This window comes from Hippocampus bargibanti, linkage group LG03 (genome assembly GCF_051943395.1).
Source record: "Hippocampus bargibanti isolate YZ-2025 linkage group LG03, ASM5194339v1, whole genome shotgun sequence".
Taxonomy (NCBI): domain Eukaryota; kingdom Metazoa; phylum Chordata; class Actinopteri; order Syngnathiformes; family Syngnathidae; genus Hippocampus; species Hippocampus bargibanti.
The window spans coordinates 23,694,247-23,838,425 of record NC_142736.1 but is presented as its reverse complement, the minus strand read 5'-3'; the positions used below and the strand labels follow the sequence as shown (position 1 = coordinate 23,838,425).

At 40.5% G+C, this 144,179-nt stretch overlaps 4 protein-coding genes across 6 annotated transcripts in view; 2 read left to right on the top strand and 2 right to left on the bottom strand.

Annotated features, from left to right (window-relative positions):
* Nucleotides 1–22,729: 22,729 nt before the first annotated feature.
* Nucleotides 22,730–47,272, bottom strand: myom2b (myomesin 2b). Its single transcript, XM_088992696.1, has 39 exons — nucleotides 47,211–47,272; nucleotides 45,682–45,785; nucleotides 43,447–43,504; nucleotides 43,152–43,306; nucleotides 42,979–43,065; nucleotides 42,152–42,240; nucleotides 41,766–41,810; nucleotides 41,414–41,578; nucleotides 41,169–41,330; nucleotides 40,704–40,845; nucleotides 40,442–40,641; nucleotides 40,252–40,305; nucleotides 40,023–40,150; nucleotides 39,676–39,859; nucleotides 39,405–39,579; nucleotides 39,176–39,297; nucleotides 38,892–39,079; nucleotides 38,202–38,328; nucleotides 37,947–38,125; nucleotides 36,150–36,264; nucleotides 35,804–35,966; nucleotides 35,607–35,713; nucleotides 34,427–34,471; nucleotides 33,975–34,111; nucleotides 33,598–33,742; nucleotides 32,925–32,987; nucleotides 32,303–32,370; nucleotides 31,014–31,127; nucleotides 30,743–30,830; nucleotides 30,421–30,459; nucleotides 28,784–28,889; nucleotides 28,040–28,106; nucleotides 27,629–27,725; nucleotides 27,360–27,396; nucleotides 25,140–25,162; nucleotides 24,999–25,054; nucleotides 24,819–24,908; nucleotides 23,136–23,261; nucleotides 22,730–22,946 (listed from the first exon to the last, which is right to left on the bottom strand). Exons 2-39 carry the CDS (start codon nucleotides 45,762–45,764, stop codon nucleotides 22,746–22,748), a joined length of 4,230 nt encoding a protein of 1,409 aa, XP_088848822.1. The 5' UTR covers nucleotides 45,765–45,785; nucleotides 47,211–47,272; the 3' UTR covers nucleotides 22,730–22,745.
* A 1,934-nt stretch (nucleotides 47,273–49,206) lies between these two features.
* On the top strand, nucleotides 49,207–53,841 carry LOC148900751 (ribonuclease T2-like). The gene is made up of 10 exons (XM_088992699.1): nucleotides 49,207–49,387; nucleotides 49,802–49,873; nucleotides 49,983–50,037; nucleotides 50,501–50,553; nucleotides 50,850–50,907; nucleotides 51,380–51,444; nucleotides 51,636–51,749; nucleotides 51,842–51,887; nucleotides 52,046–52,120; nucleotides 52,207–53,841. The coding sequence occupies exons 1-10, from the start codon at nucleotides 49,263–49,265 to the stop codon at nucleotides 52,354–52,356; spliced, it is 813 nt and encodes a 270-aa protein (XP_088848825.1). The 5' UTR covers nucleotides 49,207–49,262; the 3' UTR covers nucleotides 52,357–53,841.
* A 298-nt stretch (nucleotides 53,842–54,139) lies between these two features.
* On the top strand, nucleotides 54,140–79,261 carry LOC148900750 (ribosomal protein S6 kinase alpha-2-like). 2 transcript variants are annotated; one of them, XM_088992694.1, is made up of 23 exons: nucleotides 54,140–54,757; nucleotides 56,027–56,068; nucleotides 57,358–57,474; nucleotides 57,791–57,872; nucleotides 59,220–59,300; nucleotides 60,108–60,187; nucleotides 60,343–60,449; nucleotides 64,400–64,437; nucleotides 64,518–64,660; nucleotides 65,012–65,082; nucleotides 65,606–65,694; nucleotides 66,106–66,170; nucleotides 66,734–66,836; nucleotides 66,950–67,095; nucleotides 67,169–67,291; nucleotides 67,912–68,001; nucleotides 68,114–68,272; nucleotides 68,399–68,560; nucleotides 70,205–70,281; nucleotides 70,374–70,491; nucleotides 70,595–70,651; nucleotides 76,953–77,033; nucleotides 77,302–79,261. In XM_088992694.1, the coding sequence occupies exons 1-23, from the start codon at nucleotides 54,653–54,655 to the stop codon at nucleotides 77,449–77,451; spliced, it is 2,286 nt and encodes a 761-aa protein (XP_088848820.1). In that variant the 5' UTR covers nucleotides 54,140–54,652; the 3' UTR covers nucleotides 77,452–79,261. The 2 variants fall into 2 exon arrangements, with proteins under 2 accessions (XP_088848820.1, XP_088848821.1); XM_088992695.1 differs by lacking the exon at nucleotides 56,027–56,068.
* Nucleotides 79,262–138,275: 59,014 nt separating this feature from the next.
* The window catches only part of immp1l (inner mitochondrial membrane peptidase subunit 1), a 16,038-nt gene continuing 10,134 nt past the window's right edge, over nucleotides 138,276–144,179 (bottom strand). The window contains exons 4-7 of one of the 2 annotated variants that reach the window (XM_088992693.1): nucleotides 143,868–143,994; nucleotides 140,419–140,536; nucleotides 139,487–139,599; nucleotides 138,276–138,502 (exon numbers count right to left, since the gene is read on the bottom strand). In XM_088992693.1, coding sequence (XP_088848819.1) covers nucleotides 138,416–138,502; nucleotides 139,487–139,599; nucleotides 140,419–140,536; nucleotides 143,868–143,994 — 445 coding nt within the window. In that variant the 3' untranslated portion in view covers nucleotides 138,276–138,415. The remainder of the gene's footprint in view (nucleotides 138,503–139,486; nucleotides 139,600–140,418; nucleotides 140,537–143,867; nucleotides 143,995–144,179) is intronic. The other variant, XM_088992692.1, reaches the window with a different exon arrangement.

Sequence of the window (144,179 nt, the reverse complement as noted above, 5' to 3'; positions counted from 1 at the left end):
TAAAGGACTGCAAAAGTCTTGGGCCACCGTTCAAAGTTGTTGTAATGATCATATACAGTGGAATAAAATGAAAATGTCACCCGGACATAAGCAAAGAGGCAGTGCCTTCAAGATTCTAACCGATGGTGAATAAAAAAAAAACACAACAGGTTATTCTTCATCTTCTTTAAATACAGTAAAGTCTCGTTATATCGGATATATCGATAGTCCCGGTTATATCGATACTATTTCTATGCACGCACGGAGAAAATTACATGCAAGCAGGGTCGGATATATCGATAGTCCCGGTTATATCGATATTTTTTCGGACTCCCTTGAATATCGATATAACGAGACTTTACTGTATTTGTAAATCATAAAAAAAATTAATAAATTTATATTTTACAAGGTCATGTGGAATGTCATATGCTTTGTACTCTTAATATGTCAAAAAATATTCTCATTTAACAAGTGATCGGACTGCAGCATATATCCCACTGGATCATATGTGGAACATTCTTAACTCCATGAACAAAGCTCGAAAGCAGCGTCAGTGTGAAGCCCCCTGTCCACCTGCCCATTTGGTGTGTGTGTGTGCGTGTGCGTGTGCATGCGCGTGCGCGTGCGCGTGTGCGTGTGTGTGCGTGTGTTATACAACAATAACAGCAGACTATCCAACGGGAAGACCTATTTTCATTGACACCACTAATGAAGTTTTAACAAGTTCATTAAACTGATAAGTAATATTTGGTCTCGATATATAAATTGTTTTTAAGCAGTTATGTATTGCAGTTCTACTTACATAAGCGTATAAGAATAAGCATACCAGCTAACATCGCTTTCAAAAGGGTTTCGTTCCTGTTAGTGCTTTGGACAAATCGGTGCTGACCACAAATAGAAAAGTGAACTGGTCGTTAGAAACAAATAACGAATCCGAATTTTCAGATTTGAGTCAGAACAGGTCATTGCAAAATGCTTTGTGTTTTGTCACAGTGGAAAGTTTGGTTAGCGACACTCACAATTCACGTCATGTCTTGTGTTCCGGAATGAATCAGACCAAGTGGCAAGCTAGCAACAAACTTCAACACAACAAAAAGGATGACTCTTGACTGGAATCAGCCCAAAACAATGAAACTAACCAGTCTTAGCGGTGTAATTTTTCTCTCTCTCACGCCTAGCTGCCCTCCCACATCCTGTTTCTTCAAACCTTCCTGTAGGTTGACACAGCTGAATCAAAAAAAGTAATTATGACGCTTGGACAACGTGCGTGAAGATGAAATACCATTTGAGCAAATTGGAATATTTTTCATTGTTTTGGACTATCACATGTTTTTCTGCCAAGTATTACGAGAAACCCACTTAAAATTAATTCAAGGCCCATTGCTGTATGTAATGGTATAACATATGTTAATTTTGCTTGCAAATCCTAGCGCTAATATTTACAGTCAAAAATGCTGTAAAGGTTATTAAAACAAATATGTGGTGACCTAAGACTTCAATTGTTATTTTACTGCGATCTGAATCATAGATCAACTCATGGAATTTTTTAAGATGTTTCTAGAGTGTTCCTGTGTAAGAGTAGATCAAGGTCCTACATTTGTAACCACTATTTTTCACGTTTCATGGTGGCCCAAAGAAGCAGAAAACATCTCCCCCAAGATTAACTGGTAATAAATTATGGGGGCTCCTATTTAATTGTGATCATGTCGCCATTTTTTAAAACCACCTTTGCTATTTTTATGACTTCTGGTAAGGACCAAAAGAGACAACAAAATAATGCAGACTCCGAAGGTGTACAAGCAGACAGTTTGTAAATGCAGTATCATAACCTGTTGTCAAAAAGAGTTGTCACTTTTATCTGCTATTTTGAAGATATTATTTGAGAATAAAGTTTTTATACAACAATTTATGCCTCCTTGATCTCAAAAGATTTGTTGCAAATTAATACAATATGAAACAAATATAAAATAACAGACAGACAACAGACAATGTATTTGTGTATAATTAAGCACATCTGCGACGTACATGGCTCAAAGCAGCGGAAACCTTCCAGCGCGGGGTTTGGATGATTGCACCTCTCTCCAGTGTTCTATCCTCTTCACACAGTGTCACAAATTTCACACCTTGCGTAATTCAAGTCGGAACCATTACAAAGTGGAAGTTCTTGGTCTTTCATCAAACAGTTGACATTTTTATTTTGTTATGCTTAGAATATCTTGTTTTCTATCCTTTCACTCCCACCCCAACCCCATCCCTCTTCAATTGTTGCTGTGGACTGCAAATTTCCCCATTGCGGGACGAATAAAGGTATTCTGATTCTTATTCTGAAACCATTATCATGGAACTGCATAATGTTAAAGAGGTTTACAGACCGTTGTGGCTACACATATCTAGGCCTTAACATACAAATGGTTTCTTCAGCCGTCATATGTACTTCTTTTTGTTAGACGTTTCGCTGCTCATCCAAACAGCTTTGTCAGCTAACTAAAATTGTGCAGGTAGCTCTGGCCCAAAATATACAGTCCAGAGATAAGTACAGATGACAGCTGAAGAAACCGTTTCATCGATGGACCACTCATGCATGGCTGAGAGGTTACCTGGGCTTTATTTCCAGCATTTTTATTTATTGTGTTTTTTTATGCCAGAGAAAATACATTGTAACGGGTTTGGAAATTTGGCAGCTCATGATGAGGTTTTTTGTCGAAAGAAGGATTACAACATATAAATGCAGTTCTGTGGATCTTCTTTTCCTTTAGGCTTTTCCCTTCAGGGATCACCACGGCAAATCAGTGTCCTCCATCTAACCCGGTTTTGTGCATCCTCTTCTCTCACACCAGCCACCTTCATGTCCTCTTTGACAACATCCATAAACCTCCTATTTGGTCTTCCTCTCGGTCTCCTGCCTGGCAGTTTAAGGCTCATCATCCTTCTCCCGTTATAGTCACTCTCTCTACTCTGGACGTGTCGAAACCATCTCAGTCTGGCCTCTCTGACTTTCTCTCCAAAGCCGCGAATATGAGTTATCCCTGTTATATATTCATTCCTGATCCTATCCAACCTCGTCACTTCCCAAGAAAACCTCAATTGCTTATCCTAAGTCACAATCCTCAAAGAAAACATCAACATCTCAGCTACATCCAGCTCTGCTTCCTGTCTTTTCTTCAGTGGCACAATGTAGTTCTGTGGATGTGTGGTCGATATCATGTTATTTCATTCATAATTATGACAGCAGTCTGCATTCATTCTTATAAATTATCATACAAGTCAATTCATTGGACGGATAATCGACGTGGAAGGTGGTCTCCAATTGCTCAGTAGTTCACAATGGACAAAGAAGCGCTTGAAGTTCCGTTTAACTGTATTTTGTGTGCCAATCTTCTGCCTGTACTACAGCAATTCCTGCCATCATATACAATAGTTTGCGCACGTCTCTCGCGCTGAATGGAAAGTGTTGAAGCTGGGAAAGAAATCAGCTATATTCACTCCTACGGTGGTGATAATGCTCCTATTTTAGATTTGCCTGTCTACACAGTCAGGATGCATGTTACGCTCGTCTTGCGCTGGGCACATAAAGCGCCCATGGTTTTGCCAAAATAATGAAATGTGATCTCTAAATCTTAACTCTTTCATGCACCATGTAACCTGATAGCATGATAAGCCCTCCACCATAGCAACCACTGTCCTTGTCACAGTTAAACTATGCCTGTAACTTCAGTGACGGTTGTGAACGGTTCAGCAATCATTTGACTATTTCTGCTTTATTCCAACAGGAGAATTAAGGCCTTTCCAATCAATCAAGAAATTAAAATTCTCATTCAAAAACGTGCAAAGACATGCGATTGAACAACGCCAGGTTACAGTGGTTACTGTTAGGTTGGTCATGTACTTTTTGACCCCCAAATTATATCAACAGAAATAAATGATGAACAAGTAAAAAGTTTCTACCCATCCGAGCAGCCAACCGGCTTGGAAATGCATTTTGAAACAATATTTAGATAAATGTTTTTGTAGCGCAGACACTAAACAACAACCTGCTTTCTGAGTGCAACCACTTACCTCTCCAGCCGTAATGAGTATTAAAAATAAATTGTGACTAAGGATAAGCAATGAAACTAAATGGACAAGAATACTTCAACAATGCAAAATTATAACAAAATATATAGACTTGGAGCGGTGCATGCTCATTAATAAAACAGCCGTGAAGCAGCTTTTCCAATTACTGAGATAAAATATACGGTGAGATTTGCCAGAGATCAAGTTGGATCTGGCACACCTGTTAGATTGTGGTGGGGATAAAACATGGAAGAGACGCACGACACATGTAGAATTTTTTAATTTCATGCCAGAGCAACCATGGAGAACATGCACTTTTTGGGTTTAACTCAGCGTCAATGAATTTCTTGACAGCAGACACAAAAATGTATGACCCTGCATGAATCACATAACAGCATAATAATAGTTTTTAAAATGGATGATATAAGTCTAAGTCAACTGAAAGACAAAAGGTAATCTCACTTTGCTTTATTGGGCATCAAGCAAGAGTTTGTTTCCTGAGTGACAACAACATTTTAGATTTGCCTTAAAACCATGAAACCTGATTTGAAATCCTTTTGGGGAATTAACTAGCTCACAATTAGAAAAGGATAAGTCGTGCTAGTGTGCCAACATTTTTCATACTATACAGTCCATCATGCCCGACTGGAATTCTACTTGCGTCATTCCAGTTTTTTTGAAAAAGAAACAAGAAATTAAGTACTGACAACAGTACCTTGTCAAAACTAATGATTTTGCTTTGCGGTGATCAGAATGGAATGATTTCACAGTCAAAAAAAATGGGAAAAGGTGCCTTTTTTCGCCATTTGACTGTGCACAAATAGTTGGCACTTTGGAGTTACTGCCCGCCAATCAAGGGTGAAAACATCCAAATGGCCCGTTTGTTATCTGGCTATTCCACAGTAGCGTGTCATTCTGCACTTTTGACCCACTCTCATATAACTTTTGCGCTAATTTACATTATAACCACCCCCGCATTGAGTTTCATCATCCACCAAATGATCAGCTACGCTGTAAAATTGGTAATTTCTATGGAGTCATATTTTTTTTCCTCTATTCAAGTTCTATTTAAACATTTGGGAGTACAATTGTCTTCCCCCGGACATGAGCGTGGCCGTACTTGGATCAAAATCTCAATTTATTTATTTTTCGATCTGCTTTATCCTCACAAGGGTAGCAGAGGCTGCTGGAGCCTATCCCAGCCGTCTTTGGGCTGAAGGTGTGGGACACCCTGAACCGTTTGCCTTCAAATTGTAGGGCACACAACCAGAGAAACAATCACCCATGCTTGCACTCACACCAAGGGACAATTTAGAGTGAATGTTTTGGAAGGTGGAAGGAAACCAGTGCATCCAGAGAAAAGCCTCGATGGCCTGGGGAGAATATGTAAACTCTAAAAAACAAGAAATTCAATCCTTCACAGATCACCTCAACTCGGTAGACATCAATATTAAATTTACTCGTGAGGACATTAAAGAGAACCAACTAGCCTTTTTGGATTGTAAAGTAATTATAAAAGAGGACAGAGCGCTAAAAACAGAAGTCTTTAGGAAGGCTACGCACACTGACCAATACTTACTTTTCGATTCTAACCACCCTTTACAACACAAACTATGAGTTATCAGAACCCTCCAGCATAGGTCTAAACTAATACCAACAAGCGTTGAAGGTAGAGAAAAGGAGTCAAAACATATCAGGAGAGCACTCACAAACTGTGGCTACCCTTAGTGATCATTTAACAAATGTCAGAAAGAAAGAATAGGGAATGAAACCTCAAGATACAAAAAGGAGAGGAGTAGCAGTACCTTACATTGCAGGAGTTTCTGAAAAACTACAAAGAGTCCTTTGGCAACGCACAATTCCTAGGTACTGAAAGTGCTTAAGAATTAATGAATGCCTGTGTCTTTTGTTTTGTGTCACATTATTTTTTATTTTTGTTGTTGTTTGACTTCAAGATGGCGCTGTGAGAGTTGCTGGCTGTACAGCATCTCTTGTATTTTATTTTTATGTCCTTCTTCCTTTCCTTAACTCTTACTTTCATAACTTTGCTGCTGTGAAATGAAAATGTCTCCATTGCGCGACTAATAAAGGCTAATCCGACCCAATCCAATTCCGACTCCCCTCAACTCAAAATATGGGTGAGTAATTAATGTTCTGATGACGGTTTGAAATAGAACATAGGACAGGGGTGGGAACTCCTGGTCCTGGAGGGCCGCCCTCCTGCATGTTTTCCAAGTCTCTTTGTTGCAACACACCTGATTCAAATGAGCAGGTTCAATGTAAGGCTTCCGCAGAGCTTGGTGATTATCTGATTATTTGAATCAGGTGTATTGTAACAGGGAGACTTGGAAAACATGCCTATGTCTTAGGAGAAGTAAAAAAAAAACAATCTCACATTTTTTGTGTGGAGAACAGGTGCAAAATGGCAAAGTTGTTCATCACACATCTAAGATTGTGCGGGAGTCTCTTATATAAGATAAAAGATGTCATCTGCAAAGCTCATATTTCTTCATGCTTATCAGATGTGAAGATTATCAAGGAGTTATCATGAAGGTGGTGAGTCTCTCAATACTTGAAAACAAATGTATAAGCAGGAGTGAGTCAGCCGGGAAGTCATTATCAGGTGGGGTGCATCTGTCCCATGATAAAATCAACACAGATTAAAACCTTTGATGCTTCAGGTTTAGTAATTAGATGTTTATTTCATGATATTGGCACATAGGTTCGGTGTCCCAGAATTCCATCCTCTTTCTCAATGGCGAGTTTAGGAACACATCTACATGTTTTTGTTTTGTTTTCCCAAGAGGTCTTTGACACAACCAGAAACCATATCTTGGGAAAACACTGAAATGCTATTATGTACTTATTGTACTGGCCTGTCGCCTAAACTGGAGAATAGTGGTGCATTTTGGCATCCTTGCAGAGTTTGGGGCATGATTATTATTTTGGCAGCCCGCGCAGTTGGCAGAGTGGCTGAATTATATTTTGCTATCTCGCTCCCTCGTCACATATGTGTGCGCATGCGACAGCGAATGAAGGATTCCTTCAGGGCACAGCCTCCTGAGTCTGCTCTCATCTTTCACTCTCCTACACTTTTCTGTCTGTTTGCTGCGTCCGATTCACACTTCTCTCGCTGCTCGCCTGAGCCCTATGATGCTGGGTATTCAGCATGGCAGCGAGAGAGCGAGTGAGAGAGACAGGAGGATGTAAAATCAGCGGCAAATTTATATCGGGGAAAATGTCTGCTGTCTACTGTCGGCTGTGATCCAATCACAAAAGTGGTGCCCTGGCTTCAAAGCGTGTGCCCCTCTTCCTCGCTTCTACTCACAACTCTCTCTTGGCTTGACTTCAGAAATATATCTTCTGGAAATAATCTTTGGGCCAAATACTAACCTTTTAATATGGTACGGTGACTTCAGTGATGAGAAGCTCAACATTCCACATCGCATGCTTCAATTTACTGCAGCTTTTCCCAAATTTTAGTACGGCACCCGAAAGGAGTCATAGCTCTCAATTTGTTGGGTTGTTTATTATCGTCATAAAAATGTTTGGATTTCATTCACTGTGAAGGATACACCTGTTTGGGTTTAGGGGCTGAAAGTGTCAAGACAGAGGCGCTGCAAGAGTTCCTTTTTGAATATGTTTGTATTAATTGGAAAACAAGTACTTGATACAGTAGTATTTTTCAATTGTGATGATTATTAGCATCTACACTGTCCCTTGGTGTGAATGTGAGTAGTCTGTATTTCTTCTTCTTCTTCTTCTTCTTCTTCTTCTTTTCTTTTCGACTTTGGGGTCGCCACAGTGAATCCGTGTCCTCCATGTAACCCGGTTTTGTGCATCCTCTTCTCTCACACCAGTTACCACCATGTCCTCTTTGACAACATCCATAAACCTCCTCTTCGGTCTTCCTTTCGGTCTTCTGCCATGGCTTGTCTCACCACCGTTTTATACACTTTTCGTTTCACCTTAACTGAAACCCTTCTATTACACAGTTTGTCTTTGGCCTCCAAAATGTCACATTTGTTCAACGATTAACATGTCATTAGCAAACATAAGAAGCAATTTTTAACACTTTCAAAATAAAATAAAACAAATGACACTCACACGTGTAGACTGGCCAACAGTATATATCTTTGATATAAATATGCCAGCGATATGCTACTGCATACTTTTGACCCGAATGACGATAAGTAGTAAATAATGAAAATGATGAATATTTTACTCCCCAAATCGCAATACTATGTTGATAATTAATTTGAATTTCTGGGCCGGAAAAAGCTGAATTAGAAAACAACATATTAGTAATGGTAGTTTGCGCAAGTGTTTTGTGACAGTGCAGATCCTCTCTGCTGTAGCTAAATAAGATCAAAAAATAAGTAACATTTTTAAAAACTCATTTTGCAGTTGGCAAATTCGAATTTAAGTTCAATAACGCATTATGTTGTGAGCCAAATATTTATTGGAGCTCATTTGATTATGTAGATGTAAATAACGTTGAGCCATTGAGTGTGTGTAATTGACAATTTTGACGCGAAGGTACACGGATGTTGGTTGATTTGACTTGATGTGGTTAATTTTCTTCGCATGGCTTCTAGCCTTAAATGATGTTAACTTGCATTTGTGACCCCGTTGAATCTGCAATTGTGTGTTGAAAATGAATCAGCGGATAGACTGAGGCCGTATCTGCTTTAATCTATCATATCTGTCCTGCAGTGATGAGAAGTGAAGCCGTATTTCCAAGTTATCTTTTTTAGGGTCGGGCGTTGGGAGGGGATGCTTATTTTCTTCCATGCCGTGTGACGTTAGTCAATGTGTTTTTGTCACTTGTCATTGTGACTTTTGAGCCTGAGAGCAGCAGGTGCCAAATGAAAGCGACTTTATCATCTTACAGCGTCGGCTGAGAAAATTGAAAATTGGTCGGAGGTGCTGCATATTTCAGCTAATGCTTTGATCGTGAAGTAACACATAAATCATAGGATCTATTCATTCCTTCCACCGAGAGGCTTGTGCTCTTTTTCATATTTATTTATGACACAGAGACCTGTAGCTTATCGTCTTACAGAGAAAGGCAGACCGGTGTGCAACTCATTAGTTTTGCTAATTGACCCGAGAATTCAGGGAGTGCCCGGTCGCTTGAGTTCACTTGCAATTTTCAACAAATCACACCTCATTAAAGGAGCCATAAAAGTTTTTGTGCATCATGTCTTGCCACAAATCATGAACCAAGAATGCGCCGATTAGGAGGAGTATGGATTGCATGTATTGTGAGCAGCAGTATGGCTTCATGCCAAAAAAGAGTATGCCAGATTCAGTGTTTGCTTTAAGAATGCTGATAGAAAAGGACAGAGTAGGTCAGAAGGAATTGCATTGTGTCTTTGTAGATCTGCAGAAAGCGTATGACAGGGTGCCCAGAGAAGAGCTGTGGTATTGCATGAGGAAGTCTGGAGTGACAGAAAAGTATGTTAGAGCGGTGCAAGACATGTATCATGACTGTAAGACAGTTGTGAGGTGTGCTGTCGGTGTGACTGAGGAATTCAAGGTGGAGGTGGGACTCCACCAGGGGTCAGCTCTGAGCCCCTTCTTGTTTGCTATGGTGATGGACAGGCTGACAGACGATGTTAGACAAGAATCTCCTAGGACCATGATGTTTGCAGATGACATTGCGATCTGTAGCGAGAACAGGGAACAGGTGGCGGAGAAACTAGAGATGTGGAGATATGCCCTGGAATGGAGAGGAATGAAGATCAGTCGCAGCAAGACGGAATATATGTGTGAATGAGAGGGATCCAAGTGCAAGAGTGATACTACAGGGAGAAGAGATAAAGAAGCTGGAGGATTTTAAGTACTTGGGGTCAACTGTCCAGATCAATGGAGAGTGTGGAAAAGAGGTGAAGAAGCGTGTCCAGGCAGGCTGGAGCGGCTGGAGATAAATGTCAGGTGTGATGTGTGATAGAAGGGTTTCAGCTAGGATGAAAGGAAAAGTGTATAAAACAGTGGTGAGACCAGCCATGATGTTTGGACTGGAGACAGTGCCACTGAAGAAAAGACATAAAGCATAGCTGGAGGTAGCAGAGCTGAAGATGTTGAGGTTTTCTTTGGGAGTGACCAGGTTGGATAGGATCAGGAATAAGTACATTAGAGGGACAACTCATATTAGAGGCTTTGGAGAGAAAGTCAGAGGCCAGACTGAGATGGTTTCGACATGTCCAGAGGACAGAGAGTGACTATATCGGGAGAAGGATGCTGAGCCTTGCACTGATGGAGGACATTGATTCGCTGTGGCGACCCCTGAAGGGAAAAGCCGAAAGGAAAAGAAGAAGAAGAAGATGGATGCATGGCTTGAGCAGCCCACGATGAGAGAGATAGCGTCAGCGCAGAGCGCTGATGCGAATGTGGAACTCTCCCGGCTTGGAATTGAAGCGGATTTAGATGGACAGGAGACAATTTCTTGTCATCAATGGATGCTACAGATTCATGTTTGCTTTCACAATTTAGCTTGTAGCAGAAGTGCATATTCCACCATGACGTCCCTGATCCACTGGTGAAAAGGATGGTTTGATCCTCCCCTTCTATCAACTAGAACTGCTTCATGCAACAAAGAGGGTGCAGAAAGTGCTAAAGATTGAAGTCTGTGTCTTTTCTGTTGTGTAACATTATTTCTTATTTTGTTTTATTTTTTGTTTGTTTATGACTTCAAGGTGAAGTCAAAAACTTCAAGATAAGCGAGAGTGGCTGCCTTTACAGCAGCCACTCTCCATCACATTCTCCGTCATATCACCGTCGCATTTTGTTTTTGCTGCTGTAAAATGCAAATTTCTTCAATGTGAGACGAATAAATGTTCATCTAATCTAATCTATTTTATGAATGCCCATTGCCGAACACATCTATTTCATCACTTAATAATTTGGGTTTTTTTCTGTAATAATGACTGAGCGGACAAAAAGACCGGTTTATGTTGTTGCTTATTATATCGTCCCTATTTGAAGATCATTTTTGACATTATCCTTGCGAAGAGAGCAAATTTGGGATTCACTAGCTTTTCTCATGAATGTTGATGAAAATTATATTGTCGCCTCTGTCATTAGCGACATTTGGCAAAAATATTTGGCTAAATGTTTCCGAAAGACAAATGGCAATTATTAGCAGTCGTTGGGAACAGTATTGAGAAGATTAGCTACTATTTTGTACTCCTTTTCTGCTGTTTGGGAACCTTTGGGATCTTTTGGATTTTTGGAGTCGTGGGCGAATCGATGGTCCCAACCTCCTCATTGCCTTCCTCTTTGTGCCTCGTTTTCCCTGGCATGTTGATCAAAGTGGAGAACGGATGCTGATATCTCACTAAGCGCCAAATACACAAATGGGTCAACGTGTATGATAACCATGGTAACCATAAGCATGTCTCCAGCGCTCACAAATCAAAAATAACTAACCGTTTACAAATGCTTGCAAAGGGTTCAAAAGCAAGCATTGGATTTGTAAGATATCCAAGTAGAACTGTAAGCGTTTGCAACCTTTTCTAAAACCCGACGCCTTTACCGCTCAGTGATATAAGGACTCTTATTGTGGTACTCTATAGCTAAAACGGGGCCAAGTTAAACACTAGGAACATGACGTGCACATTAGCATTCATCAGCCGCAATTGCAAGTTGCTAATTCCCTAGCCCATTTCATAAATTGTCCATAAAATGGCGGCGAGGAAGGCGTTATGAGAATAACAATGACGCAGTGATGGACTGACCAATACAGTTTGCTTCACATTGAAATAATGATGAACTGACGATAACGGACAGGTGGCCCAGCCGCTGTCGAAGGAAGAATGAGTGATGGGCAAGGGATGCGCCGACCTCTGCAAAAAATACACTATTTAAATGCATGAGACAAGGGAGACTTAGCATCTGGGGACTTGTCCCTCCCTCCCCCCTTACAATGCAACTGTCTCTTCAGACGTTCTATAACTATAGCTTGACTCCAGGGAGGTGATTTGCCTGTAGGCGACTGCCCCCGGGCCCTGCACCTCTTTTCGCATAGCTGGTGATTAGTCAAGCATGGTACAACATTCGCTCTTCATGGTGCTAACACAGAAGTGCAACACATGCATACAAGATTCAGATCTGTTTGGTGCAGTGCAGCATTGAGCTCTTCAAAGTAAATATTACTTGGCATTCGGGCACAGGGTGTATCTTCATTCATCAATCAATATCTTTGCACAATTGAATAAGAGCCATTAAGAATCTGTATTCACAATTTTGACAACTATATTTTTATCCAACCATAGCTGCGTGGAACACTTTTAATCCTTCCTAAGTGGGATTTCGATTAAAAGGCCGTCATCTGTACTTCGTTGAAGGTGTCGGACGTTTCGCTTCTTATCCAAGAAACTTCGTCAGCAAACTAAAGTCTTACTGGTAGGTTAGGCCCTATATATGTATATCCCTACTGTCCAGCCATGGCGGTGCCGGACTCTGCTATGATAGGTCCCTGCTCTCAGGTTGGGGGGAGCAGAGGACTACTCCCTGCCGCTCCACTGATTGTTCCTATTGTTCTGACTAACGCCTGGCCTAATTGCCCCACTTCCACCGGTTTCACCTAATCAGTATTCCTAATCCTATTTTGCCTAAGTAGGCTGTTGTACGAACGATCCAAATTGTGTGAATAGTTGCGATGTATAAACGGTTTTAGAAAATGATTGGATGGATATTTGTATGGCTCTAGTTATCGTGTACTCTATTTGAGAGGTGTTCCAAATAGTTGTATTAAGTTCATCCTGTCTACTTGATATCTAATTTTAAACAGATTGTTATCTTACAGATAGTGTATGGTCAGTGTTCAAATACCTGACATGTTTACCTTGCCTTGGAAGGTGGAAGTAGACAAAGGCTAGAGTAAGCCATGAAGCACTTTTTTGCACATTATCACACTTTATGAGCTCTTCATGTAAAAAATGCTGCTATAATAAAGAAAATTCCTTGCGCTCAAAAATTTGCACTCCTACATATTTCGTGAACATCTGCTGCAACCTGTTTCCAACTCAAGTTAAAATTGGCTTGCATTAATTGAACTCGCATCTGCTGCTTGCTGCCAACTGAAAGCCATTATTTATTTATTTTGTTTAATGAATTCTTAAACTCAACTGATGATTCTTTTGCACAATTTCTACAACTAAATCGTATTAATCACAAAAGCAATCTGAAAAAGCAAGCTGAGAGGGAGGATGATGGGAAAGATTTAGGAAGGTTTCTTACTTACCCAAGAAACCGAATTCCTGAATATCATTAGTGCTACAAGAGTAGCCCACACTGAAAAACATGGTGTGTTGAATTGACTCACTTTTATTTTGTCCAATGGCATCACCCAATTAAACATATGCATGTTGGTGCAATTTTAAGTAGATGTATAGTCTACTTAAAAAAATAAAACTAAAAAGGAAATGTATCTGGAGGCCGAAAAAAATACGACTGGTTCATGAAGCAAATTGAAAGTTCTTTTTCCCCATCACTCCTTTTTACAGCCTGTAAAAAATGTATTCGGAGGAGTAAAAAAAAAACAGGTCTGGTTCATAAAGCAAATACAAAGCTTCATTTTCCCATTGTTTTACATTGGTTTGTCTTATGACTTTGTACAATATTTGCATTTGTGTGCATTTTAGTTTATGGAATTGTAACTGTGGATGGGGTAATAAACAATGACTTCTCTTAGATATCATTACAGAAATCTAATTTTTACAAAGGACTGATTCATAAGACATATTTGCTGTAACAAGAGAGCTGTGATGTTTTTACTATATGAGTGATAATGTTTTATTATTTGTGTGCAAAAACTACTATTAGCTACAAAAAAATATGCTTGAGCGATCAATAAATTGAGTGCTTGAGGACGAGCTATGATGCAACGTTACATCAATAAAACAAGGGAAACTGTACAAATTTAGAAAATGTAAAATTCAATATTAAAAAAAATCTAGAAATCTATTTGTCACGGCCACCCTTTACCTTGTGTCTACCGCTTTTTCTATATCAGCTTGAAAAGACCAGTAGTTAAGGTGAAGACCGAATAACGTGTGCATTCATGCATGTGTGACTGAGTGAGTCGGTGGCAGTGAATCTTCTTGACAATGATTGGCCGCGACAGGGGAAGCAATTTCAATTGTTCACACCCTATCCGTCAAAGCGATTTCGCCACTGGCCCATTCCTCAAGCTTTGCGTCTTATTTCTTTTAAACGTCATTTTATTTGAATGACATAAAGAACCCGATTAATGAAAGAAGCATTTCATTTGCAATGACTCAAAGAAAGAGTGTCTCTCTCCCTCTCACACACGCCCACACACATTGATCACAACAAGGGCTTAATGAATCAGAATCAGAATCAGAATCAGAATCAGAATACCTTTATTCGTCCCACAATGGGGAAAGTTGCAGTCCACAGCAGCAATTGAAAAGGGATGGGGTAGGGGTGGGGGTGAAAGGATAGAAAACAAGATATTCTAAGCATAACAAAATAAAGTGTCAACTGTATACTGTGCAGATGTAAATGTGCAAAACCGAATGGAAAATGAGTGTCCTTCTCTAATTTAGCTACATCATGTAATAATGATACCACACATTGAGTTCATTCATGATACTGTTTTTTTTATTCTAACAATTCGAAAATGCAATCCGGTTTGTGAAATACAAAGATATGCAGATTTGATGACGACGCTATAAAACATGAAATATATGTGCTAGAACTAATAGAAGTTTTTTCTTCAATCCATGTGATTCAAAGTATTGACATTAATTCACGAATTAAGTTGTTCATTATAATTTATTCAATATCATGTATCAATCAATTTCTTGCTTTTGATCAGATAAGATGTCCACCATTCAATGAATTGTACTTTTCAGATGTTTTCATGTCAAAGCCTCATGCCTGTCAATTTATACATTTTCACTGTACTTTACATGTTGTTTTTATCATTTCAAATAATGTACAGCGAATTCCAACTTTTATACAGAATTTTATCTAAATTGTGAACTGAGCTTACAAAGACCATTCTGGCTCAAATCCAGTTCGTCTCAACTGCTGGTAGCCAATGACAATGCTACCGCCGATAGCTACTATTGTCACGGCAAACCAGCAAAAGTAATCCTCAATCGTATATTTTTTTTATCGCTGCGTACGGCCTTATACCCCAGAAAATATGGTAACTTTTTTTGGAATGCCATCATTATAAAAATTAGAATGTGACTAAGAACCCATAAAAGCTCAAGTATTGGTGCGCTATTTTGAGACATTGATGTGAGCATGGGTGGAGATGTGCAAATGAATTTTGATGTTGCTTGGTTATGGTTTTGTAATACAGTAAAGTCTCGTTATATCGATATCCAAGGGAGTCCCAAAAAATATCGATATAACCGGGACTATCAATATATCCGATCCTGCGCCGAACTGCATTAAACAAAAGCCGCCAAAAGAGGGCAGCCAAGCGCCATATAAGAAACGGAGCTGGCCATTAGCTCCCTTTTTTTTTGGGTGAGAGATATTCCCCCAATGTTGCCTCAAAATGGCACATATAATTCTTTAATGATTGTAAACATGTATGCTTTAATCTTCAGAACTACAGTGTATTTGAAACATATTCATAAGTGGATGTGTAACACGAAAGCATATTATCCGAATCTGAAGCCATTGTTTGGATTCACAAGCAATGCAAGACGTCTTGGCGTGAAGTCATTTTTATTTGCATTTGAATAAAAAGTGACATCGGCTGTCCTTTAATACACAGTATGGAATGTTAATAATTTTCAAAATCATCGCGCTTCAGCAGACAAAACAAGAAACATTGTTGCAAAAAACGATTGCATTCATATACAGTACAGTGGGCATGTACATAACACAACAGGGAAACTGCAACGCTTACATCTTACTGTATTATGTATACAATTTAAAAAAGTCATCAATCTTCTTCTGCTTCCCATTTTTACCTTTTAACACAAACACTTCAATCTCGTCTGCTACACACGAGCTAGCGTCTGAAAATGAAAATGGCTCTGCTACACGGGTGCTGGGCACGTAACCAAGTCACCTGACCAAGTCGACCAATGGCGCGACTGATGGCGTGACACGTAACCAAGACACGTGACCAAGTTGACCAATGGCGCGACCGATGGCGTGTCACGTGACAAAGTCACACGGCCAAGTCGACCAATAGCGAGACCGATGGCGGCTCATGTGACCAAGTCGACCAATGGCGCGACCGATGGCGGCTCACGTAACAAGACACGTGACCAAGTTGACCAATGGCGCGACGGATATATCGATATAAACAACAAAAATGGCCGGTGGGGGATGAAAAGGAGCACCGTAATAACCGGATTATCTTAATAACCGGGTATCGTACTAAACGGTACTAATTATACATAAAAAGACTAGAAATGAGCAAGGGAAATGAAAATAGTATCGTAATAAGCGGTACTATCCATATAACCGATATCGATATAACGAGACTTTACTGTATTTGGTTATATTGAGCTTTTTTATGGTGAGGAAAACCAATATCCGGCAATTTCATCTCATCTCATTTTCCGTACCGCTTATTCCTCATTAGGGTCGCGGGGGTTGCTGGACCCTATCTCAGCTGTCTTCGGGCACCAGGCATAGGACACCCTGAATTGGTTGCCAGCCAATCGCAGGGCACACAAAGACATACAACAGTCACTCTCACACTCACACCTAGGGACAATTTGGAGTGGTCAATCTGCCTGCCATGCATGTTTTTGGAGTGTGGGAGGAAACCGGAGGACCCGGAGAAAACCCACGCGGGTCCGGGGAGAACATGCAAACTCCACACAGGGAGGCCGGACCGGTACGCAAACCGGCGACCTCTGCACTGTGAAGCCGGTGTGCTAACCACTCGACTACCGGGCCGCCCTATCCGGCAATTTATTAATATATTTTTTTGAATTTTATATGGCCGCTGCTGGAGATGTCTATATGAACACTCAAGTTCCTCACATTATTTTTTTTTCTTTAGGACCTGAATACAGCACTTGAAGCATAACAGCAAGCAAGGTCAATAATCTGACAAGAGACGAGGCACTTTGGCATTCTTTCAATACATGACATGACTGGTGAATGTGCAAAAGGTGAGCCTGCGGAAGGGGAACACCCTTCACTCCAGCAGGGGCTTAAAAGAAAACAAACACACAGACATGCCAATCACTGTGTGTGTCTGTGTGTGTATATGTGTGCAAGTGTGTGTGCATGTGAAGCTGCAAAATCATTTAAATTGGGTAGCGAAGGTAAGAATGTGTGATTCTGATCTCTACCAAATTTCTCAGTCAGAAAAAGACTCCAACCAGGCGCCTTGCAATTTCACAGTGATTGGAGAATGAGTGAAAAAATGAGGGAGGGAGAGTGGGGACTGCAAAAAGAGGTGGTGTAGGGGGTCTAAATGAAATATGGAGACAGATAGAAGTTAGAGACAGACACAGCCTCGGGATACAGACTTACTACAGTATGTACAATGTAAAATAGGGGTTAATTTTGTCTGGAGTTGGGCTGAGGAACTGTCAGGCGGGTCGTACATCGTCAACATCATCTTGCCCTTGAGCATCATTATCATCGAGCGTTTTGGCACATCGATAGAGCAAGTGTTAGGAGACAGTAACTGGCTATTGGAGAAAGTTTAAATATTGGGTAGCGCAATAGTGAGCAAAGTAAAAGAAAGTAGACAGTGTTCTCAAAATCTTGTGATAATTTGAATGACCAAAGAAGGTCTTGGAGGGTCAAACATAAAATAAATGCCACCAATTCCTCAAAATCACCTGTTACTCTCAAGTTTGATACATAAAATTGTTCTACACTTTTTTTCAATTAAATTTTTAAAAACATGGTTAAAGAAATGAAGGTCATGCCTTTTCCTTCCCAATCAGGTTGTACACCTCACATTCATAGAGTAAAAAAAAAATTGAAATGATTTATAAGGGCATTTGGACAAGGGTGGGTAGACTTTAATGTCATTGGAACACTACCTCCGAAATATTAGCTTTCATACGATATAATATATAGCCTACAGTACTGTCTTCATTACAACCAACAATGACATTAGCCATTGTGCCGCTGTGAACTGATAATCTAGATTTTAATAAATTTCTCTTTCTCTTCTTGCTTCCTTTTCATTCCCATCCTCTCTTTTTCTGATTTATTTCGTAAAGATCACATGCCCCCATACAGGCCCCTGCACATCTCTGGCAATCACTCATCACCAGTGTCATTATCAGAATAATTGTCCCCGCAACTCAAATGCATGCCCATTTAAAAATGTAGATGTGCACGCTGCCGCAAAATGTTTGCCATGTCATTGTTTGACCACCACCGTTTAAATTAGAACAGACTTAGGTGTGCGCGCGCACGTACCCAAACCTCGTGAACGTCTGTACGTGTTGCAATAGTGCCCCCACACGGAAGATTGGAAGAGGACATGCTTTATGAAATCCAAAAAACAACACACTCCAAGTGATATTGGCTGACACCCACGCACGCACACACCCTCACCAATGACACGGTGTTATATTTGGAAACACAATTTCATGCTATCAGTCCTGGCAAGCTATTCCGTTTAGATAGCTGCCGTCTGCATCAGTTTGAATGCTACCGACGGTGCAGCCAGTGTGTTCTCTCAAGTTATTTTTTGTTGTAGTTATTTGTCATTTATTTTGAAGATTAGTCGCCATGGCAACCTATGAATCCAGGTAACTCGGTCGATTAAAAATGTCCAAATTAGTTTAAAAAAGTCAGGAAAATGATCCCATTGCAGATAATCGTTGAAACATTCTAATGATTCCAATCTCTGAGGCTACGCACAATCAAACGTGCGCTTGTATTGAATCCCCCCCCCCTTTTTTTGGCGTTTTTTTTCTTTGTTTTTGTTTTCTCACAGCGTGCAAATCAACACGTCTCACAAAGTTGTTCACCGCACTCATATTACGACCACCAACAACTTAAACCCCATTTTGGTTGATTAAAACTTTGGCTGTCGTTCATTAATTATTTCAACCCATTTCCTGTTCCGACACGCAGCAAAGCGCAGTCTCTCATCTTTTATTAGCAGCATACAGCCAACCTACAAATACATTCCACTCCTGCGCCTTTCTCCCCCTGGTCGTCTTTTTCTCTCATCTCAACAGTGAAGTAATGAAGCACAAATCTCATCAGCGATACCGTCACTTCCCCTTGAGCTTGAGCAGCCGCTTTTACACCGACTGTCCTATTGCACAGCAGCTTCCCTTTTTCTTCACTGTCACTGACTGATGATAAGCAGATAAGGCCTTGAACACACACACACACACACACACACTCACAACAGCCACAACATTAGGTACACCCGCAAACTGATGGAACTCAACGATACCAATGCGAAAATGATAATAAATAAAATGGGAGGTAATTATGAGGGACGGTCAAGATCGTAAATTAAAAGCGCGGTGGGTGCTACTGACATTGCTATCTTCTTTTTGACTTATCAGCAGCGCCATCTTTATGTGGAACACTGACAAATGCTAAAGAAAAAACATGCCAGTGTTTGTGGGCAGTTGGCACAATTTAAACGTAATTTCTATATCTTGTCTTCCTCTCCAATATGTGGCTGCTCAATTGGTTGCATGACGTTCTCATTCATGTTATCAATTTGACGTCACTAACGTTGGTAAGGCTGGTTCCTTTTTTTAATAACCACAGATGCGTGAGATACCCGAATGGTCTGATTTTGTTTGGTAGTTTTGGATTTGATTGGATTAGCCTTTATTAGTCTCTCGGTGGAGAAATTTACATTTCACAGCAGCAATGTTGTGAAAGGAAGAGGAAAGGAAAGGAAGAAATTGAAAACTAAAATACCAAGCTCCTGTAAAGGCAACCACACTTGAGGTGCCGTCTTGAAGTAAAAAAACAAACAAACAAATAATACGACACCACGCAAAAGACAAAGATAGACATTCAATCCGAAACACTTTCTGCACCCTCTTTGTTGTATGAAGCAGTTCTAGATGAAAGAGGAGAGGATCTTATTGTCTTTTTCAGCAGTGGATCAGGGACGTCATGGTGGAATGTACACGTCATGCTAGAAGCTAAATGTTGAAAGCAACACAGGTGTAGCATCCATTGATGAAAAGAGATTGTTTCACATCTACTGTCCCACATAAATCCGCTTAAATTCCAAGCCGCGACAGTTCCACATATGCATCAGCGCTCTGCACTGACCCACATTTCTTCTTTTTGTTGGCTTTTCAAGCCATGCATCCATCCAGCTGCAGACTGTCCAACAGCACCGACCTTTCTGCTGAACAAAGCGGGGCTGTGATAATGCTGCCCATTACATGCACAAAAAAAGCACAATGGTCCTCGAGCTGTCCAGCGATTACAGTCAAATGGCACCGATATTCCTCCCAATCAAAAACAATACTGGCATATTTGTGCTGCCGAAAAGGCACAGCCACTGAGCACAGTCTCCTTGATGAATGTCGTGGCCAAAAATGCTTAAAAACAATCCGTATCCATTCCACACGAACCACAACAACACAAAGTGACAAAAAAACAACAACACAAAAACGTATGAGGCCTTGCTGACGGCTGCCTATACTTGGGCCCCATCTTGGACTTCTTTTATTTCCTGTTGGTAGTATATCAGCGATGGGCAATTTCTACAGGTGAATATTCCACAATGGCCCACAAATGATTGACTCTTTGTCGTCACTGTCTGCATCTAATAGGTTGTTCATTTTTTGGGTGTGTTGGTTAAAATTTGAAATATAGGTAACGAAATGGGCCAATTTGGATCGTTCGTGCAACAGCCTGCTTAGGCAAAAAAGGATTATCAATACTGACGAGGTGACACTGGTGGAAGTGGGGCAATCAAGCCAGTCGTTAGTCAGAACGATAGGAACAATCAGTGGAGCTGCAGGGAGTAGCTGCTCCCCCCAACCAACCAACAGAGTCCGGCACCGCCATGTCTGGATAGTAGGGATATATATATATATATATATAGGGCCTAAACTACCAGTAAGACTTTAGTTTGCTGACAAAGTTTCTTGGATAAGAAGCGAAATGTCCGACACCTTCAAAGAAGTACAGATGACGGCTGAATCGAAATGGGCCGAAGAAGTCTGATTTTTTTCATAGACCATGTCACTTATGGGTTACTGTCAGGTTATACCGTCAGTTTCAACAAACATGACAAAATAAGTACACGTTTTTAATTGTAGACTGCCTCTTGATTGGCCCTTTTGGCTACGCCCTCTATTTTATGTATATCACTCTATACAGTTTCAGTGTAGCTGTCTCTGTCATACTAGTTTTGATTTAAAGATTTTGACAATGAATGATTCGCTCAGTCAAAGCTGAGCATTATAACCCAGTTTTTGAAAAAGCTCTCATTAAAAGGAGACTTAACACAAACTGTCATTGTGTCCCAGATATTTTCAGATGTCACTGTACAGACAGGTGGTAAACTGTATTTGCAGATGACAGGCTTGAACAGGTAAGCGGTTCTTCAGCATTTCTTCCACTGCCCACATTAACAAGTCCTTGTGAATAGCAAAGTGAGGTCATGACAAAGTGTAAAAATGCATCTTCATCGGTGAAGCAGAGGTGGCCAACACACTTTGACACATTGAAGACAAAGTTATGCATCAACCACCTGAGATGCTCCATGTATAAAACATGTCTGATGATTGTGAGTGCAAGCCAAGCGATTGATCCTGTGCACAGTCAGCCCTCCCTGTGAACAATGTGGAGTCAGCGTGCCTTCACTTGGGGCCACAATTGGATTTGGCCCATCTTAAAAGTACTGGTCAGAAGTTTTGTTAGGGGCACATATTAGAAAGAGCTGCTGTGGAGGCAGCCACACAGGGGGCGCCATCTTGAAGAAAAAAAAACGACACTTGTAAATATGGTTTAGTACAATATATCAATATGCCTTTCTTGATACTTGCACTATGTACAGTTTTTTATGAAACGGTTTTGCACATTTACATTTGCACAATATACAGTTGTCATTTTAATTTTGTTATGCTTAGAATATCTTGTTTTCTATCCTTTTACCCCCCATCCCCTTTCAAATTGCTGCTGTGGACTGCAAATTTCCCCATTATGGGACGAATAAAGGTTTTCTGATTCTGATTCTGATATTAGGAAATTGAAAGACTATTTGAAACCTTTTGACCCTTTTGAAGTGTGAGCTGGGACTGTTTGCAAGTTGAATCAAAACAGGAACACTTGGATTGAAGATTCAGTTTTATTCTGGTTGTTTTGAATTAAATGATGCTGTAACGTTATTTTTTGAGGGGTAGGGGGCATTGAATTTTTTTTTCCTATTTCGAAAAAACCCACACAAGCTTTATTTTCCATGGTCTTATTTTCTAAATTATCACTCAAACTACATTTAGACTGTGATTGGCTGGCAACCAATTCAAGGTGCCCCCTGCCTATTGACCGAAGACGGCTGGGATAGGCTCCAGCACCCCCCGCGACCCTTACGAGGAATAAGCGGTACAGAAAATGGATGGATGGATGGATGGATGGATGGATGGATGGATGGATGGATCGTATACATTTACAAGAAACTTTCCAACCGTCAAATGTATATCACAGCATTTATTGACTCTGTTTAATTTTGAAAAAATGTTTTGAATAAATATTAGCATCAGTTTGCCAATGTTAATTTATGTATTTACTTTTTACATGCTTCTTTCAGTAGGAGTGGGACTCTTCACTCCTCTTCCAGGTGCTGCCTTGGGAGGAGAGGGGCTTGGAGCCGAGGGGGCTGGTTGGGTCACCGTTTGAGGAATTTCAATGGGCATCCTGGGAGGGATAACTGTTTTAGCTGTCATGCTTGGATTTGCCTCTGGGATTTTTTCACCTTGGCGGTACACGCGGACCTGAAGAGTGGAGAAAAAATGAACACATGGTGAGTAAAAACAACAACATTTTTTACATTTTCTAGATGGCAGGTTCAAACAAGATTACATTGTGTATATCACAACCATAAATCACAAAATTTCACATCATTTGGCTCTAATGCCAAAATATTGGCTAAATCGAGTGATTTGCACTCCAGTAACACCCACCACAATATCCACGGATTCCCCTCCATATTTGTTCTGGACAATCATGGAATATTTGCCTGAATCCTCCATGGAAACGTCGCTTATTGTAAGACTTGCAAACTTGCCCTTGTCCAGAGAGACCACGTACTGAAACATGGAAACAAAATGTTGGCAATGTCAACTTGAAATATTTATTCTGCAGTTTAAAACAAAAGACTTAAAAATAAAACTAACAATAAAATACCATTCAACTGGATTTCTGGTGATATTCATACAAAGTCCACATCAATACACCGCTGTCAGATACCAACCCCGTTAATCCCATTCATAGTGTGTGCTATTGTGATGAGTTGAGAAATTCAGTTTCCTATGTACGTGTGTGTGCGTGTGCGTGTGTGTGCGTGTGTGTGTGCGTGTGTGTGTGTGTGTGTGTGTGCGTGCGTGTGTGTGTGTGTGTGTGTGTGTGTGTGTGTGTGTGTGTGTGTGTGTGTGTGTGTGTGTGTGTGTGTGTGTGTGTGTGTGTGTGTGTGTATGTTTCTGCAACCATCAATTATCTGATCCCCTTATTATATGATGTTCAGGGGTGGCTGGTGCTGGAGCCAATCACCACTATGTATGATCATCAGCGGGGAACACTCTGAATTTGTTGCCAGCTAATCGCAGGGCAGACTCAATTACTTGCATCCACAATCACAGTCTGTCTGTCTGTCTGCCTGTCTGTCTGTCTGTCTGTCTGTCTGTCTGTCTGTCTGTCTGTCTGTCTGTCTGTCTGTCTGTCTGCCTGCCTGTCTGTCTGCATGCCTGCCTGTCTGTCTGTCTGTCTGTCTGTCTGTCTGTCTGTCTGTCTGTCTGGCCGCCCGTCCGTCCGTCTAGCTCGATAGCTAGCTAGCCAACCATCCATCCATCTATCCATCCACCCAACTAGCTAGATGATAAGCTAGCTAGTATCCAGATATTTTCAAACTTCCAGATATTTTCAAACTTCGAACTGCTTTAGTAAACATGAAATGATTTATGGATTTGTGGATCTATCCTATGTACTGTAGATGTATTTTCCCATTTGTTTTCCCCTGTGCTTCGCTTCAAAGTTCTCGGTGGGAGCTGTGTTGAGGGGAGGTCCCCCTTGGGGTTTGGCAGACATCACCAAGGACACCAGTTCTTGTTTTAGATGCATTGTTCGCAGGTGAGGGAATGAATAAAGAAGAGGGCAAACTTTCAAAACATGCATTCCTCCCAGACCTTATTTGCTGTTTCTTTAAATTAAATCTTCAAAGGTGTCAGGAGCCAGTGGGATGCTGACAATGTAGAAGAATTACTGACTGACTGAGAAGACTCATTAGTTGTACAGTATAGTGGATGACTTCAGAAATGGTGTGTTTATTTTTGGTTTGTTTGAAGAAGCTGACACTGTTGACCTTACCTGCAAGTAGACCGTGGAGCCTGAAATGTATTCTCTTCTGATTGTTTTTCCACATCTTGTCATAAAATTATACACCCAGTGTGTGCTTGAAGATACAAAAACAGGATTGTCGTAGCCGATGTGAAATCGAAGAGCCCATAATGATATCTTCACGACAATAGACTGAAACCAAGTGTTTGAGTTGTTTAACAGACCGACACAAGGGCAAAGAAAGATGCCGCTTTGATGGTTGACAGGCAGCGCATGAGTTGAGCTCAAAAAGTTGAGCTCATTTAATAATTTACCTGATCATCACGATCAACTTGTATTCCGTTCTTTAGCCAGGAGACTTCAGGTTTGGGGTTCCCACAGACCGTGCACATCAAACTCAGTGTCTAGTGATATATTGTGAGGTTTTATTGTCGTTATATGACTAATACACTCAAACTGTGTTCACACCACCATCCTACACACTCAAACGTTACCTTCTTTTCCATAATAGTGACGACATCAGGCAGACCTCCAATCACCTTACCCCGATCTGGTACAAAACAAAACGTGTTGAGTAAAACAGCATTATTGTGTAAAAGACAGCACTTGAGCTGAATGAAAAGATGCACACTCACTCTTTTCGGCATACGCTAAAGCCCTAGAAACAAAAAACAAAAATATTTAGGCTCTTGATTTTACTTCAAGACAACACAAATTTCAATATCCTAACATAGAAAAGGAATCCTCGTGATTATATGTGGCCATGGTCAAATGACAACACGTATTTTTGTTCACCATCGGCTGTAAAATTTAACCAGATTGTTTTTATTCCAGAAAGTAAAAGTTGGTTGCATTTTGTTTCCCGCCATGGAAATTGGCCAAATTACATTTTCTGCTACAAACTTGTGTGAGAAATAGCGCTCAGATTGGATTGGATTGGATATGCCTTTATTAGTCTCACAGTGTAGAAATTTACATTTCACAGCAGCATAGTGATGAAAGGAATGAAAGTAGAAAAACAAAATACATGAGCTGCAGGAAAGATGGATCGCCACAGGATATTTTTGTCTAACAGCCAAACCACAATTAAAATGTGCTTCTCTCTGATATTTAAATGGGAAGCTGTTTTCCTTTTGGTAATAATTGCAAGAGGCCAATTAGTGCGACGGGTTTGGTCAGAGGTCAGCCTTGGAAACCAGATGGCTCTGCTCTCCATGTCCCATATTGACACTCAATAAGCAGCCAGCGGGGTGGCACTTGCTCCAGCGCTCAGGTAGAATCTTGCGCTTGAACGACCCCCAATTGTATGTTTATTCAAAAAGGGATTTGGTTGGTTTCCGTTGTGCTTTTGGTGCTTAATATTTTCACAGCATTTGTTTTTTCTAAATTGATCTCAAAACTACAGTGTGTCAGCTCTTGCTTGAATCTTTCGGGGTAATTTTTGAATAAAGCTCGATGATCTATCAAACAAAAATTGGTAAAGGACACGATGGAGTTTACTTTATTATTTTGATCATAGATCGTCGCCTTGTCACCTCCTACAGGCAAACAGAAGGCATGCGTATACAGTGGGACCTCGGTTTACGAACCCCTTGGCTTGGTTACATTTCTGAAAATTTTACCTTGGCATACGAACTATTTTTCGGGATACACACAGAGCTGCCACAATGAGTGAATGAGCCCGTGAATGAGCCCGTTCTCCAAACAAGGAAATGGCAGCGGACTTTTTTTGTCCTCTATTCCCCGCCCCCGGGGGATCGGGTTACAGACAGAGAAAGAGTGAGGCCATTCTCCAAAAAACAAAATGGCGTCTTCGGTTAAAGCCACGTGATTGGTCAAGAACCCAGCAGTGTGTGGGGGAAAAAACAAGCAAAATTGTGAGAAAATGGATAGAAAACAGTGAAATTCGGACCCATTTCAATTTTGATAGTTCAAAAGCAGAGTATAAATATCCCATCAATCAGGCTCCACAAATAACCCGCACACGTCATCTGTACACTTGATGCAAAAAGCTATTAACCCAGCTAAACAGATCACAATTGAAGAACTATATACAATTATCACAGAGAAAGCACCTACAAGGGATCATTGCTCAAGATGGTGAAAGAAACCTATGTTCCTCATCAAGTGTTTAATGCTAAGGAAACCAGACACTCCATTCCATCAAGCCATTAACGACCATAACAAAGGTAAATAAGTCACAGAGGACATGAAGGTATCTGGTGTAGGAGAAGAGGATGCACAAAACCGGGATAGATGGAGGACATTGATTCACTGTGGCGACCCCTGAGGGGAAAAGCCGAAAGGAAAAGAAGAACAAAGGTAAATAAAATGACTTTATTGTAAAGTACAGTTTATTTCTTTAATCATAATACTATAGCACATTTATTATACATAAAATAAGGTATATTTTTAAGGCTTAGAAAATTAGAAAGTAGAAAATTATGTTTTATGGGGACCTGGGAATGGATTATTCTCATTTTAATGGTTTCCTGTGGGAAATTAATTTTTGGGATACACACTTTTCGCCTTACACACTCTCTCTGGGAACCAATTAAGTTCGTTCTCTTATTATCATTTGGCTGACATTGAGGTTTTTTTCAAATTTGTTTTAATGTACCATTATTTATTTATTTATTTATTTATTTTGCCACTCTTTGTCATAACCTTGCTGCTTCATTGCAAGGAGTACATTTCCCTTTTTTCCATCACTGCTTTCCAAAAGTGTTTGACTTCTTTTCTCTTTTTTTAATCCGTAAATGTTGCCTTTAATCAAGCTCTCCATGAAGTTTAGCTTAACAAAATAACTTAATGATGATTGGAGGCGATGCAAAAGTATGGATTTAAAGACTTACTTGAGTTTCTGGAACTCGGCATATGCGTTGTCATAAACTGTAAGAGACAAAGACTGAGCTTTATCACTTAAAAGTTAAATAGCATAACACTCAGCCCTCATGTGTTCTTCTACAACAACTCGACTTCATTTATTTCCACTTTAACCATTTCATGCACTCTGCACTCTGTAATCTGATCATCTGAGAAGATGTCCACTGTTCATTCATCTTGACAAACTTTTTCAAAATTACCATGCACAAATGTTTTATTAATGACGGAAATGACTGACCTTCACCGCTAAGGTCCAGCGTTTTCTTGTGTGAGTCTTCAGGGTCGGTGATCACGATGGAGTATTTCCCTTTATCCCTTTCAGTTGGCTCAATCACCTTTACATCACGAAGATCATTTAGCCACTTGTCAATGCTAAACCCGTCATTTCATCAGAGTCCGGCTATTAAATTATACATGCATGCCTATAACGCACGTTTATTTCATCAGAAAGGCAATTACAATGATGACACTCGCTGGCACAGTTAAAAACTAAATAAAAGAAGATGACATTCAGTTAATTGACTTAATGTGCACTATGTTTTTTTTAATTCACAGGTAATTACTGATATATTTTAAATCAGGTTAGTCTTTAAGAGGTCACCTTTCTGTCACAACTGGATGCATTGACATATACAAAAAAATGAAATACCTCCATTGTTGCCATTGCAGGCGTTCCTCCGATCACAATCTTGTCACTGTGGCAGAGTTTGTTGTCACTGTTGAGAGGGAGATTATTAGGCTGCGTACATGTTTGCAATTATTGTCAATATAAGAATGCATCCTGCATACTTTTGAGGTAATGGAAAATCATGTTTACACGCCGGCCGAATGTTACGCCAAGGGAGACCAGTCCCTCTTTTTCTTGCTATCTGTCACTCGCTCTCATGTGCATTTGCAGAAGGCGTGAACAGAGGTTACAAATCTCATCTCCGTAATTTGCGTTCTATGAATAATTAAATAACCTCAAAAGCCTCCGCTAACCCTTTCACACCCGTCTGCCTTTGCTCCCTCTTTATTCTTTCCCCTCAAGCCTTTTCCCTGCATGTTGTCTTTACACCCGTTTGCGCATTTATCTCTCCCGGGCCCCATGGAGTGTTTTTAAGTGGAGAAATGTCTGCGCCTCTTCATGGAAAATAATAGTGTGGTTTTTTTTGTATCAAAACAGGCCAATTTTGCTACAATAACACGGATAATGAAAGGACTTGCAACAGCTGTCCCAGAGCGTGTTGTTTTTGCTTTGACTTGAGGTGAGAATCCAAGTAACGTCCTTTGCGGTCCTTACCACTTAGCACGCTCTGTTTTCATTCTTTTTACCATAGACGTAAAGCAGTAATTGTAGCGGTAGACATAGTGGTAAGTTGTTTTTTTTTTTTCACTAAAAATGTTACCTTACCCATGGTACCAGACAATGTTCATCTCTGGAGTGTAATACTTCATGGGACACTGCAGCTGAATGCCGGTGGCTGTGCACTGGATCACCAGCTCGTGCGCACTCACCCCTGAGGGTGATGATAGAGGTGGGAGAGATTTGCGCACAGGTCATTTTGGAAAATCACACAGCCACTTTTGGAGTGGTGACAGTCACCAGACACCTTTCCCCAACATCAGACGAGTGTAATTTAGTTTCGGTCAACACGCATGAGGAGCTGCATGACTAAAGGATTATATTTCTTTGTATCACTCTCTCGTTCTCTTGACCCTCAGATGAAGCATTAGTATGAGTATTTATTATATACTTGCGGGCTATAGATTATAAAAAACTTTCCAAAGATATCGATGAGAAGGTTTCTTCAGCCGTCATCTGTACAAAAGTGAAGGTTTCGGACGTTTCGCCTCCTATCCAAGAGGCTTCGTCAGCGAACTAAAGTCTGACTGGTCGTATCGGCCCCATTTATATATCCCTAATGTCCAGACATGGTGGCGCCGGACACAGCTATGATAGGTCCCTACTCTCAGGTTGGGGGGGGGCAAGGGACCCCTCCCTGTGGCCCCACTGATTGTTCCTACATTCCTGACTAACGACTGGCCTATTACCCCCACTCCCCCCGGTATCACCTCATCAGCATAACGACCCTCATCAGCATTGCGAAAGTTGCCTAACCTGTTTTGCCTAAGCAGGCTATTGTATGAACGATCCAAATTGAACCTCACCCCACCAGACCGGTTTAATGAAGGATTTTGTTGTTTTATAAGAATCGCCTCTTTTACCCCCCTTTCAAACCATCTATGTTCTTTCGCTAAGATTTTAACCTCATTGTCGTCAAATGAGTGGTTGCTAGCTTTTAGGTGCAAATGTACTGCCGATTGAGGCCCACTAGTATTATCCCTGCGATGTTGATAAAGTCTTTTTTTGAGAATTTGTTGAGTCTCCCCAATGTACTGCTCTTTACAATTTTCATTCTTACAATGTATGGAATAAACTACATTACTTTGTTTTTCATTTGGTAGCCTATCTTTTGGATGCACTAATTTTTGCCTTAACGTGTTTATCGGTTTGAAATAAGTAGGAATTTTATGTTGCCAAAGGACTCTTTGTAATTTTTCAGAAAGTCCTGCAATGTACGGTACTGCTACTCCTCTCCTTTCTGAATCTTGAGAATTATTGGTTTCGTTCGCTAATACTTTTGTACAGATGACGGCTGAAGAAACCTTCTCATCGATGGACCACTCCTGTACGACTGAGAGCTTACACAGACGTTTTCCAAAGATATGTTTTCAGTTTTACGCTCAATTTCAATAGAGGGTGTCATTAAACAGATGAAGCATGATCAGAGAAGGCATAATACTATTTCTGACACCATTGCTTCTTACAGCACAGTAATTTGTTTACACACACAGACACACACACACAGACACACACACACATCACCGTCTGACATATAAATTAGTCTTCTCGGATTGAATTGGTTTTATAATCGTGAGAAGACAAAATTGGAATCACATTTCAAATGTCAATTAATTGCCCAGCCTTACACCATAAATTACGTTCGTGCAATGTTGTGTGTGTGTGTGAAAGAGGAAGACACCTACCAGCCAGTCGGGTGATCTGGTTTATGGCCTCTTCAAAAACTAAAGAATAATACGAAGCAGAGCAGATGTGAAATACATAGTAATTCTGTAAAGTATATAGTATTTCTTGGAAGAGAATGCAAGCCTGTGTAAAAACAAGCTGCCGCATATTCTGATCACCTTTCAGTAATAGCCTTACACGATTTGACAAGTTGTGGTATTTACATAGCATTCTCTGTCCTTCGCCCAGGTTTTAATGAGAAAACCGGATTTCCCTGATTTTGTGATTCACTATTGATTTTTGCCCCATCAATCAATTCCATCAGTATTACAGTTTGTTTACCTTTTCCTGAAACATCAATTTGGCTTATATCCTTTCCTCTATCATCGCTGATGGTGGCCTTGTAAACCCCGGAGGTTTTCAGAGAAAACTGGAGAAAAGATGCGGGGGGGAAATTATCAGCAATCACGTGTGTGACCAATTTCTAAATGTCAAAACCTCTTTGCTGTTTTCTTCTATGCCGCATCATATTGACGCAAATACTAATAGTAATATATATATATATATATATATATATATATATATATATATCAACAGTACAAAAACAAGTTACCAGTTTAATTTCCAGTTTACTGACTCCTGATGCCAGGTCAGGCTTTACGTCGGGAATTATTTCTGCGTCTTCTCTAAACCAGTGGAACTCGGAGTCATTCTTCAAGTTGCCGACCTACAATGAACACCCAGCATAGACAGTTTAGCGAGATAGATAAATACATACTTAAATACACATTTCAATGAATAAATGAATACATGAATCAATATCGGCAGTAAACTGTTTTTTGTGTGACAAAAATGTTTTTTTTAGAAATAACGTAAGACAATAGTTACAACACACAATTGTGGAACTTGAATGGCCGAAGTTCGTATCTACATTTAAACTTTGGATGAAATCACACGTCTAAAACGCTTATAGATGTTGACAAGCTTATATAGAATTCTGAGCAATCGCCATATCAGCATACAGGATGATGCAAGGATTTCACTGGAGCTGGTTTTACTGTCAAGTTGTTTCGCTCAGGCACAATATTCCTCTATATTTCATTGTACTCATTGTAATTCCTTTATATGGGAATTAGACTCATATGAGAATGATCAATTGATTTTCAACTCAATAATTGGCACTAAAACGGTAATCATAGCTATCGAAAGAACAGGGTTGGTCTCTTTTTTAAACACCTTTTAAATGTTTCACATCCTCTACTGCTTCCATGAAGCCATCTTTCTTTTTCACTTCTGATACCGGGTACATTATCTTCTTTTAGAGCAATTTAAAGCTTGCAACGTTAAACTCCCATTGAAAAGGTATCGTTGGGCAGAAGCAAGACCTTAATTCACTTATAAATTGGTTCCTAATGCCTTGAATGGGCCAATTTCATCCTGTGTAATTCATTGATAAGTGTGTCTTTAAGTGCACTATATGTTCATTAAGATTTCCTTTGGGATTTGATTTGGCTCTCCAGGATGGATAAAAGGCCATCTTTTTGCCTTACGGAGTTGTGTCCTGCAGTTAGCGCCCCGATGTAACATCATGCTCCCAAGTTAAGCAAAAGACAATGACCACATGTTTGCAGAATGGTGGCAGTTTGACAAGTAATAATGAGGGACTTGCAGATCGAGTTGCTCCTCACGTGGATGCATTCTTTCAAACTAAGTTTTTTTTTCCTCAACGTTCACAAAGGCAAAATCTCAGAAGGCTCATTTTGTTTAGTCTCTGCCTGGACGTAAACATTAAAGACTGTTATTTCCTGTGCCCGCTCCGTGCCGAATGGCTAATTAGAGATAAGTGAGCCTTCTGTTTGTTTCGAGTGCAAATGTTCAATAATTGAGTTTGGCTGCATTTACCTTGCACACTAGTGTGACTGAGCAGTCGTCTCCCACGTGAAGGGACAAGAAGTCGCTAAAGTGGGGGCCTGTTGGAGAGCAATGGGACGCAAAAACACAGATGAAGCGTCATTATGTTTAACTACTTGTGGACCTTTATTGCCCCAACTGCGGGAACAGACGTATGAATAATTCAGCAGTAATTTCACATCTTTGTGTGCAAACTTTTTCTCCAATATTGAAAATGTGGGCATCCATAAATGCTGGTCACGACATAAGCAATAATGGTACATTCTAATGAAAGCCACCGAGAGATCTATGAAATATAAGAATGATCCATTTTTTTCTTTTTTTTCTGCGGTGTAGAAAATGGTGACAGTATAATAGAAACACCTTTGGCGTTGGATCTCATTAGCAAACTATATGTGCTTAATACAGGCTGTGGCATACAATGAATAGTTTTACACAGAGTTAATTATGGCTCTGCTCTAAGCTTACATTTGAAGTCTTTGTATCCTGGTTTATTCTATTGAAATTAAATGAGTTAACCTTCCCCCGCCAAGCTAAATAGATTGCTGTCACCATTCATATATCTAAACAGCGTACATAGCTCAGAGAAAGTGTATAGTGTTGTGTTTCTTACCCTCCTTGACTCTGATGTATTCTCTCTTCTGGTATTCAGCCTCAGCCAGCGCAGCCTTGAAAGCTACAGATACACACAAAGGCACGCACACATACACACACGCAAAATATGTTCAATTAGCTGGCAGGAATCTGTATACATTCCTTTCATGTATAGAAATTTAGATCAGCGTTTCTCAAGCTTTATTTAGGCAAAACACATATATATTTCATAAGAAAAATTGTAAATACAGACCAAACCCAAGGTTCACTTATTATGCTGCCAAAATTAAGTTTATTACCCATCTAATGAATGTAACAGTGTTTAATTAATCATTCTGTCATTATATGTAAATGGTCCAGATAGATGAATCGAAATAGATGACAATAGAAATAACGAGAACATCTTGTTCTCAAACCCTTGAAAAGACCCATGATGAACTAGTGAGACACATTCCAGCCACCAGATGCTTTAAGAGGATAGTTTCTCAAGGCTGAAAAATATACATATAAAGTTTTCCAGGTTGTTGAAATGGTACGTAATTTATAGTTGGGTGTGGTATGGTTGCCACACATTTGACAGCGGAGAGAATGCATTGATTTTTTTTCCACAATTTTCGAAACACAAGGAAATCTATCATGTCGATTTACGCGCAATATGAGCTGCTTGTATTGAATCCGCAGACTTCTCTTACCATCTCCAATGAGCACCAGTGAGCTCTGTGCTTTGCCGCCGCCATCTATAATCTGGCAAGTGTATGTGCCTTCGTTTTTGTCAGTAAAGCTGTCCATGATCAACTCAATGACGCCCGTAGACACATCATGGCCCATCTTGATAGACTGCAAAGAGAGCGATTGAAAGAAAAAGTTGCTTTATTACTTACTTCTGAAACAATGTAATATTCTTGTGAAATTATTTCATGATTAGCTCTTGCAATCATTTTTTTATTTCGCATTCATACAAAATTCAGCTTATTGAGTCACACTTATTGTGCATTGTCCACAGAAAACTTCTTGCATGTTTTTGCTCTTTTTTTTCAAACTATTGCTGTAAACCAAAACAGTGTCTTACATCAGCTGGAGACATTTCCTTGTCGTTAACAAAGAATTTATAGGTGATGTTAGGGGAAATCTCTTCAGCATGCAGCCAGAACTTCATTCTGCCTCCTTCCAAAATGTTATAGGCCAACTCTGACTTCAGTGGGATGACTAGACAAAAGGACAACAGTTAAAAGGAGAAGGAGGGGTTGGGGCCATCCTTTCATTTTCTCTTTGGCATTTTGGCACCCGAGGAGAGCGTCGCTCAGCATTCAAAAGAGAGTAGAGGAGAGTGGAGTCAAAAGAGGTGCAGCAGTGAATTGTGGTTATATTGGTGATGCAAAAGCAGGTAATGGGTGTTTGGATCCAACAAAATATTTTTTTTCACAACTAAGGCACAAACGCAGAGAAGGGGTGGAGGACGGGCAAAAAATAAATTATTAAAGTAGATTTTTTTTAACGAAGGATTCAGCCAGAGGTACCTACTTGGGTGTCTGACATCATAGCTGTGTGCCACAAGCTTTTTCATTTCTGTAAAAAACACATAGACATTCATTATATCGTATTCCTTTCTGTGGTTTAAAACGCATCAAAATAAACAGTAATCTACCATTCTGTATGTATATGCTTTGCCGTTTGTTATATACAATCTATGAATTGTCTATAACAACAGAAGTCCAGGAACAGAACACCATTTGGGATCAGGTTCAGGGAATTTGGGGAAAGGGTGGGTGCATTACCTCCTAATCACACACTTGGAGGTCTCGCTCTAATTCCCCACAAGACCACATTGACCATAAGTCCCCGATCACAACAATGGAGCACTTCCCAGGGGAAGTGCTCAACAGCACACTCGTGAAGGACTCCAAAAAAGGTGGCTACTCCATACTACCATACTTGGTGCATTGGCATAAACAGTCAGGACTCATCACGCCCCCTGAAGGTGGCTTAAGGCTCTTCCACTGGCGTGAACTGCAACATACAGGCGCCAAGCCAGGGCGCACTCAGTATGCCCGCACCTGCTCAGTGCCTTTCACCTTGGCAACTCCAGAGTGGAAGAATGTCCAACACCTCTCAAGAGGACCCGAGCCCAAGCTGTTGTCAGAAGGCAAGCCTGACAGTATCTATGTGGAACTTCTCTGCCTCACACACCAGTTCAGGCTGCTTCCCTGCCAGTGTGGTGATAGTGCATTCCATTCGCTACAGCTAGTTTCCATCGCCGAGGATCAAACCGAGCAGGCATAATGTTTCAATCGACTTTCTGCCAGCAAATAAGCTTCACCTCCAAGACACTACTGTTGCTGCTAACTCAAGCCTGGCTGAGATGGGTTTACCAAATTGGGAAATATGCACAACGAGCCATGCACCTGATACAAAAATTATGATCTGACCCACATTTATGCCATGACTTAGATGAACTGTGTATGAAAATGTATTATACTATCATGAGAAAAGTGTCAGATAATTTAATGCAGAGTGAAGTATTAGAAAGAATTGCCATAGCAAAACTATCCTCTGGCAAACTACATCACAAATAAATATGGCAGACTCTTGAATTATCTAGTGTGAAAGTGCAATGTAATTTAACACATTCACTTCCATTCCCAAATGTATTCTGGAATTGAAAATATGACGTGGAGCAGGATAATACAAAAACACAACATACCATCAGGGTTGATTGAAACGCTGGAGGAAACTCCATCTGTGTTGGTGACGGAGACAGAGAATATCCCAAAGTCTTCTTTATCAGCATTCTTAAAGATCAGCTGGGTTCTGTACAGCAAGGCATTATTAGAGAGACATGGGCAATTAAACACCTGACAAATGAGTAACAGGTCTCAAAATGTGGTTATGTGATGTTACTTGTTGCCTTCGGTCTGAATCTCAATTCCTTTGGAAAAATCTGTTATTTCTTCGTAATCTTTCTTCCAGACAAACTGAGAGTCTGTATTCATTTGGCATGACTCAAATGTGAAAACAATGTCACCCGTCTTCTTATCCACACAGCAGGACACCTCTTGGGAGCCTACATCATACACAAAGAAAACTCAACCATCACCGGGAATAGTTTGACTGCACTGTCCTTATCTGACAACAGCACAGGACGTGGTTACATTTTTGTGGGGTTTTGCTTTGACAGTTTATTGTTTTTATTCTGAAATGTAAGAAAGTCCAAAGAAAAAAGACTGGAGGTTATTTAAAACCTGACCTGGCACAGCCTTGGCAGTGACAGGGTCGGAGATCATTGATGCCATGCCTACACCTGAATCATTAACAGCACGCACCCTGATGTCATAGATGCAGCACTCTTCCAGACCTGTGACCTGGGAAACAAACAAAAAAAAATTCTTGGGATGGCTTTTTTGTTTTTGAAGATTTGAACACACGCACAACAAGACGTGCACGCACACACAAACACACACGCACGCACACACATGCTTTCTGGCAGTGACGTGCGGTGAGGTTCATGGCTGGTGAGGCACTGACGTCATTACAGTCAGATTTACAAACATATGAACGCTACAGAGTAGCTTATTCACCATTTGATTGGCAACGGTTAACGTGTGTTGTTTAAAATGTCTTGTCCGTATTCTTTATATAAACTGTAGCATAGACAAAAAGAATTAAAAAAACATTATCGTGTTATCTTCACTTATAAATGAAGTCAAAGTCTGTCTCAATGAGATCACTGCCAGTGAAGAAAGTCGTCCTTGATCAGTCCAGTTCCGACTGTATGTTTTCAGTCTTTTGTGCTGAGAATCTGTAATCACCAGCGCCCCCTGTCATGAGGCAGGAGAACTGTGTGCCTCACCTATGCACACAGTTTTTATCAAAATAAAATAAAATAAACACTGTAGTACAGTGTTTATAATGTACAGTGACTTTACATTATATAAACCAGCTAAACTGTAGAAATTGAGTTCATATACCAAAAGTTTTTGAACACTTTAATAGCGATATGCATAGGGACAGCAATGCGGCCTCACTGCAGACCAAGCCAGCATAGTTCGCATAGTGATTGCGCAATCCATGGTGAGGCTCAGCCGGCTGGTGCCTCACCGCTCGTCTCTACCTAGTATTTGAACGGTAAATGTGAAAATTCTGTGATTTTGAAAAAAAAATCCAAAAATGGTGCAGTTAAATGGAAAATAATTTTAAGTACAAATCACTTCATAAATATAACTGTTTAATTTATTTTTCATTTGATATTTCCATGATGACAGGTGAGGCCGTGCCTCACCTGCCTCCACTGACTGCACGTCACTGCTTTCTGGGATCATCACTTCTGGGGACCACACTTTCTTAAACGTTTTTTTTTTACGTTTTCTTTATGGGGACCAGATGTTTTGTCCCCATACGTCAAATGGTCCCCAGGATGTAACTGTGTAAACATGTTTTGTCCCCATAACCACATATAAACGAGAGCGCGCGTGTACACACACACACACACACACACACACACACAAACCGAATTTTCACAATATGTACACAACTAAGAAAAATGATGCATTACTATGCTACACAGTACATATGCCGTACTGCGTTTAATAGATCATTATTGTTCTATGACAGTTACTCAGTAAGTGCAGGGAGTGAGGGGTTGGGGCGGTCAGAACCAACATGCAATTGCCTATTTTGTGCACTAGATAGCAGTGTGACACATGTAAATGCCAAATTATTGATGCACAATCAGTAATCGCAAAAATAACGTATAATAAGCATAAACTCCAGCATGCCTGACACCTCCTTGATGATAAGCCGATTAGAAAATGGATGGGTGGATAGATGCACATATCAAGACTAAGAGAATATTCATAGTATTTTGTTGCAATCATTCACATCTAGTTAAATACTGTCATAGACGGAGAAGAAATAAATTAAAGTAATAAATAATAATAAATAAAGATTATAGACAACGTAGTAAAATCTCATTATGGTTACTTCCGAAAGCAGGTTCAAAATCAACAAAAATAGATACAAAAATAGTAGATTACAAGCATTTTACCTTAAGGAAGCATTGATTGGTGGCTGTTTCATTTGCTCTTGTCCATCCATTCGTGCCCTTCTTAGCATACTCCACAAAATAACCAGTGATTGGTCCAGAACCGGTGTAGAACGGTTTTTGCCATTCAAGAACCACAGAATGGTTTCTAGCCTCACAAAAAGTCAGATCATAAGCAGGACCTGTATCACAGCAAAAGAAAAAAAAAAGATTTACACAACAAAAATCATCACAGACAATTTATTTGCTGCCGCTAACCTGGCTGAGGCATTGTCCAGGCTTCACAAGTGTAGTCGGCTGAGAGATTGGATGCTGTTCCCAAGCCAACAAGATTGGCTGCATACACTTGGAACTGATACACTGCACCTTCTGTCAAACCCTCCACCTGTCAGTGAACACAGTGACATTGTCACAGGAATCAAATACGTTCTTGTCTTATACTGTAGATAGGAAAGTCACTCTCAACCCTCAAACATATTAGAATAAATATTATGTCATCAGGCATGCAAATGAACAGTTTTTGCTAGTAGTAAAGAAAAGGGCCATTTTTTTTTGGGGGGGGGGGGGACTGATCAAGTTTCATTCGCTATTACTTTAAAAAGGGTGGCCCGTTGGACGAGTGGTAAGCACGGCGATACTGCAGAGGTCGTGAGTTTAAGACACGGTCCAACCTCCGTGCGTGGACTTTGCATGATCCCTTTGGGCCCGCATGGGTTTTCTCTGGGTTCTCCGGTTTCCTCACATATTCTAAAAACATGCATGGCAGGCTGATTGAACACTAAATTGTCGCTCGGTGTGAGTGTGACAGTGACTGGTTGTTTCTCTATGTGTGCCCTGCGATTGGTTAGCAACCAATTCAGGGTGTCCCCCGTACCCGAAGACGGCTCGGATAGGCTCCAGCACCCCTAATAAGAATTACGCGGTCTGGAAAATGAATGGATGAATTACCTTAAAAAGTCTTTCAGTGATAGGTGGGATATTGGTCTCCCTCCACACTTCCGCTCCACACCGTCTCTTATCGACGTAATATTCCTTAATTGGTGCTCCTCCACAGTGAAGGGGCTTCTTCCAGTTCAAGACCATTGAATGTCCGTCACAGTCCACCAAAGCAATCTTATAAGGAGCAGAAGGCGTGGCTAGACAGAAGATTTAATCATGAATTCTAAAATGTCGGTGTATATCAAAAGGGAAGAATAAACTGCATTGTCATTTCAAAATGAGCAAATACTAACTGAGGGCAGCTTTGACAGTGAGAGGCGCAGACTCTTGGGACTCCTCACTGAGGCCAATCTCATTAATCGCCTGTACACGGAACACGTAGGTTTCTCCTGTCGTAAGACCGCTAACCACAAACCTGTCACAAAAACATCACATCGGTTTGCACACAGAATCTGATCAAAATCAAACAACTGTTAGAAGTGCAATACAGTGGACTGCCTGAGATATTTACTTTGAACATACTTAGTGCTCTTATGTGGTTTATGGTTGGCTGACGTCCAGTCTTTGGACCCCTTCACACACTGGTCGATATAGTAGCCAATCAGACTGTTGGGTTCTTTTGGAGGAGTCCACTGGATGACAACAGAGGTGTCGGTTTCCCGAGTTGCAATCACTTGACCGGGAGCTGAAGGCACACCTGATGACAAAGAATTAAAGCAACAGCATTAAATATGTCATCATATCAACTACAAGAGAGAAGATAAAACAGTTTACGCTGAATACAATTAACAACCTTTAAGTTCTTTGGTTTCAATAGGTCGACTTGGTTCCGATGGCTCACTGATTCCATACATGTTTGCGGAAATGACTCTGAATTTGTACTGTTTACCCTCTGACAGGTCAAACACAGCATAGCGAGGCGAGCGAATTGGGACCTGAGTGTTCACTCGCTGCCACGCTTCATCGTCCGCCATAGTCTGCAGTGAAAATAGATAACAAGAGATGCCCTTTCGGATTGTTTTCGGTCAATGCAATGCAATAATCATTTTCTTGAGCAGGATCAGACGTTAGATAGTATAAGTTACTAGTGGTCAATGATTAGCTTAGTTTTTTGTCAATATAAACAAATGATTCTCTCACCTTTTCGATGTAGTACCACATGGGAACCCTGCTGGACTTGGCTGGAGCTTTCCAACTTAGAACAATGTAAGTCCTGTCAGTTTCCGATGCACCAACCCCTGATGGAGGACCTGGAGGTTTTCCTTCATCTGTACACAAACATACAGTACATAACTGCACGTAAATTCACGAACAATAGCACAACCATCAATGTGCAACATGGAATTATACGGTACGTCACCGAACACACCTTCATCTTCATTATAGTAAGAGACAACGTCCAGCTTGCCTCCAAGATTTTTAGCTATATGGAATAGGTAAAAACATGACTTGATGACATGATCATTTCAGTATTGGCAAATTTAGCAGGAATTGATACTCTGACCATGGTTAATTAATTCTATGAGGCATTGATCTTAGCATTTCCAGTCCTTACTCACTGTGCAGCCTTTCAAATTCAGTCGGGTCCAATGCAGCGATGGGCTCAGACATGCGGGAAGGTTTACTGATTCCTTTGGCGTTGATGGCTCGGACCCGGAAGCAGTATGAATGTCCTTCAAACAGGCCGGCCACTGGATACTTACAGATCTTAAAGGGCTGGTCGTTGCATTGATTCCAGTTTTGGGTGCCAAATTCACATCTGAAATGAAAAGAAATCCTTAATCACAAAACAGAACAAGAGATGAATAAATGTGGTCATACTTGTCCACAAAATATCCCAGGATTGGACCCTCTGTCGTCGTATTGGGAGGCTTCCATGACACGATGACATAGTCTCTGTTGGCATCGTGAATTTTTATGTCCATTGGAGCACCAGGTGCATCAGAAACTGTGGGAGGACCATCTACGCAGCAGACATTGGTTTCATCATTTGCACATATGATTTGATAACAGTCAAAACATTCGGCAACTGGGATATGAACGTTCATTCTACTGTTTTGATGAGATTTCATTCAGTCTGGTCTCGTTCATCCCATTTTTTTTCTGTAACAAATGCAGCCAAACATGCCTTTAGGTGTCTTGCTTTGTATAATTGGAACAGAAAAGGGACCTTTCCATGCGTCAAATTATCCAAAATATCCGGAAAGCATAATATTGATAAAGACTTCAAAATCAGAATCAGAATACCTTTATTTGTCCCACTTTATGAGTTTGCTATCCCCTCACCTGCAACAGAGACAAATGCTCTGTGTTCAGCATTGCCTCCTTTCGTCACCATGCGCAGTGTATATGTGCCTTCATCATCTTTGTAGAGGTGAGGAAGTGTCAAGGTGCAGACTCCTCGCCCCGTTTCAATTTTGACCCATTTTGAATCAAACAAACGAGTGCCTGTAAAGGAGACATTGAGAAATGCCATTGAGTAAGTTTAAAAAAAAGCAACAATTATACAACACGGTATAGTAATCAATTACCGTCTCTGTACCACTGTGCTTCAGGTTGCAGGTTGGCCAGGTTGGGTTCAAGGTTCATCCTTGCAGTCAGCGTAGCCGAATCTCCTTCAGAAGCAAACACCGGGCCAAACGTGTCCGTAAACGTGATGTGGATTTTCGTGAATTGGATTTTTGGAAGCACTGAAACTAAGAAAAAAAAGATAGTTCGTAAAAAAATGTGTAAAATACAAAGAAAATACGCTGCGTTGACATTCTGTTTCTGATAATTATGAAACTGGGCTTCACTAACTTTAAGCTCATTGCTCAAATTTTCAAATGTCCATCCACTCCCATGACAACTTTGAATGAGTGAATAGTAATTTGTGACACATACCAAAAGGCATCCATCCATATGGACAAAACTCTTCCTTCTTGTACCCTACATGAGTAAACAAGTAAAATGAAATAAAAACAGATGTTTTTTCTTTCAAGTAATGGTGAACCAGTAATGCATAGCAATGTATGAAAAAAGGTGATTAGCTACAGATGTTTTATTGCTCAAAATGGCAACATTTCAAAAAGTAACATTTTCATGATTTTTCATACTAATGCATTTGCTATTCAATTTTGTGCATTGAAGTAAAAGTAATGACACATTAAAGACTGATATGGTATCCAAAACTGTAACCGGCAATACATTGTTTGAGCAAAATCAAGACTTAAAACGCAACAGACGTGTTGGCAGGCTAAATGCTGCTCATAAAACACTAGTTCACTTACTCTTCACAATAATGGAAGCCTGACTAGTTGCTTGTCCATGGATGTTACCAGCCATAACTGTGTAAAGGGCTGTGTCATCAGTTGAACATCTGCAAAAGAGCATGGACAAAATATAAACTTAAAATGTCAACTTGACCTCACCAGATCATGTTCTTGCTGACCTATTGACTTAATGACAGGTTGAACATGTGTTTCAGCTCTGATGTGACAGTGGCCTGAAGCCATTGTAATTTAGCAATATATAATAGCAGTATCATGTTGAGGCCCTACATGCAGCCAATATGATAATTATTTTGGCCTTGCGTCAGTATTTTATGGTTAACCTCCTTAAAAAAAGTAAAAATTATTAAAACATTAACATAAAACATCGTTGAGCTGCTCCAAGTGTGTGATCGTCTATGATAAACGTGTAATACAGAGTAGGACCTGAAGGTGATTCAACCGCAGGAATCTTTGAGGATCAAATAACACTGAGGTCAGCACTTCAACAGCTGAACTTCCCATTGGGGAAGGGAACAAATACATTATACCCCCTCCAATCCGGTCATTATGAGGTTTGGTCCAGAGACTGTCAGATGTACATATGACTTCAAGATGGCGGCGCAAGAGTGGCTGCCATTACACCAGCTCCTGTATTTTATTTTTCTACTTCTACCTTTCCTTTGCTCTTCCTTTTATAACATTGCTGCTGTGAAATGTAAATTTCTCCATTGTGAGACTAATAAATGCTCATATAATCTAATCAAATGTATATGCCTTCTACTAAACCCAGTCAACTCTTACCAGTTTTTGAAACCAAGTGATGGCATCATCCATATTGAATGTACCTTGGAATCTCCAGAGAGTGGACACCTCCTTTTGTTTCGACAAGATACTTTCCAGAGGACATGTCCAGGATTATACCATTTTTATACCTATACGTCAAAAGAATGATAGAACATGCTAACTTTAGAGGGATTTTAGATTCGGACTACAGATGTAAGTTTTTTTTTCACCTTACCATTTCACAATCGGCAGTGGATAGCCTTCCACGGTACAAAAAAGGTTGATTGGAGTGTTTTCAAAGACGGTGTGAGACCTGAGTCGGACCAGGAAGGATGGGCCCCTGATCATTGGCTCCTCTCGCACATACTTCTGTGGCATCTTCATATTCAACTGAATAGAAAATCAAGAATGTCCATACGTGATGGACAAACCATACTGCAGTTTTTTTTTTTTTTTTTTTTTTTTTGGGGGGGGGGGCGTATTACAGTTTAGAAATAATTTTTACAAACAAGAGGTGAGAAACTTCTTACCACTTCTTGGATGTGGGCCCGTGTTTTGTATTCATATCTATCCACCATCTCCTCTGAGCTAAACAATAGACATAGTGACATCACTTCAGAACAGATTTGCAATGTATCTTTTGCAACATTAGATGGGTTCCCTTCGGTTGTCAATTTCAAAATATAACACCAAGCCAAATAGTCCACAAAAAAAATATTTTATTGTATTTTGAGAAAAATCCATTTTACTCGATTTATTTACACCAAAATGTAACTTTTCCAATCCATTCTGCTACCTCGGAGGAAGAGTGTTGCAAAGTAATGGATAGATTATAGATGAATGGATACAATGCTCATTTATAATGATTCAAATCACATGCTGTCGTTTTGTGTTGCACTCCATAGAAAATGAGATCATGCTAGCATGCAAACATGCACCATGTGAAGTTACTGTTTATGCGAATTGTTAAAGATACAAATCCAGTTGCTGATCTTGCAGGGCAGCGTGTGACAATGTTAAAACCCTACTAAGCGACAAAATAAGACACAAGCAATATAAAGCATCGCCTTGCTAAGGACGCAATAAAGCTCTCCCTTGTCACTAATATATCCAGCTTCGCCCAACGATCTACAAGGTGATAAAATAAAGTTGTTTTTTTCTTTTATTACTGTTGAAAGAAAACTTTAGATATAATAGACGTGGGCTAAATGCAGCCAGTGACGTGTGTGCACCCAGTGCAGGCCGGAGAGACAGAGCTTCCCTGTCGGGAATTAAAAGGTGTGAAGAGTTACAAATACACAAATAAAAACAATCACATTATATGATTTGGGTTTTAATTCTCTGATTCTTTACATTGGTTTTCTTTTTCAATACAACAATGAGAACACTTTCTTCATCAAAACTAATAAAATAGGTGAACTTGCATATTTTGCTCAAATAATGACCGTGAAGAGAAGCACGACTGGAATGAGTCTTTAAATCGTAGTGCCTCAAGTGACGATATGCACAAGTCATAAACCTCACTGCATATAAATGAATGCAACGCAACTCTCTTGACTGCATATAAATGAATGCTCCGACACTCTCTTAACTATGTGCTTGCCTTTAAAAAAATGAGAATATGCAGCTCTTCCCCAGGGAGTGTTTTAATTTCCAAAAGTGGGAAGCTGTGTCTGTGATGCAAGATGTTGTCTAGACTGTTTTTTAATGCCGTTCAGCAAAAGTCCTTCCAGTGCCATTTATCAACTATAGAAGACAAAGTCTGATGTTTTGGGAAATTCACATGAAAGCATGCAGCAATAATCAAATATATTGGCAATCTGCAGTAATGCTGTCAAAACAAGAGCTGCTCAGCATTGCATACTAACAGAGTAAAAAAAGCTCGGAATCAAAGTTTTATCGAATGGCAAGTTAGTAAACATGCTGTGATGCACTAGGACAATTTCAAATTCACCCAAAAAATTTTATCCAAATTATTTTAAATTAACTATATTAGGATTTGCTTGTCATTAGAATTGTGTAAAATATAAATAAAGAAAATATATAAGTACACATTTTTTCTCCATATTATACATGCTACACTACCGGAGTCTTCTGGTCACGAAAACGACCTTGTATTTCAAATGTTTCTGAATTATTCAAGCTTGTGTATGTCTTAAACATAATAAAGAGCAGGGATTGTTGTTTTGTATCAGTTATAGTTCTATGAAAAATAGTACAATATGCATTCCCATTAGTTTGTTTTGGAAGGAATAAATGTGGCAATATGGAAAACAATAAAAATAATGATTTACAGATTTGAATGCAAGAACATTAGCTCTACGTGAGAAGCTAACACAACAGAGAAAATCAACATTTGACAGCTTGGAGCAATGCCATGCTACATAGGAGAAAGAGATTCACAAAAGAGAGAGAAAAGGGGAAGTCTTTTTTTAATAGGGAAGTGTAGTGAATCACAGAAAATAACAACAAACACAGGACACTAAACAGAGATTCAAGGCACAACGAATTCATGTGAGGGAATCAAAGAGCTCAAAGCAACACTTGATCTCCTTTTCTTCTTAATGCAAGCTGTCAGGGTGGACACAAGTATTCCCTCCCCAAAAAGTGGGCTTCCAGCGAGAATCTAAGCACGAAATGGGCAAACTATTCAAGCTCTGCTTAACTGTCGTGGTAACCACATTTCAGTGAAATTCCGTGGACTTGAATCGTAAACAACTTTGCTTTCGTGCCAATTATCATTCCAACCTGTAATTATCTTGTACCTGCTGTATTCTTTAACCACATATTGGCTCTGTTTATGGTGGTATTCATGGTTGTAATTCCCTTGCTTGATCAAGCCCCACATGGTGACGCGGCGGATCGTGACCTGTTGGCAAGACACACATATATATATATATATATATATATATATATATATATAGCGACAGTGTACTTATAACACGTGTCTCGTCGTTATCTGAAATAACACGCAGCACATTGAGCTGTTGTCATAAACGTTGACAACCCTGGGGGATTGTGGAAAACCATTTGGACATTTTTTGGGCCATGGCTGGAAAAGTGTAAGAAGTATGCTTGGCAAACATGGGCTTGCAGTAATGCTCAATATACAGTCCACTTACCGACCCCATTTGGTTTGCTTCACTGGTGGACAATTGCAGAACATCAGAATGATGCATATACGTTCCTCTTTCATGATATGAGCACAATTTTGGAGACCCCAAGTAACCAATGATCAGGTTATTGTGTTCTAAACAGGGATCGGTGTGTGAGATAAACAGCATAGAATTGTTCAATAAAATTCAGCATGTTGTAACGTTGTTACACTCACTTAGCATTCATGGACTGTCAATATAAATTATGTTCCTATAATCAAAAGGATAATTTTATCACGAGGGGTAATGGACAAATTATCCCAGTAAACCCCATTAATCCAATGTCATATTTCATGTGTATCCTGCATGATGCTTTATAGAGACACATTCAACCGCACAATGACAATGACTCAAGTGAACCACATATTCTGCTGACACTTGAACTGATTCTGATCCCTCAAACCGCTTCAGTGCTATTCAGGGTATGCCACTTTTGAAATACATCTGACCCTTTTTCCACATGTCTGAAATGTCATACAAATCTTACAGATGCCATGCATTCACCCATTTGAACTTTAAGTGTCTAGCATCATTCAATTCTGTCAATCAAGTATGCAGATCAAACAAAAGTCAATTCTAAATGTCATCTGAAAATGAGCAATATGAGGGAAATACTCAAGATCAGCAGTTTATCAAGTTAATATACCTGAAAACTTTGTTTGATTCTATGTGCCTTATTTATTCACTTCCATAATTGGCGGATTTTTAGAAAACAACAAACAAGACTGTTATGTTGGCGCATTGAAATTCAAGTAAACTAAAGGAAACATTGCATGTCCCTTCATCACCTCGAGCCAACACTATAAAAACGTGTCCAATGTGACACCTGAGCCTCTATCCCTGTAACTGTACACCTCAACAATTGTCAGCTAAAACTGTACAGACATGTGACCGTCCTACACTGGATCAAACAACATACATCCAAGGTTGAAATAACAAAATCCCATTAGGTTCAAATGGCATGACGGTATTTTAAGGTCTGAAACAATGTCTACATGATAGAAAAGCGGGAGTAAAGTTCCAAGATGTCCACATCTGCTTCTTTCCATGATGGAGGACGAATATATTACATTTCTGAATATGACAAAGACCACAAAAATAAATAAAGGATTAGAATGTTATGACAAAGCTTTTCTCACCCGTTGTGATTTCCTCAGTGGCGACTTCTGTTGTCAGCCTGAAACCACAGGGGGGCCTAAACCCTGCCCCAAGTAAACCTCCAGCGTCTCCAACGGACCCCCACCTGCCTCTCCCAGAGGCCTTAAATGGAGATAGAGGTAACTATATATAACCCGGATCCTTCAAGACTCAGAGCTACTCAAAACAGTTGTTTATTTAATTACTGCAGTTTGTTAGCATTTGTGGCATGTGAGTTTAAGAGCCCATGATCCATCCAAAGCTGTCATGCCCCATGTGGGCAATCCGAGAGATGCTGTTCTGTTTTTGACTATTCAATCAAAAAAACATGATAGAAGCTACATTACGAACCGAATCACACAGTTTATTGGACGCATATTTTTCAACAAAAAACAAGTGTTGTCTTTTTATTCTCATAAGTAAGTTTTTGTTAAAGAAATGTTAAAAACACTAAGTTAGACAGTCAAACAAGGTAAACAAAAACTGCAAACACAAAAAGGTTGAAATTAACAATGTGATGATAGTTTGAAGGTTCACCAAGAATACAACTTTTGTTATTTTTAATTGGCAATAAAATCATTTCATGTACTGTATAATTATAATATAATTATAATTTACATGTAATTGCATTACCTTAGTACACAGACATATTACCTTAGTACTGTATGCATGTACTGTATGTATTCATTTTTAAACGTTTGGTAAACCAAGGAATAAATCCATAATGAGTTCTACAAACAAGAAGAGTCCAGTTGCCTTGCTTCAGCTTTTTTGTTTTAACAAGACTTGGCCGACTGAGAATCTAAAATACGTACACAGTCGTAATGTGACATGTAAAAATGACTTGGATGATGTTGGCATTGGACGAATACCATATTAGTGTCAGCTTGGATCATCGTCTCCATATTTTAACAATTACTGATGTGTCTTTTGACAGCATGTTGCATGCTGAACTTCAGCCAATGCTTATTTATAAAACAAGCTGCAGTTACAGCTTGGCCTACACCTGATATGGCGGATAACTTCACACGAGACAGGGTAAATCACTCATCATTAATTCCCTATATTCATCATGTTTTTAAGTGTGTCAGAAGATACAGTAAAATATTCGCAATAAGGTAACAAGCGCTTAATTTTTACAAATTGTTATCACCATAAGTGAGTTAAAAAGAGCCCCCTGTTGGCCAGAAGGCCAAACCGTGACAACACAGCAGTTCTATTTTTAACACATGATGACAAGTTGTTGAGTCCAGAAAATGTGCTAGTAATTTGCAGCCAGTCCCTTCTGACATATTGGAGCAAAATGAATGATCCCCACTTTCCCTCTTGACAAGTTTAATTTGGCACATTATATCATAATGACTAATTAATTTAATAGGAGCCCCATTGCAATTCATACATTTGATCAAGCCTGTCTGATGAACATGGATTCGTGAAAGACACACTATATTAGAGGTACAATAGTCAAAGTTAAATTCAGCTATTGTTTATTATGCTGGATATTTAATAACAAGGGGTTCTAATTTGCGATGTCAGTCCTGCATCATATTTCATGAAAATGTTTTGAAACATTTAATATATTTTTTGACAACGAGTGGGATGAATGGTGAGCATGTCTGCCTTACAATTCCAATTTTTCTGGGTCAAAACTGAGCTCCAGCCTTTTTGTTTGCAATTTGAACGTTCTCCCTTGCATGCGTACTTTTTCGGTAGCCCAATTAATTTTTCCACATTGCTAAGTCATGCATACTAATTAAAGTCCGGTGAAGTTGTTTCAAACATGCAAAGTGTGTTTGTTAACGCGGAGTTTGGAAATACACTTTTTGCTATGCACGTAATAAGATCAGTCGCAGCTCATGTTGCCTGGGTGCATGTACGTATTAAATACGTAGTTGACGTGCACCCGGGCGTGAAAGCGAGTGACAGATTTACCACGTGATCAATCATGTGGTTGACGGCACACGTGATTGGCTGAGCCGGTTGGCAAAAGGCGGAAGTACCCAAAGAACGTAAACAACCACAGGCGCGACTGAAGCAATGTCCTGCTTCAACATATGCGAGTCTTTCATGAAAATGCGATGACAAAAGTCGGCAGTCTTCACGGAGCAATTTTGCGAAAAAAGACGAAACAAGTTGATGTGACTTCTACCAGCGTGAAATTGAGGCGAATGAGTTTGTGGTGAGTCATGAATGCATGGGCTTCGCGTTGATCTTCGAACATTTGCCTTCCTTAAATTACTGCTAGACAATCATGTCTGATGAAATCTGAGCATTGATCTATTTTAAATGTGTGCATGTTCGATGTAATGTCAGGGGTTTTATTTGAACAATTAAAAAAACTAAATTTTAAACTATTTTCAACAATTATTGATGCGGTTGAACTGCACATCACACGGAGTTGTTTCGACATCAAATGGGTGATTTCGTTTTTGCAAACATCGTGATTTCATTCGAACGAAATGCGTGTTTTTTTCTGATTACAACACCCATGATTACAACACTATCATGTTTCACCCTATTCAATTAATGAGTAACTGAAGTTTTTTTTAAGTGATGAACTTTTTTTTCGTTCACACACTTTCTTTTTTCGAAGGTCCAACATGAGTCTCCGGTGTCATCTTTTGCTGTGTCTGGCAGCGGTCTCTGCCTGTGCCATGTCACCTCCGTAAGTAAAAGAAAACACCGTTATTTACTGCATGTATTTACTCGTTTGCTGTTAAGATTTCTTAAGCTTATTCAGGATCTTATGTGTGGTGTTTACCCCCCATCCCCAGACACATGTGGACCAAACTTATTCTCACCCACCACTGGCCCAACACTTTCTGTTCTGTGAGTTTTCTTCATATTTGTTTCGTACTGTAGTTTAGTAGTGTTTAGAGTATTAATGAGGGCTTTTTCTATCCAAAGATGTAAAATGATTTCATTTACCTCCTCAATTTCTGCCGTGCAAGTGGCAAATGTTTCCTATTTTATGACAAGCTTTCCCACTGACTGAAATTGTGAGGTCATGTGATATTTCAGTCTTGAGGCGGCATGCTTTTGATTGTGACGACATGGTGGCACAGTATCTTAATCCTAAATGTGCCCGGTGTTGGCTTCTTTTAATGCTGTGTTGTCATTTTGATTTAGCTGATGTATGCTGTTTTTAATTCCTTTCACCGGATGAATGTGTCATTGTAGTGTTGTCATCATAACAATTTCACTGCATGTGTAAATTCCTGCCAGTAATTTTAGTGCGCGACTGTGAGCATTAAAGTGGGCTCTGAGACTAAATGTTTGTGCTAAATTTCAGATCGAGTCTTGTCACCATCCTAACATTAGCTACTGGACACTCCATGGATTCTGGTAAGTGTATAGTATGTGTGGCTTGCAGACAGAAGCGTGTTTTGTTGGAGAAGCAAATATAGACATTTTAAAGACAACCCGATAAGGTGGAGTTTTGCTGTATTGAGGTTGGGGCGGGGGTCATATCAGAATTAGAAAATCAGAATAAGAAAACCTTTAATCTTCCCACAATGGGGAATTTTGCAAAATAATCTGTTATAAAGTTATGTTTATATTATTGTTCATTGCTTCACATGTACGAAAATGATTGAGAGACCGTAATAATAACTCTTTTTGAATATATGCTGTCCTTGCAGGCCTGATAAAGGGAATCTTTGCAACTCATCATGGCATTTTAACTCATCTGAAATAGAGGTATTTGGCTGGCCTTTCTTAGTGCAAAAACAAGTCAATGTTAACTCATTCACTGCCATCTCCGAATTTATTTGGGAATTGAAAAGCATGACCTTGAGTGTCTTTCCCGAATGTGTTCGGGTTTTGTTTTTTCTTGCGAGGGCGAGGGGTGCGTTTAAAGCTTCGGTCAGACCTCTGGCCATGTTTTTCCCTCCCACGAGGGGGCAGCATTTACCTTTTGTACAGCCGCCCCCACTTTCAATGCAGGTAACTCTGCAACAAAGTAAGCTTGAAATGAACTTTTTTTTTCTGATGAAAGAAGAGAGTCTAAGGTTTCTTATAATGCATTGAATGTTTATGTAGTCCGAAAACTCAATCTTCTGTGGGTCCTGCAATTTGAGTGAAAATGGCAAAAACCTTGGCACGGGAGTGGCCACATTTCTGCACATTGTTTAGCAGTGAATGAGTGAATAATATTTCCGTTTATTTTCAGGATTTGCTCCCAGACATGAATAGCTCTTGGCCTGATTTACTTAAACCTGCATCAACTGGATTTTGGTGAGATCTGAAAATGTTTTTCTTTTTCTCTTTCCTTTAACTGACATTCATCAGAAATTTAAATTATTGAAATGGTTAAAAATGTAACATATGTTTTTGTCCGAGAATATGGTCCATCACATAACATGTGTCTGTGCTTATGATTTGTTTTTACATCCACAAAGTAAATACAAATACTCTTATTGCAACAGGAAGTATGAATGGGACAAACATGGCACATGTGCTGCCAAAGCGCTCGCGCTAAACAGTCAGCACAAATACTTCAGCAAGGCACTGGAACTGTACCATAAACTGGACTTGAATAGGTATTGAAAACTCACAAATCAACTGGAACAGATTCCACTCGACACCTTTCGCAGTTGATGATATTTGTCCACCTGTGTCCCTGTTCTTGTAGCACGCTGAGGATGTTTGACGTTGTCCCATCTACAAAATATTACAAGGTGAGCATTTTTGTTTACGGTTTACTATATTGGAATATTGTATACCATTCAATACTTTTTTTTCAGGTGGCGGCGGTTGATATGGCACGATGCATTTTACATTTTCATATAATTGCGGTCTGACTCATGGATTGCTTCCCTTTTGTGTCATTTTATAGTTCTCACAAATTGAAGGAGCCATTGAAAACTTCTATGGCGTTAGACCTAAGATACAATGTGTGCATCCAGCTGAGGTATGAGCATCAAACAGTCAATTGTTGAATGTTGGAGTGACTACAAACGTCATTCAGTGTAGCTCAATCTTTTATATGTTTTCTAGAATACTGATGTGCAGATTTTAGGTCAGATCGAGATTTGTTTCAACCCTGACTTCTCCCTCCTGGATTGTGAGAAAGAGATATCTTCTGTTAGAGGCTGTGCGTTCAGCGTCTGCGACCTTGACGTTCCCATTTACTATCCAGCTCTTTAAAACACGAACACAACACATGACTGTGTTTACAAATGGACACATATTGAACATCGTCATTTTTTCTTTAATCGATAAAATGTAAGTATAGGAAGTCAAATTGCACACAAGCTGATAGCCAAGCAAACCGGTTCCTTTTTTTGGTCATCTGGGTATTGTTTATAGCTTCAACTCAGCTACTTCATGTACTTGATTTCTCAATGGTCTATCATTTTTTCAAATAGTGTCATAGGTATACATAATTGTGCCACCGTTGTATTTGTTTGTATTTTAACACACCTTTCACAACATGATTCATCTTGTTGAGTTCCCTTGCTGCAGCATGTAAAAAAAAAAAGATGTGCATGACAAACCGTGGATTGTTTACATCAGCAGCTTTGAAGAGTACGTTGTTATCTCTCTGGTCAGACTGCGTTCGAGAGATAACATAGATTATTTTGGGGTAGGCCAAGTTAATTTGTAATCATAGGCCGCTGTTTCTGGATTGCAATGCAATTTTTCGGAAGAGGACTGCAGAGGAACATTGCCATGGTGCGTTATGATAAATAGGAGGAGGCAATCAGGAATATACCTCCCTTGTTAAATCTCAATTAAAAAATATTTATTGTGTTGTTGTATCATTGGTACCTGTGGAAATGAATTAATAATAATGATGATGATAATAATGATAATAATAATAATACATTTCATTTATAAGTGCCTTTCAAAACTCAAGTACACTTTACAGTCACTGGATATTTTTACTGCGGGTGAGCAGCGGTAGCCACACGCACCAGCGTTCACTCAAGTTAATGCCCATAAAACTAGACTGCATTAGTCACTTCATTATGTGCACTCATGCAACCTGGGTAAATGAAATACAAGATAAATTTTAAATCTCGGGCAATGTCTTTCTTCCTTTTATCTTCCTTTCATAACTTTGCTGCTGTGAAATGTAAATTTCTCCATTGCGAGACTAATAAAGGTAAATCCAATAAAATGTCTATGAGACATTCATTTGACAAAGCGCTCATCGTAATTCGCAGTGACAAACATTTTATGATAGGTCCAGTGCCATGTTACCCTGAACCGGATATGTGGTTATTTTTGTTTATGTTATAATGTGTCAAAGTACAAATTGCAGATTTAATGAAATACAGTGCTCCTATTGAATCTCATTACAATTGTTATGGCAAGTTGAGTGTCGAAGCTGTTTTTCAGCCTGTCTTTCTGCATGCATGTCCTTTATCTGTATAGTTATTATTATGATCTCCTTATAGAGCTTTAATCCTATCTACACAGACACCATGCCCATAAACCTGAATCTCCTCCATACTACCTTGATGAGTTTTAACATTATTGAAATGCCATACAGAGTCATACTGGAGTGAGTTCAAATCATGCATATACATTCAGAATTTTATTTAGTCATTTGCTGACTTTGGGTGCATGAGCGAGGTAAAGATCTTTTGTGAATCATAATTCCATTAAAGAGAAATTCTTTGACCACACTGGCCTAAAATGTTACATTTTTTTTACTGCCGCCCTGTATTGCGGTATTTGCATTAACGCCAAATGTATCGATTTATTTATTTTGCTTTGGCCATTCGACCCAGGTGGAGTGCAGGATTCCTTCACTACGTAACCTGCCACCCCTGATTATGTAACACTGCAGCGATGCAAAGCTGCTGATGTGACAGCTCTGCGCACGTCCACGAGCACTGAGCTCACGCGGGACAGCTCAACATATAGTCTAATCAATCACATTGATTTCAATCATCAATGCAATCATCGGCGCGTCAGATTGGTTTTCCATTTGTGGTCCCCCTACCCCCCACACCCATTCCCATGCTTGGCTAACTTGCTTTTCATCCATTGTGCTTCCAGAATCGCAACAATCAATGTACACCTCATGAGTGTGAGGTTAAACGAGAAAAGATGCAGGGGTGGGGAGACAAACAAGGTGACACCACGTGATCTCGCCAGCTGTTGCTGCATGCTGCTGGGAGGAAGAAGAGGATCAACGCACACGCGTGCGCACGAGGAACTGATGTTAGGCTGCTTCTCACGCCGTCTTTCGATTCAACACTAGATGATACAGACGAACTGGGATCAACAAGGCGGCGACCGTGAGGCGACCGTGGGGCGTACGGAGAGACAGGAATGACCAAATTGAAACGCCGCCTCGACCGTGTCTCGACGGCACAAGCGAGAGGATCGCTTCGCTGTTAGAGACGCCACCACATCCGTTCGTTTGTTTACCTCCACACGGAGAGATGTCCTTCACAAATGGGATGCATGCGCAGGGCTGATCGTTGCCATGGATACCAACACGCGAAAATTCACTGTGAAGAGGTGGTTTTCCATCTACCTGAAGAACAAGGCCGCCCGAAATAAGAACTCGACGGGATTCTGTCAACTGGAGGTGGGTCACGTTTTGATGCGTCAGGTGCAAAAATTCGCGAGGGAGAATAAAGGTCCGTATGGCACAAAGTGTGGGATTTGAAGCTGAAATGTCACAAGCCTAGTCGATTAGGTCGTCTTTTATTTGCCTTATATACTGTTAAGAACATGTGTTTCAAATCCCAATTTCTGTGCATGATAGGATCCAATTTTAAATTTGACAAAAAAAAATTGTCCCGTTTGTGGTATTTCACTGACTAAATATTTGAAGACAATATGAACAAAATGTAACCTGCATTATATTTGGCACATCAAAATAACATTGTTAAAAATCACAAAACGTTTTTGCACTTGATATGTTGTTTAAAGTTTGGATGACATAGGAAGTCAAGGGCTTTAAAATAGTCATTGCATGGCTGGATATTCAAGAACTTCTGTTAAGCAGCCTGGGAGTGCTGCAATACCTCACGTTTGTCCTTTGGTTTGTTGTGGGATAGCGTGAGGTCACCACTTGCTGCAGTGTCACCAAAGTCATTGTCCGTTCGGGGTCTAGGACGCCTCAGCAGAAGGCCACTGCTTTGAGAGAGGCAGGCCTGTTGGAAATGTAATCGGACAGATGAGAAAACAAGGGGACAGTCCGCTTGATAGATAAATGGAACAAGACAGATTGATTCGGTGGATGCCACAGCAAGGGATGTCTATTTATAGCCAAAACAGACCAGGACAGGACAGGGTGGCAGCATGCTGTTTAGCAGCTCACTTTGTATTTCCGGATATTAATAGATGAAACAAAATTGTGCCGGAATGTAATACAGTACAAACAAAGCTATTGTTTCAAAAAGACAGAACCATGAAGCAGAACAGAATATATATATATATATATATATATATATATATATATATATATATATATATATATATATATATATACTCAAAATCTGGTGATGTTTGAGTTAATTTACAAAGCATTGTTATTCCTTCAATTTGAGCAATGTCTATCTGTAACTGGTCAATCTCAGTTCCAATACAAAGATGTCCATGATGAGATTCAAGTAAAGTATGAAAAGGCATTGTTTTTAGCCAAAATCGTGTCAACAAAACTCAGTACAGTGCAGGCTGGCACATGATCATATGCTTTACTAAGCAGAATGTATCGACTGGTAAAAGGTCTTTCGCCTGTTGCTTGACTGCCAGTGTCCATTTGAGGTCAATGGCATTGATGTAGTAATGTCAGCTTTCTCCTGCTGATGAAATATATAAATATACGTACTGTACATGTCGTATTTTATAGGGTCAACGGAATGTTGCTGGTTTCTTACACAAGGGCTTCAAGGTACTTTTGTTTTTAGTTGTATTAAGTTCATCCTGTATACTTGATATCTAATTTAAAACAGATTCTTATCTTACAGACAGTGTATTGTTCAAATATCTGACATGTTTCGGCGACACTCTGATGAAGGCGGAAGTAGACGCCGAAACACGTCAGGTATTTGAACACCGACAATACACTGTCTGTAAGATAAGAATCTGTTTTAAATTACTTTTGTTTTTATTCTTCATTTAAAGATATCCTGCCCTGCATCAGCCGGGACACACTTCTTAATCAAAGATCCCCTGAGCTTATCTGAAGTTTTTATCTTATCAACACATGTATGAAAAGTCAATGATTCTCCTCGGGAACTTGCACAATGTTGTGGGAAATGTTCCCAATGCTCAAAGTGGGGTATGTAAAATGCATGGTTGAATTATTTTCAGTCTGAAGAGCACGAGAGCTCTGACCTTCAAGCATATTTGGAATAAACTCAAACAGAAATTAAACTCATGATGTCACAAACATTCTTCTGGATGACAAACTCCAAACGTTTGTTCTTTGTTGTTCCAGTTTTCAGGGTTCTCAAGAGTCCTGAAAGTTCATAAAATTTTTTAACCAATTTACCCATAAGAACACAGATACATTCATTTAAAAAAAAATCAAAATAAAATCAAAACAGAGTATCAAATAGGTGCAAACAGAGTATATCATTAACAATAATATTATTATATACAGCAGAAGTAAAAATAATTAAAGCGGCAAGAAACATGAATTAATTTATCTGTGTTCATATGAACATGCTCGGCGTAAATGGGTTAAAACAATTTTAAAAAGTATGTTCTTAATTTTCAGGGAAAGCTTCTAAAATGAATACAAATCCTTCAACATAAACCGTGGTGTGAAATCAGAAAACCTTTATTCGTCCCACAATGGGGAAATTAGCAAAATGTAATTTCTGAGTTAATTTCATTTGTGTTTATCATTTTCCAGACCCTTCTAAAAACAGTTTTGTCAACTACATGCCTTCCTGGTTCCTGCTCTGCTTTTCCAATCATCCCCAATCAGCTCCAATGATGATCCCGTTGTCATTTAGGGTAATTTCAGGCCAATTTGACATACAATATGTCAAATAAAAGGTTAGCTGATTGCCCCGGAATAAATTAAGATGTGCCCTTCCCAAAGTCCTCAACGGCCCATAAATAAAAAGCAAGTGGAAGAGTGAGAACACAAGTTTCACCTGGAACGTAGTGTCCCGAAATTTTGTCCAAATACTATAACAAAAATGTTGTAAGACTTTTTTTATTCTCCAGGATGACAGCATTCTCCAGGAGATTGACATCAGCCACCATGTAAAAGAAGGTTTTGAGAAAGCAGACCCCTCTCAGTTCCAGCTACTCAAGGTGCTTGGACAGGGATCCTATGGAAAGGTACACCTTGAAAATGTAGCTTATAAGCAGATATAAAGATTGTACACTTTACGCTATCATTTAAATCCCAATCCATGAGCGGCGGACAGATGTTGACTCCCATCTGCGTGCTTTTCCACTTCCATGGCTGATTCACTATGCTGCAACTTAGAAGCAAGAAGCAACAGCCTGGATATTATTACAAGTGTTACATTAATACAACATTCTCGGAAGGTTACTAAATAAGCGCTGAGGCTTAGCCGAGTGTCGCCAAAATCACATGCTCTCATCAAGCATGAATGACAACACTGATTGATATGAACTCGATCATTTACAGGTGTTTCTGGTGAGGAAGATCAGAGGTGTGGACAGAGGGCAACTGTATGCAATGAAAGTCCTGAAGAAAGCCACATTGAAAGGTGGGGTTGCAAATTATTTCTTCAGACCCCAAAAAAAGGGATTTTCAATAATTTCGCCGCAGATACATTAAATACAGTAAAGTCTCGTTATATCGATATCGGATATATCGATAGTCCCGGTTATATCGATACTATTTCTATGCACGCACGGAGAAAATTACATGCAAACAGGGTCGGATATATCGATAGTCCCGGTTATCTCGATATTTTTTCGGACTCCCTTGAATATCGATATAACGAGACTTTACTGTATGTGCAAAGAATGACAAAAAAAGATAATTTGAGCACAGCAGTAGCAAATTTTTTGGACAATGCCTCATTCGAAAGTTTGTCCCCGCTGCGCTTGATGTTGAGTTGGTGTGCTTATCCACAAAACAGAGGCACTTTCGTTACCCTGCTATAAATCCAGTGCCACATATTATTTCGTCTCACACTGAGGGACCAATTTGTGCACCTGTGAATGTCAAGAGCGCTGATGTCAAAGTCAAGGCCAAGGGGCCAAATCTTTTTATTTGGCCCACAAAAGCAAATTAAGCATGTCAAGTTCCATGATGCTTGCTAAAATCGGAACAAAAATGTAATTAATCAATTTGTTTTGCGCTTTGTATGTAATATGTGGAGGGGATTAAACATACAATGCGACCCTTGGCAAAAAAAATGAGTCTGACACCCTTGGTCAAGAGCATTCAACACACACTTTTTTAAATTATTAATTCAAATATGGATTAATGTTACTCTTCTTTGTGGTATGTCAAATTTCCATGACATTTTCACTCTACATTTTAAGATGCCTATGAGCAATTTAAACATGAGATAAAAAATAAATATGACATACAATAATGAAAATATCCAGCATAGTTTTGGCAACTTGTTACAGCCTTCCCACTCCGGGTTCACTTAAAATGACAACTATTCATTGAATGATTCGGTCTCCATGCTTTGTCTGAACTCGGCGTGCCCTACAGTCAAGAGGATTTGAGCAAACGAGGTTAGTTCGTACCTTCATTCAGATAAACGTCTATTGAATGAGATTATTGACAATGAGGACTCAGTGTTATTGTGAATGAATGAGACTGAGTTGTCTTGCGTTGACTCGTCTTTGCACTCAGTTATTACTTAATCCTCTTAAATTGCACCCCATTGAATGTAAGTGGTTTTGTCTTGAGATGGATGCGATGAGGTAATGTCACAATCGTGATCATTTATTGCACAGTGCGGGGTGGCTGTAATTTGTATTTTTTTTTTGTAATTCTCATTAAGTTAATATCATTTTATCCTGAAATAGACATTTAGTCGAGATTTACCACAAGAATGTTAATATTAAATCTATTTCTATCGCCCTCCAAGTCCGAGATCGTGTGCGATCCAAAATGGAAAGGGACATTTTGGCAGAGGTCAACCACCCATTTATTGTGAAATTACACTACGGTAAGTCTGGATGAATTCACTGACCCAATTTATCAAATAGATATGTGTTTTGTTATTACTTAAGTTCTTTAACAATTTTACCATGCTGGAACATACTCACTTTTTCACTGTAGGGTTAAATGTTGTTCTTCTTGGTTCTGCTCTCCATTTGTATAGTCTAAATATTAAATCAGCAGAAAGCGAGGTGATATACAAAAAAATGAATATTTATTATCAGGCAGCAAGAGGATGTTCTTCAGGGCAGAAGCTAGGCCAAGGGACAGAGAAGCAATAGCGAGAAAGAGTGCGAGAGCTCGTCTCAGACATTTATAAACAACAGGAGTGATTTCACTTTGGAAAGGTCCTATCATCTGCTAGATACAATCATGAATATTCATTATTAGACTGAAACATGACAGGTAGATTTCTACAGTAACTAAGTACAAGCTGAGTACACGTATACTAATTAACATATACAAATAACTTAACTACATACATATATGGACTTACTAATTGATAAGAATAAGTAGAAATGAAATAACAGGATGTTTTTAGCATGTGTATCAACTAGTTCTAACATTCACCTTTTCAACTCTAAATACAGTACCTGCTCAGAAAGACGCAGTGATTATCCTAAAGCCCTAATGCAGTTGTTAAGCCCCAATGTGTCATATCGCGGTGTGTATTTATGTGTGTGTCTGTATGTGTGTGTGTGTGTGTGTGTGTGTGTGTGTGTGTGTGTGTGTGTGTGTGTGTGTGTGTGTGTGTGTGTGTGTGTGTGTGTGTGTGTGTGTGTGTGTGTGCGTGTGTGTGTGTGTGTGTGTCCAGCCTTCCAGACAGAAGGGAAGCTTTATCTAATCCTCGACTTTCTCAGAGGGGGGGACCTTTTCACACGTCTGTCAAAAGAGGTTAGTTTGATATTTTTCAGCTATAAACAACGTCAAGCCCATTTTGTTTATCATTTGTGTTGAACGCCAATATAAAGAAAGCGTAGTGTACTCTGTCCCTTCATGCATCACTGCAATTGCCATTTTTTATCTGACAATGTTTTTTTTTCTTCCAGGTGATGTTCACCGAAGAGGATGTCAAATTTTACCTTGCAGAATTGGCTTTGGCCTTGGACCACTTACACAGTTTGGGAATCATCTACAGGGACCTCAAACCTGAAAAGTATGGTTATTTGATTGAACGCTGGCGTGTGTAGCTGCCGCTGCTCACCCACAGAAAAGCCTATCCTGTGACTGTAAAGTGACCTTGAGAGTTTTAAAAGGCTCTTATAAATGAAATGTATAATTATTAGTATTATTATCATTTGTCAGCAAGAAAACATTACAACCTGTCTTGAAACATGCTTTTTTTTAATGAAACACATGATGAGATTGACTGATTATCTGACGAGAAACAAACCCAGTTGTTTTATGAAAAATTGCCTTGTTACAGGTTCGGAGAGATCGCAGCAGAGAAATGACCACAAATAACGACTGTATATATATAAAAATATGTAGTTATTGATAAAACACACAGCAATTTACAGCATTTCCCGATCATGAGTAATTACGCTAGACCAGGCATGGGCAAACTACGGCCCGTTAGGCTTTTCAATCCGGCCCGCCGAACTTGCCCAAATTATAGTACAAACAGTGTCTAAAACTCATGACAAAAAGCTAGCGAACAACAGGGCAGATAACTGAAAAGTTGCCTGCCCCATTTTTCCCAACTTGAAGCAAAGTGAGACCAATCCCATTAAGAAACATTGTCACAAAGTATAAAGGTTTTTTTTAAATCAAGAATGCACCAACTACAAATGCTACCTTGCTTAATTTACGGCAAATGCGCATGGCTGTAAATTTTGCTACAGTAGTCGATTGTCATTGTGGTGCACAATGCAACGTTTGCATTGATTCCTACGAGCCACTAAGCCCCTTTCATAAGTCTCACGTACACTTTACAGTCACGGTTTAATGTAAATTTACGTTTTGTAGCGTCACATATGTTGTTAGCTTCTTTTGAATCTTTCTTCTAGTTTGAGGTTCTGTGCATCTATTTTGGAAAATGACATGCAATTGCACGACTTTGTAACGCTTGCGAAAGTCCGGAAGAAAGAAGCAGGCTTCTGATTGGCTGCCGAGCCGAGTATGCAAATTTCAACTGCAGGTAGTCTATGTTTGTGTGCTCGGCGACGGTACACGTGTTTTGTTAGCGCGTGAAGGCGAGAGCGTCAGTGAGGAGTTTGTTGAGCGCGCGGTCAGGACAAACCATCTATGATTTGGCGGAATTTAACACAAGTAGGTATTATTGAGCTTGAATATTTCGTTGTGTAATAATATGTTTTGAATGTTGAAAGTGATTCCATTTTTCAATAAATGTTGATTTCTTTGCCCCTTCGATGGAAACTTAAAAACAGACGCAATCTTGATAAATCACAGTGCATATGTTATTTTAATCTATTTCCATTTCCTCCTCCAAGTATCTGCGAAATAGTTTGTAAATGCCATATCTTGCATATTCCTTGAGAAAAATTTATTAACTGATCAGGGATATTTTTCACATTTGAAAGACAGTTAATAAATTGGGTTGTAGTGTTTTTACTGTGCTATGAGGTTTGTACATACTACATTTAAAGGACAACCGGCACCATTTTTTGTTTTTGTTTCCCACTGACATCAGAAAAACGTTTTATAGCATCTAAAATACCCAAATCAGGCAGGCTGATATTTTTAGTTAAATGAAAAACACCAATAAAAATGACTTCAAAATGAATCCGGAAATGGCCAGTTTCAGAAGGTTGCTCGAGAATCAAAACAATGGCTTCAGATTCGGAGAAGATGTTTTCTTGTTCTTGTTCTTCTGAAGAGGAAAGCATAAATGTTTGCAATTGATTCTAGGAGTCCTCCCATATCAATTCGAGCCGTCAATGACAGCAATGTAGCACCCAGAAAAAGCAGAAGATTGCGCCCAAGCTCCGTTGGAAATGGGCTGATTTGTCAGCTGGGAATTTGTGTCAGCGAATATCAAATAGTTGTCTTGGTGCAACACACAACGATTCACCATGGCGTTATTTATGTGTTTTCCTTCTAATTTCGCCATCAACACGGATTAACACGAAGTTTTCAGACTAAACAAAGTACCCAAAATGCATTGTATGTCGCTTTCTCGGTCAGGGCGGTCCAAACGTGACGTCACATGGGGATCGTCATCAACTCGAAAACAAGACTTCATATATTCAGCGCAAGTCTTAAAACGTAAACTATAGCTATATGCTGTGGAATCTTTGTAAAATACGCTCAGTCGAAGTCATTTGAAGTGATTTTATAAATTATGGACATAACTTGTTCGGAGTATTTCCGGCCCAAACACTCCCTCCAAATGCTCCTGGCCCGGCCCCTCTGTCAAATTTTAGAACCCAATGCGGCCCGCGAGTCAAAAAGTTTGCCCACCCCTGCGCTAGACACAAACTGTCACCTCTATGCCCCCACTCCAACATCACGGTTAAGATCCAGAATAGTATACCTTACCGTTGACAGAGGGCGGAGAGCCGGCAAATACACCCCAATACAGTAATCTGGACTGGAAAACCCAAAGCTGGACACTCGTGCACAGTTCACAGCAGACTCTAACCAATATTGAGGAAATCCCCATCTTATAGACCCACTCTTTGCTAAGACAGGTGGCCAGCCTGTCCACGCAGGAGATAAGTCATTCCTCCTCCTTTTTCCTCAGCCCCGGACTAACGAGCAATTTTTGGCAGGCACACAAAGATGTGTGAGAACCTGCAATTTCCAAAACCAAAACAAATTTGGTCAGTGTGACGGATTGTGCCAGTGTATCCGACCCAGGTGTTTCGACTCAGAAAAACAAAAAGGCGAATACAAAACAGTCAATGTGAAAAGCGAATACAAAACAATCAGTATACCCAGGTGTTTCGACTCAAATACAAAATAATCACTGTGAGAAGCAAAAAAAGCGAATACAAAACAATCCATGTGAAAAGCAAAAAATTAAACTATATATAAATCAGCTCAGGACACCAATAACCAGTTTTTCTTCCTTCACCAGTGCTCCCACTGATTACAAATGATACCTTCAGTTTATTGTTGAGTTGTGACTTCAACCATTCTATTTCATTAACTCATTTACTGCCATTCCCAAATTTATTCGGGAATTGAAAAGCATGATATGGAGCGCCATTCCTGAATTTTATCAGGTTTAGTTTTTTCTTGTGGGGGGTGCCGATAAAGCACTGGTCAAACCTCTGGCAATGTTTTTATTTCTCACAAGGGGGCAGAATTTTCCCTTTTGACAGTCGCCCCATTTCAAGCTCAGATAACTCCAGGTCTATATAACTTATGAATTAACTCTTTCTTTCTGATGAAAGAAGAGAGTCTAAGGCAGTGGTTCTTAATCTTGTTGGAGGCACCAAACCCCATCAGGTTCATATGCTCTTTCACCGAACCCTTCTTCCAATGACTGTGCCTACTAACTGCAGTCCAGACTGAGGGATGGACCTCTGTAGTGGAGGATCTACCGAATCCCTGAAACCGACTCATCAAACCCCTCGGGTTCCATCAAACCCCGATTAAGAACAACTGTTCTAAGGTTTAATACTCTGCATTGAATGTTTATGTAGTCCTACAACTCAATATTCTGTGGGTTCTGGAATTGGAGTGAAAATGACAAAAACCCTGGCACTGGAGTGGACACATTTTTGTACATCGTCTGGCAGTGAATGAGTTAACGCCTTTGCCGATCTGCCCTGACGTGATTTTTTTTTTGAGGGGGGAAAAAGAATTACAAACAGTTGTACTGTACTTAAAACAAAATAGCGCTGACTTCATTGATTAATCTACTTAGACTCAATTTCATTAGTCTGGTACAAAAAATATGTGGCCACTTATTTTTCAGCCGAGTCACATTAAATTTTGTCTCACTCTCTTCAAGACGTAATTAATTTAAATTGAAATTAATTTGTCATTTCATTAATCAACTATGATGCCCATTTGTATAGTGCACTAGTTTCAGCGATTAAACATTGTTTTACATTTTCCTTGGCAAAGCTCTGTATTATTTGGTGCTTCAGTCCTTTCTTTAATTATTCTGACAATTTTGGTCTTTCTCGACAGCATTCTTCTGGATGAAGAAGGACACATAAAGATAACTGGTATGAACAACCAAGTGTTCCTACCTTGACTTTGTTTTCCCTCCCATCATTCTGAATATGAACCATTTCTCTGTCAACAGATTTCGGTTTGAGTAAGGAAGCCATTGACCATGACAAAAGAGCCTATTCCTTCTGTGGAACCATCGAGTATATGGCTCCAGAGGTGGTTAACAGGAGGGGCCACGCACAAAGTGCAGATTGGTGGTCCTTTGGGGTACTAATGGTAAAACGTTGAATACTTCATTTGCTGTTTTTTTTTCCTGCCGGAAAATATGCTGAAATTCCATAGCTGTCATCATGGCGTTAGCCTTTTTTTCGTCAGTCAATGGCTTAGTTAACGGCACTGAGAAATGTCAGCCACATCAGGGTACCGGTGTTATCACTGTGTAATGAAACGAAAAACATTGGACAACTGTGAACTATACCAGCTTGTAAAATGAAATGGAGTGAATATGTGCATGTCTTACATGAAATATAGATTGCAGGATAAGAGATGAATTAGTATTTCAATCATTGAAATGAGCTCATACCAAGTACAATTTGTTCTAATGACTCTTTCTTGTCCGTATTGCAGTTTGAGATGCTGACAGGATCGTTGCCATTTCAAGGAAAAGACCGTAAAGAAACAATGGCCCTTATTTTAAAGTAAGAATAAGAAAGGATACATTTTCATTAGGGATGGGGATAAATTATTTGACTTAGTAATTGTTCATGAACCATGTCTGATAACAGAAATAGAAAACTGAAGCAGACTCTTCCTTTGGCTGCAAAAGAAACGCAACCCAGTGCTGTTGATTGTATTAAATGGGTGACCTGAAGAACAGAACAGTACTTAATCTATGAAAAATTTAACTCTATCCATGAAGATCTCTGCCTTGGAATCTCCAATGGCCAGCAATTCCCTGCCCTGCTATTGAAACAAGAGCAGATTTTGAGATTTTTGATTTTTCTATCCCAAATGACATGACCGTACATATCTTTTTTTTTTTGACAAGATTGTGTGATATTTTCCTCAAGATTAAATGTCAATTCCTAAGTGACCTTATTGAAAGTGAATTATGATTACAATATTGTTTTTTGAGCTAGTTTTTGTGTTTTTTTTCTTTTGTATACAAATGACCAACGGTAAACTAACTACCATGCCTGCATTTTTTTTCTGTCTTTGAAGGGCCAAGTTGGGGATGCCGCAGTTCCTTAGTCCTGAGGTACAAAGTTTATTAAGAGCCCTCTTCAAAAGGAACCCTGCTAATCGTCTAGGTATTGAAATCATTAAGACCTCATGATCAATCCTTCCTGATGTATAGCATCACTGTGGCCAATTCAATTTCCCTTTACGTGGTGCAATTATATATTGTACAATTATTGTCCTATCCAGCGCAGTAACACTTTTGACTTTGAAGACAGACCTATGAGTTGAATTAAGATGACATAAACAGCGGGAGGGCTGTGTTCTAATACAGCGGTAAAAGTAGTTTTACTCTCTTTGTGACTGCTTTATTACCTGTATATGATAGTTGTCCATGTTAAGTGCTTTGTTACAGCTATATAAATCCATGTGTATATATGTATGAATGGATGTAAAAGTAATAATTTTCAATAGAGTACTCGTGATGCCATTTTTTAAAAATATAATATAATCATATCCTTACTTGATTCTGTGATTCGCAGGTGCAGGACCAGATGGAGTGGGCGAAATAAAAAGTCATTGTTTCTTTGCATCCATCAACTGGAATGTGAGCACAGAGACATTTAAATGCCAAGACATGCAAACGTGAAATTTTATGATTCGATTCGATGAGGAACTTTGAGCAGCTCTGCATAATAAATGATGACTTCTCTTTTTTACGGGCGGGTGGACGGAGGGACAGACGGATGGACGGGCGGGCGGACGGACGGACAGAGAGACAAACAGACAGAGAGAGAGACAGAGAGACGGACGGACGGACAGATAGATCACATTATAGTATATAGTTTGCTTTCCTAGATTGTTAAATTTCTGGGTCAAATGTGCTTTGAAGTAAATCATTTTACACTGAAAACACTAACAATGAATCAGAATCAGAATCAGAATCAGAATACCTTTATTCGTCCCGCAATGGGGAAATTTGCAGTCCACAGCAGCAATTGAAGAGGGATGGGGTTGGGGTGGGAGTGAAAGGATAGAAAACAAGATATTCTAAGCATAACAAAATAAAAATACAGTACAGAAGAAGTACAGTATATGGAGTCTCAGTTTATTTTAATAAACTTTTTTTTATGGTGGTTGTTCAGTTTGGTTTTCTTTTTGTGTTTTCAGAAGTTATACAGGAAGGAAATTAGGCCACCGTTCAAACCAACAGTCGGAAGACCGGAGGACACGTTTCACTTTGACCCGGAGTTCACGTCCAGACCGCCTACCGGTAGCCACAAGACACACACGTCAACATACACGTACCTGCGTTCTAAAACAAATGACATAAAGAATCAAGTTGTCTTGTTGTGTATGTGGATGTGGATGTGTTTGCCAATCTAGACTCTCCTGGCATCCCGCCCAGTGCCAACACACACCAACTGTTCCGTGGCTTCAGTTTTGTTGCTACTAATCAAAGTCAGGAACCAAGCGTGGCCGATGTTCTCCCTTCCCGCCCGGAAGGGAACACCATTAATCCTCTTGCACAGGTACACATTTGCAACACCAGAGCACTCTCACTCGATGAGACAAATTCAAATGATTTCACATGTGTGTCTGTAGCATCTTCGTGGCGATGTGGCCTTCAGTGATCTTTATGAACTGAAGGAGGAAGTTGGCCAGATGGCCAACATGGTGTACAGGAGATGTCTTCATCGAGTGACTGCTGTTGAATATTCAGTGAAGGTAAACTTACAAAGGGACCTCGCTGTCTCTCTGTTTCTATCTCTCTGTTTCTGTCTCTCTGTCCCTGTCCCCCTGTCCCTCTGTCCCTCTCTCTCTCTCTCTCTTTCTCTCTCTCTCTCTCTCTCTCTCTCTCTCTCTCTCTCTCTCTCTCTCTCTCTCTCTCTCTCTCTCTCTCTCTCTCTCTCTCTCTCTCTCTCGCTTTCTCTCACTCTCACTGTCACTCTCTTTGTCTCTCTCTCTTTCTCTGGTTCTATGTCTCTCCCCCACTGCCTACTTTGTTTGCACTTAGAAAATGTGACACGGAACCGGAAGTGATCCATGACAAAACATTTTATTAGGCATAAATATGATATTCACATAGAAACGTTAAACACCATTACAAAATAATAAGACTAAATGAATAACATTGTCGTTGTCACTGCAACCAATGATTCAATATTGGCACCAGTTACAACAAAGTTGAATTGAAAGTACCGTCCATGTCAAGGTGGGACTCCCATTATAAACCCAACCAAAAGAACTGTATTTTAAATAGCTTGTTTTCATTGCTTCTTTTTCTATATTTAAGTAAATTGTGTATGTATTTTGGGGACAAGCTGATCGGTCATTCTGATTTGCAGCTTATTGACAGAGGAAGGAAAGATCCATCTGAAGAGATTGAGATTCTTTTAAGATATGGACAGCATCCGAACATCAATACGTTAAAGGACGTAAGTGAGATGTTGTTTAATGATGAAAACAAGCTGAATCCACACAATCGATGATTCACATTTGGAGTTTTCTTTCGTTCTGTAATTATATGCGCATGTGCTCCGTCATTAGGTGTTTGATGACGGCCAATGCGTATACCTAGTTCAGAATTTGTTGAGAGGAGGTGAGCTACTCGACAGAGTGTTGACCGTGCCAAATTTCATCGAGAAAGATGCATCTGACATTATCTGCACACTGACTAAGACTGTGGAATATTTACATTCCCAAGGGGTAAGATTAATGCAACAGCTATTTCTTTAGCTCATACAAGAGAATGGAATTGTGTCACAAGATATGTTTTAAATCACTATTGAAATAAATAAAACATCGTGAAAATATAAGCTATGCCTTTTTCAGGTTGTGCATCGGGACTTGAAACCCAGCAACATTTGCTACTGTGATGACAGAGGACTTCCAGAATGCATCAGGATATGCGATTTTGGTTTTGCCAAACAACTGAGAGCTGAAAATGGCTTATTGATGACGCCATGTTACACAGCAACATTCATGGCACCAGAGGTCAAATTAAAGCTACAATAATTATAGATGAATAAATGAATTGCCAAACATATTGGTTCACCTGCCTTGACTTATACATGAAGGCACTACTAAGGCTTGTGGAAGGCTTTCCTAGAAAAGCTGAATCTGCTTTGGCTGCAAAGGATGAACCGTTGTCATACTAAACCCGATGAATTACGAATGGGATCTGTCAATCTGTCTCAACCAGTCAATCCCGCCCACCTCTGCCAGTCAATCACAGCTCAGGCCCTGATGATGACTCCTTGTGTGCTTTCACGAGTGTATGTAGAACCCAAGCACAGTACACCATCTCATTGGAAACAACTTCTAAAAAAACAGTGACAAGTCCAGTCATAAATGGCTGACATAGAGTTCACTGCAAAATCCAGATACAATCCAAATAAAGAGTAGTTAATGATCAGGAAGGATTTTTGTCATGCTCCATGAGAGAAAGGAAGCAGAACAGGGAAACAAACTTGCATTTTATTGTCATGATTTATAAATCACAGCCACGGGGACGGGATAATGTGCGAATACAGAATTCATGGCCGAAAGGTTTGAGGGAATTTCTGGTAGAAGTCCCACAATAGAGATGACTGATTGGCAGTGATGGCTCTGCTGGACTGGCTATGACGGACTGTAAGAGGAAGTCACGTCCACAATCCGAGTTAAAGCGCATGTGCCCCTCTATTGAATTCAGGCTAGTATTGTGATTTCTTCTAGCTAAAAAAATGTTGATTTATTCATTTTGAGTAATTTAATATATTTAAAGGACAACCGACAACTCTGGACTTTGTAAAATCACTTCAAATGATTTCTACTGAGCAGATTTGACAAAGATTCCACCACATATAGCTATATTTTACGTTTTAAGACTCGCACGGAATATTCAGGAAGTCTTGTTTTCGAGTTGATGACGATGCCCTAAGTGACGTCACGGAGGGAACGCCCGTGACCGAGAAAGCGACACACAATGCATTTTGGGTACATTTTTCGTCTGAAAACACCGTGTTGATCGCGAAATTAGAAGGAAAACTACATAAATAATGTAATTGTGAATCGTTGTGTGTCGCAGCCAATTGCGGTAACACGCATAAAGAAGGTGTAAGTTTATACAAATTCCCATTGGACAAATCAGCCCATTTCCAACGGAGCTTGTGCGCGACATTGGAGTCAAGACGGCTCGAATTGATATGGAAGGACTTCTTTAATCGATTGCAAACATTTATGCTTTCCTCTTCAGAATTATTTGAATCATATTCATAACTGGATGAGTAACAAGAAAGCATCTTCTCCGAATCTGAACTCTCTGAAGTCATTTTTTTTTTTATTCGGGAGCAAGGCAGAGTGTGACCAATAGTGTCGTCACGAACAAGGGGACGGACTTTATGAATCTGCCCAGTTCCAAGCTCAATTCTGGACACTTAAATTCATTTTATTGGTGTTTTGCATTTGACTAAAAATATCAGCCTGCGTTTTTTGGGTCTTTTAGATGCTATAAAACGTTTTTTTCTGATGCCAGTTAGGAAACAAAAAATGGTGTTGGTTGTCCTTTAAGATGTGTATTTGAAAGTGTGAACCTGGGATGTTAAATGGATGATGGACATTGTTTGGACATACTCTTTCCTTTTTGTGCATGTGAAGGTTCTAAAGAAGCAAGGTTATGATGCTGCATGCGATATTTGGAGCTTGGGAATCTTGTTGTACACCATGATTGCTGGGTAAGCTTCCAAGTTTGTTTTGCTCTATGATCATTTGTCTCCAAATATTTTGAATGTCTCTCCTGAATCACACTCTTCCTTTTACTTTTAAGTTTTAGTCCTTTTGCCAGCAGTCCCGAAGACTCGGCAGAAGAAATTCTTGCTCAAATTGGTTGTGGTAAATTCATCATTAGTGGAGGCAACTGGGAGTTGGTGTCAGATGCCGCCAAGGTTCGATACACTTCTGTGCTATTGAATTAATGTTGATAAATACTTCTTGTATTTGGTGGTTTACTCTGGTATGACAGTGCATCAATGTGTATGTGTTCAACAGGACATTGTAACCAAGATGCTCCATGTGGACCCCCATCAGCGCCTGACTGCCCCCCAGGTATTTGTAGTGGCGAGCCGTGCTTTTTACACCTAGGCCATGACTAGTGCTACATCTGAATCAATCCAACCCTTAATAACTATTTTTTGATGATACAACGTTTACTGCAGCTACAGCTGGGTCTGTGACTCATAAAAAGTGTGGGGTGATTTACTACAAGTCCATTAGAGTGTACGCTTAGCTAGGAAGTAAGGAAAAAATATTGAGAAATGTTTTTCAGTGCGAGCCACACATACACACGCACACACACGCACACCCACGCACACACACAAACACACACAAAAAAAAATATGTTGATTTATTCATTTTGAGTAATTTAATATATTTAAAGGACAACCGACAACTCTGGATATATATATATATATATATATATATATATATATATATATATATATATATATATATATATATATATATATATATATATATATATATATATATATATATATATATATATATATATATATATATATACGTGCGGTGAGGTTCATGGCTGGTGAGGCACTGACGTCATCATAGTCAGATTTACAAACATATGAACTCTACAGAGTAGTTTATTCACCATTTGATTGGCAACAGTTAACGTATTTTGTTTAAAATTTCATGTCAGCATTCTTTATATATACAAACTGTAGCATAGAAAAAAAAAATTAAAAAAACGTTTTTATCGTGTTACCTTTACTTGTAAATGAAGTCCATGCACCGCTCCTTCTGAAGAAAGGCATCAATAACTTCTTTGTAGAAGCCTTCCTTATCTTTCTTCAGTTTTAAAAGTCTCTCTGTCTCAACGGAGATCACTGCCAGTGAAGAAAGTCGTCCTTGATCAGTCCTGTTCCGACTGTATGTTTTCAGTGCTGAGAATGACAATCTCGTCTACTTCTACAGCAACAAATGGGGCTGCACCGATCTCCTTTTGAATGTCATTTCTAATGACATCACCAACTGCTTCAATTAAATCGTTCTGTATTCTGTTTCACAGGCTAGAAAATACAGTGGATGTCCCAAAATGACTCGCTAGCCTGTCATCTTTCTGAGCAAAAGCATGTAATAGTTCAACATAGTTGCCACGATGAGCAGAGCCCTTACTTTCATCATTTCCACGAAATACCAGCTGTTGTTTGGCAAGGAAGCAGGTGGCATTGATGAGATCTTTTAAAATCTCCCGGTTCTCCTTTACCTTAGCATTGTGGATGCTGATGTTTAATCTTCGCTCATTTTTGATGAGGCTCCGTTGTAAATTTTTCAGGTCGCAATATCCCATTTGAGTCCAGACATTGTCACAAGTTGAGAACAGAAGGCAGGTAAAGCAGAAAAGGCGGTTTCTTGCTGGACATCCACACAGCCAGCCTTTTCGTGTGTACCAGTCCGCCTGAAAAGAGCGAGTATTGTGTCCCGTTGTCTGAAGCAAACCTTTTAGCTCCGGTGTTGGTTTTCCTTTAATTATTACCTCCTGCTTCGATTGAAAGTCCAGTTTAGAAAATTCTTTCAATTTAGATATGTAATCCTCCATTCTGAAAGTGAGGCCAAGCAACACGAAAAAATGACTGCAGGGTTGCACTTTACTTGCTAACTGTTTACTGTAGCTTTCTGTCTCTAATTCTATTATTCTGCAGACGTGGAGTCGGAAGTATCTCTGAAATCACAAGCGCCCCTTGTCATGAGGCGGGAGAACTGTTTGCCTCACCTACGCACAGCGTTTTGATAAAAAGAAAACAAAATAAACACTGTAGTACAGTTTTTATAATGTACAATGACTCTACATTATATACACCAGCTAAACTGTAGAAATTTAGTTCATATACTAAACGTGTTTGAACGCTTTCATAGCGATATGCAGAAGGACAGCAATGCGGTCTCACTGCAGAGCAAGCCAGCACAGTAAGCATAGTGATTGCGCAATCCATGGTGAGGATCAGCCGGCTGGTGCCTCACTGCTCGTCTCTACTTAGTATTTGAACGGTAAATGTGAAAATTCAGCGATTTTGAAAAAAATCCTAAAACGGTGAAGTTAAATGGACAAGAACTTTAAAGTACAAATCACTAAATACATATAACGGTTTAATTTATTTTTTCATTTGATATTTCCATGACAGCTTTCCATGATGACAGGTGAGGCACAGCCTCACCTGCCTCCACTGACTGCACGTCACTGATATATATATATATATATATATATATATATATATATATATATATATATATATATATATATATATATATATATATATATATATACAGTAAAGTCTCGTTATATCGATATTCAAGGGAGTCCGAAAAAATATCGATATAACCGGTACTATCGATATATCCGACCCTGTTTGCATGTAATTTTCCCCGTGCGTGCATAGAAATAGTATCGATATAACCGGGACTATCGATATATCCGATATCGATATAACGAGACTTTACTGTATATGTATGTGTGTGTGTGTGTGTGTGTGTGTGTGTGTGTGTGTGTGTGTGTGTGTGTGTGTGTGTGTGTGTGTGGGGCCTCGGTTTACGAACACCTTGCCTTACGAAATCTGTTTACGAACGTAAAAAATATAATTTAATATAAATAAAACCTTAGGTCAGGGGTCAGCCATAAAAGTGAAATATTTAGAAATATTTTTCAGTGAGAGCCACACACACATGCGCGCACACAGACGCACACACACACACGCACACACGGCCACTTTTCAACAAAATGTTAGAATGTATTATTTATAATAACTTTGTGATAGTACTCACGTTAACATGAATGCTATTCCGTTCCTCGTGATTGGTAAAAATCCAGCCAAACGATCGGGTCTATAGGCGAAGTTACTGCTAGCTAGCCTGCACACGGTTGATAAGCTTAGACACTTGCTATCTGCAATATACTGCACGCAGAAGTATATTAATGCTAATGTTAACATGGGGCTTGTTAAAATGTTACTGACATTCGATTGTTTCATCGATGGAACTGTTTCATTGAAAATTAGAATCAGAACCTTTTCTCTCCTCAAAGCCGACTCCTCCCGATGCATTCAAGCTGAAGTGTACTCGTCGGGCCCATTTAAAGGGCCGTTTACCTATTTCAACATGACGGCCAGTATCATCCAATAAAAATTGCGCTCTCCGCCAACCTAGGTCAGTGGCATCCAATCAAAATTGCGCTTTCCACCAACTGCAGCCCCAACAGGAAATGAACGACGAAAAAACAAGAATATGTATTTAGTTTTATCGGCGAGCCACATGCAATCATCATAAGAGCCATATGTGGCTCGCGAGCCGTAGGTTCCCGACCCCTGCCTTAGATTAAGCACTACTTTTCGGGATACAGTAATAGAGTAATAGTAATCTTCGGCGGAAGAACACCAAATCACACGACCGAACAGCGCCCCAGCCGGCCTACCTTTCCACACCCCATTATCTGAATGCAAACGAGAAAGATCGTCAACGATACTTTTGCTGTTATTGTGACAGATTAAAAAGTACCTTATTTAGTTTTTTGGTTACATTCGCATAGTTACATTGGTTTACAAATTATATGTATCTAAAATGTTTATTTAAACAAGGAAGGCCTGCTTTCTTTAGTGTTTCGTGTCGGACCGATTTAAATTGTTGGACAGGAAGTTGTGCGCATACGTTTTGCATACGAAGTAAACCACGATTGACGTACACCACCGCTTGTCTTGTGTTTTTTTTCCTGAATCCCACAACACAGTATTTCCCTTACCATAGTGGAGAGCGCAAAATTTTGGAGGCACCGCTGGGATATTTTGGTTCGAGTGTTGTCTACCAGCCGTGGGTAGAAGCCGTGGGTTGTTGCTGACCACATATCGAGCGCCTCCAAGGATTTTTTTACAGATACTTTTGCTGTTATGGTCTTTTTCGGCCTGTGGTGGGGCCCACCACAGGCTCGTGTTCAGCCGAAGAAGACAACAAAAAAATTACAGTCGAGGAGAAGAAGGAGATCATTAAGAAACACGAACGAGGTGTGCTAAGTCCATTTCAATGTGTATCATTGTGTTCAGCTGATAGAAAAGGCTTGACATGATGTTCCCCTTCGATCCTTGAAAACAGCATGGAAGAATTTGTGTCCCGCATGCATCCTTGAGAGGGACTTTGAAGGATTTGATCCTCATGACTCTGTTGTTTTGGACGACATGGTTTCCATTGGACAGAACATGGGACTCGAAGTGGATGCAGATGACATCGAGGAGCTTGTTTCTGACCATAATGAGGTCCTCAACACAGATGATTTGATGTATCTTCAAGAGAACAAGCAGAAGCAAGCCAGAAAGCAACAGGTCTCAATTAAGAGCCATCAACGACCATCACAAATGTAAATAAAGTGACTTTATTATAGAGTGCAGTGTATTTATTTCATTACAATACAATAGTGCATTTATTATAGATAGAATAAGGTATATTGTGTGTAGTTTTAAGGCTTATTTAGTTGAAGATTTTATTTTATGTAGAAATGGGAACGGATTATTCTCATTTTAATGGTTTCCTATGGGAAATTAATTTTTGGGATACACACTTTTTGGCCTTACACACTGTCTGGGAACCAATTATATTCGTAAGCCAAGGCCCCACTGTGTGTGTGTATATGTGTGTATATATATATATATATATATATATATATATATATATATATATATATATATATATATATATATATATATATATATATATATATATATATATATATATATATATATATATATCCTTTCGGCTTTTCCCTTGACGGGGTCGCCACAGCAAATCAGTGTCCTCCATCTTTAGAGGTTTGATCTGCATGCTTGTTTTGGCCAAGCTTTTACGTCTGATGCCCTTCCTGACACAACCCTCTGTATATATATATATATATATATATATACGTGCTAGCTTGATTGCACACGGCTCACTAGCTTCCATACTTGCTTTCTGCTGTCTCTCGCAGAAGTATATTGATTATAATGTTATCACGGGGCTTGTCAAAGTGCCACTGACATTCGACTGTTTCATCAATGTTATTGTTTCATTGCAAATTAGAATCAGAACCCATAATCTCCATAAAGGTGAATCCACTCCTCATTTTTTTTCACTCGTCAGGCTTATTTAAAAGGGGCGTTTACCTGTTTCGACATGAACGGCTACCTAGGTCAGTGTCATCAAATCAAAATTGCTCTTTGAAAATAGACGGCCGCCTTAGGTCAGTATCATCCAATCAAAATTGCACTTTCAGCCCAACCGAGTCCAGTCTGATCCAATCAAAATTGCGCTTTCCGCCAACTGCAGCCCAAACAGGAAACGAACAGCGAAAAAGCGAGAGTATGTATTTAGTTTTATTGGCGAGTCAGATGCAATCATCAAAAGAGCCATATATGCATGGTTCGCGAGCCATAGATTACCGACCCCTGGGTTAAAGCAACAGTTTGATCAACACATTTGATGTGACGGCCCGCAGAACTGATTATGAAGGTATCCCGATAGATTTCTTACCCTAACCTAGTAACAAGTAATGCTTAAATATGAAAACACAGACCTGGAAGCAGCACAAGAGGGGAAAAGCAATGAAAGGAAGCTGAAAGACAATTTGGAATTATTTAACAAGAATTCATGCACAAAATATAATTCACATCTGTCTGTGATACAGATATTTTTAGGCCAGGAGAGGACGCTTTGCACGCTTTGCATGCTTTGAGGATCCGCCACTGATTGTGACTGAATAGGATTGTCATATTGTACAAGAAGTAAAAGTATTGAGAATCTTCTTCTTCTTTTCCTTTCGGCTTTTCCCTTCAAGGGGTCGCCACAGCAAATCAGTGTCCTCCATCTTTAAAGGCTTGATCCGCATGTTTGTTTTGGCCAAGCTTTTACGTCGGATGCCCTCCCTGACACAACCCTCTCTATTTATCCGGGCGTGGGACTGGCACAAGAACACTTATGTCCCTTTATGGCTACAGAACAAGCAACTCGCTCAGTAAAAGGCCCCAAACACAAAATGGTCATCGGCACAGCAACATTCAAAAATGCAAAAACTATACTCACCATTTGATGACAATGCTCTGTCTGATCTTATACACCTCTATAATGATTGACAACTTATCACATGTGTTTAGCATTTAAAGGACAACCGACACCATTTTTATGTTTCCTAATTGACACCAGAAAAACATTTTATAGCATCAAACATACCCAAGACACGCAGGCTGATATTTTAGTCAAATGCAAAACACAAATGAATACTTCAGATTTTCTCTTCCCATGACATACGCGCGCATCTTTGTTGATGTATATGCATGTAAGGCCTTGGCATTACCATACGACATGTTTTTGTTCTTTTAAGGTCCTTCGGCATCCCTGGATTGTGGGGAGAGATCAGCTCTCTGATAGAGTCCTCGCAAGACAAGATATGCTCACTGTCAAGGTAAGCCTTATTTTATGTGCTCTCCTACATCTTAATAGCCAAGTTGTTTTGGAGGACTGGGTCAGGCTGCGATTTAATGATAATACACCATTCGTTTGGATCATAAATGTGTAAAGCTAAGTGTAATTTCAGTGATTCATTAGCTATAAACCTCATTGGACGTCACTGCCAAGTTACACAATCACAAAGTCCTCTAGGTGGTGGTGTTTACCACATACGTATTAACCTTTTTTTTTCGTTTAAAAAGTGTTTTCTTCATGTCCATCAGGGAGCGCTGTCTGCCACCTACTCGGCGCTGAGGCGCTGTACTCCTGCACCGCTCTTAGAACCTGTGAAGTCCTCCAGTTTGGCCCAGCGGAGGGAGATGAAGAAAGTTGGGAGTCCAGTCATAAATTCCGAACTTAAAGAAAAGGGATAGATGAAGCAGACGAATCTGTTTTGTAAGAAGAAAAAAGTAATATTTCACACTTGCCTCTGGAATAGGTGACAGAAAATTCTGGTTCCAAATGCTAAAGTTGCAGTGGCCTTTGTCAGATGCGGCGTTTTGCTCTAAGTTAACCTGCCCCCCTTCAAAAAAAGGACACATACTGGACTCTCCCTAAAATGCAAATGCCCAAAATAATGAGATCCACTGTGCTGCATTGCAATGTACTGAGAGCTCTTTCTAATATTGGGGATACTTTCCAATTCCTATAAGGTGGATGAAGAAATGATGCATCTGTACCTTTTACGGGTCCAGTGAAAGCAATAACAGTTTCTATTATATTTTCTCAAACTTAAAACCAACTGACAGTGACTGTACGGTTGACGAATCTACTCATAGTTTTAAAAACATTTCCTAGGACATTTCTTCAATGTGAAAGTGTGTTTGTTTCGTCTTCTCTGGCTCAGTATTAAAACTGGTGAGATGCAGCTTATTCGTCATAATCATGTACAGCACACCGTAGAAAAAAATGACTAAAAGTACTCTGCTTTTTCCATCCTTATTGAATCGATCAAATCCACACATTTCTTATTTATATGTATATAACTGTGTTATGAACGGTGTTAACCACACCGATGCAGTCACAACAAGCTCACACCGTTTAATTGTATCTGCCAGTTTATCGTTGACCTCCCGAGCTACAGGATCCTTCCAGTACCAAACAAAAGATTTCCAACTATTCACTAATGTCTTATGGACCAATTAGCTGTGAAAATATTCCATAATTCAATCTGTGTCATGTTCCCTTATGACAAATGTTATTTGGTTTACACATGGTAGTTAATATATCTCGACAGCAAACACCACACCCCTAGCGAAGCTTTTTAGAACGAATAACCCTGGAATTATTGTGTGTGGAATTTGCTACCACTGCCATTGAGGCTTCAGTTTGCTTGCAACTTTGAAACAATTGCCTCAGCAATTGTGTAAATAATGCGCTGTATTCAGGCAATCACAAATGCCAAGTAAAATTGAAGCAGTTTTTGAAAATGAAGCCCGCTTTTGCTGCACAATGTCGCAATGGGAAAGTAGTTCAACAGCCATGCAATAATATTCACTTTATGTGTAACAGGTCATAATAGTCGCAATGAAGCAACGCTGGTTTCTTCGCATCACTTTCACTATACACCCACATGACAAGTTATTAGGTTCTTCAGCACAATCTAATGAGATCTTAGAGGTCATATTACCTCTGTCAATAATAAACAAAAATACCTATTAGTTATCATAAAATAATTATTTGGACATTACCGGTATGTTGATTATTTCTAAACAACAATGGTGAAAAACAGCCATGCATTAAAATTATATCTATTGCAGTATGCATGTAGCGACAGAGCTCTTGGATTGGATGTTGTTCGATTGCACCAGTGTACCACATGTACCTAAATTTAGTGTTTCATCTGAGTAAATACGTTTATACTGCACAGTTGAGTCAGGTAATATAAAGCTGGTTATGACTGCATTTTATTGATCAAGACATGTTTGAGCTGTGAAGATGGTGTTGTTTATTTATGTAAACAGCATCTGGTGTTGTACTAAATCACCTGGTTAAGGTTTAGTCGTGTATAATGTAATGTATAACAAGGAGCAAGGTTGGTGGCTGTAACTAGTCTGTGCGCAGACTGTACATTCTGTATTGTATCATTCATCCATTTAAGGGTGCAGATACCGTATATACCTGGCTAATCATCAAAATGATTGGTTAATATGCCAAAGTTTTACAAATAAAAGCTAAGATGACACAGTGTTATTTTTCCTCTCTGTGAGCTTTTATGTGGACTTGTGGGTTTGCATGGTAAGTGTAACAAATGTTTTAAAAGTGGACATGAATTGTTGAAATTCAACATATCATTCTGCAATGTCATGTCGAGTGTCAAAAAGTACCACGACATGAAAAAATATACCAGTAGTCAACATTTTTCTGAATCAGAAAACCTTTAATCGTCCCACAATGGGGAAATTTGCAGACCACAGCAGCTATTTGAAAGGGGGTGGGGGTGAAAGGATAATAAAAACAAGATATTCTACACATAGTAAAAACTGTAGCGGGTCCAGTGATGAGCTCGTTCAGCGGTCGCAGGTGGGTGACGACGAGTCTCTCCAGCGTATTCATCAGGTGAAACGTCAGCGCCACCGGTCTGGGCAATCTTGGATTGGATTGGATTGGATTGGATATGCCTTTATTAGTCTCACAGTGGAGAAATTTACATTTTCTTTGGGTGGGCAATCTTGGGCACTGGGACCAGGCATGACTATCATGTAAAATAGGTCATCCAAAATAGAGGTAATCATAAAAAAATTATAAGGTAAGCAAACCAAAACACTACTACAAAATGCTCAACCGTGGTGAATAACAGAATATTTGACTCCTCTTAACACCACTGAACTTTCATGAACAAAGTTAAAATATGATGGCACCTGGGAAACACACCCTTTGAGAGAAATATAAAAAAGTTTGACAATTAATTTGTTTGCCCCAACTGCAGCTAACTTTTAAATTGTCACATTCTATACTAACCATGAAAAATGTATGCTTGGTTTACAACGATGGAGGACACTGATACACTGTGGCGACCCCTGAAGGGAAAAGCCAAAAGCAAAAGAAGTTGAATTTTCAGTTGTTACATTTGTCACAATATCCCTGTGCTTGTTGTAATTTTTTTACTTACTTTCATCGAAGGGCATCACACATTATTGTCCACTTAAATGCACGTACCAATAAACGTTCTTTCTGAATAAATATTTGAACCTGAGTAAATCGCCAGTGACCATAACATGAAGTAACATGTTTACAAATGATTTTTTGCCATCTTTTTAGCATGTGAAGCCACTAGATGGCAGCCAGTCACACTCCAGCAACCTCATTTCATGTCCTTGCACCTCTCACATCAATGCCAAGATCCCTTTAAAACACACACACACACACACACACACACACACACACACACACACACACACACACACACACACACACACACACACACACACACACACACACACACACACACACACACACATTCGCTCTCTCTCTCTCACACCACACACCGTCTTTAATTTGTATCAACCACCAGGCTCTCACTTGCTTCCATAAAAGCTTTTAGCAGGCTCAGAGTTGATGTGGCAGGTGGGTGTGGTTGGCTCATCAGGCCTGACATTTAGGTGCAGTTGTGCTCCGAGCGACCGGGAGTGGAGGATATGAGTAGATAGCGATGACAAGGCCCCCTGCGAGGATGATTGCAGTGGAGTGACAAGGGAGAGCAAACAACAGAAGATGTCGTCAGGCGATGGGGATAAAATGCAAAAGAAGGGAAAAGGGGCTTGGACCAAAACAAAAACTTTCAACCTGCAATTTGTCCAAGTGCAATGTCTTTCATACTTTCTATGTTAATTCCATCTTTATCCGTATATGACATAATCTGGTTAAAAGCGCTCTGCACTTAATTGGCTTTCCTTGCGTTTCAGGCCTCGAATCTCGACCCTTTTGCCCGAAACTCAAACCACAACACTCACTGCACTTTCAATAAAATGATCTAAATGTGGAAGCTTTATGTCATCATACAAAGCTAAAATTTCATCTACAGTATAGTTACATTTGTTTCAATAAGACTATTTTGGTAAAATTGCTTTATTGACATGCAGTAAATGTTGGCAGTAATTCGATTTGCTGTGATATCGTATGATGGCACAATAATGGCTGAGAAATTATTTTTGCTTGGTAGAGCTACATATAATTATGACAAAAGTCAATCTTCACTTCTTTTTATTTATCTAGCTCTCCAGCTATCTGCTATCTATTTGCTATTCATTTGCTATGTAGCTGGCTAGCTACCTATCTAGATAGCTATGTATTAGCTATATAGCTATCTAGCTAGTTATCTATTAGCTAACTATTAGCCAGATAGCTAGCTTTCTATCTATTTGAGTTACTTCCGGGCCTGCCGCTGCTTACCACAAAAACACTTATCCTGTGATTGTAAAGTGACCTTGAGACTTTCGAAAGGTGCTTTTTAATGAAATGTATTTTTATTTATTACTATCTGAATTAATATTCCTTTTACTGACTGTGCTATACATACTGCAACTAGATGTTTTGATGTTGCACTGACCAGCCGCATATCTAAAGCATGCTACACAGCGATTTTTAACTACCGGAAATTTATTTTGTAAATGTGACAGGCCCGACATATGACAATGAAAAAAAAAAAATCTGCTCTTCTAGTGTATACTAATGGTTGTTTTTATTGTGCTAAAATTAGGTTAAAAATGCCTGAGGCTAATTGGTCCTTTTTTGTTTTTTGTTTTTTTTTTTCGGGCTAAAAATGCTCAAGGGTAGACTTGAGACAAAAATGAGTTTGACACCGCATTTCGAAGATGGTTGTTTTTATGAGTAGTAATGTAGAGATTTTGAGAGTAAGCTCAAAGGTGTAACAAAATGTGCTTGTAAATTATCTATTCTTAGGTAGATGGTTCTTAAATGTGGCTTTATAGTTATAACACATTTGTCAGAAAGCCTTTAATAGCAGCTGCAAACATTTATCGCATGGCAGAATTTCTTCTTTATCTTTTTGGAACATTTTTTCTGAGACTGTTCAGGAACTAAAATTATTGGCTTTTTTCGCTCAAAATAAGACAATCTCAGAAAGCTTTATTTTCAACATGGATTTTTTTTTGGTCATATTCCAGGACAAAACGTCCTGTGGTTTTCGAAAAGGTATGGCAGCCGTTACAGACGCAGACACACACATTTAGACAAAGAAACCGCGCTCCAGACATCCTCTAGCACTAAAGTCAGCCACTCGGACATTCACAGAATCAGACGTACAAATCTGCAACAGCCGGGCGGTGACAAAGAGATTATCACCGTGACAGGAGAAGTGTGTGCAGCTGTGGGTGGTGGTGGAGTGTACAACAGACGGATGGGGATGGGGAAACCTTGTACATCATTATATTGGACTCCTTCATCACAACCAAATCCACATTCAAAGTTGTTGAAACAAGCCCTTATTCATTTCGAGAGATGGCGCTAACTAGGAGCATTGCTAGAGAATCACAAGACGAAACCCATGCGACTGACAAAAATTGTTTCATTTCGTTTTTATTGAACAATATTTAGTTTCTTGTGTCGTGTTTCAAGTGTCCGTGGCTGGTTGAACTAGAATAAATGCGTTCAAGTATCAGTGAACTTGTGTTGTATTCTCTTTTTCTGTATAACCACTATACGACACACGTTGTTAATTCTGTTTTGTTACATGTTTTGCATTTGAGAACAATCTCGAGGAGATTCATTATACAAGACGAAACCCATGCGACTTCACCCATCCCTTCTGCCATACTGTGTTGCAGAAATAAAAGAAATAAAAAGACACATATATTATACGGCAGCATCGTGGAGATGATCACTGTTGTGACGCCCGTACATATATATATATATATATATATATATATATATATATATATATATATATATATATATATATATATATATATATATATATATATACCTATTATCATTCTAATCATGTACCGTACTTTCAAGTGTATAAGGCGCACCCCAAATTAATGGTTTATTTTCAAACTTTTTCCATATATAAGGCACACCGGACTATAAAGCGCACCTTCAATGAATGAAAAACGTTTTCTAAATATAATATATATAAAAAAAAATTCCAAATACAGTATAAGGCATATGCATGACTTCTTCTACAGGGGAAAATGGAGTCGGTGGCTGCTGACAGCAGTTGCGAGACCTGTTGTGGCGCAATATTACTTCACACATAAGGCACACCTGCATATAAGGCGCACGGTCATCTTTTGGGTGTGCCTGATACACCGGAAAATACGGTAATATTGCAGGTTTTGTTTCTGTAACAACAGCAATCACTCAAAAGTCAAACGCATCAAGGTAGCGTTTTATTTCTATTAATATTTTCTGAGATGGAAGCCGGTAGACCACAGTGGACTTGATCCTTCCAATAGAAGGTCGAACTCATTCCTTTAAATTCAATGCGGAAGTGGAAGCAGACGTGCATGACTCCATTAAAGGACAACCGACGTCTCCGGACAAGTTGTGTCCATAATTTGTAAAATGGCTTCAAATGACTTCTACTGAGCGTATTTTAATAAGATTCCACCGCATATAGCTATATGTTACGTTTTAAGACTCGCGCTGAATATTCAGGAAGTCTTGTTTTTGAGTTGGTGACGAGTCCGTACGTGAGGTCACTAAAGGAACGCCCCTGACCGAAAAAAAAGACGCATTGTAGCGGTCCTTCCATCACGTCAATGTATTTTGCTGTACTTGTTTGGTTTGGGGACCTCGTGTTGCACCCAAAAGCCGCCAGAAGAGGGCGTCCAAGCGCCATATAAAGAATTTATCAGCCTGTGGAAACGGAGGTGGCCACAGGAGGTCGCCATTTTGGGCCTCTTTTACGGTGAGAAATTTTCCCTCAATGTTGCCTCATGATGGGACGGAATAAATTCTTTAATCAATTGCAAACATGTATGCTTTCCTCTTCAGAACTATTTGAATCATATTCATAACTGGATGTGTAACAAGAAAGCATATTCTCCAAATGTGAAGCCATTGTTTTGATTCTCCAGCAATGCAAGACGTCTTGGCGTGACGTCACGGACTGGGGGCGGGACTTTCTGAAAATGCCCAATTCGCAGCTCAATTTTTTTGTAGATTTTGGACACTTTAAATCATTTTTATTGGTGTTTTGCATTTGACTAAAAATATCATACTGCGTGTTTTGGGTATTTTATATGCTATAAAACGTTTTTCTGATGTCAGTTAAGAAACAAAAAAGTTACGTCGGTTGTCCTTTAAGGGGAGGTATATTATTTATATATTTATATTATATAGTATATTAGTATATTTCTATATTTATGTTATGTGATTGGCCTGGGAGCGGTTGAGGATGGAAACTCATCTGGGATAGATTCCACACACCCCAATGAAGATGTGTGTAATTTCAAAAATTACCGTATTTTCCGGTTTATAAGGCAGTATAAGGCGCACCCCCAACGAATGGTGTATTTGCAAACTTTTTTTACATATAAGGCGTACTGGACTACAAGACACCATTTCAATGAATGAAAAAAGTTTGCATGTAAGGCGCAGGTTGGTCTTTTGAAGAAAATCAAGGCTTCTGGGTGCACTTTATACACAGGAAAATACAGTAAATAAAAAATGGATTGCTTGCTTGAAGCTTAATATTTCTCCTCAAATGAATATAAGATCTCATAGCCTAAATACACAAGTACTCACTAGTCAGAGTATAAATGCTGTGCAGAAAGTCAATTAATCTTTTCAGTGGTAAGGCCCCAAACCTATCCTCCACCAAGCTTAAAAGCTTCATTGGCCTCCTATGGAGAAAAGATACAAACACCATTAGCGAGATGATGGCACGATGGGGAAAGGACCGCCTCACAGTTGACTGAGCTGAGACAGTATAGTTCTCTCTCTCTTTCTCTCTCTCTCTCTCTCTCTCACACACACACACACACACACACACACACACACACACACACACACACACACACACACGCACACGCACACGCACGCACGCACGCACACGCACACACACACACACACACACACACACACACACACACACACACACACACACACACACACACACACACACACACACACACACACACACACACACACACACACACACACACACACGCACGCACGCACGCACACACACACACACACACACACACACACACACACACACACAAAGTGTCTGGGCAAAAATAGGTGACAGCATCTTCCGCGTGGACGACCTCAAAGAGGTTCTGACTTAATTATAAAAGGTGTGCAACTTTAAAAGCGGAAGTCTGCTTGGAAGCTCTGAGGAGTGGCAGAAAGGTGGGTTTAAGTTTAGATTTGGAGTTTAGTGCTGGGGTTTTATGCGGTGAGAACATTATGTTCATATTCGAGCCCCCCGCCACCATCACTACCTCCATCTGCATGTGTCACATGTGACCCCAGCTAGATAAATGGTACTCAGGTATTTACGTGCACACGTTTGGCCGTGTGAAATGCCACTGAGCATACAGTCTCTGCTTGACTGAGCTCGGCGAGCTATTAGAGCACAATTGGGGGTCTCTCTGTGTGAAAGAGGTCAACACACAAACATACACACCTCAAAAGGAAGTTTGGATGAACACGCATGAACCCTCAAATATAATCAAAGGCTATGCAAATGAATTTTCCTTCACAAAAGGATGGCTGCTAGCCCTCACGGCAGTCTTTATGTGGTTGTTGCTTGACATTTCAATTCCACAACTTTTAGTTTTGCACAAACACTGAATGTGCAAAGGTTTCTGGTGTCCCTGCTGTTGTCAACAACTGGAGCTTTAGTCAGGGAAAGAAACTTATAGCTGCATAAAGGTCAAAATAGAGTGGTGTGCAGCAGGGGACAGGTACCCCGGGCTAGAAACATCAATGGTTGCCCCAAAACATAAATATTTTTGTTTGAATGAAAAGTTTAAGACAGTAAAAAGGTAGCTCACACATTACATCGAGTAACTATGAGCAGTCCACAATGTAGAACTGTTATTTCAGAAGCAAAAGCATCTCACAAGATGCAACATAACCTCAGAGTTCAAACCGTCATGTGTGCTGAGCAGCGTTATTTTTGAATGAACTGGCTTCAGAAATGTCTGCCTTCACTCATTTACTGCCAGATGTGCAAAAAATGTGTCATTTCCAGTGCCAGGGTTTTTGTCATTGTCACTCAAATTCCAGGACCCACCGAATGTTGAGTTTTACTACATAAATATTTCAACACAGCATTAGAAACCTTAGACTCTCTTCTTTCATAAAAAATAGTTAATTCCTAGGTTATATGGGTCTGAAGCACAGGTGTCAAAGTCAAGGCCCGCGGGCCAAATCCGACCCGCCACATCATTTTTTTCGGCCCGCGAAAGCAAATCAAACTTGTTAAATTCCATGATGATTGTTAAAATCTGAGCCAAAATTTCATATTTTTGGGTGTCAACCACAATAAAAGTCATTATTCTTGACTTCAGATTTGAAAACGAGTTATTCATTAATTTGCTGTGTGCTCTATATGTAATATTTGAAGGGATTTAAACATTCTAATGGGTTCCCCAAATTTATAATGGCCCTCGAGAGGAAACCATAACTACAATGTGGCCCGCGGCAAAAAATGACTTTGACACCCCTGGTCTGAAGTAACATAAGGTGCAAGTGGAGGTGCCTGTGCAAAAGGCAAATGTTGCCCCCTCATGGAAGGGAAAAACATTGACAGAGGTCTCACCAATGCTTTATCGGCAACCCTGCAAGAAAAACCAAAATACGAACAACTCCACGTCTTATTTTCAATTCCCGAATAAATTCCGGGATGGCAGTGAATGAGTTCATGTGACTTCAAAGATGTACAGTATGTTTATCGCACTGGCCCAAATGCACACACCACCAGCATCGGTGGAACAATGCCAAATATGTTTGGGCCGACTGGGACCGAGCTAACTGGGACAAAATGTTTGTTTACACATCATGAGAGCAAACCAGCCTCAAACCAATTCATCTTGCTACACTGTGATGCGAAGTAAACAAGTACAAATATATTGCTACTGTGCTGAAGTAGGTTTTTGCAGTATCTGTATTTTACTTGAGTATGACTGTTCTGATCTGTTGGCCTACTTACTATTCCTTACTTTGACAGACTTGTAACTTGTGATTTAAACCTCTGTGGATGACCATTGGGGGGGGGGGGGTTATGTCACAGGTCAGGAACACAATTTACACTTTCAATATGAGGTGCATGTGCAAGAAAAGTTTTTTTTTGTTTAATTTTTAGTGTGTTTTTTGTTCTTGTGTTTTTTGTTCTTGTTTTTTTTCTTCCTTTCATCATTCAAATCATCATCAAATCATTTTGAGCTCTAGATCCTACAAGGGCTTCAGAGGTGACAAAAAATATACTCTGTATTTAAGTGGAAGTACAGATACAGAAAAAAAACTGAAAAATAAAAATGTACAAATTTAAAATCAGATTTTCTGTGCCAGCTAGCAATTAATGAAAGTAATTTTCCTCTACTGCAATCGCTAACACTTCCTGGTTGGCATTGTTAAGTTCACACCGAACCGAATTCTGTTTTAGAAATGTAATAATGCTGACCAGACAACATGCCAAAGTATAAACTGAAATGGCTGCCCACAAGGTGCCTGGAAAGCCAATACATGAAACCAAAAGTGCTAAAATTATAATAGAACACCAAGATTACGCAAACACAATATCCATCCATCCATCCATCCATTTCGGGTCGCGGGAGGTGCTGGAGCCTATCCCAGCTGTCTTCGGGCACGAGGCGGGTGACCAGCCAATCACAGGGCACACAAAGACGTACAACAGTCTCTCTCACACCTAAGGACAATTTGGAGTGGTCAATCTGCCTGCCATGCATGTTTTTGGGATGTGGGAGGAAACCGGAGGACCCGGAGAAAACCCACACGGGCCCGGGGAGAACATGCAAACTCCACACAGGGAGGCCGGGTAAGTAATGCAGTTCTACAAATAAGAACACTTAGAAACATTTAACAAAACGAGAATGACTGTAAAACGTAACACAGGGTTGAGAAAAATCACACTTGAAGAACAACAGCATATGAGGTTAATATTTCGGCAAGGTGTGACTGACGTCGGATTTCTTAAATACAGAGCCACATTTGGTAAGGAAACGAAATACAGGTGCACCTGTTGGAGGGACCCATCCATCACTCCAGCTGGAGCTGCAACACAATCAACACAGAACCTGACAAGCTTTGGATGAAGTTTTTGCGCTGATTCCAGTGAGTCAATCCAGATCTCAACCAAATCTCATTATTACTCCCTCCCCCCCAATGGTCATCCACGGAGGTTGAAATCACAAGTTACAAGTCTGTCAAAGTAAGGAATAGAAAGTAGGCCAACAGATCAGAACAGTCATACTCAAGTAAAATACAGATACTGCAAAAACCTACTTCAGCACAGTAGCAAAATATTTGTACTTGTTTACTCCGCATCACAGTGTAGCAAGATGAACTGGTTTGAGGCTGGTTTGCTCTCATGATGTGTAAACAAATATTTTGTCCCAGTTAGCTCGGTCCCAGTCGGCCCAAACATATTTGGCATTGTTCCACTGATGCTGGTGGTGTGTGCATTTGGGCCAGTGCGATAAACATACTGTACATACACACATTGTACGTGGAGTAGACTGGCATATGTTTGTGCTGCAGCCAGGGGGATAGCATTCTGCTGCATACATTGGGCATGTCTGCCTGGTGTGCTCCTTTCTGCACCAGTAGACCTGGAACATCCTACTGCCTCTGCCCAGCCCTCTCACGAGGCGCCAGCTGGGCGCAACCAGGAGAGGCCCTGCAGAGAGAGGAGGCAGGTCAGCTGTGACAGCAGGTCACACGCAGAAGGACAAACGTTCGCACCTCAGTTTTGAGGGGCAGAGCAGGATTGCAAAATGTCGCAAAAAATAACTCTCCCACCTGAAGTGTGAGGCAAGATTGATTGAAACGATGATTGACGAGTCACATAAATGGCTAGTCACGAGCCATTCATACTATAACTTGCCACTAGTGAAGAGTATACTGGCCAGAGCTAGCACACTGTATCTACAGCGAGCTGTTTTGTCAATCCACAATGGCTGAAGGAGGAGAAGAAATGGACTTGGCTGTAGGTATACTGTTAATGCCATTTTCAATACGGACTTTTCAAGAATAGATGGACACCATTAATGTTGGAGAGCTGCGAAGGTAGCAAAAATAGCAAATAATATTGCAATTTTACGTTCATAGTAAAAATGTGAACAGTTTAATGACAGTTTTTCTTAAATTTCTTCAAGTCAAGTTATTTCCTACACATAGCCTCCCTCTAGTGGATATGTAGTAAAATCACACCACACTTGCAGCTGATTGATTCAGACATAGCACTACTGAAGGACTAGGGGTGACATGCATGGCCCCCCACTGAGAAAAGACGGGTAAAAAAAGGTAGTCGAGTGGTTAACACGCCGGCTTCACAGTGCAGAGGTTGTGAGTTCAAGATCCGCTCCGGCCTCCCAGTGTGGAGTTGACATGTTCTCCCGAGGCTTGCGTCGGTTTTCTCTGGGAACGCCGGTTTCCACCCACATTCCAAAAACATGCATGGCAGGCTGATTGAACACCCTAAAATTGTCCTTAGGTGTTAGTGTGAGAGTGACTGGTTATTTGTATCTGTGTGCCCTGCGATTGGCTGGCAACCAATTCAGGGTGTCCCCCGCCTAGTGCCCGAAGACAGCTGGGATAGGCTCCAGCATCCCCACGGCCCTAATAAAGATGAAGCGGTCTGGAAAATGGATGGATGGATAGATTGATGGATTTCTCACACTGTATTCCCAACAAACTTGAATAGTCAAACACAAATAAGCAGGATGGCTTTAGTACAAAAATCAAGGACTCTAAAATGAATTACATTTATTTAACAGCCTAAAATGTGATTCATCTGTTTAGTGGCAGTGGAATATAATCATCAAAAGTTAGTCATAACAAATATAGGAGGCTGCTAACGTTACGAATGTGCTAATCTTGCTAGGGTTTAGAAGACAACCTGGTCCCGCAGCTCCTCCTTCCCTCATCAGTGTTAGTGTTGTTCAAACCCGACAGAGGCACATTCACATTGTAGGCCCTCGGGGCCACCCTCTAAGCTCAGGAATAAACAGCATTACACCATGAGAGCACGAGGGGCCTGAACACAACCTCGCCCACCTCTCCTCCCCCCGCTACAGACACCCCATCTCGGCAGCACGTTGCACACGGGCGTTGTGTCTCTTTGGTTCTGGCAGACTGGCACAGCTGCACCGGGAGCCGTGCTGTCACTAGCAGTTAGGGGTGACAGCCACTCACACTTCATAATGTCCCTCTCACAGGTCAACGAGCGACAAGCTGGGTCATCTCGCTCCAACAGGCAGCCCCAGGGGGAGCACAAGGCACCCCACCTCCACCACCACCATCACCACTGCCTCCCCACCCCATGATACCCCCACCCCCCACTATGATCCACCCAGACAAGAGGGAACAGGTGGAGAAGAAAGGTGTGCTGGAGTTGTAAGAGTCTCTCATTATGAGATCAGGGTCTAGGGCAGGGGTGGGCAAACTTTTTGACTCGCGGGCCGCATTGGGTTCTAAAATTTGACAGAGGGGCCGGGCCAGGAGCATTTGGAGGGAGTGTTTGGGCCGGAAATACTCCGAACAAGTTATGTCCATAATTTATAAAATCACTTCAAATGACTTCGACTGAGCGTATTTTACAAAGATTCCACAGCATATAGCTATAGTTTACGTTTTAAGACTTGCGCTGAATATATGAAGTCTTGTTTTCGAGTTGATGACGATCCCCATGTGACGTCACGTTTGGACCGCCCTGACCGAGAAAGCGACATACAATGCATTTTGGGTACTTTGTTTAGTCTGAAAACTTCGTGTTAATCCGTGTTGATGGCGAAATTAGAAGGAAAACACATAAATAACGCCATGGTGAATCGTTGTGTGTTGCACCAAGACAACTATTTGATATTCGCTGACACAAATTCCCAGCTGACAAATCAGCCCATTTCCAACGGAGCTTGGGCGCAATCTTCTGCTTTTTCTGGGTGCTACATTGCTGTCATTGACGGCTCGAATTGATATGGGAGGACTCCTAGAATCAATTGCAAACATTTATGCTTTCCTCTTCAGAAGAACAAGAACAAGAAAACATCTTCTCCGAACCTGAAGCCATTGTTTTGATTATCGAGCAACCTTCTGAAACTGGCCATTTCCGGATTCATTTTGAAGTCATTTTTATTGGTGTTTTTCATTTAACTAAAAATATCAGCCTGCCTGATTTGGGTATTTTAGATGCTATAAAACGTTTTTCTGATGTCAGTGGGAAACAAAAACAAAAAATGGTGCCGGTTGTCCTTTAAATGTAGTATGTACAAACCTCATAGCACAGTAAAAACACTACAACCCAATTTATTAACTGTCTTTCAAATGTGAAAAATATCCCTGATCAGTTAATAAATTTGTCTCAAGGAATATGCAAGATATGGCATTTACAAACTATTTCGCAGATACTTGGAGGAGGAAATGGAAATAGATTAAAATAACATATGCACTGTGATTTATCAAGATTGCGTCTGTTTTTAAGTTTCCATCGAAGGGGCAAAGAAATCAACATTTATTGAAAAATGGAATCACTTTCAACATTCAAAACATATTATTACACAACGAAATATTCAAGCTCAATAATACCTACTTGTGTTAAATTCCGCCAAATCATAGATGGTTTGTCCTGACCGCGCGCTCAACAAACTCCTCACTGACGCTCTCGCCTTCACGCGCTAACAAAACACGTGTACCGTCGCCGAGCACACAAACATAGACTACCTGCAGTTGAAATTTGCATACTCGGCTCGGCAGCCAATCAGAAGCCTGCTTCTTTCTTCCGGACTTTCGCAAGCGTTACAAAGTCGTGCAATTGCATGTCATTTTCCAAAATAGATGCACAGAACCTCAAACTAGAAGAAAGATTCAAAAGAAGCTAACAACATATGTGACGCTACAAAACGTAAATTTACATTAAACCGTGACTGTAAAGTGTACGTGAGACTTATGAAAGGGGCTTAGTGGCTCGTAGGAATCAATGCAAACGTTGCATTGGGTGTACACTTCATTACCATTACTGACAGTCACTCTCGGCTGCTTACCTGCTGGAAAACCTCACACAGGAATGTTGAGCAAGTCTGTATAAAACGCAAATCATTTCAGTCAATGTAAATTTATCAGCAAAGGTGTTAAAAACATACATATTGTACACTCAAAATCCATTGATCCACTCATCTATTCTTGTAGGCTACTGCTTTTCTCGATTGGGGTCATGGCTGGATATATGCAGCCTATCAGTTTACTTTGCGTGATAGTTTGGGTTCACCTTGAACTGGTCATTAGACAATCAAAGGACAAATACATTCATCCATTATTTCCTCCACTTATCCTCACGAGGGTCGGCGGTTTGCTGAACCCTATCACAGCTGCCTGCGGCCATCGCAGGATGTACACCCAAGACAAGCAGCATTTACTTTCAAAATCGAGGAAAAGGTTTCTTCAGCCATCATCTGTACTTATACTGAAGAATCCTTTTCCTCGATGGACCACTTCTGTACGACTGAGAGCCGACACAGGCGTTTTACTCTCACAACCATTCACAGTCAGAATCACACCTTGAAGCAATTTCGAGAGTTTCATTAACCTGCAATACACGTTTTTTGGGAATTTTAAAGTAAATTAGACTACTAGAGAACCCACGTAGGCACCAGGAGAACATGCAAATTCCACGCAGGAAAGCTGTAGTCTGGAATTGAATCCACAATCTCTGCACTGTTCGGCGGATGTGCTAACCGGACAACGACCCTCACTGGTGATTTTTTCCATCTCAAATTATTTATTGAAATGTTAACAACAATAGGGGATACACCAAAACTTAAAATATAAAACTTTAAATACCTCATTATGTGCATTTGAGCATCAGTCACACCTTGACAATGATGCCTCATGCTGCCTCTTGGTACCTTTGTTGCAACATACTGATGACACTTTTTGACATTCAAAGTTCAGTGGCCACTTCAGTCTTTGAATGTCCTGTTTAAAGCATCACAATGGCGAGGCAATGGCTTCGAATCCATTGTAAAACACTATCTTAGTCTTGTGATGTCAAGATGTGAGCAGTATGCTGCGGACGATTGTTTGAACACCAGTTTATTAGTTGTAAAGTGTTTATGTCCCACATGAACTTATATTTAATTTCAAGATGAAGATTCTTTCAGAACTCAACAGTTCTGTAATAATACGGCAAACTTTGCTGTCACCAAAAAATGTTTTTAATTTACCAAACGGATTTACTTATTCACATTGATCTCTGACATGCTCTTGGACTTTGAGAGACTTATGTACAAAGTAACAGTCGCACGCCTTGAAAAGACTTATGAGGGGCTCTCATTGGTTTGGTTTTGAACCATCCACCCAGATATGTCATATCAATAAACTTTTTTGGCCTTGGAAAAAAAAACTCATGCCTTTCATAACAAAAGCTGTTTTAAAAGAAATTCATATGTTGAGAAAGAAATCAGTACAAGGAGGAACTCCAGTGACAAATAACTATTTGCGCAATAGTTTACAAGTTCGCACGCTCAACAAACGTCAAGTTAAGCATGTGATTTGAGGACACGGAAGCTAATTGGACGCAATGGCTGTATTTGGCTTCAGCTGTGAGCGAAAGGCCCTCACACCTCGATCGTGTTATTAAAACAGTCACACCCTGAGAGCGCTGCTTAATTCAGTGAAGGTGCGCACACAGCCACTGAACAATGTGTAGCAATTAATTGCGCCTGCCCTCCCACATCTGGCGCTGCGGCGTGACCCCGCCTTTGCTGCGCCCCCGTGTCGCCCAGGCCGCTGGCAATTTCACACGTAGAGGACCCCAATGAAACGTGAAAAGAATACATGGCTTTGTTAAATTGCATTAAAATGTTTAAAACAGTAGAGCTATGCCTCTGCTCTCACCTCATTGCGGGGAAACAAAGCAGGAAAAGTCAAGCCAATCACTTACGCCGCACGCACACGGGATACATTTCCATGAGGGGAACATTGCATCATCATAATGTCAACAACAATAAAATTGCACATCAGAAGACAAATGAACATGCTGCTGAGAGTCACAACTGAGCCACTGTGAGTTCCAACTAGTTGCATTTACTTTGTTCCAAATATTTAAAGTAACGTTTGGGATAAACTATAACGGAGGGTAGTTTCAATGCAATACTTTTTTTTACACTTCAGTATGTATTTATGGAAGGAAGAAACAAGTTTCATTCAATGACATTGAGCAATTTGTAATTTTATCTCCAAGTATATATTATTAAATTCATAGCAATACAATATCATAAAATGTATGTGTAAGTAGACTATACAGCAAATCACTTCTGCCTACAGCTCAAAGCACCCTAGTGTGCTGCTCAAACAAAGTTATTTAATTCATGATCATCGATTGAGGCTAATGATGCATGTTTAATTTTAGGTTATTTAATTTTGAAATATGTATTCTTTTAAGCTTTTCATGCACCCTGTATTCTGATAAAAAATAAGCTGTCCACTGTAATAACCGCTGGCCCCCACTGGGTCAAATGGATATAGGTGTGAAGGGCTTCCAACTCGTACGAGCGGACAGAAATGAAGGCAGCGGTAAGCAGAAAGGAGGGGGGATAAAAGTCCTCCTGAAGGAGAAGAAAAGGGCTTTTGTGTCGGGCAACAGAGAGGAACTGAAGGCCGTGCAGATCCAACTGAGGAGGAAGATCAGAGAGGGGAAGAAGGCCTACAGGATGAAAATGGAGGAGCAGCTGCAAGCCAGCAATGTCGCTGGTGTCTGGAAGGGCCTGAAAAACATCTCAGGCCACAAAAGCCCAGTGACATTGAACGAAAAAGACAAGGACTGGGCAGATGAACTCAACCACTTTTTCAATCGGTTTGACAAGACGCCAGCCGCCCCCGGCCCACCGTCAACTTCACCTGTAGCTGCACCTACACCAACTCTCACTGTGGCCTTACCCTCCCTGCCCCCTCTCACGACCAGCTTTCCACAACCAACATCTGCCCTCCCAACCGTTGCCACACCCTCAGCCGCCACTCTGCCTCCTGGTTCCTGCCTGTCTGTCACAACTGCGCAGGTGAGGAACCAACTGAGGAGGATGCAGGTGAGGAAGGCAGCAGGTCCGGATGATATCAGTTCCCGACTCCTCAAGATCTGCTCCGACCAGCTGTGTGTCATTGTCCAGCACTTGTTCAACCTGAGCCTGAAGCTGGGCAGAGTTCCACAGCTGTGGAAAACGTCATGCCTGGTCCCAGTGCCCGAGATTGCCAACCCCAAAGAGCTCAACAGCTACAGACCGGTGGCGCTGACGTCTCACCTGATGAAGACGCTGGAGAGACTCGTCCTCGCCCACCTGCGACCGCTGGCAAGCTCATCGCTGGACCCGCTACAGTTTGCCTACCAGCCCAGCATCGGTGTGGAGGATGCCATCATCTACCTCCTCCATATGGCGTTGCTGCACCTGGAGAATGCTGGGAGCACGGTGAGGATCACATTCTTCGATTTCTCCAGTGCCTTCAACACCATCCAGCCAAGTCTACTGGGGGACAAGCTGCGGCATGCCGGAGTCGACCACCACCTCACATCCTGGATTATAGATTACCTCACAAACAGGCCACAGTACGTGAGAGTAAAGAACTGTGAGTCGGGCAGGCTTCTCTGCAGCACCGGAGCGCCGCAGGGAACAGTCCTGGCTCCATTCCTCTTCACCCTCTACACCTCGGACTTCAATTACAACACCCCAACCTGCCACCTTCAGAAGTTCTCTGACGACTCAGCTATTGTCGGCCTCATTACAGAGGGAGACGATAGGGAGTACAGGGGACTGACAAAGGACTTTGTGGACTGGTGCCAGCAGAATCACCTCCAGATCAACACCGGGAAAACCAAGGAGCTGGTGGTGGACTTCTGCAGGAAATAATCCTCACCTACCACCCGGACAGAAAAAGACTGGAGCGCTTTGTCAAGCGGGCCAGTTCTGTCGTGGGCTGCTCGCTGGACTCTCTAGAGGAGGTGGGCAACAGACGGACGCTAGCTAAACTAAAAGCTATGACGGACAGCCCCTCCCACCCCCTCCTGACCATCCTGACAGCTCTGGGTAGCTCCTTTAGCCAGAGACTATTACACCCGCGCTGCAAGAAGGAGAGGTACCGCCGCTCGTTCCTACCGACTGCTGTCAGGCTTCACAATTCCCAATGATCACATGTGAAAAAAAAAAAAAAAAAAAAAAAAAAAAAATGGACACTTGTAAATATGGGTTGTTGCAATATATCTAAATGCATTTCTTGATTCTGCACTATGTACAGTCTTGTTTATAGAACGGTTTTTGCACATCTACATTTGCACAGTATACAGTTGACATTTTTATTTTGTTATGCTTAGAATATCTTGTTTTCTATCCTTTCACTCCCACCCCAACCCCATCCCTCTATTTTTTCTTCTTCTTGGCTATTCCCTACATCTATTAGAAACAAATTTGTCCCAAGGTTAAATAAACTATCACCATCTAAAAACCTGGAACAATATGTGCTCTGGAAATAATACATGCATATAATTTATAACCAATAGGCTATAATGAGTAGAACAATAGTTTAACCGGTTCTAATAATTCCAAGAACACATAACATTTCTCTGGTTATAGTTTCAGGTAAAGTATCAGTCAACTGTGGAATTTAGATGGCTCAGTGGCTCTTCAAAATTTCAGCTCCACACACTCCGACTCATAAGCGGCACCACCTCTGTCTCTCGCTCAGCATGCGCCACTGTGGCTGTCACCCTGCTTCGGGGCTCTGGAGATATTTCAGACATATGTGGGGAATCAATCTTAGAGCACACTGAAGGAAAGCATGGAATGTCATTGAGCAATAAGGATGAAGCCTGTCAGAGGTGGACCTCATGGCACACCCTGCGGCCGATCAGGCCCCTCACAGTGTGCCAGTGAGAGGACTTGGCAAATTCAAACCACGCAGTACGCCCACAATCTTTCTCTCACACACATACACTCACATACACGGACGGACACACACACAAACTACTATCTTGATTACGACCAATTGACATAATGTATAATCTCCTGTTCGTATTTATAATTGTATTTTATTTATTGTATTCTATTTGTAATTGTATTTTATTTATTATAGTATCTATGCTTGACTGTGACTGTAAGGTTTTTTGACTGTAAAGTGTCCTTGAAAGCTTTGAAAGGTGCTTAAAATAAAATAAAATATATTTATTATTATTATTATTATTATTATTATTATTATTATTATTATTATTATTATTATTATTATTATCATTATTATTGAGCTGTGCATTCAACATCAACATGTCTGTCACATGTCATAATAGAATTTTAAGATGAGTCAAAACTACACATGTAAAAAGTAATCATGAACCTTTATATTTGTGATGAAAGTACAGTGGGGTATTTTTGGCCCCCAAAAATGCAGTTTGAATTCACTTAGAACAAATGTGTGCATACATACATACATACATACATACATACATACATACATACATACATACATACATACATACATACATACATACATACATAGATACTTAGATTCAAAATATGAGAGTCCGGTCCATCTGTCCATCCATCCGTCCGAGCATCTGTCCGTCCGTCCATCCGCCCGCCCGCACAAGCCCATCCATCCATCCATCCATCCATCCATCCATCCATCCATCCATCCATCCATCCATCCATCCATCTATTAATCTAAAAATATGAGGCGGCCCGGTAGTCTCCCCGGACCCGCGTGGGCTTTCTCCGGGTCCTCCGGTTTCCTCCCACACTCCAAAAACATGCATGGCAGGCAGATTGACCACTCCAAATTGTCCCTAGGTGTGAAAGTGACTGTTGTACATCTTTGTGTGCCCTGGGATTGGCTGGCAACCAATTCAGGGTGTCCCCGGCCTCGTGCCCGAAGACAGCTGAGTTAGGCTCCAGCACCCCCCGCGACCCTAATGAGGAATATGCGGTACGGAAAATGGATGGATGGATGGAAGATTTGTGGATCTATGCTTATTATTATTGTTGTGACAGTGGCAGAGGTACACAGACAGGGCATAAAGTTGGACCAGGTTCAATGGCTTAGAGAGGGCTGGAAGGAGATAAGGCCACGAAGAACGGAAGGACCCAGTGGAGACAGACAAGTGAAGGAAAGCAGAAGCGGATGTAACAAGATGTTACGACTGATGGGTCATTACACCGAAGTAAGCATGCAACACTAGTCGGCCTCTCATTACATATTCTCTTGTTTTGTTTAACCACTCTAATGAGTGACAACTACTTTTCTCACTATTTTCACTCCAGCCCTAATTGGTGAACTTACGCTCACTCACACAAACATGTTTAGGCCCTATAATGAGGCTGGCTGCTGCATAACACATCGGGGCATAAACCGGCACAAATCAGGTAAATCTACTTAGAGGTGCTCACACTTAACAGCACATGCATCCAGGATTTGCCTCACAGTTGCGTCCCATCCTGTTGCTCATTATCATGACTGCGAGGCTGCATCTGCGTGAAGGCATCGGGGCCCCACAATTGATGGCACATCAGCCGTTCTGGGATGTGAGCTCAAAAAGCGACACTAATCTCTAAAGCCCAGTGGTGTGAGAGTTTGACAGTAAAGCTCAATCATTATACATTTTAAGCTTATGTATTGTTTGGCGGCAATATTGACAGTGTCCATCCTGGCGATGAGCCATTTGGGCTAAGGGGTGAGATAAAAAAGGGTGGAACATTTGCTTATGTTTATGAATTATGACACCTGAAAAGCATACCCAAAAGCCTTCATTTTCTTCAAAAGAAGACCCGGCGCCTTATGCACAGGTGTGCCTTCTATGTGAAGTAATATTAAGCCACAACAGGTCTCGCAACGACTGTATGCAGCCACTGACTCTAGAAGGAGTAGTGCACAACCCCAGCCTCTACTGCAGCGCCTTCAAATGCAGTGTGCCCTATATTTGGAATTTTTTTATATATTTATATAGTATTATATTTGCAAAACCTTTTTCATTCATTGAAGGTGGGCATTATAGTCTCGTGTTCTTTCTATATGGAAACAGTTTGAAAACAGACCATTCATTGGGGGTGCACCTTATACTACGGTGCGTCATACACCAGAAAATACGGAAATATTTCCACGCTGAATGGATTAATTAATGTCTGCCTTTTCAGTAAATCTGTAGCAATGGATGTAGTCCTTCGCAGGGGGAAATAATAATAAGCTTGTGAGTATTGAAATGAATCTGCCGACATATGCTGCTCCACTATTTGTGCTAAAACATCCATTGTAAGAGCCATCTGGCTCTAACAGCCATGCTATTTTTTGGTTAATCTATTGCATTTCCCATTATGTTTGAGTAATAAGCTAGTCGACTTTAAGGGAATTATCCAGTTATTTTAAATACACAAATTTATTGTTTTGTTTTCCATTTAGTTTGGCTGTATATTGCAAAAATATATACTGCATAATGAAAAAGTTTTGTCACAGCAGGACTTTTGACATAATTTGAGTCAGGACCATAAACAAAAACAACTTTGGCTGAGATCTGCTCTCTATTGCTCATATTTTTCCCATTCTGTTTTCAATATAAAAAAGAAACTGTGCTAACAAGCAGTGCTTTGTCACACAAAGTAAACCCATCAGTGCATGCAATATGCAACAATCGGAATAGAAACATTGTCATCCACGCATGAGCATCTCCATCAATGAAATAAAGCAACCTATTTTAATGTTGTCAGGAGCGGGGGGGGGGGGGGGGGGGGGATTAAACCTGAGGGAGTTCACATCAGCTTCCATGTGCACATTTAGACCAGCGAGTGGAACTAAAACCTGGCCCGCCAACAACACGCTTTGCCTCCATCGGTAGCAGCAATAACAACCAAATTAGCCACGCTCACACAGGCCTCCTCTACAGAGCTGATATCGGTGTGTTCTGGGGCCCAGTAAGCGACCCGAGTTCGCCGTGGTCCAATGGACCACTGAATTGAGACATGAGCCATCACGCAGCCTTGGCTCCACAGTGTGAAATTAGACTTGGGTGCGAAAGTGGAAAAAGCAAATAAGCATGAGCTCGAACAGCGCTATCCAGATTTCTCGCCTGTCTCCCGCCTGTACCTCAACACTGTCAAAGTCAATAAAGAAGAAAATTGTTCATGCTCACATTTGTGTCGCTTTCTTTGTCATGACTAATGTGCCATTTTTGACTTGGGTTGTTGAAGTGCACTTTGCTTTAGCCCTAACTCGAATTATTACAACATACAGATGTGTCAGGCAGGATACGATCAACAGAAGTGCTTTCGCAATGACAAGGAAAATATTTTTTTTTTTACAAAAGTTGTTTTAAATATTGACCTTGAAACTTTTCTGAATGTGCTGAATTATCCAGGAACCCATTTTCAGGCTTTCTCTTAATGTATAACAGGGATAAAATTAGCATAGTAACCAAACATATCCCCCTTTGTAGATGGGGAGGAGAAAAATCACTGACCATTGTTATATAACCAAAGAATCGATTCATATTCGCATATTATTTTTCCAATTCGAATCATAGAGGACATTGTCACAAAGACCACACTTTTCGCAAACGAACAGACCAGCTGAACACAAACCAGGTATAGTATACAACATATATTATATTTGATATAATATTTGATAAAAACATGTACAATATTATGTCCTCCTATGATTGGCCACCCTCAATTTCGCACACAATGCAAAATGATCATTTGTATTCATGCTAAAAATCTTTTTGAAAGTAAAGGCAGTTAAAACGAATTCAGGTCCTGATAAAGACAATCAAAAAGTTTACTTTTTCCAAAACAATGTTACCTCCATGTCAGCTGCTCTGAAAAGCATCTTTCTGTCTCTCTCTCTCTCTCTCTCTCTCTCTCTCTCTCTCTCTCTCTCTCTCTCTCTCTCTCTCTCTCTCTCTCTCTCTCTCTCTCTCTCTCTCTCTCTCTCTCTCTCTCTCTCTCTCTCTCTCTCTCTCTCTCTCTCTCTCTCTCTCTTTCTCACACACACTCTCACTGTCACTCTAACACACTGTCACTCTCAATCTCACACTCTCACTTTCACTTTCACTCTCACTACTCTCGCTCTCATTCTCACTCAATATATATCTCTCACACACATTATGGTGGCATTTTGGACACTGTCACTCTCACACACTCTCACTCTCAATCTCTCACTCTCACTCTCACTCTCGCTCTCATTCTCACTCCATATATATCTCTCACACACACACACTATGGTGCCATTTTGGACAGAAATGCATGCATAAAGTAAAAACTACACTAGGAATAGCATAAGCAAATAAATTTACTTGCTGTTTTCACATTACCTTTACTTGTTGCTCTTCTGTCAGTGAAGAATCCAATGTTATGACCAAAATGACTCCCATACACAGATACACACGTTTAGACTCATCCACACACATGAAATGGCCCAGGTCAAAGTGCATGTGATAGAGTCAACTTGTTCTTGCAGAGGAGTGAAGATCTGCAGCCCTCTTGTAACACCAAGCCTAGTTATACTCAGCCTGTTTGAGGTACACTGATTACTGATATTACACACACACACACACACACACACACACACACACACACACACACACACACACACACACACACACACACACACACACACACACACACACACACACACACACGCACACGCACACGCACACACACACACACACACACACACACACACACACACACACACACACACACACACACACGCAGTACCTTCACTGCAGGGTATGTGTAAACTCACCATGCAGAAGCAGGTCGCTGCATTAAACACAAGCATATGCTAGCAAGAAGTCTTGCTATGATCTTGCACACAGTCGTCCACTAGACTGGGCTTCTGTACGCTACACTAGTCGGTGTGTTCCACCGCATTACATTGGGCAGTGCAGGCTTGTTCCCCCTCATGTGTTGCCCCCTCTGTGTGTGTGTAACAAGAGCAGGTCCCTGGGAGAAGGCTGCTCGGCTAGGGTCTTGCACGTCGAGGCCTCCTGCAGTCATTGGTGTGAGAGCCCATTTTCACAGTTCACAGCCGATCTACTAATGGCTGATCATTCTTTCACGCTCTGTGTTGATTGTGCAGGCGGGGAGTTGGCCAATCATACACTTCGGTAATGTACTGTACATAGTGGGGATAATCGGTGAGAGCAAAAAGCATTCTAATGTTTCGTTGGCCAAGAAAATTGAGGTACGGTGTTCTGCAAATGCTTGAAGAGATGCGAGGTTGGCTTGGAGATAGGCTTAGATATTGGCTCTCGGTATATATATATATATATATATATATATATATATATATATATATATATATATATATATATATATATATATATATATATACATACAGTAAAGTCTCGTTATATCGATATCGGTTATAACGATAGTACCGCTTATTATGATATTATTTTCATTTCCCTTGCACATTTCTAGTCTTTTTATGTATAATTAGTACCGTTTAGTACGATACCCGGTTGTTACGATAATCCGGTTATTACGGTGCTCCTTTTCATCCCCCGCCGGCCATTTTTGTTGTTTACATCGATATATCCGTCGCGGCATTGGTCAACTTGGTCACGTGTCTTGTTACGTGAGCAGCTCTCCCGAGCAGACGCCATTTTCAGACGGCAGCTCGTGTGTATCAGACGGCTGCTCGTGTGTCTTCAACAATGGACTGTTTTGGATGCCATCAGAGCAATTTCCAAAGCGTGGAGCACGGTGTCCGAAAACACCATCAAGAACTGCTTTCGTCACTGCAAATTTGAAAATCCAGGGTGCAGTGAGGAAACATCTGCAGCTAACGAAGAGGATGACGACAACATTCCTCTTGCAGTGTTGGCTGAAAAGCGAAAAGTCGCCGACATTGCATCGTATGTCGCAGTCGACAAAGACATTGCGACATTCCCAAGCTCATCAGATGCGGATATCGCAGCGGAGGTCAAAGTCAAGTATGCCACAGTAGATTCCCGTGATGATGATGATGCTGATGACGATGAAGAAGAAGCGACTGAATGCACACCTTTTGCAACTTCGACAAAAGCGTTGCAAGGGGTTGCGGACACGTGATCTTTCTTTGAATCCGTAGAAAATGCATCCGTTTTTTTAGAAACGTTAAACAAGATGGAAGTGTTCATATTAAAATATAAAAATGGGAAGCAGAAGAAGATTGATGACTTTTTTAAATAGCTTACATACATACTAATTGCAGTGTTATGTACATGTACTGTTACATGAATGTAAGCGTTTGTTGCAACAATGTTTGTTGTTTTGTCTGCTGAAGCGTCATGATTTTGAAAATGACTGTACATTCCATACTGTGCATTAAAGGGCAACCAACATCACTTTTTGTGTTTCTTGAGTCAGTCAAAAAGCTGTTGTAACGTCACAGCTGCGCGCCGGCATTCTATTCAGCCACTCTCGAACGTCACGTATGTTATGTAAACGTTGCAGTTTTGGTTTTTCATCCATGTACAGTATTTAATTGTGTTGCATCCAGATATCTTTATTGTTTGCAACAATCACTGTTTTTCATATGATTGTACATGCTGGCGTTCGTGGCTTCGTGTGAATAGAACTTGACGATTTAGCATTGGTTGGTTGCATTTTTGAAAGGAAATAGTCATTAAAAAGTGTAAAGACGTTTTTATTTTATGCACAACTTTATTTTTCACTTCACTACTGTACAAAAAACATGTTAGATACGCAATCCATGAACCCAATGATGAAATTACATGCCATAACAAAGATGCCGCATTTACGCACCCCCCCCCCCCCCCCCCCACAGGATCGGATATATCGATAGTCCCGGTTATATCGACATTTTTTCGGATTCCCTTGCGTATCGATATAACGAGACTTTACTGTATATATACATATATATACGCAAGGGAATCCGAAAAAATATCGATATAACCGGGACTATCGATATATCCGATCCTGCGCCGAACTGCATTAAACAAAAGTCGCCAAAAGAGGGCAGCCAAGCGCCAAATAAGACACGGAGCTGGCCATTAGCTCCCTTTTTTTTGGGTCAGAGATGTTCCCCCAATGTTGCCTTAAAATGGCACATATAATTCTTTAATGATTGTAAACATATATGCTTTAATCTTCAGAAATACAGTGTATTTGAAACATATTCATAACTGGATGTGTAACAAGAAAGCATATTATCCGAATCTGAAGCCATTGTTTGGATTCACAAGCAATGCAAGACGTCTTGGCGTGAAGTCATTTTTATTTGCATTTGAATAAAAAGTGACATCGGCTCTCCTTTAATACACAGTATGGAATGTTAATAATTTTCAAAATCATCGCGCTTCAGCAGACAAAACAAGAAACATTGTTGCAAAAAACGATTGCATTCATATACAGTACAGTGGGCATGTACATAACACAACAGGGAAACTGCAACGCTTACATCTTACTGTATTATGTATACAATTTAAAAAAGTCATCAATCTTCTTCTGCTTCCCATTTTTACCTTTTAACACAAACACTTCAATCTCGTCTGCTACACACGAGCTAGCGTCTGAAAATGAAAATGGCTCTGCTTCACGGGTGCTGGGTCACCTGACCAAGTCGACCAATGGCGTGACTGATGGCGTGACACGTAACCAAGACACGTGACCAAGTTGACCAATGGCGCGACCGATGGCGTGTCACGTGACAAAGTCACACGGCCAAGTCGACCAATAGCGTGACCGATGGCGGCTCATGTGACCAAGTCGACCAATGGCGCGACCGATGGCGGCTCACGTAAGAAGACACGTGACCAAGTTGACCAATGGCGCGACGGATATATCGATATAAACAACAAAAATGGCCGGCGGGGGATGAAAAGGAGCACCGTAATAACCGGATTATCATAATAACCGGGTATCGTACTAAACGGTACTAATTATACATAAAAAGACCAGAAATGTGCAAGGGAAATGAAAATAGTATCGTAATAAGCGGTACTATCGATATAACCGATATCGATATAACGAGACTTTACTGTATATATATATTAGACTTATAATTATATATATATATATATTATAGGAAAAATTCATAGTTATTCAGTGACGTGCGGTGAGTTTCATGGCTGGTGAGGCACTGACGTCATCACACTCAGATTTACAAGCATATGAACTCTACAGAATAGCTTATTCACCATTTGATTGGCAACAGTTAACGTATTTTGTTTAAAATGTCATGTCAGCATTCTTTATATAAACTGTAGCATAGAAAAAAGAATTAAAAAAAATGTGATTATCGTGTTACCTTTACTTATAAATGAAGTCCATGCACCACTCCTTCTGGAGAAAGACATCAATAACTTTCAGTTATTGATGCAACAGTTTTAAAAGTCTCTCTATTTCTTTCAATTCAGATATGTAATCCTCCGTTCTGAAAATAAGACCAAGCAACACGAAAAAATGAGTGGATGGTTGCACTTAACTTGCTAACTGTTTACTCTAGTTTGCTCTCACTAATTCTATTATTCTGCAACCAAGGAGGTGCAAGAAGAATCTGTAATCACCAGTGCCCCCTGTCATGAGGCAGAAGAACTGTGTGCCTCACCTATGCACACAGTTTTGATAAAAAAATAATAAAATAAACACTGTAGTACAGTGTTTTTAATTTAAAGTGACTGTACATTATATACACCAGCTAAACTGTAGACATTTAGTTCATATACTAAAAGTTGTATTAAGTTCATCCTGTCTACTTTATATCAAATTTAAAACAGATAAGAATCAGTTTTAAATTTGATATACTAAAAGTGTTTGAACACTTTAATAGCGATATGCTGAGGGAGAGCAATGCGGTCTCACTGCAGAGCAAGCCAGCACAGTTAGCATAGTCATTGCGCAATACATGGTGAGGCTCAGCCGGCTGCTGCCTCACCGCTCGTCTCTGCTTAGTATTTGATCGGTAAATGTGAAAATTCTGCGATTATGAAAACAAATCCAAAAACGGTGAAGTTAAATGGAAAATAACTTTAAAGTACAAATCACTAAATATAACTGTTTAATTTATTTTTTCTTTTGATATTTCCATGAAGACAGGTGAGGCACGGCCTCACCTGCCTCCCCGGACTGCACGTCACTGTAGTTATTCAATTTATTTTCATTGATTTTCTATAGGTTGGATGTCAAATATTTCATAGCAAATGCCACCTCAAAAACTGCTTAGCATTTCAAGTCCAACTGTAGTGACCAACTTCAAAATATAGTTGCGCACTAAGCCCAGGTATTGATGAAAACATGGGGAAATGTCTATTTAAGATCATTGTAAGCTACAGTAAGATTGTGAACAGTTTGAACATTAAGTTTAGGCTCACAAACAAGAAATGTAAAAAAAAACTTAGCAAATATATATAGTGCTTAAAGATGTATGAACCTACAATACATCTGAAGTGCCCTTATTATACTGCATTCGGGATTTTGAGAAAAATAAGTAAAGGCAACTGCCATGTTAAAAATCAGGTTCTTTTGCGTACCATAAACAGTGCCATCAGTGGAAGTCAAGCAATTTTTCTTCACTACTTAATAACACTTGAGTTATTTGTTAGCAGGAGCTTTTGACTGCTTACTGTGAGAGGCCATGCACAACCGGCACTGGCTGCCAGCCGATCCTTATGCACATGTAGACAAGATTTACAAACATTTTGCACTGATCTTAACACCTTAATAATAATAATAATAATAATAATAATAATAATAATAATAATAATAATAATAATAATATCGATGAGAATGTTTCTTCAGCCGTCATCTGTACAAATTTGAAGGTTTCGGACGTTTCGCCTCCTATCCAAGAGGCTTCGTCAGCGAACTAAAGTCTGACTGGTCGTCTCATCTCATCTCATCTCATCTCATCTCATCTCATCTTCCGTACCGCTTATTCCTCATTAGGGTCGCGGGGGTTGCTGGAGCCTATCTCAGCTGTCTTCGGGCACGAGGCGGAGGACACCCTGAATTGGTTGCCAGCCAATCGCAGGGCACACAAAGACATACAACAGTCACTCTCACACTCACACCTAGGGACAATTTGGAGTGGTCAATCTGCCTGCCATGCATGTTTTTGGAGTGTGGGAGGAAACCGGAGGACCCGGAGAAAACCCACGCGGGTCCGGGGAGAACATGCAAACTCCACACAGGGAGGCCGGACCGGGACGCAAACCGGCGACCTCTGCACTGTGAAGCCGGTGTGCTAACCACTCGACTACCGGGCCGCCCTTCTGACTGGTCGTATCGGCCCTATTTATATATCCCTAATGTCCAGCCATGGCGGCGCCGGACACAGCTATGATAGGTCCCTACTCTCAGGTTAGGGGGAGCAGAGGACCACTCCCTGTGGCCCCACTGATTGTTCCTACATTCCTGACTAACGAGTGGCCCATTTCCCCCACTCCCACCGGCACCACCTCATCAGCATTACGAATGTTGCCTAACCTGTTTTGCCTAAGCAGGCTATTGTATGAACGATAAATAGGGCCGATACGACCAGTCAGACTTTAGTTCGCTGACGAAGCCTGCACAGGTGTTGGTCGTTTCAATCAGTGGCAGTTTGAAAGGACTCCTGGCACGACCATTCGGAGTTGGGCTATTTTATTTGCCGCACCCTGTCTGGTTTGTTTCATCTTGGCAGATTTTTACTCATGGTTTTCTTTGATACATTGTACTTTTCCTGCTGACTTTATTTAATACAATTTGTCAAATACACCCTGCTGCTCCGTCATGACAAATAATTTTGGGGATCTACAACCATCCTCCACCTGGCAAATCGTGACAAATACAGTCAAACTGCTTTCTGTGCGTATTAAGGGAGCTAGGCTACCACATGCACTATTCCTGCTGTGAACACTGAAAGCACTTGTATCGACTGAAGGATAATGGAAAAAACACACACAATATTGCGTGTGGAGAAATGCAAACTGGCATGAGGCATGTTGACTTTCTCATGTGTTGTTTGAGTAAAGGGCTGACAGGCACGCCACTGATGTGAAACATGTTGCATCTGCCTCGCTCACAGGTTTTTCACAGCGCATTAGGAGAACCTTGTCCGAATCACTCTTTTAGATCACACTGCATTTTCTGTGTGACTTCACATCTTTAGCCCGTGGAGGAACTGGACGCCGCTGCTCTGTCCATCTGGATATCCCGCCTCACCCCGCAAAGTTCACTTCGGCCAGAAATGACAAACTTCCTCAACTAGACTGGATTAGAATGAGAGGAAGCGTGTGTCTTGCAACTAAGTGCTCTCCAGGCTAAAAAGAGAGTCGCAGAGTGCCAAGGAACTATAATTAATGTCCCTAATTGGGCATTACATGACAGTGGAGACTGATAGTCCACTCATAGTGGCTGCAGGGTCGCTGCCATGTGCACATAATGATGAAGAGCTCATCCCATAGGCTTGCTGTCCTTTTCTTACATGCATGTGCTTCAACACTTTGCAGTGGGCAGTAAATAAATGCTTTTCAAACAACATTGCATTGGTTGAGCGTTGAGCCCTGAAAGTATAGCAGATATGACCCCAGGTTCGAGGATTTGTAACTCCCACTGGTAGACTGATAATACAATTGTGAAAATCGACTATTGTGCAAGAATGTTATTGTTTTGACGAGACAATGTCTCGTAAGTCCAGTTGTGCTACGTTTCAGCAAAAAGTTTCATTAATTCTGAGCCTCTATAGGACAAAATCATATGGGGACTTGTGTATTAAAATACTGGTTATCAGTGTGTATACTATTTTAATAGATGATGAAATTTAGCTGTACATTTTCTACCGTGTCTAAACACAAGTACATGCACACACACACACACACACACACACACACACACACACACACACACACACACACACACACACACACATTTTTGAGGTGCTCAACCATTGACTAATGTAACCAGCAGGGGGCAGTGATGTACCGTTGCCAAGCGTTTCAGAAATTGAAATTGCCCTGACTAATTTATTCATGACGTATTATATTTACCTTCGTGATGTCAATTTGGACATAGTATGCGGTTTATAAACGTAAAAATTCAACATTTGTAGGGGGTTGTATTTAGTAATAATTAATACATCCGGAAATGAAAAATGATGTTCGTGCTTTGGGTATCCCATTAAAATGCTGACTGAGGAGGGTCACCAACTCGAGGAAAACAATGAGATGAAGGGATCTTTTGTTTATGTAATTACAGGCTAATGAAGTCAGGTTGGATTCATTGGCGGTGATACGCAAAGGTAGACAGACTTGACCTAGTCAATGTTCTACTTAATGAGGAGGAGGAAAAAAACCTTTAATAGCTCTAGCGGTAATTTAAATCAATGTTACAATTATATAGAGACACGTTTGTGGAATACTGTATTTGGTCAGGGTTATTGGTCATTGTTAATCATGTGTTCTTTTAAATATTGGACAACACAAATCCTAAGTGGAATTGGCTACTTTTCCACTTACAATACATAGAATAGGTAAGAAAGACTTTCACTATGTTCCTTGGGTTACACGATCACATTGATAGTCGTAGCCAACATGAGGGAGAGACTGACACACTTTCCTCATTTCCCCCGTGGCCAATGAGCTAATTAAGAAGGGTCCCTGGTTTTATTTACTGTCGGCCCCTGGGTCGTATGTGCACGTGTGTTTTGTATATACGTACGTGTATATGTGTGTGTGTGTGTGTGTGTGTGTGTGTGTGTGTGTGTGTGTGTGTGTGTGTGTGTGTGTGTGTGTGGGTGCGCACATGCATGCGTGCGTAATGCAGATTCTGTGGTCTCAGACTGATTTCAATTACACCAGCTTAGTTGAGACCTTGCCGTTTTGCCCACATTCAGCCAGGAGCACAGCCATAGAGCTGATGCTGACCGTTGTCCATTATGTAGCTACACCGAACTCCTCTTGTTCAAGTATTGGCAGAGACTTGCAGGGAAATGCCTGTGCTTTAGGGGATGGAGTTATTTATTACATTGGCCTCAATACAATACAATACAATACAATACAATACAATACAATACAATACATATTGATTTATATACTATGATGCACACCGTAAATGTCACGTTTCGTTTCGTGAACAACGGGTGGCACTGTAAGGCCCCACTTGCAGCTGTTAAAAGGACTCCCAGCACGACCATTCAGTGTCGGGTCATTGTTTCAACTTGTCAAGTTTGTTTCATCTTGTCATGTTTTACTAATGGTTTTGTTTGCCACTTGGAACTTTTTTTTTGTTCTGATGACTTTATTGTTTGAGATTTGGTTCCTGCTGACTATTTAATACAATTTGTCAAATACAACCTGCTCCTCCCTCCTGCCTGCATTTTTTGGGTCCATCACCACCCACCACCTTGCAAATCGTGACAGTAAAGGATGTGATGGAGACTGTTACTCAGGGAAGAGAAAATTATCATAGTCGTCAACTTGAAAAATTCTATGCTCAATCACATTTTAAAATGCTACTTAGTGTTAGTTATATGGCTTCTTCGTTGCTCCATTTTTTTTTTTCTTAAGCTCTTTTCAAAACCAGCTATAAACAAAATTGTTTTGATATTGCAGTTAGCAAGAGCCTACTGGAACATCAACTATCGACATTTTAATGAGCAACGGCCATGTGTTGACTCTCAATTATGACAAATTGCTAATTTCCCCGTTGTGGGGCTAATAAAGGCTTTCTGATTCTGATTCTGATTCTACAATGCAATTAATTGAATGATTGTTTTTAAACACTTGCAAAATCCTCAAAACACTTGGATCAAAAATAATCCAATATGTGTTTATATCATCTGATCATCTACTCAAGTGAACCAAACTATTCTTTCTTTGTACAGAGTGTTGGGACAGTTGTTTTAGGATCCAAATTCTGAGCTTTTGAGAGTGTGAACTTGAATTTCATTGTTTCCATCTTGACAGCAATGGCACAGTTGAAGAAAATGGAATTTGGTGTATTTTTACTTCTACCTCTTGAAGAGATTAATTTCAATTGATTCACACAGGTTATTAGCCACATTAATGGAATGAAAGGATAACCTGGAATTGGAACAGTGACATGTAAACGTTTTATACCCGATCTGTTTTTCTATAGAAAATGAATGAGGACGTATGGGTTAAACCACTTACAGTAACTGCCCATTATGTGTAGGCAGTGGATGGTCATTTGAAGGTAACCTCACTGTGGACGCCCCCCCCCCCCCCCCCCCCCCACCCCACCCACTGATGTTGATCAAACAGAAGCTGCAGTCAGCCGCCGGCTACAAGCTGACTCAAACAGTACCTCAGCAGGTTCCTCTTCCCAGGGTTCCACTCTCAGCTCCATTTGGTGGTGACAGCATCGCTGTGGAGGTGACACACCACAGCGACAGGGGCGGCCCACCCTCCAAACTCAACATCAACATCCACTCTCCCAATGGTGGCGCCCTGGTGCCACTCAGGGAACCCCAGGCAGACTGTGGCACATGTCATGGCAGTCATAGAAGAGGCAGCTGAGTGATGGATGGATGGACAGGGGCAGGAGGGTTTTACTGAGGAGGTCTTTCATTATGTGTTGTTGTGTCTGCTGTTAGCTCTTGTGCTGGATTTGATTCCAGAGTGACCCGAAAAAGCGAGGCGTGGCCCGCACAGCTGTGTGGGTAATTAATTCACACAATCAGAAGTGTGTGCATGTGGGAGTGCGGACGCACGCAGGGCCTTACCAGCTCATTACAACTAAACAGTGAGCGACGGGAGAGGGCACCGGGCAATTTCCCACCAGGCCTCGTCAGGAACGGCGGGTGGGGGACTCGTCACATCAGCTCATACTCGGACCTGCGTTGAAAATTACCGTCATTAAACAGGAAAGTGAGTGAAATGTGAGGGAGAGGGAGCCCTCTCTCCCCTAAAAAGCAAGTGAATGACAAAGAGACAGTGGGAGAGAAAAGGAGGAATACTCTGCAAAATGAAGCTCTCAAACGGAACAGATCAGTGGATGTGATTATATGGGATTGAGCTAGTGACTCGAGACACTGGTGGACAATGACACAGGTGGTAGTGGGACAGGAGTTTCTCAGTGGCCACCTTCTTAGGACCACCCTCAGAATCTTTTCCACACTCGCACAATAAATTGAAATCCCAATCAAGATAACTGATATAATCTAAAAAAATCAAAATGTATTTAATAGGGGTCTGCAAATAATTAATCCCTTTGGAAATCAATCTCAGTGGACAAATAACATTGTGTTTATTTTAGAGTACATGGGGAAAGTCGTTAAGATTGCACAACTGTCCATGTTTTTATGTTCCTGTTGTGTTTATTATTTTGCTTTTTTTGTGGACTATTATGTGAAGTGCTTTGTTACAGCTGCAGCTGTTTGAAAGTGCGATATAAATTAGGATGTATTGTGTTGTATTGTATTGTACTTTACCTTCTCTGTCTGTCTGTCTGTCTGTCTGTCTGTCTGTCTGTCTAGTCTGTATATGCATATATTGGTCGCATGAGTGTGTTCCGGGTTGAGTGAACGCTGGCGCGAATGGCTGCCGCTGCTCACCCACAGAAAAAAAAATGTTCTTATCCCGTGACTGTTAATATGAGAATTATTAGAATTATGAGTATTATGATTCGTATGATGATGATGATGATGAGGATGAGGATGAGGATGAGGATGAGGATGATGATGATGATGATGATGATGATGAGGAGGAGGATTATTATTATTATTATTATTATTATTATTATTATTATTATTATTATTATTATTATTATTATTATTATTATTATTATCATCATACAGTCGTACCTTGACACAAAAGTGACTTGTTTTGTGTCAACAAAAACTTGATAGTCGTACTTTCTGGTGGCAGTGAATTAAACTCAACACACTTTACAGGAAGCAGCAGTTTGGCAAAGAGAATTACTCAACAATTTTTCAAAAGAAAGCATTTTTGTTGTTAATTACCACTCCCAACTGAAGCTTTGTGTAAACCTAAACATCAAAGAAAGAGATTTTTATATTGTGCATAGATAACCACAGCAAAACCTCATAGATGAGCAAACGAAGAGCATTGGTGTCACTGTGTTATAGGCCTTTAAGTATTTGAACAAAAGCAGCTGAAAGTTCCTGAAGTAAACAACATCACAACTCTTTCATACATTCACAAAAAAATAAGTGAATTCTTATTTTTGCCGTGTATTCCACTTAAATGGAATAAAAGCCTCAAGCATAGAGAAGCCGACTCCTGCAGGTCAAATTCAGACATTCACGTTCAAACTGAGATACAAAAACTAGATAGAGATGCTGCATTGTTGCTCAGAGCAAAGTCTGGGCCTCTCCAACTTATTTGCAGTTACACTGACGTGCAAATGTTTGAGTTGAACATGGGAACAAAGATCAAGAAGTCTTCCCCAAAATGATGTAAAATCACATCCCGTGGCTGTCTTGACAGCACCATTGGGCCTGTGGCACTTCCGTCTGTCCTCATTCTTTTTTTTTCTCATTCCCCCACTGAAAAACTTGCCCCCCCTCACCCCCATGCAGCATCCCCGCACATATGTCAGCATGCATTTCTCTTACATCCACTTCCACCACTTCGACTCCCTTAGCTCCTTTCTTCCTCTCGTCATGAAGTTCTCAGGTGAGAATAAAAGGAGGTTGGGGAGGGATGCGGCGGGCATGGGTGAATCACCTGGCGTAGCTTTTACCTGGATTGAGATAAGAGGAAGAAGAGATTAGATACAACTCAATCACACACACAAAACCCAGGAGAGTCACTATACATCGAAGTCACTTCACTCCGAGAACATGTTTCTTTACAACACACGCACACAGACAAACACACATACACACACACATACAAGCATACACAGATGCGCTTCTGGTCATGAAGAGTAAAAGAGAGGAAGAGAGGGAGTCTTTGCATGTATGACCCAGTTGGGCTTGCGCCAGTTCTGGAAGAGCCCGGAGTCAAAGTGTTAGACCTGGAGACACACACAGACATACACACACACACACACACACACACACACACACACACACACACACACACACACACACACACACACACACACGCACGCACACACACGCACACACACACACACACACACACACACACATACACACACACACACACACGTTCAAAAAGGCCATCTGGTTCCGTGCCTTTTAATAACTGAAACAAGGCGCAAGATGTAGGCAGCATGGTGCACGGTTTCCCATCAAGCCTGGCAGCATCAGCAAAGGACTGAGTAAAAATGGCGGCCATAGCCCTGAGAAGAAGAAATGTGAAGACACATAGGTGCAGAAGTTGAGCACGTGGCTTTTGTGGAAGAAGGAGATTTCTCAGCGTGACCATGTGAAGAAGTTGGGGCCTTGTAAACCCGGTATAAATCATTTCTATTTTTTTTCTTAGTTGTGCGTCTTCCTCCCCCGCTGTGTACAGGAGACAGTCTGACTTTTGATCCTGGCATCTGCGTCTTGCAGGAATGCCTGCGCACTCCCTCTGCCCTCTGATGTAGCTCCAGGAACTAATGGAATGTGAAAGAGACAGACGGGCTTCTCGAACTGAAAAACACTGCCCTCTCCATTGTCCACGTGTGTCCATGCCAAAAGCATAGTTGTGTATGTCAAACACGCTATCTGCTTCAATCTGGCCATCCAGATCGCTTCCCGATAAAGGAAAATAAAAAGAAACTACTATGGATGTCTGTTAAGGTTAAACTGTGAACAAAACTGATTATTTTGTGGGGAACGGGGACTAAAAGTTTCAGATGAAATTGTGTCAAGCTAAAGTTCAACACAGAGCACGCCTGATGGCTCGTTGACAGTTGGTGCGACCTCAAGACGTTGATTAGGGTTCCATTTATAAGTGATATGGTGAACGCAGGAACCAGTTTCACCCCAAAAAAATTAGGGTAACACAAGAAGACAATGACACAAGAAGCCAACATTTGTCTGACACATTGCTGGTTAACAAACCCTTCAGTCATTTGACCAAGGCAGAGCAATCGACAGAACAGGGTAAATGGCTTTAATGAATGAATTTAGCCTTCTTCATTGCCACAGTTTGAATATAGCAACTGTCAGTTAAAAAGACCGTAGCATCAAGTGGTGCTTGTGTAACTGAGGCTGTTTGATTTACAATGTCGACACATCGATGAAAAGGTTTCTTCAGCCGTCATCTGTACTTCTTTGAAGAAAGAAGTTTCTTCAGCCGTCATCTGTACTTCTTTCTTCAAAGAGGTACAGATGACGGCTGAAGAAACCTTTTCATCGATGGACCACTCCTGTACGACTGAGAGCTTACACAGACGTAATGTCGACACACCATTTCCTTCTTATCTTACCAAGAAGTCCATGATTGCTTGAGCGTGAATTTTCTGTTACTCTGATTAATGACACAGTGGTGCTCTTTTGACAGTGAAATGATTGAACGCATTAGCCTTGCCTAAACCAGAGCAGATATTTGCTAGCAAGCTCGCAATGATGTTTTGCCCCATAACATAACGTTTGGCTCATGTAGGATGGTGACTACACCGACAAGAGTGTCCTACTACGACCATTACTATTATTACTACCAGTACTACTGTACTACTGACAGTATTTTTGATAATTGTCTGACATGTTTCCATCAGACTCTAAATGGAAAAAGACAACAACTGTTTGCCCCTATGTGAATTTGAATTCATCCTGATATTAACCGAAATATCCGCCATGTGCGACACCCAAATTAAGTTTTAATTTTTAGTGTTATGATGCTAGCAAACAAACGAACAATAATTCTCATCATTTCATTCTTGGAATCAGTAAAAACAAAACAGCATGTTCATGAAAGTGACAGATGTCAATTGACCATTTTCAAATAAGACATAACCTGATTGTAGATTGGCTAACCTTTGAGCTGTAGTGTACGGGTTAATCCCACAACTCACTATGCGCAGAGAGTCTGAGGGTCTAAAAGGGGTGTTTACAATTCACTAATCTGACTTCAAAACCATCTTAACTCCGGGAGACATCAAAGGTGTGCGCGTGATGGCCCCACTGATCCCAGTAAGTGGGGGATGTATGATAGACTAGAAACATTTGGAAAACGTCTGAAGAGGAGGTGTGGGTACATACGGAAACTGAATATTTCTGAGATCTTGTGATGACTGTCTAAGAAAAGCATCTACTCCAGACTTATAAGGCTTAAATTGGGAAAAAAAAGCTTAGTGAGGCTAGGACCTTGAAACGACTTTCTTTGATTCAATCATGTCTGTAGTCAATAAAAGGCCCCATATTCATAAGCTTTGTAATCTGTGTGACAAACAGCATTGCTTTACGTTGGTTATACACTGATAACAGATGCTTCTCTGTTGTTTTTAAATCAAAACTCCATGAAGAGGCAGTTAATCAGATCCGCTTGTCATAAACATATTCATTAGGAATTCAAAACTAAATTTGGAAAAACAGTTGCAGGGAGTGGACAGTGAGCCTTTGTCCTGGTGAGGCTAATGATTTAGAGCTCATTTGAACAAGAATTGCACCGATGCGCACACAGGAGAAAATGCAGGCGAGGTAAAATTAGCTCGTAATAAATGAACATTGTGGGAATACATTTGGCATTAATTGTCATCCAAAGGTCACGCTTCATTGAATAATCGTGAACGAGTTTGACAAAATATATTTGGTGCTCACTGAGGTGTGTGAGGCTGGCTTTGTGGAGTAAAATGTGGAGTAAAATATATAAATAACTGTAATAACTACAGCCGTGTTTCAAGGACTTATTAATATCGGATAGAGAGGAGATGCACATTCTGCGGGGACATTATCAAGAAGCCGGCTCTATTAACAGATGTATTTTTCCTCCTCTGTGAACACGTAGAAATAATGCAAATTATAATAAATTGCCATGCAATGTAGGGTTCACCTCCTCCTCCTACCCAAAAGATGAGGACAGCGTGATGGCGTCGAGGCTAAATGAAAGCTTTTCAGATGTGTGTGCTGAGGATGGCACCGTGAAAAGTTCTTTTGTTATTTCAAGTTTGTCCCACATTCCTATTGAGCTAGCAGGGACAGACAACCACGAGTGCCCCGAGCATACATCTGCTCACACATGTACACATATGTGGAAACATACATGGGCTGACATACATGACCCGCTGGAGCTCAAACGCTTACAAAACAATGCCAGGAGAAGAGGGGGTTGGGGGGTGGAGAATAAGTGCATATTTGCGTATGTCAAGGAGGAATACAAGGAATGTGTGTGTGTGTGTGTGTGTGTGTGTGTGTGTGTGTGTGTGTGTGTGTGTGTGTGTGTGCGTGCGTGCGTGCGTGCGTGCGTGTGTGCGTGTGTGTGTGTGTGTGTGTGTGTGTGTGTGTGTGTGTGTGTGTGTGTGTGTGTGTGTGTGTGTGTGTGTGTGTGCGTGCATCTGTGTATTTCAACATGAGACACGAGCGACCCGGGTGGACAGACACTGATTCCCCCAGGTACATGTTGGGTAAGTCTTCAATAATCCAGAGTGACAAGCAACAGAAGGAGCCGATTTCTCTTCATGTCGTATCCTCTTTCTCTTCTCGCTTCCCACATCTTGTCAACAGGACTTTAAACTGGTGTTGCTTCAATTGAACGTCAGGGTCAACGGAGGACTTTGTTACAAACACCAAACACTTGACTGTTTTGCGCGCATGCATTAGCCCATGGGGATGTTCACGCGCGGTGGACGGGCATGCGGGAGCTCACTGGTTACGATTAAATTTGGTAACACCATGTCTGCTCTTAGAGAGGGCCTGAAACAGACGAAATGGTTGACATAAGGAATATTTGTTTCTTTTTGAAATGCCATTAATTGATTCAATACAGCAATCATTGAAAACATGGTAGCCGGTTCCCTCTGTATGCTACTAGCATAACAACGGATTTATTACATGACAGGCTGATCACCATTTTAGCAAATTCAGGTTCAAATCATGCTGTCATCAAACATTAAAAGTCTGCTAACGTTTTTCCCGTATTTGCTCAGGTGGAAGGATGAGCAATATATATCATTATTGAAATGATCATGAATACTGCTTTCATCTCGATCAATTTGACATGATCGAATATTGATGCACACTAATGGGTCCGTTGATTGTATGTGGAGTAGCAGGAAGTGATGAAAGACCCAATTAGATGAATAAGCACAAAAGGTTTTCATTCTCTGAATCAGAGGTCGGCATTCAGACACATGGCTGATGACATTCTGAAATATATTGAGCAATGTATTTTCTCAGAGCCCGAATGTATCGTTCGAGACATCTTTTAGGCCCGGGAGGAAAACATAGTAATAATTCGAGAACTGTACCGGGTGAGATGTAAGGAATAACGCAATGTTGAGACACTTTGACTCACTTTAATGGATTTTTGAGCTGACAGTTTAAACCTCTGATGATTAAATTTGGTGTTATGTCGTCATGCTGGAGTGAATCATTTGTTGTGCTTGTTTTTAGTTCTGGCCAACCTCCAAATTTGTAATATGTAATTAATTTTAGCTTGTTGGGTAGCAGTACGGAATCATGCATATTATTAAATATAAAGTTATATATTATTGTGAAAAAAAAATAAAGGGAACACTGAAACAACACAATGTAACTCCAACTGTTCCTTTGATTTTTTTTTATCTAGAAAATATAAATATACAAAAATAAACATCTGTAAATGTCCTACAGGGCCAGTCTGGTTCAGCAATTTTATAAATAATAGCAAGAAAAGGCATTAATACACAAATGTAATCATATTTTTGAAAGATTAGTACTGGTTTAAAATGATCATGTTTTAATTTCACACTAAACTGTTCTTTTTTCAGGATGTTTCTAATGGGGAGGAAGGCCCTGGACATCTCTCTTAATCACTCTTATTAACCCACTCAGCGAGCTCTATAAAAATGATAATAGAAAGCAGGAAATGAGCGCACAAACCAGCGAGCCAAACAAGCCCCTCAGGCCTGAGGCCAAATTAAAATCCAAATTAAGTGTTCACGTTTTCTCCTGAGATGTGTATGTGTGTTTCTTTGTATGTAGGCATGTGCGTGTATCATCTTCACACAACCAGCTCGGTTTAAACGGCAAAGGTCATTGGCTGTCGCAGTAGCTGTACGTTATTGTTTCGTTTAGTGCGTCTGATTTTGTTCCAATTGGAGAAGCAGCAGACCTTTGACTGTAAGACAAATATGGATGATCTTGTCACTGTCATTATTTTCATCATCACAAGCGTTTAAATACTCTATATGAAATCACAAATACACTTGAAAATTTTTTATCTTAAGATAAATAAAAAAGATATATATTAATAATACGTCTGTGTAAGCTCTCAGTCGTACCGGAGTGGTCCATCGAGGAAAAGGTTTCTTCAATCGTCATCTGTACTTGTTTGAAGGTGTCGGACGTTTCGCTTCTTATCCAAGAAACTTCGTCAGCAAACTAAAGTCTTACTGGTAGTTTTTTAAAACAAATGCATCTATTTACAGCAATGTCTCATGCTAATAAAGCACCTCTATGGGCTAAAATACCAAACAAATGCTGCATTATACAATGATGGAACAAGAAAACTATAGATGGCAACATGTGTAATAATACAATGGAATACAATTTGAAAATGTGAGACTGATAAAAATATATTTACACAAAGACTGACAGAAATGAACATGTTTCCATATCATACTGTAAAACTTACTTTTGGATGTGTACTGTAATTTGTACATGTTTTATCATGAAACACACATGAAGCCTCTAAATGGGGTCACAACGTGGAGTCCATGCCCCACAAGTCTATTAATGTTGGCAATAAATACATAAACAATACATCCCAACATAGCAGATGGCCTTTTCGCCTCCACTCCCTCAACACATCCTACATTCGGGACCATGTGGCAGCAGGTCGAGACTGGTCCCACCTGAATGAGACCTTTCTGGTTCACAGGTGAGACCTAGCTCGGCCTAGACTTCTTCCAGTCTTTAAAGTACAGTCCCGCAGTTCGGTCCCTGTGAATTCATGAGAGCATCATGTGCTGGCTCACTTCTGCTGGGTCAGCTGGGAATCTGGTGGATGGTGACCCACCTGATGTAAGCACAATGGAGCCTTTTGACAAGCACAACATAGATGTATTTTGAGCAATAATGGAACTGAGCGCCAGTACTGTTTCCGTATCTTTGAATCAGATTTCAAAATGGGTCAATTTGGTCCCCAACCTTACCCCATACACCTCTAGGTGGGAGTATTGTCATATGCACCTCTATAGTAGCTGGGCTCTGTTTAGATTTTTTTTAATGTATCATTATTCTTCAAAATATGATGACTTACTAGCACATTTTGAGCAAATGAAAAAAATAACATAATGTAAACTACTTGGTTAAAAAAATATTTGTTTACATAAGTCACAATGTATCGTACACTAGATGGATAATGCACTGATGTTGATTTGACGGACAATAATACATTCAGAATGACCAATTGTGCAATCTTACAGTGCAAAAACAACATGAAGTGAAATTTTATAAAATTAATTTTTCAACAAATTACATCATATACATTATCTTGAAAACCAAAGCAGTTCAAAATGCAAGGATGTGAAAAATAAAATATCTAAATCAATAATCCATATGCATTTTATATAAAATGGCCACCCATAATTATAAAATGCTGATGAGATTTATCAATATATGTAAATCAATATTCCATACGCATTTTATATCCAATGGCTGCCCATAATTATAAAATGCTGATGAGATTTATCATCTCATCTCATCTCATCTCATTTTCCGTACCGCTTATTCCTCATTTGGGTCGCGGGGGTTGCTGGAGCCTATCTCAGCTGTCTTTGGGCACGAGGCGGGGGGACACCCTCAATTGGTTGCCAGCCAATCGCAGGGCACACAAAGACGTACAACAGTCACTCTCACACTCACACCTAGGGACAATTTGGAGTGGTCAATTAGCCTGCCATGCATGTTTTTGGAGTGTGGGAGGAAACCGGAGGACCCGGAGAAAACCCACGCGGGTCCGGGGAGAACATGCAAACTCCACACAGGGAGGCCGGACCGGGACGCGAACCGGCGACCTCTGCACTGTGAAGCCGGTGTGCTAACCACTCGACTACCGGGCCGCCCTGAGATTTATCAATATAATTATATTGTGGCTATTAGCATTATTCTAGACCGGCATTACTGCATTAGTCTGTGAGCCAAAGTGAGCCAAACGACCAAATATGGCAATGCTCACATTTTTGTACTGCCGCAAAAGTTTAATTTTATACATATTGAAAAATACACAAGTGTGTTTGTGGCAGAGTTTGATATTGTAGGGCGGTTGGAAGCTTTGCGTGCAGAGATGCACTTGTTCCAACACTGAGAGCTGGCTGGGTTGGGAAGGAGGAAGTGGGTAAAAGGGAGGGATGCAATAACAGCCACATGATGTGCACTATACAAGTGAGAGAAACAACAATTAGACTCATTGTTGCTTCCTGGAGAGACAGGAATACGGGAACATGGCTGCTGTGGAGAAACATGTTCACATTTATCAGCTCAGGCCACATGTGCAGCTGATCCTAATGCCTAAGCAGGGCCTAAGATGTAAGTAATCCTTACAACTGTACTTTGGATATTGACAGACTCACTGAGATGGTGCTTTATTTTTTTTAAACTTCAAGCTAGCATGGTTGCAACTTGTGTGACAAGATCTGCCCATTTATCACAGTTGAATTGGAACCAGCCTTGCCTGAAACCTGCTTTCAGAATTTGCTCGGGTGGTTCGGGATATACGACGGCGATGCAGAGTTCAGTTGGGGGTGGCGAGGGGAGGAGGAGGGTTCAGCGGCAAATGTATTCAGGTAACAATGACAAATGCCACGGTGACATGCTAAGGTGCTGCCACATTATCCTACACGCCGGCACGTCTTGTTCTCATGCTGCCTCAGCAAACTCACACTAAATTATCAAATCCCCCTCATCCGGAAGACCTCCGGCTTTAAATAACCTCAAATGAGATCTCGCAAGATGGCGAAAGCTAAAAAATGCATTAGAGTGCATGACGTGGCGGGCTCCATGAGGCTGTCCACGTAAGCTGTTTGCACACAAACCAGCGCTGATGTCTTCTGTCAGAGCTCATTTGGGTAAACATAGATGTGGACATGAGGAAGCGGGGTGACAGGTGCATGATTGAGCTACTTAAAAACAGACACTCTGCTCATATACCAGGGTTGCTGCAGTCTTTCTCCTTTCGGCACATTATATGCTCACTTTCATCCCTCACCGCGCCCTTTTTTTCCAAAGGTGAGCTTTTTTTGCGATGTAACTTAATTGGAAGGAAGTTTCAAAAGACTGTCATCATCCCTTTGTTACCATTCATAGATAAAATCACTTTTGCCGGGCGGTGTGGTCGGCGTTGCCACCTTTTCAACTTCTTTGCTTTATGAGTGGGTCTGCTTAGACGAGATGGGTAATAGATAAACATGAAATATGCATCCAGATCTTCTGCTTGGGCAAGTGGACTGAATCTGTATGAATGGCTAATGTGTTGCCGCGACGGCAAGCAACTAGATTGATCACTCATTACGATATCTGGTCCATTGGCAATTAACACCCGCAAGGAGCCTAAGTGTGGGCCCCATCACACACCAAGGTTAAATTGAGAGTGAAGAAGCGAACTGTGTTTGGGTGTATGTGTGTGTGCGTGTGTGAGAAGGGGTAATGACTGCTGCATGATCCACTCATGGCCAACGATTGATTGCAGGAACTAAAAGACAGGCAATAAACACCAGTCCTACAATACAGTACATGATTCCAGCTCCTCACAGGGGGAGGCTGTGCTCTGTGTTTATCCCACTCACTTACCACATTAAGACACAATGTGACACAAAAGCAACTATTTACCCAGATGACTGCTTAGGTGGGACCTTGGCCTCCAGGTGTGTGAACATGAAGTCGCCATGTTACGCTTGGAAGGATATAGCTCAAAAAAATCTGGTTATGTGACATACCGTATTTTCCAGCGCACCCAAAAGCCTTGATTTTTATTCAAAAGATGACCCTGCTCTTAATATGCAGGTGCGCTTTATATGTGAAGTCATATTGAGCCACAACAGGTGTCGCAATTACTGTCAGCACCCACTTACTCCAGCATCTTGATAAGAAGCGAAACGTCCGACACCTTCAAAGCAGTGCAGATGACGGCTGAAGAAACCTTTTCATCGATGGACCACTCCTGTACGACTGAGAGCCTATAGCCCTACACAGACGTATTGTATAGTAAAGTCGTTTTATTTACCTTTGTGATGGTTGTTGATGGCCTGATGGAATGGAGTGGCCGGTTTCCTCAGCATTAAACACTTAAGGAATGTAAACTTCTTATTTCACCATCTTGAGGAATGATCGCTTGTAGGTGCTTTCTTTGTGATAATTGTATCTAGTTACTCACCAATTGTGTTCTGTTTAGCTGGGTTGATAGCTTTTTGCATCAAGTGTACAGATGGCTTGTGCGGGTTGTTTGTGGAGCCTTATTGATGGGATATTTTAATCAGATCAGAATCATCTTTATTGCCAAGTATGTAGAACACACAAGGAATTTGTTTCCGTTCGAACACGCTGCACTAGTATCATTAGCAAAAAAATTGCAAAGAGGCACTATACAATTCCATTTGGGCTACTGTTCAAAGAGTTAATTGCTTGGGGGAAGAAGCTGTTTAAATGTCTGCTGGATTTGGTGCACATGGATCGGTAGCGCCTGCCTGAGGGGAGTAGTTGGAAAAGGTGGTGGGCAGAGTGCAGAGGGTCCAGTATGATTTTCCGCACCTTAGTTTGGAGTCTTGCAGTGTGCAAGTCCTCGAGAGTGGGTAGGGCGGTGCCAATAATTTTTTCCGCCGTCCTAACTGTCCGTTGAAGTCGGATTTTGTCCATTTTTGTGGCGGCCCCGAACCAAACAGTGATGGAAGAACACAGGATGGATTCGATGACAGCCGTGTAGAAATGTTGGAGCACCTCCTGTGGCAGGCCATGCTTCTTTAGCAGCCTCAGGAAGTACATTCTCTGTTGGGCCTTTTTTAGGATAGAGTTGGTGTTGACCTCCCACTTCATGTCCTGGGAGACTGTGATTCCCAGGAACTTGAAGGTCTCAACGGTTGACACCAGGAAATTGGATAGTGTGAGGGGGAGCTGTGGTGATGGATGTTTCCTGAAGTCCACGATCATCTCTACTGTCTTGAGCGTGTTCAGCTCCAGGTTGTGACGGCTGCACCAGAGCTCCAGCTGCTCCACTTGTTGTCGGTACGCAGACTCGTCGCCTTCTTTGATGAGACCAATGACCGTGGAGTCGTCTGCGAACTTTATGAATTTGACAGCTGGGTGCGTTGAGGTGCAGTCGTTCGTGTAGAGAGAGAAGAGCAATGGAGAGAGAACGCATCCCTGCGGGGCTCCAGTGGTCGTGGTTTGTGTTGAGGATGATATTTTCCCCAGTCTGACCTGTTGTGTCCATCCTGTCAGGAAGCTGAGGATCCACAGGCAGATCGTAGGGGACACTCCAACCTGGAGAAGTTTGGGGATGAGGAGTTCTGGGATGATGTATTTGAACGCAGAGTTGTAGTCCACAAACAGGATCCTTGCGTAGGTTCCTGTGTTGTCGAGGTGGTCGAGGATGTGGTGCAGTCCGATGTTGACTGCATCCTCCACAGACCTGTTTGCCCGGTAGGCAAACTGAAGAGGATCTAGCAGAGGTCCGGTGATGTTCTTTAGGTGTTTCAGCACGAGGCGTTCAAACGACTTCATGACCACAGACGTCAGAGCAACAGGTCTGTAGTTGGTGGTTGAGGGTGCTGGTTTCTTTGGAACTGGGACGATAGTAGACTGTTTGCCTTGCAGTATACACTCTGCCTTTGAACTATCAAAGTTGAAACTCTCTCACTGTCATCTGCCTGTCTCTTTAATGTTTAAACCACACCTCCTCACTGTTGCATTCTTGACCAATCACGTGGCTTTAACCGAAGACTGGGGGCGGGAAATAGAGGACAAAAAAGTTGGCAGCCATTTTCTTATTGGAGAACGGCTTCACTCTCTCTCTCTCTATCTGTAAACCCCACCCCCCTCACTGCTGCGTTCTTGACCAATCACGTGGCTTTAACCGAAGACCGGGGGCGGGGAATAGAGGACAAAAGCAGTCGGCTGCCATTTTGTTGTTAGAAGAATGGGCTCGTTCACGAATAACACATCACTCATTGAGGCAGCTCCGTGTGGATCCCGAAAAAAGTTTGTATGCCAAGGTAAAATTTCATAAATTTAACGTTCGTAAACCGAAATTTCCGTAAGCCAAGGGCTTCGTAAACCGAGGTATCACTGTATTTGAATGTATAAATGAGCAATGAAAGCATTTTTGTGTTTTAAATACAGAGGGTTATGTCTGGAAGGGCATCCGACGTAAAAGCTTGGCCAAAACAAACATGCGTATCAAACCTTGAAAGATGGAGGACACTGATTTGCTGTGGAGACCCCTTGAAGGGAAAAGCTGAAAGGAAAAGAAGATTTACACTTTTGTAACACCCACATATTAACACGCGCCACAGAGTCACGAGTACGAAAATCTCCCTATTTATGATTTCTGAAATGTAACATGTCTGCAGACAGGTGGAGTCTGAGCCATATCAACCATGTGGAGATACTTAAAAGATAACCACACTTTATTTGTCAACTGCCATTCACAGTACGCTTCCCAACATGGATGACATTCTCACTTTGAGTGCTGCGCCATATAAGCACTAAGTATCCCGTGTGCCTGCCCTTTTTGCACTGCTCGGCACTAGCCGAGAAAAACGTTTTCCTGCACCCATATTCTTACTTGTATATACACTGAACTTGATGTTCTCTGTCTCGTATCGAGAAAATTGATTCTCAACCTATTCGCCATGTCATATAGTGTGTCGTGGGAAATTCAAGTTGTCATGTTTTTGTTAATGTATCATTGCAAACCACCTAAAAGTAAAGGAAGAACAATCAAATGCTCTTCCACTAGATGGCAAAAGTATATAATTAACTTGTGCATCTACTTTTTGTGAATTGTTTTGCCAAGTGATGTGTACAGTTTTTTTCTATGTCAAATATGTGCCATACCTAAGTAAAGGTTGGGAAACACACCTCTGCTGTCCAGACTGACAGACTGAAGCTCATAACTGAAATGCATTGTGCAACATGCTCAATTTAACTGAAATGTGGAGCAAGACTCACATGCAATTGGAATTTCAAATGTTGGTAATGACTAATGTGTAAGTCAAATCCATGACACGTCTCAGAAAAGTTGGTTTTATTATACATTTGAACAAAAGAAAAGAAAATCATAATTACAATAAAATCGATCTTAGTCGTTTGCATTGGCGAGTACTCAGATTAAGTACTGTATTTTCTGGAATATAAAGCGCGCTTTCAACGAAGGGCATATTTAAAAACCTTTTCAATCCATAAAGTACACCACATTACAAGGGGCACCTTCAATGAATGGCACATTTCAAAATGTTTTTCATACATGAGGCGCACCGGATTATGAGGCGCATGGTCAGCATTTGAAAAAATATTTTCTTTTAGGTGCACCTTATACTTCAGAAAATATGTACTTGTTGAAAAAAATGGACAGTAGAATGAGAAGCTGGATCATAATGAGGAATGTCTGATGTAACAATGAAAATTGTATTGAACAAAAAGGTAATTGATGAAAACAGGGCAATATTGTGACCTCCTCATTTTAAAATAACCAGTATAAAAAGCACAATCAGCACTTCGACACTCAACAATATATCAAAGGGCTCACCACACCCGACACCGTGGGGCTGTTGTCAAAAGAAACAAAAATGTAATTAAATCCATCTATGACAGCTGCACGCACACGTTTCTCTATTTCCCCTCTTTACATCTCTCGTATTTGGTCTGACACGCACACACACAAAGTGGATTTACTCGCATTACACACAGCACATTGAACCCGCCAATCAACCGAAACTGCAACCGCGTGCATTCTTTTAGAAATTAACAAGTGCACCTGAAACACAGCAAGTAATGGAAAAGTGGGTATAAATAATACCAAACAGCTGATGCTGGAGCTGCACCTTAAAAAAAAAATAATCACACAGTCACTTTAATTGCGAACATGTTACACTTACACCCCATGAATTATAATATCGGACTGTAGAAAAAAAATAATTCAGCAATAAAATACCTTCCAATGTAAAGAATTAAACATTTGTGTTTTTTTTTCTTTGATTTAATGAAGACATAAAGACACAGACAAGATTTCCGTATCTGACTCCATAAGATGCAGTCATTTGTCCACAAAAGATATACCGTTCTAAAATGAAATAGAGTAAAGACAGGGTCATTACTGTCATATTCCGGTTTGTTCAGCAGAAAGGTCGGTGCTGTTGGACAATCTGGGACTGGATGAAGAGCCCGCGATGAGAAGAAAGGAGCGTCAGTGCAAAGCGTCGATGCATATGTGGAACTGTAGCGGCTTGGAATTGAAGTGGATTTACGTGGGACAGGAGATGTGAAACAGTCTCTTTTTGTCAATGGATGCTACAGCTATGTATTTGCTTTCGAAACTTAGCTTGTATCATAATTGCACATTCCACCATGATGTCCCTGATCCACTGGTGAAAGGAGGCTTTGATCCTATCTTGTTTCATCGAGAACGGCTTCTTGCCACAAAGAGGGTGCAGAAAGTGCTAAAGATTGAAGACTGTCTGTGTCTTTTGTGTTGTGTCACATTATTTGTTATTTTGTTTTTGTTTTTTGTTTTTGAATTCAACATGGCGCCGCGAGAGTGGCTGCTTTTACAGCAGCTCCTGTATTTTGTTTTTGATGCTGTGAAATGTTAATTTCTCCACTGTGATACAAATAAAGACTCATCTAGTCTAATCTAATGTAATGAAAAGGAAACATTTAGTTTCAAAATTCAGAAGAGGCTCGACAGAATGTATTTGACCTTAATCATTGCACTGAATAGAGATTAGAATTTCAAAAGGCTGACTATTCAAATCAAATTCCTGCCCAAAGCAATGTTTCTTTGAGGAAGGGGAAGAGGGGGGCAGTGGTCAGGGGACAGGGTCACAGGGCCTATGAATTGCGTACTGAGAAGTCTGAGATGCTGATGTTGACATGAAGCCTGTTTACGCCACTGAGTTCCCCCCTGAAAAGAACTCAGATGGGATGCAGGGACCCCTATTCAAGGCCTCCCAAATGGAATAGCATCCTCCACGGGAGAGAACCGAGACACTCCCTGCCAAGGCAATGGGGAAGTCCCTGTGCTGATAATAACAGTCCACAGGGGGAACAACCTCCACGGGCACCAGGCCAGACAACTTTCAATCAAACTACCACTCCTCTATGTCTCGTTTTTTTTGTTGTTGTTGTTGCCAAGCCCCTTCAACCCCCTCTCCCCATGCCTCTCCTTTTCTCAGATTTCCTTGCCTTTACATTTTGCACACTCTAGAGAAATCTCCAGCTCAGAGACCCTCGGAGTGAACCTAATGGCCATGGTGCTTCGACAAGGACGGGTCAGAGCACAGATGAAGACAAACATCAAATAGCAAAATGTGCTCGGAAAGCATTTGGCATTTCAAATTCAATCCTATTAGCAGCAAATACACAAAGATTTGAAATATTAATTCCCATTAGCGCATTAGATTGCAATCATAAATTATGGATTCATTTTTGGTACATAATTAGCAATTACCAATAAGATGATGATGATGATAATAATACAATATGGCTGAGCAACGGTATGAAAAAAGTAAATGTTGTAATAGTGAGGTGCATTCTTCTTTAATTTTAATTTAGTGCTTTGAGTCTTAAGCACCCGGACATCAGTGCGAATAAAAGAAAAAAAAAAAAAAGAAAACACAACCGTCATCCTGAATACAGAGGACACATTATATTCACAAATGTAACGATTGAAGTCCCCAAACCCAAAAGTGATCTGTATAAAATCTCTTGGAAGCCAAATTGATTTATGTTTCAGCATTGTTAGCTTTTCACGCAGACAAGTTCTGTGTAATGATAATTGTATTATGTGTTGTGGTGCCGCTTGGTTAATAGAGGCTGCTTGGAAGCCACTGCACCACACGTGGGGGTCACCACAGACATTTACTTGAAGACCAAAAAAGCTTTGACTCAATGCAATCAAGAGAACCATGTTGGGGCACATAACTCCAGCGCCCCAAGCTGCCCAAAAGCTACCAGAAGACCCAATAGGATCAGGAAAATATTAAATCTCTTCCCACCATAAAATCCCACCTCAAAACCCATCTGTTTAAAATTGCATTCAAAGTTTAGTTTAATCAGCTCTTTTATTATTTATAATTTTATTTATGGGTTTATTCTTCTTGTGTTTATTGGTCTTTTAATTGTAAAGTGTCATTGGGTGCTTTGAAAGGCACTTGTAAATTAAATGTATTATTATTATTATTATTAGAAAGTAGCCTACACTGCTGAGCATCCTCCTCTCTCTATATTTATGAAAACGTAACTCCTCACTGTGTAACATGAAACTTGTTTGAGAAAAAATATGTATTTTATTGTTTTTGAATGGCATAGTTATATAGCATAAATAAGAAAACAAAACAACATTTTCTCTCGAGAAACATGTGTGACATCACATGCCTCATAACAACTGAGGCAAATTGAAATGTGCCACATGCGGTGATGTCTGAGTGATGGGACAGGTGTCGAAATTGTTTTTTTTTTTCTTTTTTTTTCCTGAGAAATGCAGATTTGTCACCATGCAAAACCTTGTAAAAGTGGAAGTGGTAACACCATGCTTTTTTTGCTGTAAGCTGTCTATTAATGAGCCACGATTACATCAGGAGTGTTCTGAAATGACAATTACCAGAGGCATTTCAGAGATTTGCTTGTGTCCACATTCACACTTGTAGTGTGGACGCTATTGACGGCACATGCTGCATAATACAGGTTTCCAGAATTGTCTTTCGTTTTTTTATAAAGAGCATTTTTCACAATGGGCATAGTAATATTAATTTTAAAGAGGAGAGTATAAATACATTGTTCAGGTTCTGAACATGTATACCCTGATTGTTACTAAACAATAACTAAACATTTGTGAGAAATTTGCAAAGAACATAGAAATCAGGAAAGGGGTCAAATATTTTTTGAATTATTAATTCAAACATGTGTATTATTAAGATTATGCTTATGTTAAGAAACAACCAAAATGGGTACAGTAAAGAACCATGAGGGAAACCACAGTGCATGAATAAAAAAATGAAATGTTTAGTGAATCATTTCGTTTCAACAATCATCAAGGACATTGACATTTGTACTCATCATAAAATGTCACGTAAAACTTTTATATTGTATATTTTAAACGTTTGAGTGCGTCAATTTATTCACGACAGCTATTTAAGATATGGGAATTTGTCAAATCGAAAAAATGTATAGCCTGTTATATTATTTCCTTTGATTTCCTTCCTACCGCCATAAAATTAATTGTTAAGTCAAACCACACTTTATTTACATGTGTTCTTGTGACTCTTGTCAACGCGAATCATGCAAACCCCATCTGATGCCACTGCACATTATTGGGTGATATTAGTCTCAGAGAATTCCTTTGACTCTAACGCATTTCCCTTTGAAAGCAGTTCACATTTGCAAGAGTGCGTGTCAACCAGATGTACGTATATCAGGTGTTTGCGTGTCCAAGGGTGGTATGGTATAAAAAGAAACCCCAAGACTCATAAAATATAAAACAGCCCATCCTGCTGCCGTTATGATCGGAAACATTGTCACACACACTAACACAAAAACACACTCACTCCACGTCTGTGTAGGCACTCAGTCGTGTATATATATATATATATATATATATATATATATATATATATATATATATATATATATATATATATATATATATATATATATATATATATATATATATGGGCTATAGTTACCAGCATACCAGCACAACTTTAGTTCTCTGACGAAGCTCTTCTGATAAGGAGTGAAATGTCCGACACCTTCAAAGAAGTACAGATGACGGCTGAAGAAACCTTTTCATCGACATTCACTCCACACATAGCTGGCCACACAAACAAATTCTCAACTATTGTTTGCAGCTTTTTAAAATGAACAGCTTTTTGGGGTTAAATTAATCTTCAATTGCCAGACGTTTAGCTCATTTCCCATGGAGAATATCCAGCATCCCAGAATTCTGTAATCGAGTCACAGTTCACCCACCCTACGAGTTCACAAGCTCTCTCAAGCTCTCTCACGGCGGTCAAGCTGGCATCTCCAAGAATCTATTTTGTCAGTTGAGCCAGAGTTTCATACACCCGCGTGATGAAAACAACATTGTCTCTTCCACAATGGACTCACTCAAAACTCACCCAACATCCATAATGACCAAGTTTCTCAATTCCACGGTTGCGCTTGATGTTTTGCTGTAAGTGACCCCCATTACCTCTCCCTCCACTATTTCTATTCAAGTTGGTTGACAAAGTGAAACAGCAACAAAAACACAAACAAAACCCTTTCCCAAACTCAGACACGCATAGAAAAAAAAACCAACTTCTAATTAGTTTTAAAAGTAATTGCTCGAAATGATTAGTTGAGCTGAGCCACTTTCCCCGTTGGTTGTGAATTGGAAATATAATTGCAGCGGACAGTAATTGGCTGGCCGCAGACTGTTGGTTATTGTAGTCTTTTGTGGCAGGTTGCATCATTACCAAAGCTCGGGTGCAGTTCAGCTTTTGAACTACATTGAGCAAAGAAGAACACAAACAAACATGCACGCAACGCTCTGCTTGCCTATGCCAGTTCTCCATCAACCACTGGGCTCGGTCCAAGGTTCCAACTTGTTTTCCATCATTCTCCCCCAAACTCTCATCACTTGAGTGGCACATGGACTGGTGAATTGGTCTCCGTTGGCTGCAGATGACAGAAAAAACCTAAAATGACATTTAGTCGCGAGCAAAACTCCATCAAGGACAAACTATCAAAGAAAAGAAGGATCAATTTTTCTGTCAGCTTGCTGACTACCTCCTGTTTCACGGAAGATGTTATGATGTGCTGACACTTATGATATTGGTTGCCATGGACAGTTCACAATATTGTTCATTGATGTATCAAATGTGTAATTCTGCACAGAAAAGAAAATATTGAACTCATTCACTGCCAGATGTGCAAATATGTGTCCACTTCAGCGCCAGGGTTTTTGTCATTTTCACTCAAAATGCAGGACCCACAGAATATTGAGTTTTAGGACTACATTAACATTCAATGCAGCGTAAGAAACCTTAGACTGTCTTCTTTAATTAGAAAGAGTTCATTCCTAAATTATATGGGTCTGGAGTTAGCTGAGCTCTAAATGGGGGCTGCTGTACAAAAGGCAAATGCCTTTTCCCTCGTGAAGGGGAAAAACATTGCCAGATGTCTGACCAGTGCTTTATCGGCACCCCCCCACTCAACCCTCTCCACAAGAAAAAACAAAACCCGAACAAATGTGGGAATGGCACTCCACGTCATGCTTTTCCATTCCTGAATAAATTTGGGAATGGCAGTGAATGACTTAAATTTGATAAGACGCAGTTCTATTCGACAAGGTCTCTTTATCACTCCACAATGAGGGATGGAAATGACATGTTTTAACATAGACATCATGCAGAAATCTATGAATACTCACACCAGCAATCGATTAACAACTTTTCTAAATGGCGTCAAATCGGCCTAGATGAGGAAAGGATTGTGACCAATACTGGAGCACACAACATCTTCACTGTGAAAATCAATAGCTATTTTCAGGCAAAAACAAACAGATGAATCAAGTGATTAAATTACTGCATTTGAAAGCGTCAGTAATTGTTCCGTGACTTAAAAAAGATACAGTCAGGTAAATCCTCATCTTGTACAATGAGCAGCATTCATGTCTTTAAATTAGAAAACCAACCCTAAAATCTGCAGGTATGCACCTTTTACTTTTCGATTGTGTACACATTTATGTGTGTGTACGTATCCAATCTTTTATTGCCTGGCTTGCTCACAGTCTGTTTATGTTTGTTGTACAGTTTCCTTTGCTAAATTGTCTGGAAGCAGAACAGGCCTCATCAGTAAACCAGGCAGAAAGGCCTCTGTATCCCGCTACAGGATACAGGACATGCCAGTGGGACCACACACACACAAACACACACACACCCATCCTCCTGACTCACATATGACAACAATCTAATTGACCAAACATAGTACAGAACAACACACTACTGTACATAGTAATGCAGTTTCTTTGGATTACAAAGCGCACAAGCCACTTGGCGCAAATACTATACCAAAAACATGCATATTGGAAGCATTTGAAACAAAAACAGGTTTATCTGCCAATTCCTCTTTTTAGCTCGCTGTTATGCAAATAGAGATATAGGTCAGGCCTGTCGGACTGAGGCCTCTGTCATCCTGTGAATCACACTGTGCCTGAGGACACAGGTCCCATAGCTTTCCATTATCACCCTCAATGAGTCTGTACAGCAAAAGCCCCTACCCCCTACACCACTACCACCACATTGCATATACACAATTCCATCCACCCACACCATTAGTGAGGGGGAAGAAGTATTAGTTGTTTCATGCCTTTGGCTGGAGCAACACAAATTTTTTTAATGTAAAAGAGATACAGAAACTTCCTATCGCTCTAGAATTGTAAGACCTTTCAAGCACATTCAAGATTAATTATCTGGCTTGCTATGCTTTACTATCATCAGGGTTTGGACAAATTGAAGTGTTCAATAAGACTTCATGTTTTTGAAATGTGGGAGGAAACCGAAGTACGCAGAGAAAACCCACATAGGCATGGGGATAACATGCAAACGCCACACAGGGAGGGGGGGGCTGTATCTATTGCAATAGTACATGTTTTCATGGAGATACATACAGTAACAAAAAGGCATCATTAGTTTACATTTTGGCTTGTGCGGGCTGTCAGGACATGCAAAGCCTTCTTTGCTGGCCTGAAATATCTGAATCACAGACTGATTAATTACATTTTGTCCATAAATTCTCATTTCTAATTCAAAATTGTCTGCAAATTTCCCCATTGTTGAACTATTAAAGGCTTTCTGTCACTGATTCTGATTTTAGCTTGCTTTCATTGCTTTTGCCCTGTTGTGCTGCTTCCAATTTTCATATTAAAGCATGTAACCAATCACATTTCAGCCATCGTTTGTGACCAGGATCAGAAATCTACCTCACAATCAGTTCTGAATGCCCTGTCGCATTAAATGTTTGTCAATGGCTGTTGCTTTAACCAATCAGATTTCGAGTTGGTGACACGCAGGGCCTGCTCCCAGGCCTGGGTGACGCCAGAGTTTTTGCAAATTATGATTGGCTAGTCACCAGTCCGCCATCGTATCACCAGCCGCTCGTGACAAGAACATAGTGGCGAGAGCAAACCGCTGTATCTGTAGCAAGCTGCATAAGCAAATACATAGTCAATTTAATTGTGGTTTTGTCAACCCACTAGCTGTAGTAGAGGAAATGGATTTGGTTGCAAATTTCACCATTGTGGGACGAATAAAGGTTTTCTGATTCTGATTTACTGTTAAAGCCATTCTAGAGAGGGACTTCTCAAGAAAAAATGGACATAATTAAAAAAACTGATTCTGATGAAGCACTATTGAAGGCCCAGGGGTGATATGCATGGCCCACCATTGCATTTTGGTAATATTTTGTTTGATTTCTCCATCTAGTAGACTAGATTCTAGTCTATAACTTACAACTTACTTAATATCAAGTGTAAGTTAGTAAATTATCCTAAAAAATGTTTTTGGCACAAACCACAGTTTTTGCTTTGCATGTAGGAAATGACACATTAACAAACACTTAAACAATCGACACTATTTTTATCGATAGTATATTGGCAGATTGAATAACTCATGGTTTTACGTTACCACAATGTCAATGTACTTTTTACGCTATAAAGTAAGAATAGCGCCCACAAAACGTTTGAACTGGCCTGACATTTTCTAATCAAACTCATGCTCATTATACAAAAGACAAAGCGTATTGACAGTCAGCAGCTCAATAGACCTCCAATACAATCTGACAAGTAGGGATATCTGAAGGTGGGTGTCTATGGGATCAGGAAGTACTCAACTCAAACCTCCGAAGCTGGGGTAGGAGAGTTGCAGAATGCATAAGCGGCCCAATTGAAGCTGTTCAGTCATGTCCACACGCCGTCTAAGAGCCATGAGCCTCTCAATCCCTCCGATGAGCCCCCCGCTTTCTCTCGGAGCGATCAAACAACACCTGTGATGTCATAATTAAAAAGTACTATCAGGCTTGATTAAAAGAAGAGAACGATCAGAAGGGTGTGTCAATGAAAGGAGAAACTCTCTCATCAGTTAACACCAACCATGTGAGGGCAGGGGGTTGAGAAATTGCAAAGGACGTAATCAGATGAATGCATCAATGCAAAGACACTTGGGAGAGCGCTGAAAGGGTGATTGGACACATGCAGCAATGTGGTCTGCATGCAAATACATTTGTAGTTCTAGCTTTTCAGGCATGTAGTTTGGAATTATCAGTCAAAAATGACAATGTATCTTTTTTTGCAGTCAAATTAACAGGGTGGCTGAACATAAAGTACTTGGCTGAAATGGAGCAGCAACTTTTTCCAAGCTTTTATGTTTCGTATCTTGGATACAAAAACAAACAAAGCAGACCGTCGCCAAGGGCGAGCGGCTCTTTACCCATATGCTCTTTTTATTTCACGTCTGCACTTCTGAAAGATTTGGATTCTGTGTCCAACATTTTTCCACCTCAATTGTCCCATTTGGTGTCTCCATTGCTAGATATTGCTTTGGAACAGCTTGCAAAACTGCAAGCATCGGAGAAAGAATATCTGCATAAGTCAGCACAGCACCGTCATTGTAATGTTTAAAATTATCACTAATTAAAATATTTCTTGGCTAGAAACTCATCCCTCCAACCGTCCGTCCGTCAATTTTCAATGGCATTTGTCCGCATTAGAGTTATAGATATCCCAAAAACCTGGGCGAGCAGTGGCGGTCACCATGTTTTAAAGTCAGTTCGAGGGAACAAACATTTCCACCAACATTGACACCTGTTGGCCATGGACAATCGTAATGTCTTCAAATGGCTTAAGCATGTTAAGCAAACAATTTTTTCGTCCAAATAATTGAACAACCTCAGCAGAAACCTCAGCAGAAACCTCAGCCTTGCTAAAATCACACCACTGTCCTCGGTTGCAAGCAAGGGGAAAATATATTCAACATTTCAATGTCCATTTATGTGAGATGTTAAGGTCGGGAATTTGGGAAATATTATAAATTGGACTCTCCGTAGGAATTTATACTTAATGGGCAGTAGGAGTTATAGGAGTGCTATAATGGAAAGGTATATTCAAGATGAAATATAAGCATTTTATCAGAAGCAGATAGTATCTATGCAAAGTAAATTACTCTCCACTACTTGAAATGAAATTCCAGTACCTTGAATACCCCCATTTTTTTCACTTAAGTATATGCCAAGTTAGCTCACGCCACAAATTATTTCATTATTCAATTCACATTAAAATTACCGAAGTATGACGATTCAGAGGTACTCTTAATGTTCTATGTTTGAAATTCCCTCCTCAGTGGCCACATTCTTTTAGTAAAAGTACGCCAACTTTGACTACGGATGGTATTTTGCAACCCTTGTGACAAATAAACTGGTTATTCTGCCTACTTGTTGCCAATTTAACATTACCACAAAAAACCTCCATCATTTTGTAGGCATAACGGAAATGATTTATTCATAATCTTCATCATTCTTTCAACTATTAAAAAATGAAAGAGCTGCAGCAATAGGGCAAGCAGACACACCAAGACTACTTGTGTCAGCATTTCAGCTGAACACTGGCACCGTGTTGACACGCAGCAGATGAATATTAAACCTTGAGAAACAAAAGACATGCTTGAAGCAAAAAGCACACATGAACATTTTTTTCCCCAGCTGCAAACACACACGCATGCTCTCACAATCTTGAGCATCACTCCCAGCAGGCACAATTACACTCAGGCAGATAATTCAGTGTCACACGGAGCCTTGTCGCTGACCCTCTGGCCCCCCTCCAGACAGAGGAAGCAGCTGGACGGGGACCCACGGCTGCCTGGAACACACTTCCCTTAGGAGGCTGGGACGAAGAAGTGTCCCTCTCTGCCTCGGAGAATGACCAGCTGAGCTTCGGTAGCTCACCATGCGAATGTACTCTTATGCTCCGTGTAAAGAAGAGCAGTGGGCTTTTAAGAAATGACAGCAGCAGTACAACGGCACTTTTTTTTGCAGCAGGCCGATGAATACATTATGATAGCAAAACCTGCAAGGGTTTTCTTGCCACTGCTCAGAAGCTCTACAATGAACCCCTGCTGAAAGTTGAACCTGAATGAGTCCGCTAAAATATAGTTCGGGATTCAGAAAATACAGAGGTAAATTAAGTGTCATTGGGAATCTTCCCGGAAAATAAAACACTGAAATATTTAATGATCTACAAAGGCGACACAATATAAACTTGTTTAAAAATATATAAATGCTTAAAAAAAAGACAATCAATGCTAATGTACTCTGTGAACCTTTTTTTTTTGCATTGTTCCGCTCAGTGATAAACGAAGTCCTCACTAAGTGCTTATTAATATTGTATGCTTGAATGGCAAATGTTAACATATTTCCACTGGCATCAGTAGCCTAACAAATAATTAAACAACAGTACTTTTGTTTGGCCACTCCAAGAAAGGGTAAGCATGAAATTAATCGTTCGTTTCACAGGATGAGAGGATGTAAAATGATTTGAAAAAATTATTGAGATGCATCTTGAAATCTGTTTTACATCTGGAGTTTAAGAAAATCAGTGCATACATTCCCGGATGATTTTTGTTCATGGTGTTCATGTAAACTTTTTATAGTAAGGATAGTGAATAAAAAACTTTCGGTAGGTGTGCAGCTCTACATATGAAACATGAACTCCAAAGTTGTGTTTCATGTTACACAAATATAAAAAAAGCTGAAAAAAAAAACAATGAAATGTGTATCATAATAACAATGTTTAATATAATTTCAGCCATTACATTTGAAGTCGAGCACTCCGTTCAGTAAAAATGACCTGAGTTAACACACAATGTTTGTTCTTTGATAAATATGTAATTTATTTAAAAATGTGTGAAAGTCATGTCAGTCTGAACCACAATCATCCTGATTTTTAACAATCCGCCTGGTCGGACTTTCACTGAGGATCCCAAAATCATCCAGGGGCCAGAGCTGTCCAGGGGAAAGAGAAGCAAAACAATGATTTATAATCACTGCAACACCAACAATTTGCTAGACATATATGTTCATATGGCATTTAATGATGCGTCATATTTTAAATAAACAAGATTGTGTTATTTTATCAGCTGTCTCAGTAGTCCCTCTGGTGGAGTGCCATTGTCCAATCAGATGGACAGAAGGTTGGCTGACCCGTTTCCGGGGTCGCAGTTGCTATGACATCCAGTGACATGACAACATAGCAGAAGGGGAAGCTCAACGTATGTTGTCGAGACTTTGGTCAATTGGCCTCACTTGCTATTAACATCTAACGGTTTCATACCATTTAAAGAGGACTTATAATGGCCATTGTGTCTTGAAATAAATGAATAAAATGAATGCAAAATAGGAGCGGAATGAACACCACAAACCAAACACATGATATTTAAAATTTACACTGCAACTCAGGTTATCCAGTGTGACACTTTGCCTGACAAACATAAAGAGCAGTGGAAAATACACCACTGCAACAAAAACAACAAAAAATAAATAAAAATCAGATGATTTTAATTTCCAGGACAGACTTCAGGCAGGGAATGACAGCTGTGTTTGTCTCACAATCAATCAACCTTTACAGAAAATGACAGACATTTCAATGTGATAGAATTAACAAAATAGCTTTGTTGCATTGTAGTTTAATTGTCATTTGTTATCGTTGTTACATCCCCCAAAAAAGAGACCAATGTGCTTGCTAAAAAAATATTGGACTCATATGGGTCACAGTCATCTACAAAGTTTGAATGGTTGTCATTTTCGTCTTTTCTTTCAGACACCAATTCAAAAATGACATTGGCAATTATGCATTGGGGCCAATGATTTCTTTGGAATGGCATTTGTTGAAAATAAAATATCTTTTTTTGTGGTGTTGACATTTTTTTTCCAAAGCTATTATATGTAAATATCCAGCAGACTGTATGTGAAATCATGATCATGTGTTACCTTCAAGCAAACACGCCCTCGTATGAGGGCATAGGGAACTGGGCCGTAGCTCCTTGAGTCAGTAGAGTTCGTCAGGTTATCGCCCTCGAGCCACACGTGACCTTTGGGCACCTTAAAGAAACACCAGACGCATAAGTAGAGGTCAAAACTGATGAAGCCGTACAGTTGATATATTTTTTTAGATAATGCGAGATTTTACTTTTTAGCGATTGCCAATCAGCACCCCTCAACCTCCTGTTCCTGTCCCGATACATACCCATTCCATTCCCCCTCAAGTGAGTTGCTTCAGCAAATAGCCCCTCATCTTAACGTCAACCTGCCTGTCCCTCTTTAACCCCATACGGTATTAGGAGAGAGGTCATGGGTAACGGGCAGGGTCAGAGTGGGATTTAGCAAAACTTCAAACGGGGTTCATTAATCTGTTGGCTGAGATCTGCACCCCTCAAAGCAGTAGAGTGGCGTGAGTTAGCTGGGCACAGGAAGAGTGTGAGAGGAAGAGAGCGATATTGTGGAGTGGGGGAGAGAGAGAGAGAGAGAGAGAGAGAGAGAGAGAGAGAGAGAGAGAGAGAGAGAGAGAGAGAGAGAGAGAGCTAAACTGCGGCTAGCAGCAGTGTCCAAGGGTCTGCACTATGGGCCGACCTGCCAGTGGGGTGGTCATCCAAGCAGGCTCTAATTCACAATGACACCAATTATGATTAATCTCATCACTTTTGGAGAGTAGGCTTGTCAAGGTCCTAATTAAGTGTGCTGTCCCCCCTATATGTGCAGACAGGATCAACAACACATTATATTGTCATAATGGGCATCACAATCCGCAAGTCTATTTTCGTGTTGCCTAACTTTTTAACGGCAAAAAGTGCTATGGAATTATAGCGTGGTGAAAGAAATGCGGAGATGTTCCATGCCTGACTTACAATTTTAATTTCTTATTTCGCCGTCACCACTCAGCCCCTCGATTGTCCGTCCGACAGCGGGGATGGTTTGCTTTGTTTCATTTTCCATAATTGAGACAGATGATGTGACATAATCTCGAGCCACTGACATGTTGACCTAACACGGGGTAAACAACTCGGTGAATAACGACAACGCAAATGAATATCATTAAAGGAGTCATCGGAGAACCATATGTCAGCATGCTGGATTCCCACCATTACACCTCATTAACATGGAAACATATGCCTGCTCCCAAGCAAAGGCAAAAGACGTACCACACTTTGTCATCTGACAAGCCACAAACTTATTTCCACTCATCTTCTGGTTCGACAGACCTAAAAGTAAGAACTTTTTGAAAGGACTGGCATTATGTTGTTATGTAGAAACCGGAACTATTAAGGCACAAAGACAAAATAGACTACAAAGTTACGCAGAGTTCTGAGACTCAAATCTATTTCAGTGGTGACCAGGATCAGCCTGGAATCACACTGGTCGTTTTCGGGAAATTTGTCATTTTCCCAAAATTCCAGAAGGCCACACTACCCCAGGTCGTTCACTAAGCTGGCAACTGCTCCATTCCTTGTCAATGGCCAACACACTTGCCCTGTGTTTAATTGGCATTAGTCTTTGGGTGCTGGGAAGAGCAGTTCGAGGCTTTCCTTATGTACTACAAGCCAGCTTTTCTCTAAGTAGTACAGTTAAGTCCAGTCCGTCACAGCAGTTAGCATCAAACTGTCAGTTTCACCATTGGCTGTAGGAGATGCTGACACAACCAACAGCCAATCAAATGGGCGCTCAAATGTGAGGATGGGCTAATATATTGTATATTGGAAATACAATCAAATTAGTCCAGATTGAGCAAAGATTGCAACATTCATTCATCGATAAATATAAACTTCAACAAAATATTTCCATTTTGACAATTAAGAGTTGACTTAAACATAACGACCCCTGTCATGATTCCAAAATATATGTTCCGGTGTATAAAGTGCACTGGATTATAAGGCGCACTGCAATGAATGGTGTACTCTCAAATATTTTCCATACATAAGGCGCACTGGACAATAAGGCGCACCATCAATGAATGACATATGTTTAAACTTTTCCATGAACAACATGCACCAGATTATAAATTGCATCTTCAATGAATGATATTTAAAACCATTTTGCTTATATAAGGCAGACTGGATTATAATGCGCACAATAAACTTTAAAAAATACTGATGGCTTTTAGGTGTGCCTTATAGTGCGGAAAATACGGTACCTGCAAGAAAAAACAAAACAAAACAAAAAACACAAAGAACCACAAGAAAGAAACTTTTTTTTTCTGTTTCATTATTCAGAGGCTACACATTACGTACAATGTCAACTGTTAATTTTCACTGCACACTTGCTTTGTGAGATTTAAAGTGAGGGGCATTTTTTCTCTTGGCTCCTCGAGTAGCCAAAGTATCAATATGACAACTGCTCTGAAAAGAAAAGTGAAAATCCACAAATTCACTCCAAGCAGTTAACTCTGTGTAGTGAATGTATACAGTACTCCATTGTTGCTAGTTCCGCTAAAAGTGTGGCTGTCTGAATGTCAAAAGCCCGTATATTTGGGATACATGTGCTGACCTATCCAAAAACAGTTGCACCAACAGTTAAGGGGCCACAAAAAGACACACCAGTGCGCCAGATGCGGGCTCTAGCATGTGAAATTATTGTCTCCATTAATATGTCATTAAACTACAAAAAATGGAGGCCAATAACTTCAAACCACTAAATAAATCCTTGTGTTTTACAACAACAATAGGTTAACTTGACTCGTAATAATGAGTCCAGTAATGCAGACACCCGTGTTTTACTTTATTACGCTGGAATGTATGGCATGATGGACAGCACCATCAAGCCAGCCGTCATACAAGCTGTCGGTGGGGAGCATTTGTGTACCTGTCGAGGACTGAAAGTGTCTGCTCCATTATGAGTGGGCGTGGAGTTAAATGTCCACATTATTACTGCACTCATTATGTTAACATGATTGAGGTGTCAAATTATATACAGACAAGTACCCAGAGATCTTTCCATATCTGGCTCTGTCGATCAACAGTGCATAGAAATCATTGTGTGGGTAGAGATGGTGACCGGGGGTGAGGGGGGGATGAGGTGAGGGAGATTTCATCTCTGTCACTTTACCAGCCTATCCTCCTCTCTCTCGTGCTCTCCCCCTGTGCGCAGTAATATTAGGGATCAAGTGTCATTGTTTTGACACAATAGCTCAGACAGAGATCATTCCTAAAAAGGTGACAGTACAATTAGCCGGCAGTTGGATCTCTCAGATTGGAGACAGCTTGCCAGCCTGTCTTTGAAGAAAGGAGGCGATGACAGCCACCGCCTTGCAAAGCACATCTTTACAGAAGCCATAATGTCTAACATCATCGCACACACAGACAACACGCATCATTTTCATGTCACCCTGCAGGAGGCTAAACTTTGTTTTGAACAATGACCTTTTGTCAGTTACATCCACTGGAGTCCCACAAAGCCAGTTTTGGACCCAAATGTGAAAACAGTACATGAAATCAAAAACTGGATATGTAAGTGCTGCTTTACAGACAAACTCAGGAGCAACTGGGTTCTGGACTCAACAGAAGCTAAACTGTTGAGCTTTGTTGTTGAGCTTCATGATAAGAAATCACAGAAAATATGTGTTTGAAGAGTTGACAAGTTTAACCGGTGTAAATCTATCATGTAGGGAGTCTAAGTATGGTACTAAGTATGGAGCCGTATCCACAATGAAAAGGTCATTTGATAGCCGTCCGATTTTTCAGCTATTCAGCAGGCGTTCAATTAAATATTACCAAAACATGAACGTGAATGAACATGTTGCATCACAATGATAACATAAAATAAGATAAAATGATGATGCCTAATACAATGCAATTCTGTAGATGTTTCGGTAATGCTAAAGGCTCAGCATGGCAGGATGCTTGCCCATTCCTAATAATAACCATAACCTGGTCCTGGCCTTTGCCCATAAAACACTACCACATTCTAAGAAATGGAACGTCAATACAAAATTTGGTTTCCAGGACAATGTACACAAATGTGCATCCACAATCAGACGGACACACACACACTTCCGCCCACCCATCAGTCTGACCATTCAGCTGGCACTAACTCCAACAGGCTTCAGAGAGATTGCAGGCCTGGGTGGTGGGCGTTGGAGGAGATCAGTAATAGAAAAGCAATGACGGCCGTTTCACCAGCAGAGCCCCGCCTCACTTTCTGGGCTTCTCACTGACAAAAAAAGCTGTTGTCAAAAGCGGGTGCTTTGACCAATAACGCAAAATCGGTCTGTGATGTCTAAAATATTTTGAGGGGTCAATTATATATAGGACATTTTTGGTATAATTACAGTAGTTTTGTTTTTCACACACACATACACACACAAAGCAGAAATACTTACATATGTGTGGGTCTTGAAAAAATTTGAGGATCCACTCATGCAGACTTTCTCACCTTCCAACCCAATGACCCTTTTACAAACATTAATATTGGGGTCAAATAGGCTTTTCGCAATCACAATATCACCCCTGAAAGAAATAAGACATAGTAATTTAGTATTTTATAGTATTATTTTAGTCATGCATAAAAAATCTTACATGTCATACCATAAAATATGAAACTATTGAAGAAAAGTGATATGAAACTTGAATGTCAAGGTTGTACTGTATAGAATGCCAAATTGAACATTTGTCAGTGAAACATAGGCCATTTG

Coding starts and splice junctions, on each gene's coding strand:
- LOC148900750 (XM_088992694.1), top strand. CDS start 54,653: ATGGATACCAACACGCGAAAATTCACTGTGAAGAGGTGGTTTTCCATC. Junction 57,475..57,790: donor GACAGGGATCCTATGGAAAG/GTACACCTTGAA, acceptor GATCATTTACAG/GTGTTTCTGGTGAGGAAGAT. Junction 65,083..65,605: donor ACAATGGCCCTTATTTTAAA/GTAAGAATAAGA, acceptor CTGTCTTTGAAG/GGCCAAGTTGGGGATGCCGC.
- myom2b (XM_088992696.1), bottom strand. CDS start 45,764: ATGTGGGGCTTGATCAAGCAAGGGAATTACAACCATGAATACCACCAT. Junction 41,331..41,413: donor AGCACAGTGGTACAGAGACG/GTAATTGATTAC, acceptor TCTCCTTTACAG/GCACTCGTTTGTTTGATTCA. Junction 23,262..24,818: donor AAGTTGATCGTGATGATCAG/GTAAATTATTAA, acceptor TCCATGTTTCAG/TACGTGGTCTCTCTGGACAA.
- LOC148900751 (XM_088992699.1), top strand. CDS start 49,263: ATGCGAGTCTTTCATGAAAATGCGATGACAAAAGTCGGCAGTCTTCAC. Junction 50,908..51,379: donor TTAACTCATCTGAAATAGAG/GTATTTGGCTGG, acceptor GTTTATTTTCAG/GATTTGCTCCCAGACATGAA. Junction 51,750..51,841: donor CATAAACTGGACTTGAATAG/GTATTGAAAACT, acceptor CTGTTCTTGTAG/CACGCTGAGGATGTTTGACG.